We start from the raw sequence: 143,497 nt of genomic DNA, 5'->3' as shown, positions 1-143,497 counted from the left end.
GCCCCAAAGGAAAATGAGGGCCTTGAGATTAAGATTACAAGTGGCTGATGTTTTCCTAAATTGTGAGTCAAAAAGGCCACATACCATCAGTGAACATGTTTCTGTCTTTTTTCCCTGACTCTTTTATCTCCACGGTCCCTGTGAGCATGCAGTGCTGACTTCCCCAGCCTTGAATATACGTTTTCTGACCAAATCCTTCTGATAAAAAACTAAAACATACAGAAAAACAGAACAGAAAGAAAAGAGGCATTTCCAAGATAAAGAGCATTAGCAATAGCTTGCAGATTGCCAGCATAGAGTAACAGGGTGGTGGAAGTATTCGATGAGAGCCATAAATCTAATGAGATTGTAATGATATGCAAATTAACAGCACCATGAGCCAAATGGGTAAAGTTTCGTTATGGAGCATATTAAGAGGCATTTTGCCTAAGTGGAATGGTTGGGTGAACAATAAATACTGAGCCACAATCTGCAAGTATTGGTTAACAACAGAGATGAGATAAATAAAAGAGATGAAGACAAGTGTTGTTCCTCCATTCAAAAGGACAGATGCTGCAAATGAAACCGGACTTCCATCCTACAGAGGGAAACAGCAGCTATGCAGCCTTTATGAAATACCAGGGTTTTTTGATTGCTCTTGCTCAAATTAACACTCACAGGAAACTTCTTGAAAACACAGTTTTGAACCAGCCTTTATATATTCAGGGATGGACAAGAAAATGTGAAACCACAGGCCAAATTCTTTCCTAGTGTAAATTAGGTAATTCCCATTAACTCTACCAGTTTATGCAAGCTTTGGCTCTCAATCCCAAAGTGTACCTGCCAACATCTGACTGCTGATAAATATTGAGTGGTCTCACTATGACATTTTAATTAGAGCATTATGGATTGGGGGGGAGGGGGGGGGAGGGGGAGGAAGAGAAAGCATTTATTTTTGTTTTTAAACTTAAGAAATCATTAATAATAATAATAAAAACAAACCAAGGGGGAAAAATAACATCCCTCTCAAACCCCAGATCCCACTGGGATTTAGTGGAGATCAGCTAAATCTCAGTTCTTATCATTTTCAAGGGCTGCATCCAACCTTATTTTAACTTCCTTGCCACAGGCACCTACTCTGCAATTTTCACGTGGGATAGCTTGACATCTCTTAGCATTGTCACCTGCCATACTAATGACATATCTTTTGTCCCAGCATCTGGAGGCCTCTTTGTGCTTGGAGGCTGGACAGATTTGTGAATGCATCTTGATGTGAAGACCAGACTCATCTTCCATCAGAATGGCAAACCCTAAGGTCTGCAGCAGATAGCTGCTTCATCTGGAGCTGCAGAGAAAACTGAGGGAGGATAACTGAGCTGGAACCCAAACATTTCAGCCTAAATTGGGCACTGACTGAGGTGATCCTTGTGAGACTTCCCTGTTAGGACAGCCCTGATTATTAGTCCATGGTCTTTCTCCCCACCCTTGGCTCTATCTATTCCCCATGGAAAGCACACCATTCAGGAAGCACACAAAACACAGTCTCATACCAACTCCACAGCTGGTTGGATTGCAGCGAGACAAGAAAGGCTGGGAGATGACTCACTGGATTGAGTTCACAAGGTGGAGGGGAGAGGTATGAATGCTTAAATTTGCCTCATCCATCCATCTATCCATCCATCCATGCTTCCATCCATCCACTGCCCTTTGTCCACTTCTACCTAAGGGGAGGCATCTCATCTTTCCCAATGGTAGGTACCTCTGAGAAGGTATTCCCCATGGCGTAGAAGAGTAAGCCTAAAATCATGTTTACACATATCAACTCCATCTACATCAATATCTCTTTATTTTAACCATATTTCAACGAGATGTGTAATGCCAATGTGCTGCTGAGGAACATTCAAAGGAGATAAAGGCTCCAATCTGCCCCAGTACACTGGTCTAAAGGGACATCTAGAAAAGGCTCTTGGGTGCCTGCTGGCCAGATGGAAAACTTGCCCACTCTCAGTCTGTTAGGCACTTCAACAGAGATATTCATACCTAGCTTACTGTAGACTTTCCTATTAGTTCTTTGTCTCTCAGTGGGAATCACTGCTTCTGCTGAACTCCTGCTGCTGGCTAAGACAAGCCAAATTCTGTATACTTCCGAGTATAAGAAACACTCCCTAACATAGTTTTTTCAAACCTTCCTTCAATCTGCCTATATAAATTTTTCACCAAAGCCTCCAAGACCTGGAACAAATGCATCTCTCAGTGTAAAATCTGGGCATTTTACCTGTGATTTGGACTCTGCAGCCAAGAAATACAACACTGAAATGTTTGAGAAGTGTGATTCAACAGATTGCCTGATAATGTAGGAGTTAAGCAACCTAGTTTCTGCTCCTCAGCGTGATTTCTCTGTAAAACCCTTTCAGATCTATAGATGAAAAATAAGACTCATAGAAGCTAAAGCCAGAAGTGTTATAGCAGCATAAATGTGGGTGCATGGCATTTCTCCTCCAGAGCTTACTAATAAAATAGCCACCTCCGTCTGTGGTCAAGTTTAATATCTTGCAAAATCCATTCTGTTCACCTCTATTTCACAATCTGGACTGCCCTGTCAATTATTAGCATTGTGCTCAATGGAACTGCCACACAGCTCATTTCTGGTTCCTAGCTTAGCAAATAAATGTGTCACACTAAACATTATGACTTCTAAGGGAGTTCGAAAACAAGCGGACAAGCTAATAGGTGCAAAACTACATGAAAGCTACCAAATTCCTACCTTACAGCCTGCAAAGTTGGTTGTTATGTGAGTGACAGAATCCCATACTACTGTCATGGTCCCCCCTATGCTGAACACAGTCCTCATGTCTCTGATAGTAGCTCTGAATCCTCTGTGTGTTGGCCCAGCACACAGCTGCATGCTGTTAATGGGTTATTTAGGAGATGTGTGTGGCTTTGCCTATAGGATGCTGCATCCCATCTGCTGAAGAGGATGCTGAGCAGAGCAGCTGAGAGCTGAACTCGCTCTGACTTTCTCTCAGCATCACTATTGCCTTTTGCTCTAGCAGCAATCTCTGCACAGCGGTGTGATGGTTGTGCCGTCAAAATGGCCAGGGGCATTAGAAGTAGGGAAGTGACAGATGGACCAATACTGTGCTTACCCAGTGGAGGCTGACATTTGGTTTGGAGTCAAGAGGAAAGAGAGTCACTGCTCCCTGTCTTCTAAAATATTTCAGATTCAAGGTAGGCCCAGTGGTGAAGAGGGGCTGATGGATTTGGGGTTTGCTGTTGGTTTTGATGTTTTTTGTCAGATGAATGAGCCAGTCTCATAGCAGGGATATCCAGGCTGCCCGTGCAGTGCACGGCCAACATGGTTGTTCACATTCAGTATCTGCAATTGTATTTATTCCCACAATATCTGCCAGGTTCATTTTGCTGAATGCAGTGGAGTCACTGGCAAATGGATCTCAGTGTGCTGAATTTGTTAATGAGCATCTCCTACTTGGCCATTTCCAGAGAGAAGATTGAACCAACTGCACCAGAAGACAAGCATGGGCTATTGCATGAACCAAATATCCTTTATGCTGCCTGAAGCAAGAGACACCTTGCCTGTGCTTGGTCCCTGGTGCTTGGGGTCAAGATGAGGTTGGCCCCCATTCTCCTGCTCCCTTTTTGGGCTGCTGGGAAAGCAGTCAGTCCCAGGCTCATGCCCGACATGGGGAAATCTTACTCCTGAAGATTAGGTCCAGAGCTTCCCACAAGGACTTTGGTTTAGGCCAGTGTCCTGTAGGCAGGTGCAGAGAAGCAAATCCAGTGCAGCTTTGTCCTGTCTGTTTATTCCCCCTTCCAGTCTTGGCTTCAGGCTGTTTGATTCTTCCAGTGCAACTTCCACACCAAAAATTCTATGGAATCACAGAAATGTCAAATGAGACTGCTCTGTAGGATGAGGCAGCCCATTTCTGAGCTTAGTTGAGACTGATGGGGAAAATAACACCTTCACAGATAGATAAAGTTACAATTCACTTAATAAAAGATGGTACTTCTACCTGCAAGCTTCAACTTCTCTTATTGCCTACTCCACTAACATTCCACATAGCACTCACACTCAGACACATGAATGCAGCAAGGACATCTTCATCTCTTAAAAGCCAATAGTCTTCTCCACTGCAAAATACATCCCCTGAGCCCCTTCACAGCACCTGAAGCTGAGATTCCCCCTGTACAGATTTATCTCTCCATGCTGAGCCAGCATGAAGCCAATTCAGTGCTAAGTGCAATGTTTCCTCCGCACATTCTTGCAGCTAGAGCAGTATTATTGTGTATTAGGGAAGTGGCTGACTATGTCACTCGCGACATGCCAAAAGCCATAAGACTATATTGGTTTTCAGACTCCTGCTGTGTTGGCTTGGGCATTTTCTGTTCTCTTCTATGAGAGCACTCTGTTTTCGGTGGAAATGTCAGGACGCCAATGAGCCAATGAAAGGAATCTCCTTGGCATTTAGCCTTTAGTATTTCCTAGGCTTTTAATCTTGGGATGGGAAATCTGCTGCTGGAGAAGGGAAGTTAAAGGATGGCTGATTTTCTTTATCCATTTCCTAAAGAACATGTGTGTGGTGTTTCTATGAACAGTGGCACTGGGATTTAGGTCTTGTGCAATCAGTTAAAATGTCAGTGTGATGGAATCTCAGCTTGGGTATTTTTTGTGCTTACTTTCAGCAGTGTGCAAAAGGAGATATGAATACAAGAAAAACAAAAGCTGAATAAGGCTTGACTCGGAATGTCTTCAGTAAACAAATTTTGCTCTTGCATAAGTTTGCTGAGCTGGTGGGTAGCAGAAAACAGAGGCAGAGCCAAGGGCGAAGTCACAGCCAAACCACTATCTTGGCACTAGCAGCAAAATCAGACTTCCTCAGCACGTCACTCATCCACACAAAATATCTCAAATAAGCCAAATCTGGCCCTTGTTTGTGCTGTAGTAACTCCACAGATGTCCTGACATCAGTGGAGTGACTCCAGCTTCAAAGTCGTGGAATAAACATCTCAGTCAAGCCTGGGATTCAATTGCCTCAGGGTGAAGTTAGGCAACGGTATGACTTATTGCACGCAGGTCCGGAGCATCAACTGAGCTGGATGCTGCAACCCCTAGGATCCCTATGCAGGTGATGTCAGCTGTCCAAGGCAGAGTTTTGGGCTCACTCATCTCCTGTGGCTGGATTAAAAACCAGAGCACATTCTACTCCAGTGTGGGTGGACTGGTTCCCAGAAATTGCCTTTTGTACAACCACCTCCACCTGTCCCCTTCTTGCTGAATTTCCCCAGAACACTGGATTTTCTCATTTCCATGGTGTGGTCATTTTGTTTCCCATTCTCATTGTTCTCAATGGGTTTGGGGCCTAGGTATGAATGCTTTGGTGATGTCCTGATGGAAACACTGCCTTCCACCTGAGATGGGACTCCAGAAAGTATTTGACACACTCTACCAGCAACCCTGAGAAACGCCATTGCCCTCGGTTCTATTTACTTCTCCCAAATTACACTATGTCCCAAATCCTCTCTGTTAGTGTGCCAGCTCCTGAAACCTTAGGTAAGATGTTGGGAAAGAAAGTGAAATTACTTCTTCCTTTATGTGCCCCCCATGGGAACAGGGGGGACCAACCCAAAGGGTAAGATGAAAATGAAGGTGTTAAAAGAAAAAAAAGAAGGAGAAAAATATAAAGAAAAAGGAAATAAGGAAATAAGTCTTCTTGGTGCAACATAAATGGAGCTCTAGCAAGGTATCATTTGCCAAGGAAATTGCGTTTCTATTTGGGAATAAATGAGTGTAAAACTTGTTTGAGGCCCAGGTAATAATAGAATGGGGGGGAGGGGGAAATTGAAATTTATGACTTTGCAAATGACTCCTTTAGGAAAGAGAGACACACATCAGAGGTGTCTTTTTATCCCCCCCTTTCTCCTTCCCTCCCTCCTCATTTTCTCTTCTTCCCACAGATGAGGAGGACAGGTCTGCAATGAAACAGGTCTAAGCTTTGCCAGCCCAGAGATGCTGCGGGGGGAGGCAGAGGAGGGAGCGGGGGGACGAGGGGACATTAGCACTTGCTGTAACATTGTCAGTGCCGATGTAAATGGACGTGCTACATAGTCAACAAGACACACTTGGCTGCCTGCAAGTGGGAAGTACTTAAATCTTGGCACTGATAAATGAAATATTTTTAAGGGAGCTAATCAGTGAAAATGGGGTTTCATCAGGCACTGACATGTCTCGCTTGCTTCAGCGAGTCCGAGAGAGAAAAATGATTGCACGGTGCGGTCCAGAGCCAGCTGGAGATGGGGAGCGAGAGAAAGGGAGGTGGGAAGCAGCAGCCAAAGGATGCTCACGGGGTGCAAGCTGTGGAGACCGGAGCTGGTGCACCCCCACCTCCATGCATCCCCAGCCCCCTGGGGCGCCCGCCCCGCACTCCCCACCGACCCCAGGCGTGATGGATGGCCTGGCGCAGAACGGGCTCGGTGCAAATCCCCAATCTGCAGCCTGCTGGGCTCAGTTGGATCAGCAGCAGGCTAGCTGGTATTTCTGGATAAACACTAATAAATCTTCCTTTTCTTCCTGGCAAGCGGTGCTTCCCCTGCCTCTCCCAGCCCCCTGTCTTTCCTCCTCTCCTGCTGGTGCGAGGGGAGAGGGAGAAGAGGTGAATTTGGGGTGCAGGGAGCTTGATAGCCAAGTCCTGAGACACACGCAGAGATTTGGCTGGGGAAAAACCCTAAACTATGGGGTTGCAAAACCACCCACTGGCCCTGCTACCTCCAGTTCTGCCCCATGCTAATGAGTGAGCCTCAGTTTCCCCTCTCTGCAGTCATGATGGTCACCCAAAGCCTGGGTGAGCTGTGGGTGCAAAGGGGCTCCTTTGGCCCTTAGCTTCTGGGGAGGGAGGTGGGACAGGGTGCAGGGGGTTGTGTTCATCATTTTCAGCTCAGAGCTTCACAGTGGCTCTTGTCTTTGGCTCCAAGGGTGTGCTAGGGACTAGCTGAGAGCCAAATGGACCAGGATATATATCGCCATCGGTGTTCCTTGCATCCAGCTGATCAGCCCAGCCATCAGCTTACCCCATTGGCATGGCAGCTTGGGCAACAGAGAGACAAAATAGACTGGGGAAAAGGGGCTCTGACCTGGCTCTGTCTCCTGATCCAGACCTCTATGTCCACAACCCCATGGGGTTCCCATGGGACACAGGAGGTGGGTGACCACAGAGATCCCATAAGGACAAGGCAGAGCTTTTACCTACTTCAGCCAAAATCCAGTGGCTGAAGCTGTCCCTATATCTGCCTATAAGTGACCTCAACCCCCTCCTGTAAATCTAAATACAGTCAGTAAGAGCTGCAGCTCCTACAGCATCCTCATTCTGCATCAGTGAGGGACATAGCAGGATTTGTTCTCATCCAAAAAGAAAGGTCCTTGCGTGTGTGAAAATTATCGCTGAATGAAATTGTTCCAACAGACTTGAAGAGGGAAGAAATACATACATTAAAAGAGAAAAAAACCCACCCCAAACCACCAGAAAGCCTGGTGCTTACATCCTTAAGTCATAAAGGTTCAAAGCAGGATTCCCTCAGTAATCAGGAAATGAAAATGTCCTTCAATTACGGAGCATTTTAAGACATGATTATTTCATGTGCATGCTATTAAGAGAATGACAGTGGAAAATTCATCATGAAATAAATTAATACTTAAACATTTTTAAAAGGCTCCCTGGTGTATTCTTACCCTCCTCCCACTCTGACACAATAATGTGTTGTTCCTAAAGAAAATTTTATTGGACTAAAGATGATAAAATACACAATGAAAAATACATTTGGAAAGGAAATTCGTAACTACTTGTTTAAAAAAAAAAAAAAAGCTGAAAATACTTTAAAAGCACAGGAACAATTTATTATTTTCTGCTAGTGGAAAAGAGACTTTTTCCCCTTCATAAAGCCCAGATTGCTGATGTTTGAATAATGGCCTCCCAAACTCACACAAACCCAAACAATTTAGGCTATATTTGCCTTCTTTTTTATTCTACACCTCTTCACCCTTCCAATGTAGCACATGTCACATCACAGCATGAATTTACCGCCACCATGGCAAAAGCTGATAGGCACTGAAAATGCAGATAGCTACGAGAAGTGCTTGATTTGATCTCTTTCCAAGTGAATTTGGTGCTGGGGAGAGATATAACAATGTGCCACTGGAGACCTGAGCTCTCCAAATGGGTCTGTTCCAGTCTGCTGAAGCCAGTGCATTTTTTTTCATTGATTTCAATGGAATTTGGCTTAGGAGGTGCCTTGCAGGAGCCACATGGTGTTGTATATTCCTTCTTATAGAATCATAGAATAGTTAGGGTTGGAAAGGACCTTAAGATCATCAAGTTCCAACCCCCTGCCATGGGCAGGGACACCTCACACTAAACCATATCACCCAAGGCCTCGTCCAACCTGGCCTTGAACACTGCCAGGGATGGAGCGTTCACAGCTTCCCTGGGCAACCCATTCCAGTGCCTCACCACCCTCACAGGAAAGAATTTCCTCCTTATATCCAATCTAAACTTCCCTGTTTAAGTTTTAGCCCATTACCCATTGTCCTATCACTACAGTCCCTAATGAAGAGTCCCTCCCCAGCACCCTTATAGCCCCCCTTCAGATACTGGAAGGCTGCTATGAGGTCTCCACGCAGCCTTCTCTTCTCCAGGTTTAACTTTCTCAGCCTATCTTCATATGGGAGGTGCTCCAGTCCCCTGATCATCCTAGTGGCCTCCTCTGGGCTTGCTCCAACAGCTCCATGTCCTTTTTATGTTGAGAACACCAGAACTGCACACAATACTCCAAGTGAGGTCTCATGAGAAACATCTCCAAATGAGGTCTCATGAGAAACTCACTTTCTTTGCTGAGCCTTGCTGGGGTGGTCAGAGATTGCCATACCCAAATGTCCACCTCAGCCCAGCAGCAGAATGACATCTGTACTTATACACCAGACTGCCAATGAGCTCAGATCCTGGTGCCTGGTGCAAAGCAGCAAGCTAGGATGAAACAAGTTTGAGCTGAGGCTCAGAAGCTTTAAGTCAAGGTGGGAACCTCATGAAGGTCAGCTATGGAGAAAACTGAACTTGCAACCTGAAACCACAAAAACAAGTTTTACATAGAAGGTTCAGCTGTGCAACTTGCCCCTGTTGGTCTTTAATGAAGTGGGCTTCTAGGTGTAGTCGGCAGGGCAAGTTGAGATTTGCTCCTGTAATGGGAACACCACTGTTGGGAGACCCTGTCAAAGTTAAAGGCAGGCCAGACAAACCTTGTGGCTCCTTTGGGATATGGGGAAATTGTCCCAGGACACCCAGGGAAAATGAACTTCTAACCTCTGGTGTGCCAGCAGAGTGCAGAGGGGATGTGTTTTTTGTAGGACAGCATACAAGATCCTGCCTTGAATTTCATCCTAACTGGTAGCCAGCTGAAAATAAAAACTAGTGCAATCTCGGCAGCAGAATGAATGCTGCTGCCCAGACCTGCTCCTGCTTAGAGCATGCAGGTGGAGGGATCACCTAGCTTTGAAAAGGTAAGGTTGTCAGGTGAACTCAATGGGAGCTTGACTCCATGATCCTTATGGATCCCTTCAAACTTGAGGGGATTCTATGATTACAAGCCCGTTCTGCTAATGCAGTTTTGCATTTGACCTTTATTATGTGGTTGCAGAGTATCTATTTTTCTGTTCTATAGCTCTTGTTTTGAGGAAGGAGCATAATTCATAATGGGTGCCTGCCTAGATAACTCACAAGTGGGATATACAGGGCCGTCTCTTACTGAGGTACATTTTGCTGCTAACATGTATTATATTTGTACCATGCCAGAGGGGGTGTCTGCAGGTCTAAAAATGTTGGTTATAACAGCTACTCATGCTATTAGTATAGTTGTAGATATTATATGATTTATTGATGTGTTTTTATTTCCCACTGGTATGGTATAAACATATTTATTTCACAAAAGTGGCCAATAAATTTCCCTTATGAATCCTGTTATCTGCACCATTAACCATTGATCATTTTTATGAGGTCACAACTTAAGGCGTACATGAATTTACACCTTAATTTGTGACCCTTTCCAAAATAATACATAGCCACTTCTGAACTATTCACCTTGTAAGAGGCACTGCTCATTTCTGCTGCTTCTTACTGCACTCAACATTTGTTTCTCATCAGATAATGTCCTAGCATAGTGTGCCATTCAACTGTTTCATCTTCTCAACTCACACACACACACACAAGTAGATAAAACATTAATGAGATGAAACTTTCCTGGACCCAGTTCATTCTTTATGGCACCCTGGAATTCAGAAAGACAGAATAAGGTGACAAAAGAACAATAAATAACCACTTTAATCTTCCTGCTAAAAAGACCAATATTTCCTAACAGCAGCCAAAGAATAAGAGTGCCAGAAATTCAGTATTCCCAAGTATTCCCCTCTATTTTCTTACTTTTAATTGTCTTATAAATGATCTTTAACATGTTGGCAGCATGGCAACAATTCTCCCTGTGTCCTTCATCAGTTTTCTCTTTGATTTTATTCAAATCATTAAAACAAGGAGTATTGCGTCTTGTGCTCATGTTTTAGTGTGAGGATGCAATTGGAAGCCCTGGGTTGGGTGCAGCATTCCCCTGTTCTGCTGGTGACTTTCACCACTGGCCTCCTCTTCCTTCACTCCTCCACAGGGTAACAAAGTGCTTCATATACATTTGGTGGCTATCTCCAAGTGACTGGTTTTCAGATTACCTTTTCAACTCTGACCTGCCATCGGTGGGTCTTGATTGTTCACTCCTCTTTCTTGGAGTGCCTAGGTACAGCATTTGGGATGTTGAACATTTTATCTCTAGTTGAGCATTCTTCATTTCTGTCACGTAAGCTGAGCAAGCTCTCATTCATAGGTCTGGCAAGTCCATCCCTTCTACTAGAAGTTGCTTGGAGAGAATATCTAAATTGTTTGCTTAGCAGGGCTGTGGACCCTGTACTAACAAGCAGTCCCAAATGAGAACCAGAGTTCAAGAATGTTCCTTGGTTATACACTGGTGCTCTTGTACACAGTTTGTGTAATAGACAGCTGTGTGAAGAATGTGTTTATAGATGTGCCAGACACAGTGCAGCCCTTAGTGGCCTGGGTTGAAGAGACAGTTTCAGATCTTACCTCCATTATCTGTCCCTATTCAGCCAACACGTTTGTCCACTTCAGCACTTGATACCCTGTTTGGCCATGGACATCTCATTAAATACTGCAACAGCATAGCATTAACCACCATTAGACATGGCATACTCACCATCTTGTCCCATGCCATGCGTCACTTGTTCAGAGAGGACATACGTGAAAGCTTTCATGTCCTGTAGATCCCGGCTATGATGCCAAGTGATCGGGAGTCCCACAGCCCTTTGAAATCAGAGTGGCGGCAGAACCTGATTTTAAACCTGTGATGCAGCTAAGAGATTAGTCTTAGGTTCTACACAACACACACAGCTTGTGCCAGAGCCCTCCTTCCCCATGCTCCCTCCACAGCTCTCTCTTCACCTGGAGTTTGGCTGCCCAGACTTTTTATTTGCACACAGTTGTCCTTAAAAATAATAAGTGACTATTTGCCTGTTCAAAGCCAGAAACAAGTTGACCAATTGCTGCTGTGTTTTACTTCAGGGTATCCATCTGAAGGCAGAGAGAGAGAATCAGTCTATAATGGTTTGCCTGGCTCGAAAACTCCATTTTGGGCCGCGGAGAGTCATATTTCAGAGAGTATTGATCACAGTGCAGTTTGTGTTTCCTCACGTCCATGATCCTGTTTGCAGCCCTGTAAAATAATAACAGTACTCATGTCAGTAAGGTAATTACCATTGATCTAACACACTGTGACAAATTTTTCAGTCATGCCACTTGATTCATACTTAAAGTTATGGCAGTGCTGACTGCTCCTTAAATAATTGAAGGATGCCCTTTGTAAATCAACACACTCTTGCCAAAAAGTGGCAGTTTCTTCTTTGTTCCAGGTCTTGTTTCTTAGCTTCTTCAGGGATTTCAAAATCAAACAGACAGCTTTCCACAGCCCACATAGTTCACACTTGGAGCAAATACCATCCGAGCTGGCAAATCACTTATGACACCTTTGTTCAAGAAAAACAGGAATAAAAGAGGAAGAAAAAGGTTAAACTACAGGGAAGATCAGGGTCTTTGCAGTGGTAGGGTTTGCTAGCAGGTGGCAACAAAAAGCAAGACAAAGCCAAATTTGGTTAATTCAGCACATCCATGAAAGCACTTGTCATCCATCCTCTTGTGGCTGGAGTCACTGAAGGCCAAAGAAGAGCAGTGAGCAGAGCCATGTCAGCAGTGAGGACAGCCCTGGTCCTCTGCTCATGGACCCACCGACTGGCCATTGAGACAATCACCATGCAGAAGATCTGCACAGGAAATCAGTTGTGGATTTGTATCTCTACTGCTCCTACCTCCACCACGCCAGGGGAGGCACCACATCTTCCTGGCCAGGATGGTGCCACCAGGAAACATTTGAGTCTCTAGCCTGCTTTGTATTATGAATATTAAATATTACTACTGGGTCTTAAATGCCTCTAGGAAACAGTAGCGCTGCTAGGAAAGTAATTGAGAGCATGGTTCTGGGTGGTAGGACCGATTGGCAGCTAACCAACCATAAACCAGTGTTCCCCGTAGTGAAATGTGGACACTCTTCAAGGACAGCTTGGATCAGCTTACCACAGGCTTTCATCAAATCAGCCTTCTTGATTGTCAAGGAAGCCTAGAAAGTAGTTTAAAATGGACATGAAGCACCATGAAGGAGGCATTTCTCACTGACATTGATGGATAGATGTTTACTTTGGCTCTGAAGTCTGCTGGAAGAGCCTCTCTCCTTTTCTATAAAATGCAGAGACCATATAAAGAGATCACCTGGTTGCTTTCTGAAGACACCCCGCAGCCGGGCAATCCATAACAGACAAACGTGCTGGTGGAGCAGTCAATAAAACCTCCGTCTTCCACGTTCCAGCAGACTGTCCTTAGCTGCTAGGCCTTCTCTTCTCAGCTCTCCTATTTAGAGGCCCTCCTTTGCAATGTTTAGAGGACATTGCAGTTAACACAGGGGTTTGCAGTGAAGGTTCAAAATCAAGGAAAGACAGAACTGTGCATCAGATGGAACTGTACATCTACAAGTCACCCATATATAATATCCATGGCTCAACTACTGTGCCCTTTGCTCAGCAACACCCTGATGTGAAGTCCCTCTATGGCAAACGTTGAATTTCATTCCCCATGGGCAGGGAATCACAGCTACAGACACCTCCATTGCTCTTGATTCAAGGGCTGATGTAGCACACAAATGAACTACCATTCAGCATGAGGCTTGGTGGCTCTCATGTGCTTGGGGACTGTGCAGATCTGCAGCAGCTATCATGGTATTAGGCACAAATTGAATGAACTGTCCTTCAAGACAGCCTCAAGCCTGCACCTTTGGTATTGTTGGGACATACAAAGCGATGGCTTCGGCTTTGATCCACTCTGTTACCTGTAAAGAGTCCTCTTTTGTGGGCATTCTTGTACCTGCTTGAGATGAGGCCAGAACAAACAGAAAGCACCTTAAAGGAGCTTACTAAATAAGTCTAGGATTGAGTGAACAGCATATTTGAGGGGTCAAATTTAATTCCTTCCTTCCTTTTGTATTCAGATTAGAGGCCAAGGTAGATTTGTGGAAGCCAGGACTCCTCAGCTAATGCTGCTTTTGCACTTAACCTGCAATTTACCTGTCAGTAACAAATACATTAAAGGCCAGCTAAGCTCTCCAAACTTTCAAACAATTTGCCACACCATCAAATGGGCTCTTTAGCATCCAAGAGCACAACAGCCCACTCATGTCTAAGAAAAACATCTGCTGCCTAAAGAAATCCCCCTCAAGAATGCGCCTGGTAAAATAAATGTGCATATTTAAAGGAATGGCATGTTTTAAGTCAATCAAACACCTCAAAAATAATAATAAAAAGCCTTCCAAAGAGCCTCCTTGCCAGTGATGTATTGGCTTGGCTAAAAAGGGCTGTGTTTTCAGTCTCCTGAATTCCTCAACTCAAGTGCCGAGTGGAGGTTTATTAAGTGACCTGTCTGGATGTATATCAGCCTTGTCCCTAGTGGGGGTCCTATGTTAAATTCCATCATTAAAACCTATTACTGAGCTATCAAAACCCGCTGTAATTCCATCTAATGACCTCATTTCCCTAAGCATAACTCAACGCAAGGTTTGCTGATGCGGTGTTACCTCTTGGTGGGCCACAGCCCCTTAGCAGAGCAGGGGGTGGAGGTGGAAGAGAGGGAGAAATCAATGTCTGCAGAGATGACAAGGCACACAGCCAGTGACTGGGGACCAAGAAACTATCCAATATCCCATTTCCTATCCAGTCTATTAGCAGCTGAAGTCAGCCAGGGCTCCAGGTTTGATTGAAGGCTGAGCTGAGACCAGATAGAGGAGGAGAAGCCCAGGCAATATGGCCACCAGACAAGCCTCCTTTCCATCCTGCTGAAATCGTTCCTTAAACTGGGTGTATATAAAAATGGATTATTGCATTGAAAGTTCAAAATGTTCTTTTTATTTTACTTAATTTTTTTTTCCTTGCCTTGCTCCAGTTAAGGGGTGGACACAAGGAAAAAGGGAAAAAACCCACCCCTTTCCCTTCTCTCCCCCCCTCATTCCCCCTTCCACACACACCTCTACTTGCCATGAAATCATTTCGTAAATACAAAAAAGGCCCCTCAGGCTATTGGTGCCCAGACACTCATTTTTAGAGTGGATAATTGACTCCTTTCAGTTGATAATTCATAGCTTGCATATGCCAGCTAATACATCAGTGCCCAGAGACTCAGCGAGAGCCCCAAGCACAAACGGGAGAGGGGGAAAGGAAAAGGGAGAAAAAAAAGAAGAGGAAAAAAAATATTTCGGATGATAGATGAGTGCATTACGGCTTTATGAATGAATTATGTCCTGCAAATACCTTGAGCAGGAGAGACTGTCGGCCTGTATCTATACTAATCTGGGAGGAATTATGACGATTTTCACATTAAAAAGGGAAAAGGGAAAGAATTAATTGAGCAATTGGGCCATTAAAAATGTATGTCGGCGTGTTCTGTCTGTCCATTTTCCAATTTATCATACGCTAGGAAGCTTCCTCCCAGGGTGACTGCCATTTTTCTTCTCTTTCTTCTGTTTGATCTTTTATATTATTTATTGCAGGTTTCTGTCATGCAAAACCAGCTCAGGATCGTTTTGACAAGACAAAGTCTGGGGGTTCTTTTGCAGGGAGGTGTTGTCTTTACGCGTGTGCTCCCTGTCAAAATGTGGGGGACCCGAATTAATTTCTTCTTCGCATCCCGCAGCTCCTGCATTCAGTTATCCTGACTTAACAAAAACAGATTGCTTCCCCCTGTTTGTGGATTTTTATTCCTTCTCCACTGGAGAAGGTTTGAGATGAAGATGCTCTAGGAAGGCACGGTTAATGAGGGCTTCCTTTTATAAGGTTAAAGGCTGCTAATGCCGGCTCATCTAAAAGCACTAAGGGTAAGTGCCATCACATCCAAACATTTGTTCTGCACACATGTGAAACACCACACAGGACTGCTTGAAAAATTCACCAACAGAGGTAGTGCATAGCCTGCCTCCAGCATTTAGCTTGGGTTATATCCATTGATGGCCAAAACCATATTCGGAATGGTTATAGTGTTTGTATTCCGCATATGTACCCTGTAGAATGTGTTAATTATTTTCAGATCTGAATTAAAGTGCATTAAAAGACTTTGCCAATGGGGAAATATTTTTAGAATAAGAGCAATCTCGGGGGCTGTTTTCAGCCCTATAATCAGTAAGCTTGTTTAAACATTTGAAATAGCCACAAAATATGTTTCCTGCTTCCATGTACCTAATACATTATATTTGCTTCAAGTTGCTTAAAAATGTAGCACACTTAAAAAGCAGTAAAAACGCCAGTAACTTAATCAATGTAAAAAAGAAATCCCATTTAAGATCTGCCAGCACATTTGGAGCACTCTCTGACCAACACATATTGTTTAACCTGTGTCTTCGATTTTCTAATCCAGGAATTATGCTTCACCTGCACTTCCCCTAATACAATTAGCGTGGTGTGTTTGCTGAAACATAATGCCTTTACAGAATAATGTTCTATGCTGCAAAGCATATCTAATCTCTTCACGCAAGCCACTCTATGGTAAATCAGTTTATAATATGCAGGAATTTTTTGACGTTGTTTATGTTCTTGTGTTTATGAGGGCTTTGACTGATTGTAAGCTGCTCTTTAAGTACTTAAAGATGGTTTTAAATCCTATTAATTTTTCCTGTCTTTTTTTTTTCCAGACATGTTAAATATTTGTTAGTGCTTTTGCTAAAACACGAGAGTGCTGAAGGAAGGTTTCAACCATTTATTGTGTTTGTAATCAGGACCTTCATGCAGGATATGTAGGTTCGTTGCCTTATTTGAGGTGCAGCAAGCCCCTAAATTCCTCTTGATCACTGTGTACATGGGAATGGGAATTTTGCTGTGGGTTCGATTGAGTTATTCTCTGCTGTTGTACACAACGAAGAGGTAAGCACATCGCAGTGCAAATGTCACCCTCCTGGATATCAGTGCTATTTCAACAGCTACTCTGCTGTACAGAAGCTTTGGGGAGATCTTTAACAACCCCTGTGAGGAGGCTGATACATATAAAAGGGATGTGAAACAGATTTCTGCTCCTGCAAATCTTTCTGAGCTTTGGAGGATTCCTGTGCTCTCCAAGACTTTGCAGATTTTAAACAGGGGAAGAAAGCAGGGACACCGACTGAGCAGTGGTCGTGTGCTCAGAATGTGTCACCAGGGCTGAATGTGGGATTCAGAGTCCTACACTACATGGATGTAACCTGGAGGGGACCACCTGAGTGACTGCTGGGACAGGTGGGACACCCTTTTTCCCTCTGCTCATACCAGCATCCTCAGTCTAGCTTGGAGAGCTGAACAGAGATGAGGCTGAGTCAAATTCCCCCGTGCTGCAGGTGATGGCCAAAGGCAGAATGTGCTGTGCAGATACCCAGAAGGACCCACCAGTTTTGTGCCAGGTCATATGCAGAATCTAAGGTCCTCCTGGGACAATGGGTTACAGCATGGGGTCAGCAATGAGCCAGAAGCCTATTGCCACTCTGCTCATTGCCTGTCTTTTCTTGTTCTGAACGTTCCTGTTCTGCAGCACAGGAAGAATTTCACTGTAGGTTTTTTTCCTAATAGGGGAGAAAATACCCAATAATATTCACTTCTTATTTCTGGGGATCATAATTCTCTAAAACGTATACATCACAAATGAATCACACAGTGGGACATCTCAATCCAGAGTTCTGATCCCGCTTGCAACATAGCATCCTTGGCCAGCCACCTTACCTGCTCTTACCTCCATCTCCTAACCAAAGGATACAGGCACACACAGCCTTCACTGAATAACCCCTCTTCACCAAGTAACCATATTCTGGGGATGCCTCCTTGCACTGGCTTGGCAGTGTGAATTATCCCAGCAGGGCCTTCCACACCATGGCAACTGAACATAGTTCATCCAAAAACCAGCACATCAGTCTTTCTGATTACACGTGCTTTCTTCTGGAAACACACATCTCAGTAAAGGATTAATGACAACCAGAATCCCATTAAGAGAGAAACACAAGTTCCCCAGCTTACTTAATATCAGGTTTCTCGCACCTGGGTCACCGAAGTAGGACGTAACCTGCAGAATATAAAATGTCCTGTTGTTGCCTTTGCCACTGATGTGCACAGAGAGGTGTTGTGAAGAGTAGACGTTTATAATCCAGCCTCCCTTAGACATGCTAAGGCATGCACCGACCTGAGGGTTGTACATAACCTTTGCAGCAAGGCTGCTGTATGTTCTCCTTATGACTTAGCAGCTCCACTTTCAGATGGATATGCAGAAATGTGGGTTTTTTTTCTTGGTCTACCCCATGAAAAGGAATGAATGCTCCCCTGAATAACTCTGTGAACACCGTGTGCACAGGACCTCAGCTGCTTCCAGCACTGAAGATACTAACACTACAAAAGGTATGAGCATGCACATGCATGTGAGTGGCAGGGGCTGTGTGGTTTTCATGCCCAATCCCGAGCTATGTGAAACCAAAAGAAAGTCTCCAGAGCCGTTTCTGCTCAATGGCGGTGACAAACATAGAGGTCAAGGTGTGTTGAAGGCCATTCGTCTACTAAAGTTTGGCCATTTTGCTGATTTCTGTATATTATATACAAGGAAAGCCCCAACAAGTCCTACAAAGCCCCAACAAGTCCTACCTACAGCTAACCCTAAGTGCAATACAATCCAGTGGTTTCCAGCATTTCTTCTTCTGCTGGTACCCAAGAAGAGCTGCCTAAAGCAGGCTATTAGGCTATTTTTTATCCACAAAGAAGCCATTCCAGTGGCTTTTCTCCAATAGCTTTGCAGAGGGATTTGAGTGCCTCTAACCTCAAATCTACCTCAGATCAGACCCGACGTTGCTGAAAATGTTTCCCAGAATGAAGCCTGAGCAAGGAACAAGGGAATAGCCTTGAGAACCAGAGACTTTTCCCTGCCCTGCTTCCTGGAAGACTTTACCTGGGACAAATTCACCTTCAGAGGACTTCAGTTCAGCATCAGGTGATTTTATGCCTTTTGCCTGATGTATTTATCATTTTACAGTTACACCAAGCAAGTAAAAGGCTTCATAAGTATGGAGAAATAAACCAATATGTTATCAGAATAGTAGTGGGGTATTTTCCCCTTGAAATTTCAGAGTTTGATAACAGACTTAAAAAAAAAAGAGTTACATTTTTGTTGCCTTTTGTTTTATTTAAAACCAGATTATTTTTTGCTTAAAAAATAAATCTTCAAGTGTCCCTTTTGAAAGAGTATCTGTAAGTAGTTCGAACTCTTGTCCCCCAGAACTGCAGGATAGATTCTTTTGGCTTACACTGTAGGGAACTCCTGAAGACCACTGCACTACCTGGGAAAAAAGGGAAAGTAAGTGAAAGGTAGGATTTCTGGAGAGGCATTTGAAATGGGAACAGGTTCCTGCTGGAGGCAACAGCTACACTCTGACTCCAGTAAATCTGGGTCTTGCTGTTTCTCTACCTGAGATGGCTGCTTACACCCGTATGATCCATCCAGCAGCTCAGCAGGGTATAAGAATCAATTAGACATCAGTTTTTGTCCAACCTCCATCACCGGCAGTGCCTGCCACTGCATTTCCACGATGGTGCCACTGGGACAGAGCAGCAGCCTCAATGGCCGTGTAATGCTGTGGTGTTAAGAAGACTCCTGCATGCAGCTGTAAAGAAAATGGGTCAGGGATGTGGCACCTCCCCGAAGCCAAGCCACAGCTGAAAACCACTGGGAAAGCATCCACATCCAATGACATTTCTATACCAAGCTTTATCCCAGGTCCTTTCTGGGGTGAGAAGTTTTTCAAGTGAAGGATTTGTTATTATTAATGATAATAAAATTGGCCATGCCCTTTTTCCACCTGCCTTGCCCCAGATCTCTCTGTTTGGTTAACTGCTACTTCAAGGATCCTTCACTCAAACTGCGCTGATAAACCAGGGACAGGACCTTTCTCATTGAAGAAGGTGGGAAAAGCAGCTTCCAGTGTCAGGAATTTCTTCCAGATGTTCAGCATCTGTATTTAAATTAAGAGGCTTAGAGCTCTCCTAAACTTTTCCAGCTTCTTAATTTTAGTTTAACTTCAGGAGCGGAGTTTTAGGCCCAGAATATCGTATCTGGAGTGCCATCTACCGCATCTTCCAGGGACTGCTCTGAAATTACGTTGGAGCTTGGAGGAGCACGGCTCTCAGGAGCGTTTTGCCTGAAATCCTGGATGCGGGTGTTCATGTGTGGGTAAGGATGGGGAAAACTCAGGTGTGCACTCAGGAACACTGAAAATAGTGTGAATGGAGGTTGGTTTTGCCCAGGTAGGTGAGGTAACTGCTCAGCCCCATGGAGGCACTTGTTCACTTTATGCCTTGGTGAGCTGGGGGAGAAAATCAGGTGGGTAAAAGTAAGAAAACTCATGGGTTGAGAGGAATACAGTTTAACAGCAAAAGCTGTGCACAAGAAAAGCAGAATAAGGGATTAATTCATTATTTCTCATCAACAAGAGCGTGTTCAGCCATCTCCAGAAGCGCAGGGAAGACAATTGCCGTAACTCAGAATGTCCCCATTTTCCTTCTTTCTCCTGCTTTCATTGCTAAGCTCAACATCGTATGGTCTGGGATACCTCTTGGGTCAGTTGGGGACAGCTGTGATCACTCCCAGCTTCTTGTGCAGTTCCAGTCCCCCCACTGGTGGGCCAGGTTGAGAAGCAGAAAGGCCTTGACACTGGAAAAAACTAATAGTTACATTAAAAAAGTATTTCCAAGACAAAAGAACAGATTAAGCTGCCTTTCAGCCTCAAGCGTTTTATGATTATTGGTTTTAGTTTATTTATGTCCTTTGCAAATATCTCCCTGCAGAGCAGTCCCTCTCAAATCCCCAGTGACCAGTTGGCCTTTCTCACTGGAGAAACGAGCTTATGGCCAATGGAGGAGGCCAGGGATCCAGTAGCACTTTCACATCTGCCACTCATGGCCACCTCCTCAATAGGTGTCCAGGGCACCAGCACAGCAGGAGCAAGGATGATTGACACGGTCATTGCCTGACACAGGGACCAGGTGTGGGACATCTTGGTGGGGCCCTTTGGAGCTCAGCCTTTAACCTGCAGAGCTCAAGCTTGTCATTTGGGCCAGGGGTTTTGGTAGCTGAGCCTCTGTGAGGTGTAGCCCTGAGGAATGCTCTCTGGGGCAGGGTCTCACTTGGGTGAGTTGTGCTTGTAGGCAGCACAACCACACCACAGGAAACAGCCGTTAAACATGGAGATGCCCGAGATCTACCCGAATGGAGAAGATGCGCAGATGTTGCACATCTGCATCACCCATGGGTAAGCTGCCAGCCCTCTGTCTCGCAGGCTTGGCCCGGTGTAGAGCATCCGTAACCTCAGGACAAGTAAATCACAGCTCCGAGGGAGAAATTGCTCATAGCAGAGGAGCGAGCTCCCTCTGCTGCCCAAACCTCTGATAGCGGTAGGCAGGAGCCCGCAGCCCTTTGCCTGCATCGCCTTGTAGAACAAAACCATGTTGGTTGCCTCTGGAGGAAAGGGATGAGGCCATAGCAGGACCTACTGCATCTCAGCCTTCTACAGACCGGGTCCTCTGGCTTGATCCAAGCCGGGTCCCGGGCCAGACCATCATAAATGAGAGGCAACCACCATCAACACCCACTTTCCCAGCCCATGCTGCCCCCCAGGTATCTTCCCTGGGGATGTGAGGCCTCAGCCTAGTCCAGACAAAGCACTCACCAGGTTTCCAGCTGGTGCAGGGTCACAGCATGTCCCTCCACCTGCAGTAAGTGGAATATTTACCCGGTCTTCTTGTTCTTAAGCAAGTGGGCAAATTGCCTGTCTTTGGGATTATTTATTGCAGTAACATGCAGGCAGATTGCATTGGTCTGTGTAGCCATGTGGGTCTCCAGCGTCAGCTAAAGGATTGGTGTAATCCCTGTAAATTCATTAGCTTTTATCAGGCCCCTGTTTGTGGCTATACTGCTCCATCCCACCCACCCTCTTTCACTCTTCTTCCTCCATGGAGCTGATTTATCACTGAATTAAAGCTGGAGAGCTTCTGGCTGATGGGCTGGGGGAGGAGAATTCTATTACTTGTCAAAGCAGTTGAGGGGGAAGTTGTGTGCAATAACCATGGCTCAGAGCACAGCTCCAGAAGCCCAAGCTTGTGAGATGGCGTGGGGAAAAGAAATGCAGAAGTAGACCAGACAGATGAGGGCACATGCCCAGGGCTGGAGTTTCCCTCGCTGGATGTCCCATAGCAAGGGGACTCAGCAGCAAAGCCACCCATGCCTCCACTGCTCTATCTCTAGCAGCACTCTACACACCCATGTGCTGAATGTGTACCGGTTCATAGCAGGGTGCTGAGGAAGAGGATGATCCTGCCTGAAGTGAAGCCTTCACCGGGATGGGCAGGTCTCCCATGGCCAGTGCCATATTCCTGCTCCTCCCCATCACTGCCAGTAGGAATTATGTGATAGAGCAGGGAACTGATCCAGCAGGAAGCGATATTTTCGGAGGAGAAAAGGCAACCAGATCATTTCTTCAGCCAGATCAGGTTTCCAGTATTGATAGAAAGAAGAGGGTTAGGGCAGGACCATGGAGGCAGAACCATCCTCTTGGCAGTGGGGTGGACTAAGACCAGCTGCAAGTGAGTGCCAGGCCATGGGCAAACTCTTCTGAGCTCAGGGTGGGCTGGATTAGGTGTGTGCCTGTCTCAGCTACTCCATCAGCAGCCGCCCTGGTGAGTCTGAAGGGCAGCTGACACATCTGCTTACCCTGGGCTAATGCTGGTGCTCAGAACCCATTGCCACCGTCCTGTCTTTTAACGGTGCTCTCAACATCAAACAAATCCTATTTGTGGGCAATAACTGCACTAGAGAACCTATGACAAGACAGCACTCTGGCTGTCTCTGAATCACAAGCTTAACCTGGTTTGTGCACATCTCTATTTCACCCCCAGTGCTGTGCCGTGCCAAAAGCTGACTCCCCAACCCAGCGTTGAAGGCTCAATATAGAAATTCAAACTGAACATGCCTGCCCTTCTGTCTTCAATCGTATCTATTGCTAGTGACACCTACCAGCTTCACCTGGTAGCACAGAAATCAATACTGCCACGTTGCCTTGTGCTCTGCAGAGAATATATATTTCCTAGAGCTCTCCGTGCCCAGGCTGCCCCATCAGCTCTTAGCCAAGGGTATATTTACCTCTGAGAGTCTTTTCCATGACTGTGGCCATCACACATCACAGCCACAGCAAAGTCTTCCAGCTCCTCTGCTTTTTCAGCACTGTGATTTGAAGGGTTCCTGCTTATTGTCAAGCATGGGAAAGGATTTGAGGGATGAGGATGGGATGTGGGGAATAAATGAGCTCTGGGGTTGGTCTTTGAGTCTAGAAAGTCACAGATGTCCCCAGATCTGCTGGCTAAATTGTCTCCAGAAGGTTTCCTCCAGCAACATTTGGCTTGCACCCTGATGCATGAGGATGCTGAGGCATTGTGCCAGTACCTGTCACTCACCAGAGGCTGTTTGCTGAATGCAGGAATCCTCCAGCTGATGGCAGCTATCAGGGCCACCCTTCAGGGTCACAGCCTCCCACTGCTGTGACCCAGGGTATTCATGAGCACACACAAGCCATTTTAAGGATGAAAATGCCGATTTGGGATCTTTTCTGGCGTTTGCAAGTCATCAACTCACAGGTTTTGGTCTGGAGGCTCTCTGCTGTGCTTGGGGAGGTTGGCATAACAGTGGGATGCAATCTATCTGGTCGCCTACCTTCAGCAATTGCTGCTGAAAGGCTGAGGGGTATTTATCTCTCAAGGTCTTGCAGCCTTGGGTATAAATTTCCTTCCATTTATTAGTCAGAGGCTCTGCTCCTGTGCTGTGTTTGGGCTGTTAGCGGTTGCCTTGGACATTTATGTCAATCACAGATATTATTTCTGTCTCTGGAGCTGGCAGCTCTCATCCCGGGCCTTCAGCTTTGTGTCTTGCCTATAAATAAAACACCACTCATTCTCAGCACAGTGGGAGGAGGCAGCGGTGAGCTCAAAGTGCTGCTTTCACAGGGAGCAGTGATCATTTCAAATAGCTTGACCCCTCAAAGAATTATCAAGCCCCATATTAAGCATCCCTATTGTATAGTGAGAATTAGGGAGATAAAAATAGGCATTAGGGCTGTAGTGTAAGGCAGCTTGTATTTGCAGCTCATCATTCACATGCTGGACAAAACCCTGTGTGGTGGAGATGTGCAGCCAGACTAGGAGTGCCTGGTGAAGGAAGGGAGGCAAAAGCAGAAACACCTGTATTTGCTTTAGTCCTTATAGGCTGGTTTAACGTATGGCTGATGTTCCTGACTGAGCCCCCACAAGCAGAAATCCAACAGCTTCAGGACCATGGGTCCCATCAATCCATGTTCTTACTGATGGCAAATATCAGTTCCCACACCCAGTCTGATAACAGGCTACTGAGTCTTTTTCTCTGCAGATGGGTACTTTGACATTAAATAGAAGAGTAACCTTTAAATGTAAGTCCTAAACTTACATTATAGTGGTGGATACTCTGCTCAGGGTGTTTTGGAAGCAGCCTTGTTGGCTGTAGAGGCAATAAATAGTTGCTAATTTGGGGGGCCATCCTTCTGCAGCCATTTGCTCTCTAATGGCCTCTGGATGCAGATTTATGCACTGGTAAGTACAAGAGGGTGTTTTTTTCTAATCATTCTGGGCACAAACAAATTTGAAGTATTGGGAAAAGCTTGCAAAACCTGCCCAAATGCACATGAGGCAGGCCCCTATTATTGTAAATCATTCCTACCCCAGAGCAGCAACGATTATAAGCTCTAAGTCTTTGTTTAATCTCTTCCTTAAGAGTGCATGCATATTGTTTTGTCGTTTATTGGAGTCATTTTGCAAAGTGGATCTGGCATGTTTTCACATTGCACATGATTGACTGAGCTGATTCCCTTCCAGACACTCACGTATCTCCCTGCTGCATAAATTGGAGCCGAGTACTTTTTACTTCCTTGGAAAGGGAAATGAGCTCTGACGAATGGGGATGAGTATCACGTTATTTGGGGGCTGAGACAAGGATGGGAGCCAAAGAAAAGACATTTCTCTGGGTTTGCTACTCTCTTTTCTCACTCCTTTTTACCTTCCCATGCTGGGTTTTATACTAAGATAGTCGCCCAGGCACTTGGTGGTTATTATATGAAAATGTGATGAATTACAATGCTCAAAGCAACTGGCAACCCCCTGCTTGTTAGATTTCCAGCCACAATGGTGAAATGCAGGCCAGACTTAGGCAGGAGGATTCTGAGATGCTGCTGGGTAGGGCCAAGCATCCTCTGTGCCTGAAGCCAGGTTGGCCAGTCCTGTGGCCACCCTGCATCTCAGCATCCCTCCTTCTTCCTGTGCTTTGCCTTTGGCCCAAGCCAAGCCCACTACCGAGTGTGGTCTGACATATCACTCAGCACTGATTGATTCTCTCCATCCTCCTCAGAAGGGCATCGATTTTCCTATTAGCTGTAGCTCCTACTCATTGATGATAGATCTATCACTGCAAGCCCTGGATCTTTGTAACCAGTTTGTGTGTCGTTGTCCCCCCCCCCATAATTAGTCCATATTTAGTTGTTACTGAGGATAAAAAGCAGGAGCACATTGCAGTCATCCTCACAAACCATCTTTTGTCCAGATGGCCCACAAAGTACATTGTAAACCTCATTAACAGATTGCAGCAATTAATTATCCGGTATGGGAATCACTTTGCTAACCACTGAAGGCAGCTGCTTCCAAAAGGGAGGGTAGCCAGGGAAGGATCTGAAAAGCTCATCCCCAGCTGCTGGCCAGGGAAGGGGTCAGGGTCAGTAATGCTGGTCACTGCTACTGGTTTCACAGGTTTTTACTAAGTATTTTTTGTTATTTAAAAGTCTGCTTTTTGGGGAAATGCTGGTTATCATAGAGTCATAGAATCAGAGAACTATAGAATCATAGAATCACAGAATGGTTTGGGTTGGAAGGGACCTTAAAGATCACCTGGTTCCAATCCCTTGCCACGGGCAGGAACACCTTCCACTAGAGCAGGTTGCTCCAAGCCCCATCCAGCCTGGCCTTGAACACTGCCAGGGATGGGGCAGCCACAGCTTCTCTGGGCACCCTGTGCCTCAACACTCTCACAGGGAAGAACTCCTTTCTAATATCTAATCTGAATCTTCCCCCTGCTGGTTTAAAGCCGCTCCCTCTTGTCCTGTCACTATATGCCCATATAAAAATTCACTCTGCTGACTTCCTGTAGACCTCCTTTAGATACTGGAAGAAGACACTGTTATTTTGCTGGAAGATTTACCCTCATCTGCCCCAAATCAGGAACCATGTGGCTTGAAGCAGATCAGCCTTTTAAACCATGCCAGAAATGGGGAGGTGTTTTCTCATGACCTTAGATCTATCTTCAGCTGTGTGAAGTTGCGTTTCTTGTTTCCCCCCTAAGTAAGCAGCTTAAAGCCCGATTTCTTTCTCAGTCTAAAGCTCAGTACCTATCGATAAATCTGTAATGAATTTGCACTCTAGGCTATTAATTGCCTTGCAGATGTTTAGCCATAGGATTCCAGCGCAGGAGGAGATCGATAGATGTTGAGATTAAATTATCCAACTGTTTCAAAACCCAAATAGTCCCTGCTTGAGCGTGTTTAGTTTGGGTCCGGGACAAAAGTCAATTCCTTCCCTGTGGACATTTCTATAAAGTACAGTTGACATAAGAAATGATGAGACTCTGGAAAACTAGATTGAGGCATAAATATTCCACTCTGCAGTGGATCCGAGAACAATAATTTGACTTTCTTTAATGCCTGGCTCTCAGAGTGCTTAGAAAACTCTCTATTCTTGGCAATCCTCAGCTGTTTAACAATTCAGAGCCTCTAATCCATAACTTGGGAGGGAAAAATGAAGATTTGATTCGAGTAAACCCCTAGTGATGGAGTTAGAAGAGCTTTACTGTGGCATTTGTAATCAGCTAAAAAGAGCAGAAAAGGATGGAGAAGAGTGTCCCTGTCTCTAGGTATCTACAATTACTCCAGATTAGCTCTTCTACCATTTTTTCCTGCTTTTGAGTTGCTGTTTCCTACAACAAGCATCCCCTACAAGTTTTTGCATGCTCTTGGTGGCAGTTTCCACCTCCTCTCTCAGCTGAGCCCTCCCTCGCTCTTTCCAGCCCAAGAAATCACAGCAGCCCCTCTGTTGCTGCTTAGAAGGGCTGTGCACAGGGGCAGGGGACACCTTTCCAGGCCGGTTGCAGCCAGAATGGGACGTGGCATCTATTTACCCCCTGGAAGTGCCTGGTTTGCTCTGACACCTTATCAAAATCCTTATCACCTTTCTCTTTCCTGGTCAGAATGGGAATGTTATCCCATGAATGAGCCCTGGGAGCAGCCCAGTAACTGGGTATAAGTGATGCTAAACACAGCGCCTTTGGGTGCAGAAGCAATGCATGATTTTTAACCCGAAAAGGGCAAATGCTCACCCAGATCTGCCCTGAATGCACGATGGGGAAAGTCCTACAGCACATTTCTCTGCTGAGTTCCCTCTTGGTCTTCCCAGTACCTTTTTCCTCCATTTCTTGCTGGCAAAGAGCTCCGTTGTTGTTATAGCAACCTCAGTGCGGCTAAGTCTCTAGAGGCAAGGTTTATAGGGAGAGACAACATCTTTTATTAGACAGGCTGATACAGCTGAAAGAGAAAAATAAAGGGGAGAGGGGGGAAAGGGAGAGGGCAGCTCTCTGGCTCACAGGCTCATCGCAGGTCCCCAAAGCTGTGGGCAGAAGAGAACAAAGGAGGTACAGAGGAGAAAGAGGTGACACATGGGGACTTGGTGTGAGCACGTGGGAAAGGGCAGACCTGGCCAGTGCAGGCTCGGCCAGGCTGGCTGGATGGCAGCACAGCAGCTGAGAGATACAGGGGTGTTAATGTGGTTTTATCTGGTGGAAAGCAGCGATTCAGTGGGAAAAGAGACCCATGTTCAGTACTGGCAGTGGTGGCTCTTCCTGCCATAGATCAGCATGGTGCTGGTTTGCCTTCAGTACCCAGCATCCCCCAAGTGCTGGTGGTTGCATTTGCTGCTGCAAGCACCACTGCATCCTGTGCCAAAATAACCCCAGTTCTTTTGACCTGATATGCAGCTGCTTTTAACCCCTGATCAAGCTATTCAGAGCAAACCTTAGCAGCATCTACCCTGAGTGGTCCTCTTGGGGTGTACTCCCCACCTGATACATTGAAGGCAACAGAAAACACTCCAAGAAGCTAATCAGCAAGGTAGCTTCTTGATCCCCTTCTGGTCTAATCTGCAGCCTTGACCCCAGTTCCAGTCCGTCAGCTGAGCCCACTGGCTCTAAGCAATTCTTCCAGTGTATCTCCAGCATCATCCAGTGTCTCCTTACTCTAGTCTCACCTAACCTGCTCTGCTTGCTTGGGATCTGACCTCTGGCATCCATCAAACACAAGCTACTGCTTTCAGATGCCTCATCACGCAAGCAGACAGCGCTCATGATGTTGGTACATCCTCATCAATCAGCTGGATAAAACCCACCTCCTAATGCACAGCCGGTACTCACCTGACTGGTATCTATTTCATATGCTGGCTGCTGGGAACTCTGTCATTCAAACTGTCAGTTAAATTTAAAACTTGATGATAATTTCATATAAACACTGAACTCAGGGCAAAAAGCTTTGCAGCACTGATGTTAAAGCTCTTTTCTTTGTGTCTGGTGTCTCTAACCATCAGTTTTGCTCTGCTGGAAAGTCACCTTTGAATTCATATGTTCTTTTGCTGTTTAACTAGGCTCTTGTAGCCTCCTGAAAAGAAAAGCAGATCAGGCAATAACTCATAGCTTGTCTGCTGACAAAAATACAAGCGCATAAAACAAATGTAAATGGATTCAGCATTAAGCAGGTGGCTCAGGGGGAGGATAGCATCTCTGTGGTGGGTATGGGCTTGCATGTGGCCCAATAGGATGGAGTCAGCCTTCTTTGAGCCAAAACTGGAATGAGAAGTGAGGTCTGTGGTGATCAGTTTCTTCTTCTGGAGTGGAAGTTGCCCAATGTTAGCTAAGGAAGTGCAAGGCTTCCTTTCTTTTAATAGCTGCAGCAAACTTTGTTTTGACAGGTTTGATGGCCGCAGATGCTCAGGGATGACACTATCATTTGAGGTGATGCTGGGTGCTGCGGTGCAGCAGCAGCAGCATTGCCCTGCACATTCCACCCAACAAAAATGCTGCTTTAAGCACAACCTCTTGTATTGTTTACCTCCTGTAAGGGCAGCCGGATGGTATCTCCCCTTGGTTATAAAGTGTGAAAATAGGCTGCTTCCTGAGACACATTTGTGAAGGGCCAATGAGCCTCACAGGGAGGTCAGTGAAGGAGTAAGGCCTTAACAAAGTTTGACTTCAGCCCTGCTCCTCTCACAGAGGGAAGAAGCTGGTCCATAAATAGCCCATTGTAGCCTTGGCTTCTTAGCAATGATGGAAAACAGAGCTGAATTTCACCAGACCATCTTCAGTCATCCCCAGCAGAGGCATATCCCATCTGCTCTCTGTTGCTCCCATCTGCCCAGTGGGCTAGCACCGTCTCAGTGCCCACACAGCAGCAGCCACATTATCCAGCACCATGGAGCACTAACAGGTGAATATGGCCTTGCCCATGTCTCACGTGCATCTTGGGGCACCTTCCATCACCTGTGTTGGCCAGGCTGCTTTCCCTTAGCATCCCCCAGGAAACATTCAGACAGTCTTCCAGCTCAGAGAAGAGCTTTTGTAATTAAGGTTAAATTACTGCTGTGGGCAGATGAACTCCCCTGGTCATGGATTGCGCAGCTAAGCCTATGCAGAGCAAGCTTGCTCTTAGCCTCTCTGGAAACACACCATGAAATGGGGACGTGCTGCAGTTACACTATAGCCCAGACAAAAAGTCTTACCAGGTGCATTGACCATTTGCATAAATTCGTGTTAATATTAAATCACAGTGGAAAACTCCAAAAGACCCTGAAACATCTTTTTTGTGCCCCATCTTCAACCCACATCTGTGAACAGCTTGCCCCAAATCAACTGATTTAGCCCTTATTTCTCATTGAGAAGGCTATTCATTTAATCCAGGATGTTAAGCAGTCTCATCACTGCGGAAGAAAATAGTTTTGAACTGGAGAAAAGGAACAACCCTCAGTAGTGCCATAGTGCAGATGGTTTAGGGCAAGCTTAGCATGAAATCACTGCTTTCCATTGCAGATTCAGTTCTTTAGGTCCTGATGGAATTAGCAGAGAGTTTACTCTGGACTTCTGTCACAGAGAGAGTGCAATTTGGCCCTATAAGTCTGGCCCAAGATGGTAGGGACTGGGCCATGGCAAAGGGGCAGGATCCAGACTGAGACCAGCAACAAGCTCCTGAGCAACAAAAATAAGGAGCATAGGATTAAAGCTAGATGATCACCCCAATTCGCAGACCATTACACATCCCTTCCTCTTCTCCTCATCCATTCCTGTGTGGAGGACAGCACACAGGAAAGAAGGGAAATAAGCTGTTTTCACTGGTCCCTTTATGAGCACAATTAGCAGAGCGTCACAAAATCACACAGGGAGCATCCATGGGCCAACAAGACCTTTCCAACATCTCTCTCATGCCCAAAGCAGTCTTGGCTGATGAAGCAACAGTTCTCCCAGCTCGCAGTTTGCTCCCTAGATAAGTGCTCAGGAGTCACGAAGGGCAGGAATCATGTTCTTGGCAGAACAGCATCAGCTTGCCCTTCAGAGCACAAGGGAGTTCTTCTAATGTTCATAAGACATTACAGTGTCTGAGCACCACAAACCCCACTGCAGGTTGGAAGAGGCATCGGGCTTGCCTACATGACATGCAACAGAGTTATAGACTCAGCCTTTGGTAGATGCTAAAGTGCATTTTGAGGGATCAAGGACTTCCACTTTAATCTCAGAAACTGAAGGGAGGATGACATTGTACCTTAGATGAGAAGGTCGCAGTTTGTCAGCGTTTCATCTCCTTGTCCTGAGTCCTCCTGCATGCATGCTGCGTGGTGCTATCCTGTACTGCTTCCTGCATAATTGGATCAAACTCACTCTGATTACATTTAAGGAGCTGATAAATCCAAAAGCCACTCGCCTGTTACAGCCAAAGTGGCTCTTGCTGTAGGGAGTTAATTAAAGCCACGACTATAAAGCTCTTTTTGCTGCTGTGGAACTTGGGGAGCAGCTGGAGTTGTCAGCCTGAATGGAAACAATCTGAGGAGTTATTTCCATTTAGAAGCAGAGTTATCACTGCAGTCCCAATAAACCATGAAGCTGAAACGTGAAGCCTTGCTCAGAGCTTGTCTAGGACTTCTCACAAAGCATGTCCGATAAGAGTACGTTGACTCCTTGCCACTAATGTATTTGGCAAAAGTCCTTGGTTTCCACTACATTTTTTTCTGCAAGAGTTTCATTGGTTTAAAACATTGGATACAGATGGGAAAGACAAGCACAGGAAGGATGCAGAAGAAAATACAAAAGCGCAGCAGAAAGAATACATGGGGAGCTGGGAGCAAAAGCCTCTCACATTAGCAGACTGAAGATACAAGCCTGTATTCCTATAAATATTCCTAAATATATCATATAAATATTCCTAAATATATCATATAAATATTCCCAAATATATCATATAGCCTGTATTCCTATAAATATTACTTATATATCATATAGAAATATATGAAGCTATACTGTTCTAAAATGGGCCTCTGAAATCCGTTTATTTGAAGGCATGAATGTCTAACTTTTTTTACCAGTAGGTGATGAACAGATAACCTCATTTTAAAGCAGTCTGGGAGTCAGGCAGGGCAGCATCCTCATGCTTGTCTCACCTCTCAAACACATGGGCTTCTTGAAATTAGAAGGTTTGTAAACAAAATGGGTCTAGTTACTAGTCATGATGCTGGTGTTACTGGTGATATCATGCAACTACCACCAAGAGCTCATAGATTAGGCTGCAAAACAGGTAGCTAAAGATGATTTGATCTCTATTGGATTTTATATCAGTGAAAGTTACCAAATCTGCAAGCTTTATTTTGCTTCCCTTTGGAAACAGTCAGGTATGGTCTGTTTGCCACACTTCGGTGTGATCCTCAATTGTTCCTGGATGCCAAGCTGTCGGAGTTGCTGTTGATCCAGCAAAGATTGCATCTCACCTTGGAAAGGTGCCTGGAGCACACCACTGTTACCTACCTGCTGGCTGCTAACTGTGCCTAGGCATAAATTCCTTAGGAAACCGAAGCTCTGGCAAACCACTGCATATTATAACACCACAAACCTGGAGAACTTAAGCCATTTGAATCCAATCCCCACTCAGTGTCACATGCCAGATCTACCTCATTGTGGGGAAACTCCAGTCCAGAAGCTAAGAGGTAGCTCACATGCACCTTGCTGAAGATCAGCTTATGTGTATAGCTACTGGGCCAACAGCAGCTAGGCTGGAGCATGGACCAAGGGCAGCAGTGGACCGTCCACAGGGAGGGAAGCCTCAAAGCATTAAGAAATGGGGCTGAGGCCAGGTATGGCAGGGCAGAATAAGGTTCAGGTTAGCCTATCTCTACAATTAGACAAGTTGAAGCTCAGAGCTGAACAGACAGCAAATTGTAGCTGTATCCCCCAAAGAGACAGAGCTCTATAGACATTAATAGTGATTTACCCACCCCACTTTGTGAGGCATCTGAAGTGGACAATACACTCTCAAGACTGCTCTTTTTCTCACTGCTGCCTCCCAATTTCCACCTTCCAGACCAGAAAAAAAAGGTCTTTGTGGAAATAGATTTTAGCCTATAAGCTTTAAACAAGGCTTTGGAACCAGGGGAATTAAGTGGAAAATGATTGAAGGCTATTAGAGGGTTTTGCATGGCTTTGTTTAATGGTGGGAGATTGCACACAAATGAGAGCTGCTGACTGGAGCTCAGCAACCATTCACACAGTGAACCCAGGCTGCTGGCAAGCCTGGCAGAGCCTGATCCTGCCCAGCCTTCTCATTGCTCTGGTTAAGCAGTGGAAGAACATCCCCCTGCTGTTCTTTCCTGACCTTGCAAGCCAGCCTCAGGCACCACAGGGTTAAACAGCATCATTTTCTAACCCAGCATAGAGCCCTTGGGGTATTTTCTCAGCACTGATCAAAACCTGGTACCTCTCCATCACTGGCCAGGGTAGCTGGGAGATGGAGGAAGCAGCTAGAAGGCTCCTTGCCTCAAACCTCATGAGCTAGGCTAAATGATGCATGTCCTGGTATGCTTACACCATGAGACCCAGATCCCAGCACACTGCCTTCTTCAAAACCATCTCTGTTATGCAGCCAGCCACAAACACATGTGAGAGCCAAATGAACTTGAGGTATTCTCATGTCTCATGTGCAATGGAAGCCATCTCAGTCCTTCAGTCCTTCCTTTTGGTGATTTCCCTTCACCTAGGGCTTCCTCGCCCCACCACAGCACCAGTGACAGCATCAGACTTGTGAAGGTGAGCTGGAAGCACCACACACCCGCCCATGTGGCAATGTCTGTGCAGATGACAATGAAATGTCATTGCCTCAAGTGAAAAATCAAAGGCTGTTTCTTTACTCTCCTCTTCATACTGTGGGTATGCAAGTGCAGCCCAGGTTAGACAGTGTTGTTGTGGGCTCTTCCTCTCAGCAATAGCTGTAACTACTTTTTTCCCCCTGAACACTCTTTATAGCTTTTTCATTTTATTATAGAAACTTTCTCAGCAATTTATCATTTATTTATTAGGGGGGGAAATACTCTTTTATTTTATATATTCTTCCCATTGCTGCCCATTGCTTCCAAAAGAGAGATCCCACCCCTCTGCTCCTGCCTACTCTCTCCTCCTTTGCTCTGTTTAGGGTATTTGACAGACCCCTTTCTGAGCCAACTAAACTGACTGATCCCAGGGAACACAACTTGGTCTTCCATGCAGCATGAGTTTAATGTGGATTTGATGAGATGAGCTGCACTAGTGCAGAGGCAGATGTCAGCACTGGGTTGGGATTGGAGCAAAGGGGCTCTTAGCTCTTCCCTTGGTGCCAGGGGATGCACAGCCTCACAGAGGCCCTAGGGAAGGCTGTCCAGCCCTAGGCATGTGCTGTCTGACACAGCTCTGCTCCCATGGGACACATGGGCAAGTCACCACCCACCTCTTCTCATGGGACTGGAGTTAGTCCATCAGGCAATTGCTCATGGTTTGATACATGTGAGCTTTTATCCCGTCACCATTGCTTTCCATCAGCTTTGCTTCACAGATCATAAGAGAAAACAGATCGGTGCTTTTTCCACCCAAGCAATCTGTCACCTCCTCAGACCAGCTCTTTGCTTTTCTTGACACAGATCCACACTTGTAAAATACAAACCAGTTACCTTGGATCCTCTTGCCTGCCCACACAATGCTGCATCTGCAGGGTCTGTAATTGCTATTCCAGGTGGCTGCTGCCCATTGCAGTAGATATCTTCTGACCTTCAGAAATGAGTTGTATCACTCCTTGTCTCAGACTAAAACAAAACCCTTTCCACATAACTAGGAAAACAACAAAATAGGAAAGCCCTACACAAACCAGACTGGACTTTACTGCTGTTCTTGTGAGCTTTTGCTCTGCCATTCGCTTTCTAGACAATTATAAGCATAGCAGAGCTACCCTGTGGGAGCCAAGGAATAATCTTATGGAGTAAATACAACCTTGCAGCAGAGAGCAACCTGTCCTGCCTCAGAATATTACCAGCAGTGATGGCACTGATACAGGTGGTACCTGCTTCTTGTTGGGTCTTGCTTTCTTGCCTTTGATAGGAGCTTTCCGGAGCTGCCAGTTCAGTGCCACCCAACTGGCTCTGGCCCTGGGTTGAGGCTCCTGTGGGTACCAAGCCTCGGGCAGAGGAAGGACAGATGCCGACTAGAAGGTTAATGTTCCCTTGTCACTGGAGCTAAAACTCTGACTGGAAAGGTGACTGCTTGCTTCCAGCAGAAAGCACACCTTGGTGAAAAGGATGTGTGGTGGGTAAGTCACAACACCAATGAGCAGTGTTTTCTCCTCTGCCACCAAATCCTTATATGACCTTAGTCACATCACTTCATCTCCCAGTACACCCACTTCCTTCCCTCCAAAATGGGAAAGTTCACTCATTTCCCTTCTTTATTCCTACTCAGACCCCAGGTCTCAGCGGCAGCCATAACTTCTTGCCATTCCTCATGCGTACAGCTCTTGACACCTCTGGGTCCCTACATCAGCCTGGGTACTGATGTAGTAAACCCCAAGTGCCTGTACTTTTGCTGCTCTGGAAAATCTGGGAGCAAGATGTACAGCCTTACTGCTATTCACTGCCTCCACCTGCTGCTACCTATCTCCCTGTGAAGATAATAAGGCAGAACACTTCGCACCGAACCAGCTTTCTCCTTTTCTCTCCTCGGCGAACGCACTTTGCACCTGGCTGTTAACAAACGTACAGGATCCGCATCGACCAGGGCTGGCACTGAATTGAACTCGGAATGCCTTTTCAGTGCCATAGCCTAGTTAATAATTACTTTTATGACTCACTCCACTCCATGCTGCTGGAGCGCCATTAAGAGAATTGACAGCACAAATAACAGAAACATTAAACCTAATGATGTTGTGAGCGTTAGCCCCGCTGAAGTGCTCCTGGTGTCACAAAAGAAGAGCCTTTCCCTTTAGCAGTTGTCCCTCCCACGATGGCAGGGGTGGGGGGGTGTTTTCTTCCCATCCCTGATGCTGCAGAGGAAAGTCAGCTTTGACTCCAGTAGGAGCTGCAGGTGCACATATATCTGCATACATTCATGTGTCACACATGCTTGTGCAGCAATCATCCCCATTTCAGAAGGCAAACTCTTGACATCATAGAACCATAGAATAGTTAGGGTTGGAAAGGACCTTAAGATCAAGTTCCAACCACCTCGCTCTAAACCATATCACCCAAGGCCTCATCCAACCTGGCCTTGAACTCTGCCAGGGATGGAGCATTCACAACCTCCCTGGGCAACCCATTCCAGTGCCTCACCACCCTCACAGGAAAGAATTTCCTCCTTATATCCAATCTAAACTTCCCCTGTTTAAGTTTTAACCCATTACCCCTTGTCCTATTACTACAGTCCCTAATGAAGAGTCCCTCAGTTTCCGTATTGTCCTGCAAGTGCCCTGTATCACAAACACTCCCCCACCAGCCATGCCCCGCATCTCGCTCTCATCTTGTTTAAATCATCAGGGAAAATGCACCAGTTTGAGTCACTTGCCTGGACTTCCCTCCCAGTTGTGCAGGGGCAAAGGTGATGGGTGGATGGTAACTGTCACCTCTGGATGACTCTGCCTCTAACAACATCATTTTCAAACACAAACCAGACCCCTGAACTGATTTTTCCCAATGGCTCTACTCATCTTCTAAGATAACAAGTTTTCCCCCATCTATTCCCAGCAATGATGTGTAACCCTCTGGAAAGGTCTGGTCAGAAATAAGAGGCAGAAGATGGCTGTATTAATTTATAAATCACAGGAGTGGATTTAATACTTCTCAAAGTATCTTGGAATAGCATATCTAAGGATCATGAAGATTTTTGAATGCAACGAACCTGATAGATTTAATAAGAGACTTTGGTTCAAGCAGGGAGTTCTGCTGCTATTTCCCAAAAGCAAAACTGCTTCTGTGAAATAGCTATTTCTTTTTCTTTTAATGGGAAAATTCAATTTCTATCCCTTTTTTCTTAGCCAGTTCCTCCTCTTCGCCTTCATTGCCACAAATTCCCTAATCTTGTTATTCTTGGGTATAGGAAAAGTGTAATCATCTGAGCCATGAAATCGAAGACAACAGCAACATTTCCAAGGAGGTGACTTAAGTCAGAGGAATTAATTCTCCCAGCAGACAGCTCTTATTCAGAACAAATATGATTTTAAGAACTGAAGCTATGTTCTTAATGAGGCTCTATGAAAATATATGTAGCCCACAGCTGCTGGGAAATTCAGCATTACGCCAGAGAAAGGCATCCTGTCAGGAGAACAACAGCCAACAGGATCATTCAGTAAGTTCATCGCTTAGTTCCCTGCAGAGAAAACCCATCTCTGTATTTCTCACCCTCAGAGATCGCTGCCCTGAACAAGGGTAAATACAGCTATTTACTGAGTGACCAAAACTGGCCCACCAAAGAGGTATTCTGAGATTTAATCAAGGAAAAGAGATGGTTTTTCCTCTGGCTCTTTCAAATGAAGCCGGCACACATGAGCAAGCAGGTCAGCACACAACACAGGGTTAATGCATGAAGTCCTTGCTCTAGGATGTTACAGGTGCTGAGGTGTTCTTTTCTCTCCCTGGGATAAGCAAGATTAATGCTTTGATCTGAGTTGAGACCCCTTTTCAGCTCTGTGCCTCAGTTTCCTTTCTCACCTGTTGTCTTTCTGTTTACCCAGAGCAGGGTCTGCCTTACTTGCACCAAGACAGCAAAGCACCAGAAGCACGGATGGGACCATTGGTCATCACCACGGTGTAAGTCCACATTCAGAGGGATTTCCAGGGATTTATGGCCAGAAAAAGGGTTTCCCAGTAATGATGCAGCAAAAATTTGCCTTAGCTTTGGGGCTGGTTGGTGTTTTCAGATGAGGGATAAGAAAGAAAAGCCATTTGGAGACCACTGCGCAGCATGAAGCTGGGAGGGCAGCCTCGGGGAGCTTTCCATGCTCTGCTACCTGGGTTTACCTCCCCAGAGCAAACAGCTCTGCCACTCCCAGGTTCAGCTGTAATTGCCAGCCAAGGGTTCCTTTTTCCCAGTGAACTCAGTGGCCTCATGGAAGGTTCCCAAATAAGCTGGCTGCTTATCTGCACAACAGCCGCAGGGTGCAGGCAGCAGTGATACGTCCACCCACGAGCCAGACCGCTTGGGTTTGCCTGCAGCACATCCTTCCCACATGCAAAATCTGCCTCTGAATGGAGGGTGCAGAGCAAGCAAATGGGATAAAACACCAGCCACCTACAACCGGAGAGGGAAGATCAGCTCTCAATGAGAGCATCAAGTTTGCCTGGCTCAGCTGGAGATAAAAAGATGAACCACACACTGATTTCTCATACTGAGATAACAACAAAGGATTTGTCTCCAAGAGAAGCATCTTTTCTGCCTATGTGCCAGCAAAATAAGTAATTTTCCTGTTTGACTTTATAGCAAACTTTGTCAAATATCCCTCTGGCACCAGGCCGGAGAGCTATATATGACATATATATACATGTTCCTTGTCACAGCAGATTGATGCCAGAAACTCCAGCAAAGATTTCAGCAGCAGAGACCTACCTCCTGTGATGGTTTTAGGAGGGTGCACAGATCTCTGGAGGAACAGCTTATTTAAAGCACCGTTGTGGAGCAACCTGGCTTTTGGGACTTAACTGAAAGGAGGGGGTCTGGGAAGGGACTGTGGCCCCAAAGCTGCTGTTTGGTCCTTATGTAGACACAGAGCCCAAAAAGATCTTATTTTATGGGTGCCTGGAGGATTGAATAATAGAGCAATTCTCAAGTGTTTGGATAGGAAATTTCATCTGGAACCTGGGAAGATTTTTTCCTGGCAAAAGCTTCATGAGAACTGGTGTGTTCTGAGGACAGGCCAATTTCAAGAAATCCGAATTTCCTGATGAATATGTGCTCCCTGGAAAAACTCCTGGGGACTTTTTGTATGCAAGGATGCCTTGAAGAAACATCATTGGTCCTTCAGGTCTGACACCCTCTGTGCTCTGAGAAATCAAAGCCGTGTCAGCATGTGCAGGTCCCACAGAGAGACTGAGAGTGATTGGAAGTAGCAGGAGATCTGCTGATGGAAATGGAGAAATCTCCTCTCCACAGAATTTGTAAATGAGACTGAGCAAAGCCATGGAAACGAGCCGGTCCAGAGCAATCCTCACTGACCAACCCAGTGCTGCAGCTGTCTTCTGCAGCCTCCTGGTTCACTGTGAGCCTGGGTGAGAAGTGGTCCCCTCCTTGCTGGAGCTCCCTAGATCAGCAGTGGGGGCAGCTGGAAGAGCAGAAGTCCCCAGACTGGGCATCACTGCATGGAGCCAGCCTCCAAGAGGTTTAAATTGATATCAAAAGGAAAAACTCAAGCTCCCAGCTTCCCTAGGAAATGTAAGAGAGCAAATGGTGTAAGACAATGCCAGCGGAGATGATCCACATCTTTAGTCCATCTGGAGGGGTGTGCTGCTGCAGAGGATGAGCAACATGGGCAAGGTGTCACTCTGAGGCTACCCCAAACAAGGAGCTCTTTGGGGTCATCAGTCTGAGAGCCAAGAGGTGTCTGAAGCTCTCTCCTATGGATGCTGAAAGCTCAGCTGAACTGACAGCATCTGACAGCTGGAGAAAACCAGCCTTTCAACCTCTAAGTTGAGCACATTTGCTATGGGCTTACTGGAGACTAATGACATAAAAGCTCATATTTTTCTAACAGATGGACTTTGCAAATGGAAATTTCATTTTTTCATGGATATTTTTGCTCCTTCACGGATTTTTTTTCCTTCTTCCAGGACTCATCCAGGGAAAATGCCCCATTTCTTGCACCTGGAAGTTTTGCCCCTTTGCTGTGAACTTAAAGTCACGCAAAAGGATGGCAGTTTATGAACATTCGTGGAGCTCCTGAGCCAAAATCAGAGCAATAGGCAACAAAGGGAGGTGAGGGCTCCCAGGGAAGGGTGAGCATTTCACAGGACGGAAGCATGGAAGGGGTTAGCCAGCTCAGCCTAATGAAAGGGAAGCTATAGGAATGTGTTTCAGGGATACAAATTTCCAGGTGGCCGAAAGGTATCTTGGTTTAAAACCATTGTTTGTACAAGGGTGAAAAGAAATAAACTAGCCACAGATGAATTTGTGCTGGGAATTAGAAAAAGCTAATTACATTTCATGTGGTGTTTCTGCTCTGTGCTTCCAGATGGAGAGAGAAGCAGCTCAGGGTCCAGGTTAGTGCTGGGCAGCTGCTATGGCAGGAACGGTACCAGCTGTGAGTGCAGGAGGGCAGCAGTGGATGCTCAGCAAAGCCTCCTCTGTGCTTTTCTCTCTGGTTCCACCTTTAAAAAGAAAAACCCTTCCAGGGAGTTCTTCCTAATGGCCAAAAAAAATCCTTTCTCAAGGGAGCAGGCTTTCATTTTACACACATTGTCAATGGAGCCTCCTCAGCCAGCTCATTTCCCAAGTCTTTAACCAGTCAGCCTGCCTGGAACGGAGAGATTTCCTCTCGTCTCAAATCACTTGGCTGCACATGGGAAAGAAGCCCTTTGACGAAGAGAATTCGCAAGGCTCTCAAATCCTCTTTATTCTTGCTGTGCTATCCCTCTTTGACTCATCTCCAAGAGACCATGTTGGGCTAAACCCAGGAGGAGCATGGAAAGGTGATGGCAGCAATCCTAGACACACACAGACACAACAGATACAGCTTCCACCCCTTCCCCGCACCATAAATTAAACCCCATCTGTACCCAGGACTTTAGCTGGGAGGATCAGCTAAAATAATCCAGTACATTCCTCCATTACCAGAGGGGCTGAATTCAGAGCAGCTCACAGTCCTCTTCCACCCTGGACCACAAATCTGCTCATCCCATGTCCCTAATACACCGGAGGCCCACAGTTCACATCTGGTCTGTTGAGGTACACAGATGGAAGTTAAAACACACACATGTAAAAATCAAAAGGCTAAAATGGGCTATTCCTGTGTTACCCAAAGCAGTGACAGCGGGAGGCCATGGTGGGACCAGTGTTTAGACAACAAGGGCTTCAAGGATCAACGTCATTCAAGGGGCAACATGAATTCTTAGGGATTCTTTTTCCTTGCAGCTAGCAGCACTGTCTAGAAAATCAAGCAGGAGATTGAGGAGCACATAGCAAAATGAATACAGACAGGCCTGGGTAACGCACAGTCCTGGGGTGAGGGAGAGGGTGGTTGGTACAGTGAAAGAACCGGCAAGCTTACTGAGTGCAATTATTTAATGGGTCTGTCGCTTCCAAATTCCACATTGCACACACACAGTCATTTAGAAAAGACTCACACTAGAAACGCTGACTTGGAGAACAGGAAACTCACCCTGTCTCCTGCTACACAAGGAGGCACGAGATTTACAACAACATTACAGCCGACCACAGAGGCGGACCAACAGACAGACACAGGAATCCTGAAAGACAGAAAAAGCCAAAAGCAGGGCATTCATGCTTTGGAAGGCAGCAGATGTTCCCATGGCCACCTTGCTGTGCGGGCAGGAGGCTGGGGTCATGGCTTGGCATACAGACACACCACACCATGGATCAGCATCTCGCTGGTCCTACACCTCTGCTTGCCCAGGTGCCATCTCTGCTGGTTGTCGTCTCTTTGGTCCCAAGGGCATCAGCTCCCAGAGCAACACCGGCTTTATGACGACCTGCATGTGCAGTGCAGGATGTGTCTGGTCCCAGGGCTGTCTCAGTGTTCCCTGTATGGTACTGGCTGTGATGCTGCAAGTCGAGTGTGAACCACACTAAACTCGTAGCTGGCCTTCAAAGTCTCACTTCTGCCCCCATTCCTGCCCAAGGGTCCTTTGCCTTCTACTTGCATGGGGTCTGCCATTCTATTATCCATCACATTTCATGGTGCAGCTGTTATAATGCCAGTATGCACACCCCAGACTTGGTTTTCAAGCCTTGAGCATGCAGAGAAAGGAGTTGTACGGTTACCACTTGATTTTACTGTATTTTTGGCTCCAGATGCTCAAAGAAAAGTGCTGCAGTAACTGTATTCAAGTGGACAAAGCCCCTAAAGGACTTCCAGCCTGTTGTGTGCCATCCCAAAAGGCTGGTGAGACAGCAAGCTGGGAATCAAACCTAAGCTACTCTGTTTAATTGATACAGCAGTCACCAGCAGGAAAAAAATCATGCGAGCCTTTTGTTCAGTACAGCAGTTCCTGTGTGCCAAAGGGCAGTGGTGCTGGAGGCAGAGCTCACCCATGAAAATGAGCTCTAAAGGAGATGATTGTGCAGAGACCAGACCATAGAGACTCGTCTACCTTCAAGCAATCTATCACTTCCACTCAGGAAGCACCTAAGCAATACCCATGGGGGCTGGGAGAGCATTTTAAGCAGGCAACATCCTGGTTTTGCTGTCTTCATGCTCTTCAGACCTTGCTCTTGGCCTTGTCAGAAATGGGATGCTGGGCTAGCTGGGCCTTTGCAATGATCTGATATGGTCACTCTTGTGTCCATAGGACTTTCTAATCACTCAAAATCCCAAGAGCCCTATTTCAAATGGAGGTTTTCCATTAACAGAGAATCTATGCAGCCATTCCTACACAAAACCCACTTTCCTGCTGCTGCCTCCCCACATACTGGTCTTGCCTATCACCACTGTCCTTCCCCACCTCAATCCCTTATCTTCCAAAACAAGTGAACAGCCACTACAGGAGCCAGAGCAAAGGCCCGTTAGCACAGCACCATCTTCCCATTGAAGACCATGAAGCTTTTGCAGCAATAATCCATCACATAAGGGTTCCTCCGAGGCAGAGCCGTTGTCTTTGTGCTGAACAGCTCTCGATAAATCCTCTCCTGCAAACTCATCCCATTGCTTTGCAGGCTCGTGAGTTCATTGAGCAGCCAGTTTCCTGCAGCAAGGAGATCTACTGCTGATTGCCCGCTCTGTGTAATGGATTGTGCAGACACTTCAGAGACGGAGATAAGAGTCACCATCTTCCATCACAACTATACTGAAGCCCATAGTTATTGGCCTCTTTCCCAAGCTGGTGTGTGTCCCAGGCCAGCCTCCCACAAAAAGATGGGAAGGAAGCTGCCTAGCACTCAGTACACAGTCACTGCCCAAAGATTTCATTTGCAGTTTTCTGCCCATCTCTGCTTACTCCACATTCCCCAAGGATTCGGTGTAACTGCCCTTCCAAGATACGTACTGCACTGAGCAGCACAGCTGCAGCTCAGACTGATTAAAACAAGAGGAAAATACCACGGCTAATGGTGATCCTTGTGATTTGCTGTCTCCTAGAATGGGTGGTAAAGTCACCTGAATGAAGGTAACACAGGGCAAGTATTTTCAACAGAGGGGAAATTGTTTCACGCTGCTTTTTCAATAGCAAACACACAGCTTTGTCCCTACTGCCAAAAAGCCTGGCACTAAAAATGCTGAAATCTTCTTGTAACTGAGTGGCAGCAAGCTGTAATTTACTGCATTCCTGCTTCTTTTATGTTCAAGAATTGCTTCACTTCTGAGAAGAAAGAGCTGTCATTTGTCAGCCCCATGTAGCCCCTCCTTCCAGCCATCACATTTCCACGTTATGCTAGACAAATTAATTCATTCACTTCTTCCTATCCACTCCCAAAAAAAGCTGGTGTATTCCCAGGAACTGAGAGTCATCCTTTCACAGCAACATCATAATCAATTTTCTTTTTAAAGCCATGTAATGGGCATGTTTCAGCAAAAAAACAGAATTTTCCTGCTGTTGCATCCACCTCTCTTCAATTGATTCAGAAAGAAACCTGTCTGTCTGCTGGCTTTTCACAAGCAGCTTCCCCACATCTCCGACCAATGGCATTATCATGGATCTCCAGCCCACCCATTGCAGCATCTGGCTGGCTGCTAACAATAGCTCTGCCTGGGTTTAGGATGCAGCCAGGTCCCTGGGCAAGTTGAGCTGTATCGCCTCTCCTCCTGTGGTATACTTGGCCACCGGTCCATTGCCTTCCATGGTGAAGAGCTTGCAAGCCTTTGCATTCTCATGAACTGGAGTGGACTTCTTTGAGGAGATGGGGGAATTTGTGGGGCTGAGCTGAACAGCAGTGGTATCCTGCACCGTGTGCTCGCTAGTTTCAATTTCAAAGGCTGTGTTGCCAGGTTTGATGAGCCCAATGTTGGAACCTGGTTTGGATTTCCTCGCCCCATGAGCTGGGGGCCTCCGGCTGCAGATGCAGCAGGCACCGAAGAACGTGAAGGCCACCACCAGCAAGATGGGTCCGATGATGATGGGAGGGTTGTTCATGGGGATGAAGGTCCCAAAGGCAAATGCTCCCACTAAGGTGATGTTGATCCCTGCTAGCATGATGCAAAGGCCACAAGCACAGCAGAGGGCAGGGGAGGGGAGGCCCTGAGGTCGTGTCTTTTTCTGGATGGGTTTCTGGGGCAAAGAGGCACCGCTCTTTTCGCTGAACATGTTGAGATTCATCAGAGGTGGCTTCAGTCCTCACAGGATGTACACTGCATTGAGAAGGTTAGTTTTGGTCTCCTGCTGCCTTGAAATCCCTGGAGAGGAACAAGAAAACGTGCAGCTGTTAGAGCAATGAACCAAAGGTGCCTTTCCACCACGGTTCGTGATGACCAGCATCATCTTCTTTGCTGGTGCCAAAAACTAAACAGAGATCCAAGCCTGTTCCCAAGTAAGGGCTCTCGCTGCCTATGGTGGCCATATGCAGTCAGCCTCAGGCTGGGGAACTGAGCCCAATGTGCTCAATGACCTTTGTCTAGGACCCAAAGCAGAACACATAGCCCTGAATGGCAACAGGAGTTCTCCATGGATGAGATTATTGGATGTGATAAGAGTTGGCTTTGTGTTCGCTGTACTTTGCTGGGAAGCCAAATTGCTGGAAGCCAGATTGCCAGCAGTTTGCTGGTGATGCCTTTGATTTTACAGACAAGAGAGCATATCTCTTCCCAGCCTGATTGCAAACAATAGCAGTCTGCCCTCTCCTACCCCCTTGCCTCGCTCCCTAGCTTCTCCCCCTCCTCTGCTGTTAAATCACTTTCAAAAGGGTTGCTGGGGGAAAACTGGTACCACACAGGTTTCCACTGCAAGAGCCAAGAGTCGTTGTGTTATTAACACTCTGCAGCCACTGCAATAAAAAATCCCCCACTAAATCACCCCCCATCACCCTAAACCATGCCAGTGGGACCAGCAAGAAATGGCATTTTCAACATGTTTCCTAGGTTATAAAATTTTCCCGCAGCTCCAGCTGAAGCAAAGCTCTGCTGCTCTATCTGGTGTCGTACCTCATTTCCATGGCTTGGGCTTTTGTTTGGACCTGAATGAAGTGCAGCAGTGAACTTGCAGTGAAGTTCATATTCAGTGGGACATCAGCTGGAGCTGACAGGGACAGGCACATGGAAGGATTAAATCCTTCCTTATTGAGGGATGCCTGGCTGGGGAGGAGTCTCTCTGTAGGCAAAGCTTTCTCCAGAGAACTGAGGGTGTGCAACAGAGAAGGGCATTTTCTCTATTAGCCAGGCTAATACACACGCATGTTGCTCCAGCTGTGTCTTTTTGTTCTGCCTCGAGTCCTGGCACACTGCTGTGAGCTGGAGCCCTGATTCTGCTTCCTTCACCAGCCCTGAAGCAGCAGCATGATAGCTTCTGGTTAAAGGCTCACATACACACACTGCTTGCAGCCCAGCTCTTCTGGATGTCAGTCTGAATCTTAGGCAGATACAGGCTGCAAACACCCCGGCATGCATGGTTCTTCCTCTCCATTTACCATACATTTTCCCACTTCAAAGTGCTCAGCAGGGAACGGTGTGGGCCCTCATGGCTAAACCATATAACAAAAGCACTTCGCTGGGTTTCTCCCTCCTGACTACTCAGCACTCCCTTGCTTCTACCCCGCAAGTATTCTCCCTCCTATCACAGCTCCTGGGCTCTAGTGGGATGCACAAACAAGCCAGCTGCCTCTGCTCCTAGGCAAGGCAGAGATCAGAGGTCATGCTCCCACTGAGATTTCCAAGAGGTGCTTCAACCTGTTGCCCATCACATCCGTCAGCAGTCACCTGTACTTGCTCCAGAGAGACTATGCTGGTGTCTGGCTGCTTTCAAGGCTGCAGCAGTATCACCCAGCACAGTCCCTGTTAGCTCTTTTTCTCTGCCTGGCAACTTTTGTTCATCATTACAGCTCTGTGAGCTTATGGGTTAAGCTTGGGCAAAATCCTCACTGGGTCCTCCCCAGAGGAAGAGGGAGACAAGACACCTTGACAGTGATAAACCAGGGCAGCCCACCCAAGGACAGCTTATCCCAGCAGGTAAAAGAGAGCCACAGATCCACTCTGGAAGGATAAATGACCTGAGAGAATGATGCAGCTGGGCTCAGGGTGGGTACAGTCGCCATCAGCTTCCCAGGCATTCATGGCTGCTTCCCAGGAGAGGGAACCAGATCTACATTACAGAAATAGGGATGCATAGACAGAGACCTCTCACCCTGCAGCTTGAATGGAAGGAGGCACTGGCTGCTCCTTGGTCCACCCGAGGGCCCAGCTTGTGCCAAGGGGCTGGTCAAGCAATGGCAGCTACCTGCCTCCTGGAAAGTGAGGAGGGAAGAAAGGATGTTTGCAAATAGACCTTTGTGTCTAAAGCAGGGATGAGTAGCTTGCCAGGACTCTTCATCCTAGGATGCCCATTGGATTGGGTCTCTGGGAACATATCCATATCAGCCTGCACAAAAGAGTCCTGGAACTCTTCAGATACATCTATGACTGCAAAACATGCATTTGTCAGTTCAAAGGGCCAGGTCTAACACAAGGACTGTTACACTGCCTGGAGTGAAGGTATAGCAAAATGAATCCAAAGGTTTGTTGCACACCCTTAGATGAGGAATAAAAGAACCTGAGGGTGACTGAGGGAGCAAGCCACCAAACCTGCTGAGATGGCATCAAAGAAAAACATAGGGAGCTAAATCTGCTTTGTTCCCATTATGTATATAGACATACATATATATATGCATATCTAGAGATACATATATATACATATATAGATATACTCAGAACCATGAGACAGAGCTAGCTGGAGTGGTCAAAAACAGAGCCAGGGTTGAGATCTTATGTGTTCTGTGGTTTGTCACACCCTTTTCTACAGCTGCATCATAAGGGCTCTTGCCATGCTATGTCCAAGACAAAACCCTTTTCCCATCCTCTTTGCTCAGAGCACCTACATATGGTAATGGACCTTTCCCAGCAGAAAGTAGTGGAGTCACTGGAGAATCCAAAGGAGCCCTGCCTGAAGTAGAGACCTCTCCCATCAGCCTGGGGCCAGAAGGACTTGGAAGACAGCACCATCACAGAGCTAGGACATGACCTGCACAAACACCATTGAGTAACCAACAGTACATAGAAGACAGCGTGTTTGGACTGGGAACATTTTGAAAGTGGATCATTGTTTGCTCTTGTCTTGATCTCCATATAAAACATCAGGGATTACACACAGGGGATTCCTGTTGGAAAAACAGATGAAATGGGGATGAGAAAACCAGCAAAGCAGTGGAGGATAAAGCGAAAAAAAACCAACAAACCCACATAATGCCTTATACCATCCTCTACCTGATGAGATCCTGCAACAACTCCAAGTCCATCTCTATTCTGATTGCTATGTACAACAAAAGCATCTTTGTTTTCCTGCCATATCCTAGAGCACAGGCGGATGCTGTGGGCAGTAGGATCCCCCTCCATTCCACTCCTAACCTGCCTGAGAACATCTGGCAGCTTTTACCTTCTACTTCAGCCAAGTTAATGGTTTCAAAAATGACCAATTTTCCAGCCAAATTATACTGTCCAAAATGATGAACTTCCTTTATCTCAGGAGTGAAAAAAGTTCTCTTTGGGCTGTCTGTGTGAAACAGGTTCTTTTCTTAGTTAGAGTCTAGGTTTCTTCCTCAAACATTTCATCTTGAAATGCATTACAGCCAAGCACTATTACACACAAAACAAGCACTGCATATCCAAGCTAGTGATGGAAATCCAGAGTCTGTAGTGACTCCTTCTAGGGGAATATCCACCTCTCCCTGTATTCTCAGGGGAACAGAGAGGTTTTCATTCACAGCTATGAGACTTCCTAGAGCTTGAGAGGTATAGTGATAATATTCAGCCAGCCTTTCAGGAGCATCATTTAATGCCACACCAGCAGTAGCAGCAGCATGCACAGCTCAGCACGCTTTCCTCTCAGTTGTAGCGAGGGGGATCGAGCTGTTATCCTTCCACACTGTCTCACAGCAGCAACACAGCCAAAATATTTGACAGACCCCAGATGAGTCTCCTTTCTAGAGGTGTGATGGCACAGTGACATAATGACAGTGATCAGCAAACAGAAATTGCAGTCAGACAGCTATAACCAACCCCGCACACAGACACATTCACAAACACGCACCCACCCACCCTTTAGCTATCAGGAGAAGCACAAGACTTTCTCCCTGGGCAAAGTGCTGGGAAACTCCCAGGCAGAGCCTCAGTGTCTGGAAGGGGGGACGACACTTACCTGGATTGGAGCGTGGATCCGGGGAAGGTGATGGAGAGAGCGGGTGCTCCGGGTCTTCCTTCACCCTTTAGTCGGGGATGACAAAGCCATGGCTAGTCCCAGCATAGCCAGGGCTGGAAACGCTGGGAGAAGGATCTCACATGCCTCCTTCCCTCTGTTCACCGAGCTCGGCAAACTTTGCTCGGGTGCCAGGCGAGCCCCGGGAGAGCTCAGCTGTCTCTGTGAGAGCTTGGCCGCCTTCTCCCCACTTCCCTCCTTCCCCTCGGAGGATGATGTCCTTCTCCTCAGGCAGATGCAGCATCGCTGCCCCGCTGCATCCTCTCGCACCTCCTCCTCCTCCCGCCCGCGGTCCCCAGCAGGGCTCAGCCCCGCCGTCCGGCAGGTTCTCACCCTCTCCCAGAGCCTTCTTTTCCTCTTTCCTTTTCTACTTCAGGGCTGCAGCTCCCGCCCCCTTCAGCTGACAGAGGTGCCCGGAGCAGAACAGCCCCTTTTTCCCCCCCGGAGAGAGGAAAATCCCCGGAGCCGGTCTCCGCAGAGGGACAGCCCCGGCCGGGGAACAAAGCGTCGGTCGCCGCCAGGGGCGAGGAGGCGAACAACGCCGCTAAATGCCAAGGAGTAAGATGCAGGCTCCCTGCTTGCTGTAGAGAAAAGGATCTCTTAAAAGCAAGAGGGTAGAAAAGCACATTTTGAGCAATAAAATTCAAATTACAACTGGTGTCCGGGTGCCTTTGGATGCTGGAAGGATGCAGGAGTGACTCCTGGTCGGCAGTGAGGATGCTGAGACAGGACCTCCCAGACCATGTAAATGTTCAGGGTGTGGGAGTTCACAAATCCAAATAAAACAGGTCTTCATATGCAAAAGTACTGTTTTAACGAAGCAAAAAGATCTCGGGTTCGCTTAAATGTCAAGCATGCCTGATGCTAGACCCTGTTGCACACATAGCCAAGATCTCAGCACCCATATTAACAAGACAACCGCTGTCTGCTTGCAGAGTTGGGGACCACAGGAAGCAAGGCAAACTGCAAGTTATGCACTGGATGGAGTGCAGGTAATCCTTCTGCAGCTTAAGCTGTGCTGAGGCTCACATGCCCTCATCTGCTCTCCGTGCCCACACTGCTGTAACCAGCCCGGATGCTGCCAGTGACAACCAGAGGCTCTTCTCCAGCTTATTGCAGAAGAATCCTGTACGAAGCAGGCTGAAGCTGATTGAACATGAATCATGCTCCCCTCTTTTTAAATTACTGCTTTCAGAATCTCAAGAGAGAGAGAAGGAGAAAAGTAACACAGAGACAGTGAAAAACAAAGGTCAGAGAGAGAAATCGCTGAAGAGGAATGAACACTTATTTCTCTCTATTCTCCAGGCACTACTTCATCCTAAGTATTCTTATTACAGCCGCATTCTCTACTGCATCATGTTGCATTTCTACTTACAGGCCATCCTAGAAATTCAGGCAAAAACAAGCTTTGCAGAAAGGGGTTCGGCCCCTGCTGAGGAACACAACTCTCTCCTTAGCTTGGGTAATGCTAGCAGCACACTGCATAACTAGGGCAGGGGGGGTATCAGAAAAGCACTGCTGGTCAGATAAAATGACTGCCTGGGCTTCTGGAAAGAAGTAACTGGGAAATCTCATTTCAGGTCCTTCCAGAGACGCAGCATCTCCTCTAGGGGTTCCCTGGCCCTGTAACATGAGGTTCAAATTGGCTCAGTGTATTCCTCCCTACCAGAGAAGTGAGAGGGAGCACACAATGGAGCGTTTTCTGGAGAAAATCTCCACATGGCACATCTGGAAGAGACAGTTCCACATGTGGCAGAGCTGGTGTTTAGTGTTTGCTGCCTGTTGCTGGGTAGAAATCAGAGTGGCTGAACTTATTCTTGATGTGGCTCCGTAGAGCTCAGCAGAAACAGCCCCGTAAGCTGTGTTATTTAGGAACAGTGGCTGTAATAGGGAAAGAGACCTCCAGGGTCATTGATTCGAGTCCCCTGCTATCAGTTTATATGATAGCATTCATAAAGCACTCAGGCTCCAACGGGAGCCAATTAATACTGAATGACCTGTGAGCTGGTCCTTAATCGCACGAGGAAGCGATGAAGAAGGCTGCGCCCGCTTCAGGTTGGCTCTTGCATGACTCCCCATCACACTTTCTGCTTAATGGTCCATAAACCCAATAAAAAGGCCTTAGTAAAACATTAGATATTTAGGGCTCCACTGAAGCAATCATTCTGTGTTTTGCATACGTGGCCCTGACAACCTGGCAAACTGCCTTCATGTGATTAAAACAACTGCTAATTCAAGAACTAAAATTAAAAGCTAGATTTCCCACTGGTATAAATCAAAGCAGAATCATTGCATTGCAGAGCTTTGATAGCTCATGAGCATTCATGATTTAGCAAGGGGGTTTTGCCAGACTGATGGCTCCTAATTTCAAACTTGCCAGGAACTGGAAGCCTTGCCTTCTTTAGAAGCAAGATCCCAATCCTCAGATGACTAGAAATGATATTCCTCTGGGAGAAGCTGTTTGTTCCCAGCTCCTGCTGAATTCAGAAATCAGCTTAAGTCAGAAATTTATGAATGAGAGGCAAAATTGCTTTTCCCCATTGTCAGTTACTGGCTCTGGTTTAATTACTAAGAAACCTAACTCAGGCAGCCTTGCACCCACAAAGGCTGGGCTTCAGTTCAGTGTCACCAGCTCCTGGTCTGAAGCAGGTCAGGGTGATGACTACCACATATGAAGCACTTAGATATCATGCTGGCTTTCTGGGGTTTCTCTCTGCAAGAATAACTGAAAACAGGTGGGATGGATAAGAATGATCCATGCTTTCGCAGGCTTTTTGGTTGGGACTAACACTGGAGTGAAAATGTGTAAGCAGCATCCATGCCTACGAGAGCTGCAGCATGCCAACAGCTCAGTTCCTCAGCACAACAGGACCAAAAAGCAGCAGCCCATGAGGCTGCCTGCTGAGCCATACCCATCACACAAGGAGTGTGTGGGAGACAGAGAATGCCTGGAAGTTTATGGTCCAATAAGATCATTAGACAAAGGTCACTGCCGAAACGTCCCCCCGCAGATTTCCACGAGGTCTCCAGAACTGGCATCTCTCCGCATTTACATTTTAATTGCCTCTTAAGGGAAGGAAACACCAGACTGAATCTGCTGTTGCTCCAAACCAACTCTAAATGCCACCATGTCTGCCTGAAAGTTTGCACTTTCAGGGTCTGCTCTCTTGTGGCTCTGTGCTCTCTATGGCAATTCAAAGAGGGCAAGGCCAATTTCTTCAGCAGTTCTTACCTGTCTGTAACATCAGGTACAGAAAGAAAGAGGTAAAAAAGTGTTTGGCATCCCTAGAGGCAGCTGTGAAGTTACTGTGCAGGAGATTCAAACCCAAGAAGGAGACACCTCCTTGTACAGTGTTTAATTAAAATCATAGAACTTCACTGGGGACAGCAACAGTATTCAAGTGCTCAGACCCAGGACACAGGTGGGACTGGACCTGTCAAACACAACAGGCCACCTGCAGCTTCATGGTGTCCCTATGTTTCTGATCACTGGGAACAGCCTGAGGAGGAAAGCTTCCTCCAGGTTTGCCATGGCCCATATAACCCAAGCTTCTACTGTTGACAACTGTTGAGGCAGGATAATAGGCAAGATAGATATTTTTACCTGATCCCATATGATTGTTCTCATGTCAAGGATGAAGCCTTTGATGTTTCTGAATGTAGACCAAAACTTGCTTTTCTGATCAGAGAGACTTGGCAGCCATACTTCATGCCTAGTCTCCCTCAGGACAACAGCAATCCCCAGCATATTCACCATGTTTCATCAGGGATATTTCCTACTTTGCTCTTCCTGGGAGCAGTCTCATCGTGCATAGCACTATCTTCATGACCTAAAGCATCTTGGCCAGCTGTTTTGTTAGCAGATGTCCCCATCCCCATGCCTGCTCATGCCTATACACTAAACCCCTTCAGAACAGGGGTCAATTCACTTCCAGTTAACCATTTTAGCTGAAGACTGTAGGCAGAATACCTGTGTTTCCTCATCAGGTTGCACACTCTCAGGGTGCTGGCAGCTTGTAGAGCACTCAGCCCAGCTATGAACCCAGTGAACCGCTACATAGTGTGACCTGACATGGGCCCAACCTCTCCTGAATGATCCACCCATGCCAAGACCCCACACATAGCCTTGAGGAAGCTGAAATCAGAACAGGACACTGCTGGGAGATAGATAGACTGAGAAAGGTACAAAAGTTGTCTTCATGCCACCCTGCTTAGGATTTGGGCCCTGGACACAAGGGGGATCTCAGCAGGATATCAGCAAAATGGGGATCTTCCAGCATCATTAAAACTTTGTCTTTACCCTTTGGATGAGGCGATCTACTTCCATAGCACCTTTGTGGTTCTGTGGGGTTCTTTGGGGTTTTATCTGTTTGCTTGTTTTAAAGACTCTAGAAATCAGTTTCCCCCTTCACACAAAGAAGAAAAAAGGCTTCCAGATGTTCAAACAAGTTTCCTCTTCCTATGGCACCCTCTGAAAATACTGAGCTGAAGCAAGTTAGCAGAGAGGAAAGAGCTGTGCCAGCGGCTGTCCTGCTTCACAAACTGTGCAGTGATTTTCTATGAAGCTTTCTCAAGCTTCATAGGAGAAAATCAGCGGGTCAGTTATCAGCAAGGGGCAAATGTCTTTAATTACCTTGCAGGGAGGATTATGTCTCCTGTGTTTAGTTCTCAAAGGTTCCCACTGTCAAACTAATTAGCAAGCAGCTTCACTGAAGAGCAGGCCTGAAGTTATGCAGCTTTATTCACCCAGGAGGCAAACACCCAGCTCATTCTCCTCTGTCGCATCGTGGTCCTCTCTGCTAGCCAGATCAGAGCAAAGGATAGCTATCTGGAAGAGACAAAACCACACAGTGTGCCCATTGGTAACTCTACCTCGTGGTTTCAAATGCAGCTCATCAGAGACCACAGTGTTACATCGTCTTCTTTAAGTGCTGGTGGAGATCTTAGTTAAAGGGCTGTTGATATAAACTGAAATCTGTGTACATTGTATGTTACACTTTATACACTCTATGCTACGTATTACATATTATTTGTCCTATATTCCCCCTCTTCATTAGGAAGAATACACAAATACATCTGATCTGCATTTAAGCTGGCAAGGAACTTAGCAGCCTTGATGGAGTAGTAGTCACGATACTGAGGTCCTGATCCAGTAGAACACTTAAATCGTGTTTTTTCTGGGTTTTGGGCTATTAACTTCAGTGGGGCTATTCACAGTCCCTAAGGTAAGTATGTACTTTCTATGCTCAGTACTTTCCCCAGACAAAGCAGAGGTAATACCACAAGAACCAGTGATGCGCACGGAAACAGAGTCAGGCCCCATGGATGAAACATCACATGAACAAGGAACTTTCTTCCAAGAGCATTTGTGCTCTTCCGTTGGGTGCATGTCTTACGTTAATTTAAGGGCATCTCTGAGGATGGGACTGAGGGGTGTCACAAACGAGCAGTGGTGAACTTGGCTTTTGACCATGAGCAAACCCACATATTAAGGAATCTGAAAGGAAACAATATCCAAATGTCATGTTCTCTCTGAACCCTACTCTGGTGGCTGAGACCAAAGCACAAGGAAGATGAAAGAGGACATCCATCTGCACCACCTTCGGACACCAGGTAACCTACATCAGTACAGGCTTGGCACCCAAACCCACAGAGTGGTTATTGCCTGGCCACAGTATCTTCTTGTCCATCCAGCCACTCAGGTGTCCCCTTGAGCAAGATAGTGCTGCCCAGCTGAGCCATGGGCAATATCAGAGGCTGGCTGCAAGCATGGTCTTAGGTGCTTCAGGTGCAACTATGTTAATTTGATTTATCCCCATGAGGAAAACCACCCACACGGTGATTTAGACCATCAAAATCTATTTCATAGTGGAAGCAGACTAAGGTAGTTACTGTGAGTAAAATTATGGATTATAGCTTTCCACATCTTGATAATTTCAGTGCTTTCAATGGTGTCCCCATTCAACCTGTCCCTTTGGAACAGATTTGATGTTGCTTTGTGAATCACCAAGGAGAGAAATAATTTGCGCCTGTTATATCCACCTGATCCACTTGCAGCATGCCAGACCACAAGACATACTTATTACCACCAGCATAAATCACATTACACTAGCCATTTTGAGTTCCTGGAAAACCTATCTTTGAGGGATGTCAGACCCAACATTATCAGCAGATAGTGTTTCTGTCTGAATCCAGAGGAGGCACGTCCTTGATCACTCCATCACTGCTTAGGGCGCTGATGCTCATTTCTTACCCATCAGTCTTCACCCAAGGGCTGATACCTTACATAGCAACACACAGTCTACAAGGATAGTTAATACCTGGAAATACAGACACTGTGAAAAGCAGTGTCAGGGTGATGCACATACAGAGGATATTTCATACCCCTTCAAAATATATAGCACTTTGGACACAGTTGTGATCTCTTGAAAGTTCTCGTGGCTTGCAAAAACCCTTGGGCCCCTCGCGGCTCAACCTGCACTGCATCACTGAAACACTTCACAAGGAGACTCCTTAACTCTTCAGAGCAGCAAAATAAGCACGAACCAAGTGAAAATTAAATATCACAATTGGGAGTCCTTATTTGCCCTTATGTGAATGTCTGGGGACTTTTTCCATGTGTACCCTATCTCCTCAGCTTCAAGGTGCACAAAAGCCCCAGACTGGATCCTCCTGTGGTTTAGCCAGATCCCACATAACTTCATGGAAGTTCTTGCAGCGACCTCAGTGAGCTGTGAACAAGGTCTGTAGGATGCTGCCCTGTGAATATTTACCCTCTGGGAGAGAGCAGATGTCTGTGGCCTCCATATGGGATATCAAGTTCTAAGATGGCAAGGAACAGACCATTAATAACACTCTTAAATGAAGTGATTATAAGGTCATCACGTCAAACACTGCCTAGCATCATTGTGCCTGCACGAGTTTTATTTTACACACAGCCTTGGGAAGCATCTGTTTAAAACACTTGACTCCAACTCATTAGCTCTGCTGCAAAGCCTCTCTCCTAATACACTTAATCTGCTTCTCAGTTCCTGCACCACCCTCCCAGCCTCATCACCAAACACAGTGAACAGGTCTTCTTCTACCTCAAAGTACCTGCTGTCAGGATGAATATAGCTCTCAAACACTAGACAAGCAGAGCTGTGTTTGTCTCCAGCAGAGACAGACATGCACACACACCACACCAGACCCCATAACTACCCACTGGTCTGTAGGGAGCAACTTCTTCTCACAGGTTTGAGATCAGCTGCATATGTGGACATGTTTTTGCCTTCAAGAGCAGGATCCAGAGGGGAAAAATACATCCCATGATAATTATGTGCCTTGAAAACTATGTCAGCTCATACATGATTAATTCAGCAGGCTTTGGAATAGGTTCCTCAGCAGAAAGCAGTAGTGTGATCATATAACCCTTGACGAAAAAGGTGAAGAACTCCAAATCAAACAAGTCTTGTCTCCTGCAAAGAGCAATCACCACTGTTTGCCCTCAGGACAAGAGCCTTTTCTTTCAAGCCACAGGCACAGAGCAGAGGTTCCTCTTTCATCACAGAGTGATGGGATCCATCAGTAAATCAGAAACAGCTCTCTTCTGCAGCACACACATTTCAGAGACATGCCAGCAGGTGCTGGTGTAGGTGTGTTCAGAGCAGTGGGATCTAGATGAGCACCACCAGCTTGTAACTGCTGGCAGGTATGAGAAGGCATTACTCACCTGCTGTAGCTGAGTGGGCGGTGATGGGACAGAACAGGAGATACAGAGATGCCTTTCTATAGACAGAGTTTAGTGTTATTTAATTTTAGAAGTCACTGAAATTCCACAATTTCCCTTTTCCCATCCTATGTGCAGACAGTGCAGGGAAAAGGGGGAAAACTGCTTTAACCATCACTGAGACCCTGCTAACACCTTCAGCCTGATTAATGCGAGGTAAGAAGTAAGCATGAGGTTCTCTCTCAGCTATCGCCACTATCAGGATAATGTGAAATTCTGATTAAATCTCACTTCTTCTTTAACCAGACTTGTAGAGCTGAGAAATCATAAAGTGTCATTATGAGCAGATGTTGGTTTACAGAAGCACTTTTCCAGTGCCACAGATGTGGTCAGGGCTGGGTACCCCTTCCTGCATCGTCTTTCAATATGCCTTTTTGCAAGACTCCCATTTCACCCCTTCCACAGAGTTCAGGGACCAAAGGTGCTACATAAAAGCATGGATGTAAAGGATATCTGTCTCAAAGAGGACAAGGGAATGGTAATACACATAGAGTGGGAAACTGAGGCTCAGAGACTATGTCAAGGTGAGGTGTATCCCAAGACCATGGTCTAGACCTGCCTCCCCAAGTCCAGCAGGCAATGGGGAGAGGCTTTCCAGTGTGTATGCATCACCCAGAGACACAGCACAAGTGCAAAGATGCTATGAACATCCCACCCCACTGCTCAGAGGCCAGGCAGCACCAGCTGAGCACTCAGTCTCCCTGAGGTCTGCAGAAGATCAGGGTTTCGCTCTGTTTCCTCATTAAATCATTTGTAAAAGGAGAGTAAGGACACTTAACCCTGTGTGAGGAGTCACCGCTTGCATCTTCCTCAGGCAGAAGAAGCAGTGCCTGGAATTATTTGCCACTATTTAAAACAAATAGGAAAAACAGTCTGTGTACCCAGCATCCTGCAGGTCAAACTGTGCAATAAACAAAGCAGCATCGCAGGCTGAGGGTAAGAAATAGAGGCCAGGAGAAGAAGCTGATTTGACTCGGGGGTGGTGGTTAGTGCTACAGCAAACTGCTGGGGAAAGATCTGCAGGACCTAATGAAGCCAGGGCTGATTTGTAACCATTTTCTCATGCCCAGCAAGTGAGAGACTGCCCCCAAAACACTGCACTGTGTTTGGATATGGGATGAATTCACCAGCTGTTTTCTGAAAAGCCTGGGATGCTGCAAACATGATTAAAGAAGAGAAAGAAAAATAAACCCAACAGGTGAATGATCTTGGATGAGCCTTTCTGTGACTGTTTTAAAGGAGTAAAAAGGTCTTTTCTGAAAACAAATTTCATAGAATCACAGAATAGTTAGGGTTGGAAAGGACCTTAAGATCATCCAGTTCCAACCCCCCTGCCATGGGCAGGGACACCTCACACTAAACCATATCACCCAAGGCTCTGTCCAACCTGGCCTTGAACACTGCCAAGGATGAAGCATTCACAACCTCCCTGGGCAACCCATTCCAGTGCCTCACCACCCTTACAGTAAAGAACTTCTTCTTTATATCCAATCTAAACTTCCCCTGTTAAAGTTTTAACCCGTTATCCCTTGTCCTATCACTACACTCCCTGATGAAGAGTCCCTCTCCAGCATCCTTGTAGGCCCCCTTCAGATATTAGAAGGCTGCTATGAGGTCTCCATGCAATTTCCCCCTAATCTTTTACATGTGCTCTTCTACTGATCATTAATTTCTCTATAAAAGGATGGGCAGGTAGCAGGGGTATGGAAGCATTCTCCCAGCTTTCTGGTCAGATGAGGACTGAACTTTCCCTACCTCCTCAGAGAAAGGGATGGGAATCAAAGCTTCTGCTTAGCGTTCATTTGCAATCCTGCTGTTAACTACACTGCCCGGCCATGCAGTCCCTGCCCAGCCAGCACAGAGTTTAACTCCACTGAACAAACCCAATTCTTAATGACAGTCGCTGCATTCCTTATGGATTTGGTTTGCTCAGCTCTTCTCAGGATTGGGGAAAGACGTTTGCAGGTGATGAGCCCATGGTGTAACCTCTCACCATCCACCAGCTCAGCTGGGGCTGCTGACTGTACACACTCCCATCCCCTTCCAATTAGGAACTGAACCGTGTTAGCAGCACCACACAGTCATTTTGCTGCTAAGCGGGATCAGAGCAGGCTGGGAGCATACACAGAGACAGCTCTAGAGATTCAGCTAGCAAGGAGCACCTCATTAAGTACCTCGGGGAGAGCTTTCAGCTAATGTGTTTTCCTTTGCACTCAAGACAGGCCTGGATCATTCACACCAACTGCTGAAAGGAGCCCACTCACAACTCATTAAGTGCAGTAACTCAATGACTCGCCATATCTGACGATCTCTAAGTAATTAAGTGTGTCCTTATTGCTCCTTGCTGCTCCCTTAGCAAGTTTTCTAGCATCACCTTGTAGTCATCCCTCCTCTGAGGAACTTAGCGGGAGTACTTGTTGTAAGTGCCCTCAGCTTTCCCCTCTCTGCTACCCCTGGTGTCAGGCTGCCTACAAAGAGAAGCCAGCACTGCTTTGGTATGGAAGCATCTTCTCCATGACCAGCCATCTTCCTTACAAGCTCCACCTTACCAAGGGCACCACACCTTTGCTTCCAGGCTTTTACCACCACCTCACCCACAGGGTATCTGCTCATGTTTAACCCCACTTCATAAAACTGGAGGTAAACCCCATCCCTATACAACCTGGGAGAAATCTTGTGTCGGCTCCTCTGCATGTCTGAATGGGTGTGATTTGATGCTGGGTGGATTGAAAGTGCAATTGTGCTTCCCTGTGACATTTTCTGCTTGCTGCTGGGGCTGTACAACACCCACTCATCTCTGTGGGAAATGGTATATGCCTCAGAGAAAGAGCAAGAAGCTGGAATTACTGAGTAACCGCAGCTTATTCCTGATTCAATAACATGGGGATCCCAGCTTCTGGAGAGATGGATTAAACCAATGATTAATTCAAAGTAATTTACACCTTTCAGCCATTCAAGCATATTTCCCAGGCCTGAGACCTGAAAGGTGGATGAGTGCCTGGAAACCTATGAGTATTACTGCAGGTGTAACTATGACCCATAGCACAGCAACATCCTCTCCACTGAGGAAACAGCTCACACCTTGGCTCAGCCGGAGTGATCTTTTCTGTCATTTTGGGTCCAGTTTACTTATTTGGTCCCTCCGTGGATCATCCAGCAGGCCTGGGAATGCACAAGTGCAGCATACGGATGCTTTTCGCACCTAACACACCCCTGTGGTTCCTCCATACCTGCTTGTGTACAACAGCCTTAGCCCACTCTCAACAGGGAGCCGAGGACCAGCGTTCCCGAGATCCACAGCATCCCACAGACAAAAAGAGAGGCTCCTGAAGCAGCCAAGACAAAAAGCAGTTTTCAAACCCAAACCCTCCCTCTGTTTATCACACAGCAGGGGTTTGGTTGTTTATTCCTGACCAGGAGTTTTGCTCAGCTCCTGGTGGCTTCTGCGCTATGCATGCACAGCACACAGACACTCAGGAAAGGCTGTGACTTAGGAAATGAAGAGATGTGCCCTTTTCTCCCTGCCTCTGCCCCACATCCTATGTGGCACCTTTAGTGTGACACAGCCTCGCTGCACCTTGCTTACCCCTTCTGCAAAACATGCCCAATTACACTCTCAGCACCTCAGTCTCCCTGGTTCATCTGTGCTTCCATAGACTCCCCTGCTCTGCACCTTGCTCCAAGCCTCCAGCCGTGTGAATGACCAGAGAAATAGAAATAGCAGCAGAGGGACTGAGCTGACCATGACCCAGTTTTATAGACAACATAAAGCTGGCTCTAATGCTCCTGAGTGGCAAAAGTGTCTGTGTGGGGATGGAGCAGAAGACTTGACTGCAGGAAAAGCAGAAAGAATGAGTGCAATAAAACTTCCCCAGGTAACACTTGACTGGCCAGTTATATCACAAGTGGCATGTTTGTTAGAAAGCATTCATAAAACCCGCAGTATAATCCCAAAGGATTCATAGGAAACATTACACAGGAATTTACGGGTTTGCTACAAAGTTTTATGCTTTCGGTACTGAGGCTTAGTTCCAGAAGACAGATTCTGGGGTGGGCTGGAAGCTATCCCTGCTCTCTAAAACAGGCAGGAGGAGAAAACTAGGGGGGGAAGAGAAGCATCTTTGGGGTAGCACCTAAATGTGTGTCCCCTCTGTGGAATTCATGATTATGCCAGTAGGGTACTAGAGCATCCAAACTGGCTGCTGGTGCCTCCAAGGCAGAAGGAGTTTCCCCACACATTGCTGCAGATTCCTGGCTGTTTGTTCAGGTTTTGACCTGGCTTTTTCATTTGCCAGAGCAGAAGCCACATGGACATTTGATTTTAGCCCTCCCAGCTGTACCCCAGTCTTTGAGAGAGCAGGAGGTGGGACAGAGGAAGGGCAAGAGCAGGGGATAGCATAGAGTGAAGATGAATGGGTAGAGAAACAAGAGCAAAGCAGGGAGACATACAAAGACACACACACATGGTCAGCACCACTTAAGTCTCACTTCTGAAGAAAACCTGGCCAAAGAATACTGAAGAGCTATACAGATCCTATGCTGTTATACCCATCAACAGGCATGTGCATCTGCCCAGGCATTTCAGAGCTCTGCTTCTGCAGCACCGCAGCTGCGGGTCTGTGGCAATGAACAGCCAGGGACAGATTTACTGTGCTGGGGATGGGACATGGGAGAGGGGATGCTCCAAGCCTCCCCCTCACTGTGCAGTGAGCAGTGGTCACACTGGTGCCTGCCCGCACTGTGGCTGCATCCAGCCCCGTGTGGCATCCAGCTGAGATGGCTCTGCAGTAGGGTGGAGGGAAGGGAAGGAGTCAATGGAAAGGACAGAGCAAAACAGCAGCCTCTTATAGAGTCAGTCAAGAATGAAATACCCTGACCTCCCAGAGAATGTGCCAGCAGCAAACCTCTTCTTCTTCTTATCATTCCTTTTTGTTTGCTTTTAATTTGCTCAACTTATAATTTGTTAAACAGGCTGCCCAGTAGGTATCATCTCAGTGCTATTGTGCAGGTTCTCCTTTTAGCTTGCAGTAGAGAAACATATCAACATCCAGACTGGGGTACAGCCAGGAAAGCTGCTGCTTTCCCTGGGAAAACACTAAACATAAATTGTGTCCTGCTTCCATCCTGAAACACTTTTTGCTCCTTGCAACAGCAGCACTAAAAATCACAGTGCAGTCAGGACATTACACAGACCAAAGATGAAACACCACAGGAATGATGCAGGGACATAGATCAGACGATGGACCCACCTGGCAACCCAGAAGGACCAACTCATACCAGAGTCCCAGTTTCTCTAGGCAGGGAACTGTCTCTCTGCTTTGTATTTGTAGTGCAGCACAGTTCCTCGAGTGGAGATGTGAGTAGCAGACCTATGCAGAGGTGATCAGAAGCCTTTAAAACCCTTGTTTCACCAAGAAAACCACACAAGGTTTCACCCGAAACACCTCAGGTTTCATGAATCTAGGCTGATTTTCCTGATAAGATTGGATGCCTGCTTTCCTCCTAGACTGACCAAGCACTAGTGCCAGGTCCCACAGCATCTTGACATATGGATTAAGCAGGGCTGAGCTCTCAGCTTTTCAGCAGAGATCTTGGAGCTTTGAGATGCCTACAGAGATCCCACAGAGCCTGGGGTCCACGGCAGTGTGCTGGGTCAGAGTGCCTGATCCCCAAAACCTCCTGCAGCTATTAAAGGTAACCAGAGTCAGTGCAAAACCCACTGAAGTCCCCAAGGAGCTACCATGTCTGAGAGTATCTAGCTCTCACAGAAACGTTACTCTGAAGTCTTCTACCTCTCAGAAAAATTGGGGTTTTAAGCTTGCCTTAGACACCAGGGGACAGCTGCAATCCCCAAACATAAATAACAAAAGCTCTTTGCCAGCCTCAGTGTTTTGTAATGGGAGGAAAGTGGCACGACTTAGACCAGAACAACCTTCAGTCCATTTAGGAAAGGAATCCATAATAAGGTACCAACTTCTGATACCTGCTAAAGCCTTACGGGCCCTGTCAAGTGCCTGTGGACACCCAGCAAACATCACAGGTTAGACACCCCGTGCCTGAGGGCAATTCACTTGTGTGCGAAGGATACAGACTGACTTCAGGCCAGTCTACAAAATGACCCCAAGCTTCCACTTTCCCATCTTTTGCTTTCTATAAAACTCCCTTGGGAAGGCAGCACCTCTGCCAGACCAGCTGTACTTTAGACTCTTCCCAAAACATGCTTTCTAGCTATTTGTGATGCTTTCTGGAGCAGAGCCCCACAGCTCAGCACTGCAGGCTCCTACCTCCCACTGGGTTAATACCCCCCATCCCACTGCATAAGGCACTCACACAGGATAAACACTGATTCCAGTATGCCAGAAGCAATTTGTGTCAAGCAACACACTGTTCAGCTCACCCACAGGTGAGCTCACAGAAAACAAAGGAGTAAAGGCAACATTTACTATTGCCTTTACTCCTGGTCTGCCTGCAAGCCCTTTACCCAAACCAGGCTCTTGTGATGTTCCCTTATTCCGGGTACTGCCACACGCAATTCCCTGGAGCCTGGCAGCCTATGTGAGAAATGCTGTTTGTCTACACCTTCTCCCTGGTTTTCAACAACCCAAGACAATTCTGTGGCCAGCCAAACCTCCAGCCAAAGCAACCCCTTTGGTGGTAGGTGCAGGGGTATGGGAAGACAGTTCTGGCATTAAACAAGACCATTCAGCTTGGAACAGCATCCTACCACATTCTGCCCATCCTGGACTCTCATCAGCCTTTTGTCCCAGCATGATTTCCTCCTTTCTTAACTACAAGCTCCTTTAACAGGTCTCCTGCTTCACATGTAGTCACTACAATCCTGGCCCTCTGGGGCTGCAAGAGCAGAGCAAGACTCCCTGGGTAAACTTGCCATTAGAATGATGAACTCTTCAGGCCAGGTTGGACAGATATTGGGTGCCATGGTTTAGTGTGTGGTGTCCCTGCTCATGGCAGGGGGTTGGAACTGGATGATCTTCAGGTCCTTTCCAACCCAAACCATTCTGTGATTCTATGATTGGTTTTGGTGAAGATCTGATACTAAAAGCTGAGGAAGGTGGAAATGGATATTCATCACCTGCTGGGCTGCACTGTTCGGTGACTGGTTCAGGAGGCAGGGGCTCTTCCCAAGATTCCAGCTGACACATCCCACCTGGAAAGACTCTGATTTTGCAAGCAGTTATTTCAGGATGAAAATGAGCTGCTGTTTCTCTCTGTAAGTCTTGTGAGAGCAGTGTGACCCAGTGTTTTTCACCCCAACTCCTCTTGTTTTCATCCATCAGAGGAAGCAAACATCAGCTCTCTGATGCCAGGCAATTTCCACTCAGGTTTCACCCAACTAATTATTACAAAGGGAGGACAGGAAATAGAAACCAGACTGGGATCACAGAAGACATAGGCTAGGAAAATTCTCAAGTTCATCCTATGTGGTTAAGCTGCCTATTACAAGCATACAAGAAAGATGATTAAAGATGGTTGTTATTGCCGTTTAGAGCCAACAGAAACAGCTTGTACTGGGAAGCACAACACATTGTGTCTGGGAAAGCCCGCTGTAAGCATTAGATTATGTTTGCTCGGAAAAGTGTCAGGCTGAAAGATGGAAGGACTTAAATCTTTAGGCCACTGAACAGCAGCAAAACAAAGAGAAAGCTGAAGGTCACTCGAAACAGGGGAGATTAAACAGAGAGGGAGTGTGGCTGCAGTAAGATAGTCTTTTTAAACACTACTAAACCAGTGCTGCTGTAGGCGGGGAAGCAAAGGGCAGCAGCAGTGAGGAATAACAAGAAGGGTAACAAAAATATCTTATAGAATCATAGAATGGTTTAGGTTGGAAGGGACCTTAAAGCTCACCCAGTTCCAACCTCCTGGCATGGGCAGGGACACCTTCCACTAGAGCAGGTTGCTCAAAGCTCCATCCAACCTGGCCTTGAACACTGCAAGGATGGGGCAGCCACTGCTTCTATGGGCACCCTGTGCCAGTGTCTCACCACCCTCACAGTTCTGATGAGCAAGGCCAGCATCCGTGTCCTGCATTCAGGTCTTGCAAGTCCACTGGGACGGGCATGACCGCTGCATCTGCAATTGCATCTGCTCTCTGGAACAGGACTGAGCCTGCACAAAAGACACTGACAGGTAACACAGATGAGCCACAAGGGAAATCCTTCTGGCCTTTTTACATGTTAAGAGGAAGTGGCTTGGAGTGGACCACACCAGAAGGCTTTAGCAGGGCTGAGGACTAAAACAGCTCTTTTTCCAGCCATTCTCCCTCACCTATAACATGCTCATAAAGTCTCTGTCCTAATTTTCTCTCTCTGTAGTAAACCATATACCAGCTGAGCGTGGCTCTATCTGCAACTGCAGCTGGTAAAGACACATTAACAGTTATTGCATCTAATAATGTATAAAAATACACATATGGATCCTATTAACATACCAAGATCACCTTGGGGTAGCAGGAAAGTGTTCTCAAAGCCTTCTTCAAGCCCTCTCCAGTCCCAAAATCTACGACTGCCACTCTTCTTTAAGGCACAAGCTGGGATGCAGCTGGACAGGTTTTCTTAATCTAGTGAGACAAAGATGCAACACCAATACCAACGGGAGGCACTAAAGAGAGCAGGCAAACTGGAGCATTGCTGACCTGCACACAGCACACCCATCTTCCTGCATCAGCTTTTGCTAATTTTACAAATTACATTTTCCTAAAGGGAGATTTTATTTCAGGTTTTACCAGAACTAGCTCCTTCCACTTGTTCCACTTTTTGCATTAAGTCCCACGATGCTCAGAGCAGAAGAGGATGGGATTCTGTAATATCTTATAAGCCTCCCAGCCAGTATGGAAGGGAGGGTGTGTTCATACAAGTTTTTAAGTAGGCTGATAAGCAGAGAGGGGGAAATGCTCTTGCTGAAGAAGGACAAGAGTTGGTTACTGTCAAGTGAACCTAGATAGAAAATGAGAGGTTCTAGGCTAGGGCAGACTGTATCGCCCTGTAAACGCCCAGTGTTAAGATAGCCAAGGTAATTCCATCAATACAAGACACAAGCTGGCACAGACACCCTGGCATATCCTACAGTCTCCACTACACAGAATAAGAGACAATGCTTTCTGCAGCCCCCATAAAGAGACAACCAGAGCTCTGCATTATTGCAGGAGTCCTTAACAGCCAATGAATAGAGCACTTGTGTAAAGAGACAGCCCGTTCCTCCCACTTACACAGTCAGGAGCTGCCCTCTCCTACCCATGGCAAGAGCCATGCAGAATAAAGGACCTTGCCCTTCAGAGCTGATGCCTTGTTTAAGTCTTAGCAGAGAGGTCCTGGTGACAGGAAAGGAGGAAAAGAGAACAAAACAGCAGTGAGAGCTTTATAAAGGCACCAGGGGAAAAAAGCAGCAGGAAACCTATGGCAATGCACCCCAGGAAACACACTTGAGGCTTGAGCAGAGCATCAGGGGCTGGAAAGTGGAGAAACAGCAAGCTCAATAAACAGTCCAGCTCATCCCTGGAGCCACAGGGGTTTTCTCCACAGTCCAAAACACCTCCTGGACCACATAGAGGCACACATCTTCAGGGTGACATTGCTTTGGTACAGTGAAAAAGCAACAGTCTATAGTGCTAGGCTATGTGAAGACACAGGCTAAGGTCCTGAAGTCTGGATGTCCCACATAAAACAAGGAGACAGGAAAATAAATTATCCCATTTCCTTTCTTGAAACTTGAGGTGAACTGAGGCGCAAAGCAGTTTCCAGAATAGGTGTCTGTGTGTATGGTTCAAATCAGGGATGCTAGAGGAAGAAAACTTGTGCTTCATCCATCAAAGTCTCCAGGGAATCAATCTGAAGAAGAGAAATATTGCTTTCAGTGATGGCACATCTAAAATACATCAGTGTTCTATTACATTTCAGGAATCACAGCACGTATGTTCTTGTGTTGCAGAGCGCTGGCCCCTGCAATGCTTCCAGCTTCTGTCCAAAAATAAAACAATGGGAAAAAAATCTGTATTCCTCCCTGGAAACATTCACACAAACAGCAGCACAGCTTTAATTAATGTAATTAGTACTCCTAATGTATTTCTGTTCTTACAGCTGTGACAACACAAACACCTCTAACTAAACTGCTGCCTCTTCAGTGTGAGCTGGGACATTTTGTCCTCTTTCAGCACGTTCAGCCAATGCCACAAAGAAAGTTTTTCCTAATGGGTTTTCCAAGGGAAATTCAGGATGATTTGATGTTACACAGGAGCCTATGGTTCCCCATCCCAGATTCAGAAACAGTCTAGTTAGATCCAGTCCTGATCATGCTACTGAGAAGCAGCAAGCACAAGCAGGTACCATGGTCTGTGTCCCTGGAGAAGGCAACAGGAAACCCTGAGCTGGGCTTCCATCTGGGAAGACTGAGGTGTGCTCTCAGGCACATTCACAGATTGCTAGGGTATCTATTACACGTGCAGGAGAGAGATTAACTTCTATGAGCAAGCTAGATACAAAGGGACAAGGTGGTACTAAACTTAACTTTCCACCTCCCCTTGCCAAGGTCTGTGCTTTGCTCAGTCTGTGGCTGAACTTGATACCTAAAGCACCTAATGTGAACATTTTTCTTCTGGTGGTGGGGGCTTTAAATACATTGTTTTTGAGAGATGGAGACAAAAAATGGCAGGGAGCAATGGATAAGAAATTCAGTGAGAAGAGTGCAAGGAAAGGCATCCCCTGGACCTTCCCTTCTCACCCCTTCATTACCAGTGGGCTCACAACTGTGCTCTGTCCTGTAAGGTTTCATTTCGGAATTGGTGAAAGCTCTGGAATAAACTCTGAGAAGGGTCCAAGGATGCAGATTGAAAGACAACATGGACATGTACCTGATGGGCAAGAATCACAAAGGCCTATTAACCTTGTAAAGCACACAGATGTGCAGCAGCAATCATTAACTGCAGCCAAGTGCATTATCTCTTCATGCGCCCTTCTCCTGCAGACCCGGTAATTCTTCTCATCCTACACCTTAAAAGACTGGATAGCTGGGAAATGCAACAAGTGAGCTCTCACACCACAAGACATCGTGAGCCTGACTGCATCTACTGAAGGCTGTTTATTTTTCTCCATTAGAAACAGAAACATTTAAAACCCTGATGTACAGTCATGGGGACAAATGAGCCCAGAGCCTGGGAAATCTGACAGCTCACCTCTTTTGCATGTTTCTTCGTTAATTCATGATGGCTGATGCTACGTAGCCATTCTCCCCCCTCATTAGCAATTCCTTAATAGCCACAGGCTGGAAAAATAGGGGCTGTTCAGCCTGGAGAGCAGAAGCTGCATGGAGACTTCACAGCAGCCTTCCAGTATCTGAAGGGGACCTATAAGGATGCTGAGGAGGGACTCTTTATTAGGGACTGTAGTGATAGGACAAGGGGTAACGGGTTCAAACTTAAATAGGTGAAGTTTAGATTGGATATAAGGAAGAAGTACTTTACTGTGAGGATGGTGAGGCACTGGCACAGGTTGTCCAAAGAAGTGGTAAATGCTCCATCCCTGGAGGTGTTCAAGGGCAGGCTGGACAGAGCCTTGGGTGCCATGGTTTAGTGTGAGGTGTCCCTGCCCACGGCAGGGGGGTTGGAACTGGATGATCTTAAGGTCCTTTCCAACCCAAACTCTTCTATGATTCTATATAACTCCAGCCCAAGCCTCTGCTCTGAGGCACTGTGAGGCCCTGGCTGTTCCCTTTCCCAAGGGGACAAATAAACCCCTCTCAGCCTCACTATCTCCAAGGCCAGGCTTTTTTCCATCATCCTCCCACTCTCTTAATTAAAACTGAAAGGAAGATGAGATTGTTTCTACCAAGAGATGGTGGCAGCAGGTCTGAAGATGTTATGAATTACAGAAAGTCAAAGAGGATAAGCCTGCTGAGTGGAAGCAGGGAGGTATCACTTGCTGTCATCAGAGGACCTCCTGGGAAGAGCTGAAACCCTGAGTGTCCCAAAAATTAAGAGTGCAAATTGATGTGTGCTCCTTCTCTCCGCAGAACCTGTGCGTCATATGAGGCAGGGGTAGCTGTTACCACGGCAACTAATCTAATCTTTATTTTAATTCTTGCTGTATTCAGATCACAGCAGATAGCAAATAGCGATGCTCAGAATTAGAGCAATTGTATGTGTGAACACATGCACAGGAAATGTATGTAATTGCATATGTGGCTGTAACTAAATGTAAAAAAAAGTAATGTTTTCCTGTGGGGAATATACTCTTTAAGGAAATAGAACCAAACTGGACTTGATCTCAGAGTCATGCAGAGCAGAGGATCTCACTGGACACAGGAGGAAGACTTTTCACAATGAGAACAGTCAGACATTGGAATAACCTCTCCAGGGAAGTGGTGGATTCCACAACACTGGACACTTTTAAGATTTGGCTGGACAGCGATTGTGACATCTAGTGTAGGTCATCCCAGACACAGCTACAGGCTGGGCAGAGAAGAGATTCAGAGCAGCCCTGCGGAGAAGGACTTGGGGGTGCTGGTCGATGAGAAAATGAACATGAGCTGGCTTCAGTGTGTGCTTGCAGCCCAGAAAGCCAACCGTATCCTGGGCTGCATCAAAAGGAGTGTGACCAGCAGGTCAAAGGAGGTGATCCTGCCCCTTTATTCTGCTCTCATGAGACCTCACTTGGAGTATTGTGTGCAGTTCTGGTGTCCTCAACATAAAAAGGACATGGATCTGTTGGAACAAGTCCAGAGGAGGGCCACGAGGATGATCAGGGGACTGGAGCACCTCCCATATGAAGATAGGCTGAGAAAGTTGGGGCTGTTCAGCCTGGAGAAGAGAAGGCTGCGTGGAGACCTCGTAGCAGCCTTCCAGTATCTGAAGGGGGCCTATAGGGATGCTGGGGATGGACTCTTCATTAGGGACTGTAGTGATAGGACAAGGGGTAATGGGTTCAAACTTAGGGGGAAGTTCAGGTTAGATCTAGGGAAGAAGTTCTTTACTGTGAGGGTGGTGAGGCACTGGAATGGGCTGCCCAAGGAAGTTGTGAATGCTCCATCCCAGAGTCTTGGGTGGCATGGTTTAGTGTGAGATGTTAATGCCCATGGCAGGGGGGGGCTGGAACTGGATGATCTTAAGGTCCTTTCCAACCCTAACTATTCTATGATTCTATGCTTGCCTAGAAAGGTTGGACCAGATGATCCTTGAGGTCCCTTCTAACCTGGTACTCTATGATACGATTCTATGCACAGCCACCTTCTTGAGTGTAACTGAGCCTGCTGCCATCCTAGAGGAAAGGACAGTGCACAGCTTCTATACCTCACCTTTGAATCATAGAATCAACTAGGTTGGAAAAGATCTTCAAGTTCATCAGGTCCAGCCTTTACCCCAGGACTGCCAAGGCCACCACTAAACCATATCACTGAGGGCCTCATCTACGTGGTTTTTGAACACTTCCAGGGATGATGATTCCACCACTGCCCTGGGCGGCCTGTTCCAATGCCTGATGATCAAATACTTTGGAAAAGTACCTTATCCCATCCTAAACTCCCTGTCAGTTCATTCTCTCTCCCATGAAGACTTCTTTGGGAGAAGAAACAGAGGGGCTTCTCAGACATGTCCTAACACAAAAGCCCTGATATCATCCAAAAAACCATAGCCGAGCCAACAATATACCCTTAACACAATAGCACCACCATTCCAAAGTCATACATATCAGGAAGGGAGATGCTTGAGCCTTTCCTCCCGTGACTCACCACATGGCTGGCAAGCACTGAATAGTTGCCAAACAGAAAGCATAAACAGGCCAAAATCAGGAACCCCAAGTCTGAAACCCTTCAAATTCCAGGTGTCAAAATGAGCATGAAGCTCTGAGCAGGGAAGTGTATAGGACCTGGAGCACAAAATCCCTCACACAGAGAGCTAGTGTGCCAGATATCCCTTAAAGCCAGATGCCAGACATGGACAGAATTAAAACATGAAACACATTCCCAGGCATGCAGGTACGTGGGTGATGTCCTGATTTTGGCAGGGAGAGAATTGATTTCCTTCCTAGTAGCTGGTACACTGCTGGGTTTTGCATTTACTATGAGAACAATGTTGGTAACATACTGGAGTTTTAGCTGTTGCTAAGCAGTGCTTACACTAAGTCAAGGACTTCTCTGCTCTTCACCCCACCAATGAGTAGACTGTCTTTATCTCAATCCATGAGTTTATCCATTTTACTCTTCTGATCCTCTCCCCATCCCATTGTAGGCGGTGAGTGTGCAGCTGCTTGGGGTTTGGTTGCTGGCTGGGGCTAAACCACGACAGTGGTCACCAGGGAGATACCACCTCAGGTGACTGCCATCACCACAGGCTTCCAAATGTGACAAGGCAGATCCCCCCCTGCTCTGAATTGGGATAGTTCTCATGACACGAGCTACAGAGCTAAACTGTTTCATGTCAGCTTTGCTTGGTCAAAGGGTCCTTTCACAGGGACTCTTTTTGGGTTGTTTTGTTGCTGTTTCCTTTTACCTGGAGAGCAGGATTTTCCATGAAGGGGTCACAGCCAGAACACCAAACTCTGACACTGCTGCTATCAATGCAAAGCCAGAGGAGAGTTTGCAGACTTATGGCTTAAGGAGACAATACAGAGCAAAACTCATCACCAACAGGACCCATCCTGAAGCACACTGAACCAAGAACAATTCCAGCTAAAGTTCAGCCTGTCTTCTGAGCCACGAGGCTGTAGGAATGTGGTGTCATGGGTGAAAGAGACAGAAAGGAAATATGGAATAGCACTTCTTTAAGCCTTGTAAAGACAATAAAAACCTCTGCCTTTTGTGGGCTGCACAGCACACCTCCAGTTCATGAAGTCCTTAAGCTGCCGATTGCCAAAGGCTGGGGGGTACAGGCAGGGAAAATATACTAATCCCATGTCTTCCTTCAGCACCTCCTCCTGGGCACTGATTGATAGAAACACGATGTAGAGTTAAGACAGGATTTAGCTTGACCCCTAGCAACCCTTCTAATTCTCAGCAAGAAGGCAAGATGCTCCAATCTTGAATATAGAGGATGCTGGGGTTATCAACCCTTCCCTTCAGATGTTATCAAACTAGACCCCTACCTTCAGTGCTGGATCTCTCATTAGTGCAGCAGGAGCCAAACCAGGGTTACAGAATAACAAGGTCCCTAAAGGTGAAGTTCTGTTTTGAAGCAGTGACTTAATTTGGGCAGATGAGATAGCTGTTTAGTGCGACATGGATGTTTGTGCCTGGAACAAGAACAAGCAGGGGAAGCAGCTCAGTAAATGATATGGGTTTAGGTATTTTTAGTAATGTAATGCAGCACTAAGAGGAAAACAAGGAAGAGCAAGCAACAATGAAAATCAGTTCAGCTTCAGTGATACACAATGGGATCACACTGATGCATCTAAGTGAGATCCTTGCCATCACCTTTACGGGCAGGTGAGAAAAAATCCATTCCTATGATCCCCCTGCCTGACCCAAACCCAGACCGGGGCTGAGCACACCCCATCCCAATGGATTTTAACCCTTTTATCACACAACATATCCCTTTTCATCCATCTGCTCCTGGCTGCTGCTGGGACTCCCATCACCTCTAACTGCAAAAACAGCAGCTGCAATTAATAGCACACAGGCACTCTCAATTGCTCATCTTGGCAGCCATCTGGCTTCATACCACACATAACCCTGCTCTGCAAAGCAGAAGGGTATTTTATCTCCTGCCACCAGTAGCTGAAGGATGGGCTAAGAAACGAGCAAGGCTGATGCAAAATAGAAGATAGATTATAAACAAGCAAGAGGCAGACAGAAGTATGCTCAGTGAAGCATCCATACAAACAAAAGGGGAACCACCTTCCAGAAGCAACAATTGCCATTTTGCATTCCCTGAAGACCGTCTTGAGCAGTGCTCCATGTGTGATCAGTCACTCATTTTGTCTGTTTTCCACTGGTTTTCCACTGTCACTTTTGTTCATCTCAATTTCCCTTCTCCAAGCTTTGAGTGCAAACAAACATTAACAATTCACATCTTTAACTGCTCTCATTTGGAGCAGTTCCCTGGATGTCCATATAGCAAGATTGATTTAATCCACCCTTGTGTCTTCAAAGGACCCTTTCATAGCAATTACAGGCCAGATGAATGGGATTTTAATTTCCAGTTAAGGTAGCTTACCTCAATTCAGAAGCACCAAATTTTACCATTCAGCTCAGTGCTCTGCATTTTGTGTACGTGCTGGCAACACAACGGGGAAGAAATTAGGAGACACATCCTGAGATCAGGACAATCTCTGGGAGCCAGGTTCATACAGTACCTAGCACAATAGGGACCATTGCCAGGTTTTTGGATACACGTTTTTAAAGTCAATATTTGAGGTAAGAGTCTCTGCCACATTAAGCATGCCATCCTCCACGCACTGCTGAGAATTTGGCCCCAAGACCCAAGATGAGATGTGTTGCAGAAAACATCACACAGTTAAGATAACACCATTGAACTCGGGTGCAGCACTTGGTGTAATTTTAGTTCAGCTGCATAATTTCACTGGGCAAGGATTCAGGAGGAGAGTTCTGGTGTCGGGCAAGCTGCTGGCTTGTGGAAGGCATCATCTGAGCCACATCAGCTTATGTTCCTGCCTGATGCCCAAGCTATGGTAGTTATTATCCTGCAAAGGAGATGAAGGACCTTGCAATTTCCTCCCAAGCGGAACTCATCAGGCACCCAGCGCTGCTGAGCCCTGCTCTGGTAAGCAGAGCCAGGCATCTAGGAAAGAACAAATGCAGGGAAGGCTAAAAGTTTGTCTGAAACATGCCAGTGTGAATCTGGATCTGAACAAACTCAAGCCAATAGGATCTTAATGCTATTTTAAAAGGGATTAAGCAATATTCAAGAAGATATTGCATATATTCATGTTTTTAAATCCCATCTGTGTCACATGGACCATAAAATATTCAGCTTTGGGGGAAAAAACCCAACAAGTTGGCAAAGAAAAAAAAAAAGCTGTCTATATAAACCTTTATTCACATAAACATGGTAAGAAGCAGAGCTGCCAACAGATACACCTACACCCATCCTCTGAATTAGTGCAACTACATCTCTTCCATAAATTAATGTCCTTTCTCCCATACAGCTTTCCTGCTTGCAGCTACTGAGACAAAATGAGGTTGCAAAGAGATCTCTAATACAATATCCTTCCATGCACACTTCACTTTCATACTCTGTTTTCCCATGCAGCGCTTGGGTTTCTTTCATTCTCTTTATTTTTCCTTCCTTGCCCACTTAAGTTAAGACAACAACATTTTGTTCTGTATTTCCACGGCTATTCCATGGTGATTTGTTAACGGTGCTGGGTTTGCAGTCAAATGGCTGGAAACATCAAACGTTGGCAAGCTGCTTCCCTCATTAGGGAACACAGCTCTCGAGTGTTCAAGTGCAAGCCTATTAGCTGAATTATTCAACAGAAGGAAAAAAACAAACCCTGACAAATACAATAAAAAGCAGCTACAACAACAGTGGGGAGGGAAGGGAAGCTTATTGACTTTGGTGCTGTTGGAAAAGTTTGCAGCATTCCTCAAAACTCAGTTTGGGATTCAACCCGTCTATGGAACTCAGGCAAAGCTGAATGGCTGCAGAGAAGCAGACAGAAGCTGGCATTCCTAATTCAAATACTGGACTGTATTGTTGCTGTCTTGAACTGATAATGAAGAAGCCCAAGGGAGGGATATTTCCAAAACCATAATGCAAGGGATATGCTTATGTGCAGTTTGTGAGTAACTGGTGGTGTTGGAAGCCTTCCATATCCAGCCTCAGGCTTTAAGCACTGAAACAGCTCACCATGAGGATCGAAGTAATAGTTTGTGTGTGTGTTCTTATTGTGTAATAAATACCATGTAAAGCAGAAGAGTTTAACCACCCACAAGAGAGGAGTGTGTTGCCTTGTATGTGCCAATGGCAAGAGGAGTTGACACGTGGCAGCTTGTGCCCTTAACAAAGCTGAGAACTGGACCAAAAACCCTGATGAGAAAGCCAGCATTGTCTGCATTGTCTGCCTTCTATCTTCATGTAACCTGGAAAGAGAAAGTGCTTGGTTCAGGCGCTTTCTCATGTGGGTGCAGGGTGGTCGAGACCTTGAGGATGCTCATATTGCTGGAGAAGTGCATGCTAGGGAACAAAACCAAGAGCTCAGTCTTAAGTCCTGAGAAAGGTGAGTGAGGACACAGCCTCTTACAAGGATATTTTTTACCTAAGAGGTAAAACAGACTTGGTATCTTGGAGACAATGCAAGGTTATGGAACAAAGTCCTCCACTGGAGATATCAGTATGCAGGCTGGACTGCAGAGGAGAGCATGGACAACTGTCCATACTCCAGAAGCATCGTGGAGAGGGGAGGAGAAGGGTGTTATCTGAAGGGCTCAGAAACAGGGACTGTGTGATTTAGATGTCAGCTGGAAATCAAAAGTAGAAGAAATCTGGGCTTGTCAAAGCATTTTGGCTGTGCCAAAAATACTCAGAAATAGGGAAGAAAACAGAAGAACACATACATGAGATCTCCAGTTTTCCTTACAGCTGTATACTTCCTGTGCTAAAGCAAAAGGCAATGAGCTTTATGAAACTTCATAAGCTATAAGGATCTGCTTATTTTCATTGGCATGTGATGTTAAGAAGATAAAACCTGGAGATCTGGGAAGCATGTCCTTTAGCTACTTCAGGGCCTGAAAGATCAGTGCCGCATATGCAGCAGGCAACTACTCACTCTTCCTTTCACCCAGGAGCACTGGACACATGGATTTTTGTGAAGAGACTGGTTCTACATATATCTCATGTAAAAGTAATTTCAGTGATGTTAGTTCTTGACAGGAATCTGCACAGAAGACAATTTTAGCATCATGGTTGTGGTGACAGCACAATATCTAACAAGTGAGGGGAAAGCAGCAACAATAGAATTCTACTCAATTATCTTTAAGGTCACTTCCAACCCAAACCATTCTATGATTTTACAAATTTATCAAGCAATTAAACCATTTTAGTTGATGACCCAGACAGAAAGGGATGTCAGGCAGTGAGATCTGATGATGACACTGAGCCATCACTTGTAAGAGGACCAGAACATCAGATTCATGATGCTGAGGACCTCAGTAATGTAACAGGGCTGACATTCAATAGCTGACAGCAATTCCATTAGGGAGCAATTAGAATTTTTGCTGTAAAAGTGAAGACTCGACCCCTGGTCTGTTGTTCCCAGAGGAGAGGAAAGGACTGGGTGTACAGAAGCAAGTTAGTGGCTGCAAACACCAAGACACCAAAGAAATCTAACGTAGTTCGTGAGAGATCTCTGGGGAGCAGGGAAGCATCAGTGCTTACATGTAAGACAGTGACAGACCATAGTGCACACAGCTGGAACCAGAATGGGTGGGTTTTCCCACCCAAAGGGCTCAGTGTATTTACCCAGACACACAAAGGCTGAGAAGGAATGGGATCAGAAGGAATAATGTTTAGAAAAGTAGAGCTATTTACATTGGAAGATGAGGTTATTGGTAGAGAGATTCTGGTAGCTACAGATGTTTTCAGATGTTTCCTTCAGGTCCTTCTTCAGCCTCCACAATGACCCAAACCTTTCATGGCATCTCTATGTGGCTTTGGAGGTGGGAAAGGCAAGGTGCCCTGACTTCCAGCACAGAAACTGAACTAGAGGGTTTACATCAATTCCAGCCCTGCAGAGAGCTCCAGGGAAGCCATGAGACACAGGCTGAACAGATGGAGCAACACTATTTGGAGGAGCTCCAGTGCCAGCTTAGTGTCTTCCCCAGAGACCCCTTAGATCCATCATTCTTTTGGATAACGTGTGGAGGGAAAGCACAGAATCAAAACACTAACAGGATCACTTTCAGATGACAGCGTTTGGTGTATGTTTGCAGCGCTACACTGCTGATAGCTGACATGTCCGTATCGAGAGGGCATGTCCAAGTTGACATCTGATTTCCTAAAAATCTCCCCCCTTTACCCCAGATTTTTTGAATCAAAAGGAAATCAGCCAAAATACAAAACTCTGCCAAATTGCTCCATGAAATCAAGAAGGCAGGGGAGAAATTCTAAGTCTTGAGGCACGTTTGGCTTTGGCATTAAGTAAAGCAAAGGCCTTGCTGCTCCACAGGCAACACTTTTGGCATTAGGAAGTGTGCTGACACAATCTGACAAAAGGTAATTAATCAGAAGCCTGTGTAATTGAGCATTCCTGCTCCTGCTTAATTAATCGGACCAGTCCCCCTATAAATTCATAATCACAGCCTCTGACTGCAGCAGACCTTATTTATATGCCTGAGAGGTTCCCAGTTAGGATCAGACAGGCTCTTCCATGTTTCAACCCTAAGACCTAGGGCTGTACTCAAGCCTTTAGTACAGGTACCCCTGCTGGCTTTCTGCAGTGTAACTCCAAAGGAAAATCAGATGCTCTGGTAGCACATTTGATGGGAATATCAGGATAAAGGTTTGCAGAGCTGCCCGAGTGGTTCAGACCTACAATGAAAAGCAGGGCGATGGCCAGACCTAAGAGGGCCCCCATGGTGTTTCCTGCAGGAGGTGCAGCCTGTTCCAGTTTCAAGTAAAACTTGAAGTAGATTGCTGAGAACATGGGGCAGTTTTAGAGATGTCCCTTCCTGCACGGTACTGGAGCTGAGAGCAGGTGTAGAGATGCGAAAGTGCTCTGCTTTGATGAAATGCCACGAAAATGGCTTTGCAGAGCATCATAGCACTCTGAGGCAGTTAAAGGCAGGACACGAGGGAAGCTGCATCCAGCTGCTCCTGGAAGGACACATGAGGGATAAAGGGGATTTTCCCTAGCCAGGAGTGACATGATCCTTTCACAAAACACAGCAAACAGCATGTTCCGGATGGCATCCCCCTCTTAGCTTGGAGACCATTGGCAGTTTGCTGTTAACACAGCCTGGAAGTACCCAAATCAGGTTAAGATTACTCTGCAGAGCAGCAAGGATACAACACAGCTTCATATAAGAGGAAACCAGTCCGTGTGGGTCCAGTACTTGCTGAAGTCAGCTGGAAGCTTCATACAAGAGTTCAGTGTTTAGGATGAGCACGGAAGGCATTTGCTCCACACAGTTTTTTCATGGCAGGGATATATATTTCTCTCTGAAAACAGCAGGTCCCCCTGGGTCACACAGACACAAAAGAATACTCATTTGCAGCTTAGCAAAAAGAATCACTCCCAGACCATCCCAACGGCACTGAGTGCAGCCGTTTCTGCACATCCCTCTCCAGCATCACTTGTTGTATCAGCCCAATGCAACTCTTCACTTTGATCACCTCCATCTCTGCTAGAGAAGGCCAACTTGCTTCATCCACCATCACTAAAAGCAACCAGGCTGTTGGTGTCAGCAACAAAATCCCTAGCAAAGCTCAGTGACAAGCAGGACACAGGTCTCCAGCAAACAGCTATTCCTTTTCATAACAAAAAGGCGTTGTAACTCTTGCATCCCCAATGCTATCAGGTACCACCCCAAAAGCAATTCTGATTTCTAATACAAAACAGCAGGCACAGCAACCACAAAACAACAGTGTTCTGGTCACACCAGGTGCAATTAAGCCATGTAAAACTTTAGTACAGAGACAGGTATGACTTTCATTGCCCCCAGTAACTTTTAACACTGGAACAGTTTATATTGGGATTATTCCTATAACTCAGCTCTCTAACTGAACAGGACAGAACTTGACCCTTACCCCATTTCCAACCCACCAACCTGTGTCTCAGTCTGTGTCTGTTTTCCTCCCACATGTAGCTCCACAAGCTGTTCCTCCATGTGGTTCCACAGAGGCCATAGCAGCCTGCAAGAGCAGACTAAGCTAAGCAAGTGGATCTAGAGGTGCTGCAAGGGGAACATCTGGATAAAGAGTAGGGTGAAACTGGGAAATTAAAAGAGGAGCAGGAAATAAATGAGGCAACTCTGCTTTACCTATAGGTAGCCTGGAACTGGGTGCAGGCATTACAGTGCTCAGGGCAGCTGACCAGAAAAGTCTCTGAAGTCTGAAGAGTGATGATTTAAGGTGATGGGAGACTGGAGGAGATACGATTCACACCGGTACGCATACGTAGTGTTGCCTAATAACTGGTCATAAGATTTTGATCGGATGTGGTGCCAGCTTAGGTCATGAGCTTTGCTCTGGATCAAACAGAAAGCATCAGACTCCAAGCTCCTCTGCCCCCTTTGCCACGCAGAGTTCTTGCTCTTGCCCTGCTTCTCACTTAGCAGAACAGTCCAGGAGGCCCCATTCACTTCTCTCTCACTCCAGACTGAATCAAAGTTGCTGAATAGGGGCTGCTTGTCACCTTGCCAAACTTTGCTAAGCAATCTCAGTGTGAAAGCACCTGTGACAGGCAGCAACAGACAATCTAGCATCAAATTAATCACCTGGAAGGGACCCAGCAGAACACTGGCACTCTGTCTCATAACCACTGATGAGTCAATTCTCACCATCCTCAGTGTTACAGGTGTTGGACTGGGTGCAGGGTCTGATTCCCTGAACCAGCCCGTGCCAGCCAGTCCTCATGAAATCACTTCAGGATGAAGCATTTTAAGGGCTTTTATTCCATTGGAAGGGGATTTGTGGCTCTGCTGTCTCCCTCCAGACTCAAACCATGTATTTTTGCACACAATGCCAGTGAAATGCCACCATCGCTTTTACAACTTCTGTTTGTTTGGTTTGTTCCCAGGGAAGAGCATCTCAGTGCTGGGAGCACTGCAAACGCACTGATTGAGTCTGGCAGGGGTAACCAACACACGCATCGCATGGGAAACAGAACGAAGGAGGGAAGGAAGGGTACAAGCAAATCTTTCTTCAGGGTTGTCAGGCCGTTCAGTTACCATGGCAGTATGTTTCCATGGAAGCCAAATTTGAAGCCTGTTGCTGCCACTGGAGTGGCCCAAAGAAAATGATTAGTTTTGAAAATGAACCAAGCTGCTCTCTACCTTGAAAGCCAGCCCACCCACAGCCCTCAGAAACACACAGCCCAGCAGCATCGTTGCATCCCTGATAAAGGATTCAATAAACACGTGGGGAAAGGAGAGACAGAAAATACCACACAGTGAAAACGAGGAGCTTCCTTTTATGCAAGCAACAACGCAGAAACTGCACTGCTAAGCACAAGGCTGAAGGCACTTTGTGAAATACTGCACATAAAGGTCAGCAAAATCCTCAGACCATCCTGTGCCACTGGCTCCCAAGGGGATAGAAGGGGGGGTACTTTGAGACTAGTGCTGTTTGGTTGCCATTTGTTTTAAACTACCCCCCTTTCATCATGCTGATGCCTCTCCTTTGGTTTCCTTACCCACCTCCCAGGGAAAGCTTAGGGAGAGCAAGGAGAATTCTAGTCAACATTAAAGATCACCTTCAGCTGCTTTGATGCTCAGAGCACATTTTCGAGTTCATGGAAGTCACTTTTTGCCTTATCCACCTCATTTCCCCACCAGAAAGAGGTTTTCTGCATCCCCTTTGATTTTTCAGAAGCCAGGGAGCCCGCATAAGCTGCCTGGTGTAACTGGAAAAGCGTGGCACATACTCAGCCATTTCCAAAGGGGAGATGGTGGAATTCAGTGATGGAGTCACATTCTACAGACTGCCTGGACTAGAGATGTTGAAGCAACAAGAGCAAACATAGCACTACTTTGAAAAGGACAGATCAGAGTCTCTGGATTTAGTGACTTTTCACCTAGAAACAAGTGCCTCTTCCACACTGACATGAAAAAGCATCAGGAAGGCTATTGAATTAGGCCTTCTGGGGATAAAACACCTGAAGAAAGCTGAACTCTCATTGAAAGATAAAGATCAGAGGGAAAGAGGCATCTGTGATGAGACTGCTAGACTGTCAGCTGTATCTGATTCACTTTTTAAGGCAGAAAAAGATCTAAGACCTGTATCGTTTAAACATAGCTCTTGTGCCACCATTCCAAGATCTCCTGTGCTCTCTGTTACCTCTCTTGTCCAGGAGAAAGAGAGAAGCAGATGGCTTTAAAGCACAGTTTGAGCAAAAGCATTTGATGTGAATATGGCAGAATTCCTCTGAACGGTGAGTACAAATAAAGGGTGTGCCACCCAATTTGGGATCCCTGCTCCATTCAGGCTTCAGTGGAAAAGGAACTAAAACCCCACCTTGTTTGTCTTGAGTGAGCTGATTATGTCAGGCACAAACCTCACAAGGCAGTGGGGAATTGCTGCATCCTGCCACAAGAAAACAACCTGTTGCAAAACAACCTTCCAAACTCCATTATAAACTCTCAGCCACAAACCTCCAAAGAAACTAAAGCAGCAGTCACAATTACACTAGACCTGAGAGCAGGACAATTGGCTTAAATCAACACCTTGTCCCTGTCTGGGGAAGTTTTCTCAGTTCCCAGCATTACACAGATCCAGCATTAACCACTACCTGCTGCTCGCCTTCCTCTCCGCCAGAGCTTACTGCCTTGCAGAAGGAAAAACATGCACATTTTAGCTCTTTAGCCCGAGATCGTGGCTTCAGGTCCTCAACAGATGATTTTGCAAGCATGCACCAGCGGGGAGCAAGGATGCTGTAACACAGGCCAGGTGTGGACGAAGCTGCTGGCAGCACCCACCAGGCATCCAAGGCTATTGCCAGGGCCAGACTGGGCCCTGAGCCACAGCGGAAAAGCTCATCATAGCCAAACCCAGCTGGGCATTTTCAGTGTTTCACACACCAGTGCTTAACATCCTTTGCACTGCACATCCATCAGCTGAAGCTTTCCCCTCATGCAGAAGGAGGCTGCAAATCAAGGGGTACTTGCACAGCTAGCCTGCAATTCACCTAGCCAAATGTAATGGCGTGAGTACCCCCAAACTAAGGTTTTCTTAGGGCATTTCACTCTCCCTCCAAGCTCCCTTTTGTAAACAGAAGCAAACCTGGCTAGCAAGCCAGCTTCTTCCTCACTGTGCAAGACACATGCACTGGATTCACTTTCCATGCTGTATTTTGGAGAGAGAAAGGGAAGGACTAATTGTACAGACCAACAGTTCACCCAGGAACAGCAGTTTTGGTCTTTGCTCAACCAACTCACTCTCTGGGGCTACATCTACCACCAGTGAAAGGCAGCAGGGGCAGAGCAAAACGCAAAGGACTACTTACCAGTGCTGGAATAAACCTACCAGATACAGCCGTTCCTGGGCAAGCAGCACCATTAACATCCCCTTCTCACACCTCCATGCTAATGCTGCTGCTTAGACTTCTGGAGCCTAAAAGGCTCCCGGGCTCCATCCAAGAGGTATATTTTGCACTGCACCACCACTCCTGGCCAAGCTTCAGTTTTGCTTCATGCACAGATCAAAGGGGAGAACCATGCCAAGTGCAAGGTCCTACACCGGGGTCGGAGCAATCCCAGCCACAGCTACAGGCTGGGCAGAGAAGAGATTCAGAGCAGCCCTGTGGAGAAGGACTTGGGGGTGCTGGTCGATGAGAAAATGAACATGAGCCGGCTTCAGTGTGCACTCACAGCCCAGAAAGCCAACTGTATCCTGGGCTGCATCAAAAGGAGCGTGACCAGCAGGTCGAAAGAGGTGATCCTGGCCCTTTACTCTGCTCTCGTGTGACCTCACCTGGAGTATTGTGTGCAGTTCTGGTGTCCTCAACATAAAAAGGACATGGAACTGTTGGAACAAGTCCAGAGGAGGCCATGAGGATGGTCAGGGGACTGGAGCACCTTCCGTATGAAGATAGGCTGAGAAAGTTGGGGCTGTTCAGCCTGGAGAAGAGAAGGCTGCATGGAGACCTCATAGCAGCCTTCCAGTGTCTGAAGGGGGCCTATAGGGATGCTGGGGAGGGACTCTTCATTAGGGACCGTAGTGATAGGACAAGGGGTAATGGGTTAAAACTTAAACAGGGGAAGTTTAGATTGGATATAAGGAGGAAATTCTTTCCTGCTAGGGTGGTGAGGCACTGGAATGGGTTGCCCAGGGAGGTTGTGAATGCTCCATCCCTGGCAGTGTTCAAGGCCAGGTTGGACAAGGCCTTGGGTGATATGGTTTAGTGTGAGGTGTCCCTGCCCATGGCAGGGGGGTTGGAACTTGATGACCTTAAGGTCCTTTCCAACCCAAACTATTCTATGATTCTATAACATGAAATGTAACAATGCAGGTAAGGTCCTGAACTCACCAGTGCTCAGTTATCCCTTATGACTGTCAAAAGGATCACAGGATCCCTTCCAGCCCTCTCCATGCAGTTGTATCTTTATTTTACTTCAAGAAAGCTGAGATCACAGGAACCTCCAGAGATTGATAAAGCCACAGAAGAGGGAGGTATGCTTAGCCTTCAGAGACTTAAATAGTACTAAATCCAGTGTCACACAGAGAAAGAAGCAATTCTCTATTTTACTATGTCACCAAAAATTAAGACCAAGAAAACCACACAGAACTGCCAATTGTGTTAAATCCATAATTTAAAGCATTTTAATAAAAACAAAGCAAAATGCATTTCATAATCCATCCACTAGCACAATGTATAAAATCTCTGAAATAACAGCTTTAATATTAGTCACAAAAACCAACATGTTGTATAAAAATAGCTGGATGCACACTGCTAAAAGATAATGTAAAACTGCTCTGAATAGGCCATGCAAAGACATTCAGCCTTGACCTTTCAATTTCCAAGCACTCAGTGGATCTGCCACTTTATTCCTTCTCCTTCTGCTTGGGAGGGTTTTGTGCTGGCATTCAGGGGCCTCCTCCTCTCCCTCTCCCCCTGTACACAATGTCCTTGCAAAGGGCTTCAGAAATGGCTGGCGAGTTAAGGTGCATCGTGTTGGGCATCTTAGTGGCCCAATTTTCACAGCTTACGTTTCAGAAAGTGCTCAACATCCACGTCCTTCCCCATGGACACCTCACCTTGGTCACTCAAAGTCTTCAGCTTTTCAGCCAGTACCCTTCCAAATTACTCCTGACCCCTTGTGCACCACAGCAGTGAAACTGGAAGACTCTATACACCCAGCCCAAGATCACTGCAGGAGCAGAATGTAACAGCTGCAGCACCATTTTTGTACAGATGTACCCCTGCATTTGATAATCCTAACTCATTCACACATCAAAGCTCACTGAAGCCTGTCCATTCACATTAAGAACTCCGGGTAACACACATGAAAGGAGCTGGAGAAACATGAGGTTACAGAAAAGAAGATGTAACTGAGGGTAGCACTGATATAGAAAAAACACCAGATACTAAATATAACCTGTTATATAAACAATCTGTTAGACTGTGGTGATCTGACTTAACAGTGTAACTTCCAGAGAAGGGGACAAACCAAACCCAATTACAAAAAGAGATGATACGTTTTAGTTAAGAGCAAAAAGATTGCAGATAAAGAACATTTCCAGCTTTCATCCCACATGCTGACACACAAACTATCAACAGGGTAAAAAAGCAACCCAGTCCTTCTCATCTCTGCAAGCCTGAGCCATCCCTGTGCCTTTACCTCATACAGTTTAAGCCCAATGAAGGTAACAGGGACAGAGATCCACTCAGTCATTATCTTCGCTTCCTGAGTCTACAGAAAGAGAGGAGGGCACTGCTGGTTGAGAACAGTCCCTGCTGCTGACACAAGCAGCAGCACCTTGCAAGACGTGCCGCCAAGGAGAGCAGCCATAGGCAGGGAAAGCCTTGATGCTCTGCCAGGCAAAGCAAGAAAGCAGGTTTCCTTGTTTTCAAGCTCACGTTTTAAAGCATGCTCTTCTAAGAGGAAAATAAGGAAAGCTTAGTGATCTATCACCTCAGATAATTCAGCAGCAAACCCATCTTCCCCAGTTTAAAAACATCACTTAAATTATCTTAATGCACCAAAATCTGACAGGCAAAAAACATTCCCATAAAAAGCTGTCCCCTTAAAGTTACAAGTAACATCACAAGAGCAAGCTTCTAATCAAAGTGTCAGAAGCAGAGAAGCTTTTATCAGCGCTGAAAATCCAAATAAGAACATAGGCTGATCTTGTCAATCCATAGCAGGGAAGAAGTTTAAAAGGCTTTATGGGGAACTGGCTGGAAGTCGGTGTTTTTGGTGGCATGCGTCATTGCTCTGCGCTTGGCCAGGCGGGACTTGGACGGAGGTGAAAGCTTCATGGAGCACACAGCATGGGCAACACTCTCCTGCTCTGTGCTGAGTTCATTCTCATGCTGAGACAACTGCCGGTTGAGGGCTATGGCCTCAGCAGCAAAAAGTGTCAGGTCTTTTGTGCTACTGTTCCTTTTAAGGGAAAAGAAGAAAGTGGTTAAAGCACACACAGGGTCACTTCAGCTGGTTACCCTCACAGCAGAGCATTTACATCCAGTTTTATCTCTGCTATCAAAACATCAACACAGCAGCCAAAATGACCAGTTACTATTTGCATCTCTGCACTGTGAGAACCAGCAATACATAACAAAAACATGCTGGGAATTTGGAAACAGCCACAGTTCTAGTCCTCATTCTGCCAAGGGCTTCCCATGTCAACCCAAGAAGCCACCTGAGATACCACGCTCAGTTTCTGCATGTTACAAAAGGATGGCCATACAGGGCAGTACTGTTGCCCATCTTCAGAGAACTTGCAATCCCACTGTAATTGCACATCTGGCTTAAGGAAATGCATTTCTGATGGGAAGAACCACCTGGAATCACGAGTAGCAGACACGGAAACAGAAACAGAGATGTGTGACTAAGGCTCTCTGGCATACAGTATCTGCCATCAAATCACTTTAAATGAGGCTTGCCCTGCTCACAGTTACATTGATATAGTAATTACCACCAACTACACAGAAGTCATAGCCAAGTCCCTGTTCACCCATCAGTATGTAGTCCCTTTGGATAATGTGCGCCTTCATGCCTTCTTTTTTTCCCCCTCCTGGGCAGCAAACTGCCAAAACCATCATTATTTCCTGTCTAAGATTAGCACAGCACCACAGGAATCCTCTGCGCTGCCTCTCCCACAAACAAGCAAGATTAGATCATAAAGAAAAATCAGAGCTTTAATATTTCTGATACTCTTAAAATGAGTGCTGCACATTTATGAAGTTCCTTTCTCAAGCAGGGATCTTACCCCCTGATTTGCCACCTCCTTGTCATCTCTCCCTATTCTTTCACTAATGATTCTTGGCCAAGTTTGCAGATATATAAAAAAAGTATTACCTTTGAAGAACTTGCGGGGTAGGTAATCCCCTTTCAGGAGCCTGCTAGAAGAAGCAGTTAAGAAGAATTAGTTATGTACGAGCAGCTGGAAACCAGCTTTTCCAAGAGAGTGATAAAAACCAGGGGACTCCCCCAAATCACAGAATCATAGAATAGTCTGGGTTGGAAAGGACCTTAAGATCATCAAGTTCCAACCCCCCCTGCCATGGGCAGGGACCCCTCGCTCTAAACCATATCACCCAAGGCCTCGTCCAACCTGGCCTAATCTTTACAACTAATGGATACTGCATATAAACTAATTCACTGTGGGCTTACAATTCACATTTCATAATCAGTCTCTCCTCACAAGAAGATACCACAGTGTGCAGGTATCAGACTAAAGGTTTGGAAGCTCTCAAGAGGTTCTATCCCTTCTTTCCTGAACTGGGAACTAAAGCAAAAGAGAACACTCCTGTTCTTTTTAAAACCATATCTACCAGCAGCCTGCTTTACTGTATTGAAGAGTAACATCATAATTCGTGTACTGCAGTGCTTGGTATTCACAAAAAAAGCCGTTTAAAATGCATAAGGCAATAATTAAAAAACAAAACAGAAACACATTTAAAGGTTGACAGATTCATCTAAATATTTATCACACAGACCTCCAGAAAGAATAAAGCCACTGTGTATTGTTTAATTAATCAAGAACACTAAAACACATAATGACTCTATTAAAAGTACAGGGATGGTGAACAACTTGCTTGTCATTCTGGAAGACAAATAAGCCTTAAAATACAAAATTACTATATATAAGGGGGATACATACTCCTTGAACCCATGAATGTTGCAAAACTTGAGCAGCACTAAGTCGTTCTTTGGCATCACGAACCAGCAACTTTGAGATGAGATCTTTGGCCTCAGAGGATATGTGCGACCAGTCCTTGTCAAGAAATTCATACTTGCCCTCCTGAATGCTCTCAAAAAGCTTGTTCTAGTAAAAGAAAACAGAGTGCAACCAGAAGACTCCTCAGGTGGGAATCTTCTAAGTTTTATCCACCTAATGTGGTGAACTGAACCAGCCACTCTCTTATGGAGTCAATTGAAAGGCAGCTCCAGACTGTTACAGCACATCCTTTGATGAACATGATACACAGTCTGCTGAAAACACCTCACAACCCCTTCGTAACAGTGCAGTGCATTCAGGTTTTTGAAATAATCGATTCAGGTCTGCATGGAGACTCTCCTAGGGCTCAATCTTTATATGAGGAATTACGGTGACTGCCATAAACCAGATTGAGAATTACAGAATACAGGAGGATAGTGGGGTGTGGGAGAGGATATTAAGTTCCGAGATCTCGTATCAGGAGGAGAAAGAGGCAATTGCCAAATCTTACTTTAGAAAGGGATATCATCACTCAACTTCTATATTACCACCCTCGCTTCTTAGTGGCAGCTTATCCTCCCAAATAACAGGTTGGGTTACAGTCACAACTCTTCCTTGATGGCATTATGGCAAGTCTTACACCCTAAGTTTATGGGGCACTCTCTTACATATACCTAGGGCATTTGCATTCACCTGGCAAACTCTGCAGACTTCTCCTCTGTCCCAGCCACAGTCTGTGCCACAGTTGCCCACAAAAGGGGGGTAACCACTGAGCATGATGTACAGAATCACTCCCAGGCTCCAAAGATCACATCGCTTATCATAGAACGTAGCCTCCTCCATGAAGACTTCAACCACTTCAGGTGCCATGTATTCTGCAGACCCACACTAGGAAACCAAATTCAAGCAAGTTTTCAAAGGGTGGGTCAAATCAAGACTCATGTTTGTCATTCTCCTCTCTTTATAGCAGGCAGCTCAGTCTAAAAGCAGAATAAGGCATCAGGGACTACTGAAGTTTACTGCTGGCTTTCACTGCAAGTCCCATTTTGTTAAACCAAATTACAACTGCTCCCCACATCCCTCAAAGGTTAAATGGAATTGCCAAGAGCTTTGAAACATTTTGTGAGCATACAGCACAGGAAAAAATTAACACGTTTCAGGAGTAAGGACTACAGAGACCTTATAGAGACGTAATAGTTCCTACTGTTCTTTAGCAGAATCATAAGCTGATCATTTAATATGAATCTATGGTCATTTATACAGAGTCCAAATACTAATTTATGTATTTCAGGTTTTTAATTCTTACCCATTAGTTATGAGGCTTTTCAGAAAGTAAACAAGGGAGGTGATTTCTGTAACATATTCTTGCAAACCTGGCAGATTTTTCTTTCACAGTAATAAGAAAAGCATAGCACTGTGGTTTTTCAAACTAATGCGTATTATGAAGCCTGATTACAGAGCTTGCATTCCCCCTAGCTCATAGGTGTTAGCTATAGAACTCAAACATGGAGAAACGAACACAAAACTAAGGCTCAAATTCAGTTCATAGGCACACAAAAAACCACCATTAAAGCTTTGATGGACTAAGATGAACAGGATCAAAGTGTTACTTTCTAGCCAAAAGGAAACTTAACATGGTGAGCTCCTGTGCTTTTGTATATTTGTTCTATGACTGGGAAACCAAGACAGTATTTCTCACTTCAAATGAACTATCCACCACTGGATGTAGGTGGCAGTAACCCCTTTGGAAGCTCTCCTCTGCAGACAAGAAAATTTGTTCTACGGTAGAAGAGAAAAAGCATGAAGCCACACTAGGTCTCTTACCGGCGTTGTCAATTCAGGAGTAGTTATTGGAGTACATGCGCTGTTCAGCTTCACCCCACTACCAAGATCAAAGTCACATATTTTTACTGGTGATACCTAAAAATAAGGACAAAACAGTAAGAGGTCCAGAAGCCTGGGATTAATGCAATATATATGAACACAGCCCCATGCAGAAAGCCCCAGGACAGAGGACAAGTTGTTCCAGCAGAAGGACTAGTAAAACCCAGTCTCTTACAGCTACATTTGACTCCTTGCATTTGCCCCCTCTGCCCCAGTTGCTCCCACACCTCCAGCACCTGACTCTATTCCATGATCCTTTTACTTGGCCATGCAAGTGCCAGTACGCATGGGGCAGTTTGGGCACATATAACATGTCCAGCTGCCTTGTAAACATTGCTTGTCCATCTGGGTGTTACTGCCTCAGAAGAAATGAGGTGTTAAGTTGCAATTGCCATGCCCCCTCTAAGAACAGTTGGCTTCTTATCTCCTAACCAGATGCTCGCATTTTTGCAGCTCAAATTTAGTCTCAGGCTTCAGTCCTGTTACATTTACGTTAAGTTCACTAATGGGTTCAAAAGTCTTCAAGAAGAGAAGAAACAGAGACTGTTTGTGGAAACCAAGCTAAAAAATACACTTCAGAAGGTTAAGAGAGCAGAGCAGCACCTTTTCTGGAGATTCACACAGGATGTTTTCAGGCTTCAGGTCCCTGTGAGCAATACCTAGACAAGAGTACAAATGTTCATTAAAGAAGATACTCTCTTGTTTTGTTTCTCATCATTTCTCTTTATTAGAAGAATATTCTAATAGAGAATTCTCTAATAGAGAAACATTCTAGGCCTGAGTTTGCTACATACACACACACCCCATTAATGATACTGCAAATAATTTAATTGCAAAGTGTATTTGTTAAAAGTCACCATGCATCCTGCTGTACTTTTATCATCCTTAAATGTGTATGATAGTCAGCCAAGCAAGTAACTGAAATTGCTAACACTGGAACATTTTGGTTTAGCCTAACTTGATTATGTTAATTGAAAGCAGCTTATTAAGATGATTGACCTGTAGGAAAGTTTACTTGTGTACACAGTTAACTCAAAACATTTTTGTGCCTTCTACAGTAAGGTCTTTCTTTGCAGATGGATCAACTGGTGGTTTGCTAAAGTCCTATCAGCACAGACAATATTTGAGACACTCTCCCCAGTAAAACCCCTGAATTCCCAAATGAAAATACCCCACTTTAACAGGGAGGTACGTACTCACTGCTGAAGCAAAGGAAAATTTAAATGGTTTAGTCAAAGATGCAGGAAAAAAAGCTAATGGAGAACAACCAAAGGACTTTTTCATTCATTCAACTGCTATAAGAACAGGCAAATCCATCAGGGAAGCACAAATCTGTGTAATTCACATGCAAAGCTGGTTCTGCATTCTCAAAGCAGTTCTTCAAATCCCTAAACATACAATTTCCAGAAGTTCTCCAGTTTTGATCAAACTTAAAGGGAAGGCAGAAAATTGGAAGCAAAGAAATCAAATCAAATGAGCACCTTGGCTGTAATATAAGTGCACTCTAGCCTTGCTTTAAAAAAATTACACTCCAAGCACACTTGATACTACTTCGGAGTATGAAATAGAAAATACCCCACCAAATCCTAAGTATGGAAGCTCCCAATGCCTTTTGTTCAGCATGCTCCACAAGACATGATCTAAAATACAACATTAACAGCACAGCATAGCACCAATCTGAAGGAATCCGAGCTTTCATAAAGATGCAGTTTGCACTCCTTATGTATGGAAGATGGCATAATGAATCCATCCAAATGGCCTGTGCTGACATTTACAAGAAGGCTGACAAAACTCCCAACAGTTGGCTTGGCTTTCAGTGTGAAACCCAACAGCATATTTTTGCTTGAATTCAAATGTCTGACTGTGTAACATTTTATTTTGCAGTTGAACACAGCATTAAGAAGACAACTGCCTTTAAACACTCCTCCAGTGGATTATCAGCACTAAAGCACAGATATCCCAAGTGGGTGTAAGGCAGTATTATCATCCAGCTGAGTTTTAAATTACTCCTGGCAAAAGAATTAGTTGTCCTTATTCAATTTTTTCTTTTAAGCATCTAGCTATAGCAGTTCACTATTAAGCTGTGCAATAAAAATGCTTTAATTTCCTGTTTACTTTAGTGTTCTGTATGCTACTTACTAATTATTTTAATGTCACATGGAAGAACCATAAAGAGAACAATAAAATGGAAGGGGATGCTGCAGCCGATTCTGCAAGCCACAGCCCCACCATATCAATTCACAGCAAACAACAAGAAAGTGGATTGCTGCTCTAAAGCCATTTTAATGACTCACTCTGCTCTTGTTTGGGAAAAGGGGAATTAAATCTAAAAGCTGGAAGAGAACTACAGGAAGATATTAACCGAGTCGATGTTAAACTCCCTTGAATCGTGTTCCTAGACTTTTGGCTGTTAAGAAACCCACTATAGCATTAACACAGAAAAAGAATTTCTCTACCTGTTCAGCCTAAGCTTTCTGTTCCTTATTTGCCTCGTATCTCAAAGTCAAAATCTTCTAAACTCAGGTATTCAAAGAGTACATTCTCTGCAGGTCTGAGTTATCACATAGACAGGCTACAAAGATTACAACAAAAACTTAATCCAAATTAAGTTTGTTTCCACATTCAAATCAACTTCTCCTAACATGGTCACAACATGTGACAAGATCCATACACCACGGGTTTACCACTTTATTCCCTATGTATTACTATACTTTTTAACAGATTCAACCTATTGAGGTACCAATGCTATGATTCTAACTCAAGCATATAAGCCATCCTGTGACATGTAAGTAAAGCCTACAATTAAACGCTTGTTGAACTGGGGCCAGTATTAAGGAACTCAGACATCAAATATAGATCTGCTGTGATCACCTGACTAATCAGAATGCCAAAATAAATGGAGTGAAAAATAATCATAATAAATAACCAATAAAAATAGCTTCCAATTAAATATCATTCTGTTCAGAGGTAGTCACTGCAACATTGACTGGAGCTGCTTAATCTATGCAAGACCAGATAATTACGACCCATGAAAGATTTTGAAGGCATCTATCACATTCAACATGAATATATACTCTGGGGTGACCATAACACACACAGGAATTGATTCTAAAAGGCTAGTTGGATAATACTTATGTATGTTAACAGCACAGAATAATCCATCTGAAATAAATTTCCTCAATTCATATCAGAGACAATAAAGATTTCATCCAGGATTGCAATTAAATGAACTGAGCCTTTCCCATACATCCCTGATAAGGTAAGATGTTGTCTATAATAAATGCAATGTATTTCATTAGTCCTCAAAGAATTTTGAAATGAAGCAAAAGTACTCCTAAGTAGATAAAGCAGCAGGAGAACGTTTTAACATAAATGAACTCTCTATAAACAGAACTGCTTTTAGATCTGAGCAAGCCCAACTGAAATGAGGGCACCTTCAAACAAGGACTATGGCTCACTTGCAGGTCTCCCAACACAACAGTAGGGGTCTAAATGTGGGGACCAAAAGCGACTATAGACAAAGACATCTTGTAACCAGCAGAAATTCTGGGTACAGAAAAATATCTCTGTAGACCTGAAAGAGGGGGACATTAAAAAGAATATTTAGCTCCCTTTTGAATAGCCTTTATATGGCAGCTTAGGTAACAAGAACAAGCAAACACGTTCAACCCTAATATTAATTTTCCCTGGTTGCCAGTTTAATTTTTCTTCTTCAAAAGGTTATGCCATCTTAACACAGCTGATGACTTAAATTAACACATTATGAAGACAGTACTATAGAGGAAAACAGCATAAGTCATCTGGCATTGCTGTAAATAGAAACGCTAGCCAAGGCTGACTACTTACAAACAAAATGTGCTCCATCACCTAAATGTATCAACTAGTAAAGATGGATACAGCTTTCTCTTACCTTTTGTATGAAGAAAATCCAGAGCAGAGGCAATATCTCTCACCACTTTGCTAGCTTCTCGTTCATTGAAGTGCTTCCGCTTTTGAATATGGGCCAGAATTGAACCTGACAGAGTAAGAAGTGAAGGGGGAAAACCATAGTGTGAATGCTGCCTGGGCTGAGAAAAGCCTTTGTCAAGTACAAGGATAAAAACACAACAACCACTACGAGTCTGACATACGGGGAGAACGGACCTCAGCATGAGCTGGGCCAGAAGTAATTTAGAGAAGTTATTTGTAACAATCACTCTGCCCTAGCATGTTTATGTGGCAGGAACTGAAATGTCACAATCCCATTTTTTATATGGAAAGAGCCTCAGAAAATAATGATGAACTAGTACCAAATATCATGAATTCATAACCTCATTTCTCATATTGTATAACAGCCTTTCACAGCAGATAACTTCTGTAGACCAAACAGGAAAATGACTAAGAGAAAGGTACAGCTTCAATACTTCAGCATGCTAGGACGTAATTTTCAAACACTGCAGCCCTCTAGTTTAAGCACAGCATGAAAGGCACTCACTTTTTACTGCCTCAGCAAGACTGGTCTCTTTTCCACACACTGTAGGCAGCAGAGACTTGCTAATAGTACTAGTAACAAACATCAGCTAAGGATGTATATAGCACTTCAGCCGAACCCCATGCCACAGGTGACCATGCTCAAACTAGCTCTCCTCATTTTGTGCAATGTGACAATTTAAGCCTCGTGTACGTGGATTTTCTCTCAACACCAGTAAAATTAAAAGACATCCTACCTTTAAATACACATTAAAATTCCCACTGGCATCAAGGTCAGGTTTGGACACTGACTTAATGCAAAATTTGCCTGGGACACGAAATCTGACAAAAGACCTCTCAAATATAAAGACCAGTAGGTTGCAGGCAGAGCTCCACTGGTACCCGCTTTAACAAAGGAAAAAGGGAGCTTCAATTCCTTAAATTTCAACTGAATTCCATCAATCTTTTTAAAATCTTTAACTGGGTTTTTTAAAGACATTCTTAATGTAGTCCACAGAGATCCAGGCCCACTAAACGTCTTTACTACAGCCTTCCATTTTCTAACTCAGAGAAATATATTTATAAAAGAAATCAAGCTGAGAAATTCACAAAGTAGCTGACATCTGTTATTAGCCCCCATCACAGTAAACATTTATATCCTGGGTGATTTAATTTTTATTCTTCAGCTCTAGATGTGGAAGGAAACACATCATTCCCTATTGCGGTAATTCTCTCTCTTAAACCATCGATGCTGCTGCCACTCCTCCACAGCAAGGATTCAGAGAGGAAACAGTTAAGCGTCAAAAATAAGAAAGATGGACAGAAGACTCTTCAGATATGCTTTGATATGACAAAAGCTTCTTCAGATACACAGAGATATGCTGTGTCAGGTGGATGGAGGATGGCCACTTTGCATCAGGTTATCAGATTCAAATACAGGTTTCCCTTGACAAGTAACACTGTCTGGTTTGCTACAGATTTCTTAATGGCACAGAGTTCAAAGGGTTTTCCTGCTATAGCTGTTCTTTACACCTTTAGAAAATAATAACAGTTCTTGAATGTTTCTGTATTGCTGTGGAAAAGGCCCCAGGCTTTGCAGGAAACAATACTGAGCCAGCCGCCTGAAGTGCTTATTTCACTCAGCAGGTTTATTTCAGATTGCCCTTCTAAATAGAGCCAAAGTTCCAAACTCAGATAAAAACTGTATCAGTAACAATGAAAACATACTCTACAGACTTTATATTCAACCCACGGAGGAATCCCACAAAGAGAAAGAAGAGCAGGGCACTCCTGCCACAGTTGTTACCATCACTTCAGTATTCATCAGAGAGAAAGCATCATGTAACACCTCCCAAAATGCATTTCAGAGGGAAAAAAGGGAGAAAAGGATTCTTTTATCATGCAAGTTCAGTATAATAAGCTGGATTTAAATGCTTTCAATAATAAAATGCTGTCAGGCAAGAATATTAAAGGGCTTCTGCATATCATGGTGAACTGAACACAGCTGAAACAGGAGCACAGCTCCTTTAGTTACCCAGCCACAGGAAAGCAAAGCTGAAAATGGAAAGTCCAAGTTACGTCCCAGCATCGTAGGTAACATCAGTCTCTAAGACTGGAGTTATTAAAGTAAGGCTTCCATTGAAGGTTAATGTTCTCATTCTTGCCAGCCAGGCTGCTTACATCTGAATCTGTAGTGCATCAGAAGCTGGTCTGACCCCTAATTCCCATTATCTTTTTCTTCAAACCCACATACCTCACATTTCAAATACTGAAATGTTTCAAAGAGAAAACTAGCCTCAGATCTAGCTGACCACTGTAAAAACAGTAGCTATGAGAGAGAAGGTATAGCATTATTACCCTTCCAGCAGCAGCACAGGTACCCTGACAATGACAGACTTACAAAGAGGAGGGTTAACTAATAGAAGAATATGGAGATGGGAAAACAGACAAATGCAGATTCATCCCCATCGAGCCCTGCTATACCTAATTGGTCAGAGAAGTCTGTGCATTAAGAGAACAGTGTCAGAGGAAACCACAGTGAAATTATGCGATAAATTTAAGGGAAGGTAAACAAAAGCTTTTACTCAAGAAAACCATACCCTTTAAAGAGTTCTGCATCTATACTGAAAGAATTTACATTTCCTGTTCATACTGTCTGCCACTGAAAACCTTCTTGAGCAGTGACAATAGATGATGTTCCATGGACAGAATATATTCCTTCAGATACTCAGGGTTTTTTTGAAAGGTGTCCACACTTTTAACTCACAGTTTTGCACAGCCATGCAATTAATGGATACTGTAATCATACTCAATGGAGACAAATGTGAGAAAGTCCACAAAGTGCTTCTGGAATGAGAAGTAGCCTTCTTATTGCTCAAGTTGACTGTTAAATGCTGAAGACCAGTGACTACACATGCTGACTTGACTGGCCCTCAAACAGCAATAAGCAGACTGCTTTACAATTACAGCAACATAAGGCAGAAGCAAGATGTTGTTCAAACCAGCTCTCCTTGAATTTCAGGAAGCAAAGCCAATCCTACGTTAAGGAAAATACTACAAAGTATATAGATGCTGGACTAAGATCATGCATAATAACTGACACACTGCATGTCTCCCCTTGTCTGAAGGTACACTGACCTAGTAACTACATTCCAAAGCTTTAACTTTAGTAGAGCTGACATTTCCATTACTTAGCTGCAGAAATGGGCTGCAGATGTATGACCAGACCCATCAATATTCAAGAATAACCCCACTTCAAGCTTTGTATATTAATTCCTCTACTTCTTTTTTGTCCTGTCAGGTACTTATAACAAGTTCTTCATTTTCTACTTTAAAACACTGAGACAAACAGGACCAAGATGATTGACCAAGGTGATGACAAGGTGATTCCATGAATGAACGCACAGTTACTGCACAGTACCTCCTCGCAGCTTCTCGAAGACAAGGTAGTATCTTGTATCATCTTCAAAAAACTCTATTAACTCCAAAATGTTCCTTTGAAAGACAAAAGAAACCAAAAGGGGAAATGGGAGAAAGAGGCACAGACTGTAAACAGAGCAGTTGTTTCAGCATGGGTAATTCGGAAGTGCCAGAAGTAACCAAACTAAAAGCTCAAATTAAACAAGTTGCTTCGGTTGCCTATGGCATTAAAACCACATTTCCAACTCACACTGAAACTGAAGCACAGGAAGCAGGCCAAACACCAAAATCAGGGTTGTGAGAGACTTCTGCTCCTTCTCAATTGACAGGAAAATAACTGGTAATAGGTTGTATTTAATAATTTAGAACACTGCATTTGTGCTGAAGGCAAGAACATAAAAATAATTAAACTGGCACTCTTTTTCTCTCTGGAAATCACAAGGCAAAACACACAGGGCTCAAAAGGAGACAGGCATCTGTCAGCATGATATTAAATCCAGCACTGTAGTTACGATTTGCAGGCTAACTCGCTCCTGTTTAGCTAGTGTACAGCCTTTGCAGCACAACACAAACACCCCATGTTGCTTTGAGAATGATAAAAGTGTGCGACAGATTCTTCTGTACTTATGGCACACACAAAATCCAAATTCTGGGTGTAGTCATAAGAGCGTGAGCTTTTCCATCAGTTACGTAACTGGACGACCATATGCTCTTAACCACAAACAGAACAAAGATATAATAAGCTTCTCTACAACATAACTGAAGCCCATGAGTATGGCAAACAAGTTTGGTTTTAAATTATCTTTAGGTATTGTACTAAAATTTCTTTAAGGAAGGCTCGATATGAACTGCACAACTGAGTACAAATAACAGCTGCTGTATACATTCCAGATTAACAGAGACATCTAAAGGAGTAGTTTCAGAATTGGCTGAAACTCATCACGGAGGCATCACTGCCACTGGCTGTGCAGCCTGTCCCTCCTCTTCAGGCACAAGTGGCAGATTTAAAGTTGCTTCATCCTGTGGCTATGTGAAGCCAGCACACATCCAAATGAAAGCTAAATTAGCTTTTGGCTGATCTAAGAGTTCCAGTGTGAAAGCAGGAAGGCTGACACAAAGAGGACAAACCACACATTAGGGAAATGAATGGCAAGACTCTTCCTTTCAACAGCAGCTGGTATCAGGTCAGCTTTTACTGATGGTGAAATCACTGGGGAGGGTGTCAAAATGTTAATTCCTCATTTGGCCAAGAGCCACGCATTGCTCAAGTACATTCAGGCTACAGTGACCTGGTTGCTACCTGAGTTATGTGACTTTTAATGTATAAATATCTCCCTAAATTTCACAGGTAAGAGGAGTTGAAATTCTCATTTTGAATAGGTCAAGCCTAAATTTCAGTTGGTTTTGAGGAGACTACTGCAAAGCAGCTAACCTAGTCACATGTAAAAGGCTTGAAAGCTTGCAAAAACATTTAAGAAACTTCAAACATAAAAACCTACACAAGACTCTATACTTACTTGTTCCCCTGACACTGGTACAGCGTTTCTATTTCACGGAAAACCCGACTCCGACTATGCCCCGCATCTTTTTCAATGATCTGTGGAAAGATTTACAGCTCAGGTTTGAAAATTCACTGCAGAAACTGTGCATGGCTGTGGAATACGGTAACTGATGTAAGGCCTGAATCTCACGTATGCCCACCAGAGAAAAACACTCCACCTTTGTTTAATTTCTTATCTGTCATTTATTTACAGTGTCAGCATAGCTCTGGAGGGCATTCGAAGGACAAGAGAAATGAGGACAGGAAGAGAAGTAAGGAACTAAATCCACATGTTACACAGTCACTGACCAGTTACATGTTTTTTCTTGCATCACTTTAAATCTGCAGTGTGCAGAAAAGAATATCCTTTTGAGTCCTAACAAAACCAGATTTAAGTCACATCAGACACTGAATAGCCAAAAACAAGAGATCTGTTATTACAGGCATTTAAGTAAGAAGTACCAAATTCACCACAAAATGAGTTTGTTTCATAGTGCAAACTTCATGGAGACCCAATAGTAGGATTTCACATGTTAAAGAAAACACACATTCAATCTCTGTACTGCCATCAGAAGTCACCTGCGTTCACATACTCCTCGGGTTGAAAGAATACAAGGGCTTTCCACAGAGGATGGGACTGAACAATTGCTACGTGACATGAAAGCTCATATTACCACAAATGCTACCACCATCTGTACCCAGGATTGGTTTCTCATCTTTACAGCCAGAGTTCTGTGGTACAGAAGAGGCAACCATTCACCAATACTACACATGACTTGGCATCTGATCCTGTCTAATTCACAATATAGTAGTTTATTTATTCCAACTTCAACAATTCTACAAAGTGCACACAAAATTATAGCATCTGCAGGACTAGATTCTTAATGCAGCTTAAAATTTCCAGCATGGTTCCAGAAAAGAATCAAACATAAAGCTTTCCTATTTGTGTTTGTAATTAAATGGGGGACACAAAATAACTACCAATCTGCTGATGGGCCCTAATACTTAATATAGTGGCATTAATGAAGATTCACCTTTATCAAAAAACAAAGAGACAGCTTTACATTAACTAAAAGCAGTAACTGATGCTCTCTGAATTCAGAGCAGCATTCTCAAAAGCTTGCATTATTTGGTAGGCCATGCTAGACAATGGCTCTCCCCCTTCTTTCATAAGGAGAGATACAAACTGGTAGACTAAAGTCAAATCAAGACATGAGAGGAAAACTTGCCCTGAGATCCATCCATCACAGTCATTTGCTGTTTGTGAATTCAATCTGTGGTTGATATTACCAGTACACTCTGGAGGCACCATACTTAGCATGACAAAACCTTAACTGTTATAAAGCAGGCTCATTTCAATCATCAAAATGTTCTAAAATGTTTTGCTATTATCCACTCTATTATATGTTTTCACTGAGAAGGAAGAAGATACATTGCCCACGAAGTGTTGCTGCTTTTATTCTATACTTACTTTTACTGCATATTCTTTCCCAGTTTGGAGGCTGACAGCACCCTGAACTTTGGCATATGCTCCCTCACCAAGCAGCTCTGCAGTCAGCTTGTACAAGTCTGGCAAAGAAATCCAACAGAAAGGACACATTAGCCACAGCATTTCAGTGAGTAACGCCAAGACAAGCTATTTATCTGATGAGCATCCCTCATACGACAGCAACTGAAAAAATTGCCTTGGTAATGAAGACAGAAAATAGATTTATGAAGTATTAAAGTAGATGTGCCAGCCTTAATTATGCCTCATTTTTCACTCCCCCCCTTCAAATTCCTAAAAGATTTAAAGGAGACTTCATTCCAGCATCAAAATTACAAATCTATTCATACAAGAAACATTTTATATCTCAGCAATTGCTAGGACCTCATCCACTTTCCCTGTCTTCATGTAAAACTCAGAACCATTTTTTTCAGGTTAAAAACATATCAATCCTTGATCAGAAAATGCCTACTAAGTATTCAAATTTGAGGGCTTAAATCTAAAAGAGTGCTACCACCTTGATTTGCAATTTACCTTATAACGTTTCTTGCCCGCTAAGAAGTTTTATGCTCATCAGCTTTATCACACTAAACACTTTTATATACAATGCTTCACAGAATGAAGACCAAAATATAGAGGATAAGAAAAACACAAATACCAACTTATAATATTTGCCAAAAAGCAATGTTTAGTTAAGAAAACTGAGAACAACAGAGGGAAAACAGACCATTAAAATTAAAAGCTTAGAAGTTGCCACCAACCTTCAAACTTCCCAGGGACGTGATCTGTGGCTCTGGTTCTTTTTTTCTTTTTCCTTTTCCCATTGTCTGCTATGGGGAGAGGCTGACTGCTGACCATTTCTGTTTGGCAGAACATAAAGGTGCCTTTAACACACAATCAATTAATTACTTTAGGAGAAAACGAACATGCTCTTCTGTGCCTATGTTTTTAAGCTATCCAAAAGATTCTCTGTTTATCTTCATCACAGGCTGCCATATCAGAGGAAACCTAAAAAGACAATTTGGGCTCTAATTAACAGCTCTGGAAAGGTTTGATAATCAAATGTAAAAATAGAAGGAATAACTACACTGAATCCTCCTCTCATAGCACACAGCAAGGCAAAGCATAGGAGTAACTTTGTCAACAAGCACCATCAGCTACCCACAACATAACACGTGCTCTGCTGTAAGACAGGATTTACAGCCCTCACAAGGGTGTTATTCTTTGAGTTATTTTAATAGTTTACAAGTAGATGGGTTTTTTTTTCCATGATAGCTGAAGAAAATGAACTTCCAAGACAGGAGGAAGGTGTGGGGAAGTTTCAAATAACCTGAAGAAACAAAGCAACCACAGGAGTGAACAGGTCAAAGGAGCAATCTAGGTCAGTTTATGCTGCCAAAAGGCCAGAAAACAGTTTCTCATGTAAACATGATGTGCCTTTCTAAACCACAGATCAGTGAATAACTTGTGCTCCAAAACAAGCAGTGGTTACAGCATTTTGATTTTTTTTTTTTCCTGCACCACTACCTGCAGATATTACAAGAGCTAAGGCAGAGATAACAATTCACTGATGCAAGATAATAGGGCAGGAAAAGAAAGAACACCCACATATTCTTATGGAAAGCCTGAATAACATTGCCATACACTTTCTCTGCTAGAGGTTGCTTCATACAGCTAGCCTATCTCCAAAAAGGCTAAACAATTCCACCCTATAGCCACATGAGCCCTTCACACCACCAGTCACAGCCTCTCAAATTGGCCTTAACAGTTAAAAATCATTGCTCACAGTCTTTTAAGGCAGTAGCAAAGCATTGCTAAGACATTTTACAACCAGGATTTCTAAGAAGATTTGCTATTAAAGACCCTGTACTACAGAAAAAAACCCCACTAGAAACAGCATCATTATGAACACTGGTCATGAAAGAAGAGCAAGCCCTAAAAACAACTAAAAGTATTCTGGCAATTCTCTAACAGAGAGCCTTTGTAAACAGTGGGTTTTCTGCCTTCTGCTCTTTCTAAAGTACTCTTAACACACAGGAAAAGTTCAGAGGCAGAAAATATTATCCAACAGCCTACCAATATACGATATATTTTTCTTTGCTTCATTCTATTTTCCCTGCCAGTATTTGTCAGTAAAGGCTATTATGACTGTCACTTAGAACTTGCACCTTGTCTAAAAATTTAAGACAAGTGCTATTTTGAAGCCCTTTTTCTTTAACTGAAACACTTAAACATGCTCATTTTAAGCCTCAAAACAATAGTAAATCCTCATTTCCAAGTCTTAAGCAGAATGTGTTAAGAAATCATCAGGATGGATGACATATGCGAGTTCTTAAATACAGTAAGAAATATGAAAGCATACATTTTACCAACTTCTGAATAGCTTCCTTTTAACTCAAACTGACATACATACAGTTTTGAATTTTAACATAAAGGCTTGCCTTTGACAGCAAGTTCCAGCTCTCCCTGATTTCAATTCAGCCCACATTAGAAGTTATTCAGAATTGGGATCGAAATGGCACGTATGAAGCTGCTCAGAGATAGAGCTGGTCTGCTTGAAAGTGGTGCTCGATTTCCAGAAAGTGTCAAACAAGTCATTTTAATGACCTGACCTTCTGCAAGTCAACAAGTCATATGTAGACAAGTTCTATTCCATTTCAACCATTACACGGTTTCAGAGCTTGTAATAGACTAAAACTCACCAAAAAGACAGGAGATGAATCCTGCATCTTAGTACAGCTGACATATTTCTTCACAACCCTCCCCTGCACTCTGCCACTTGGCTATGATATTTAGCATCTGGTGTTTAGTAACTCACTGCATTACTTCAATTCCCTTTAGTGTGACTCAATTCCTAAATTGCAGAGAACTGCTTCCCTGAAACCAGGAAGTTCACTGGTCATGTATACAAAAACCAATTTACTGAAAAGCTGATGTCTTCAAACTATAGTCTTGACCAAATTTGATATCAGACAGGCATGAAATGTTTTCTATGTTAGATTCTTATTACCCTTCTGGTCTGCTATTTCACATCATGGTGTAGTTTGCTTTTGTCAACATAGTTTTTCCTTTAAAGGTATTAGAGCTTCATTCTTGTTATTCATTTTGTTATACAGAACTTAAGTAACAGCTGGTGTGACAAAAAAATGCCTTTAACTTAGCCAAATGCTTTAGAGGTTTTTCAAGGTTTCAAATAAATGCTTGTTTCTGTAAGCATACACCAAAAAGTTTCTGATGACACTGACAGACAGTGTGCTTCAACCATCCCAGCAATGCTGAGGTGTTTTTACATACTGCAGGACTACCTTTGGTGATAAGGACACTGTGGGCCCTGAGGAAACTCACCTGGCCAGACAGAAAACTCAGAAACTGGATGAGCTGCTTTGGAGGGAAATGGCCCACAGACACATCAGGCCCAAGATGAATGTCTAACCATTGTCATGTTAAGGTAATTTTACAACATGACCCAAAGCATTGAACCCCATATTCCACCAAACCAACTTTTCCACCCACTTTATAATCTATTCTGGCTGGGTGCAGTAGAACACTGCTTGGTGTTCAGAGCAGACTAGCCAAAACTTTGATAAAAAGCACTTCTTACATACAGTAACACTCAGACTGTTCTCCAAGAACTGTCTGACCAGCAGTCTAATAAAAGCTGAAGAAACAGGGAACAGTTAAAATTCTGATCTGTCCTCCTCCTCCAGTCAGATTAGGATTATTGCTCACAGGATAATGTAACCCAGCCAAATCCATACTGCAACAAAAAAGAAAGCAAGTTTCTGTCTTTGCTGCAGTTTTGTTGAAGTCCTATATTTTATTATCATCATCATAATTCAGTGTTAAGGCAGTATTTAACACAGGTATTATTCAGAGCCTATCTGGGAAGTTATAGTTACAGCCCTTCCCTTTTGTTATTGTGGTCTCTACAGCTACCTTCAAAAGGATGACAAAAAACACCATAAAGACGACTTGCAAACAATACCAAGTAAAGAAGAAAAGGAACAATTACCACGTTTCACTTCATCCAGATCTTAAATGACCTTTCATCTTGCTTCCTAGCACTTCATAAACAAACATGCCAAAATCCAAACTCGCCTCTCATTCGAATCCGCTCCCCAAAGGAAGGAAGGGTATATTTAGAAAACAAGCACATATATATACAAGCACACATATAGTTAGAAAACAAGCACAAGTACAGGAAGCACTTGGAGAACACAGATGCTCTTTCTATTAAGAAGATACCTTGTTTGTGTGTTTGAATTCAATGGGAGAAGGCAGTTTAAGAAGAAAGTGTGGACACTCCCACCTCCTTCAAAACTGGATCTTGCTTAAGCCACAGCTGAAAAGAAATACAATCACATTTACATTCAGAAATCACATAAATATTATCACAGACATTTGGGTAGTGGTCAGTCTCATGAGATTGTAAAAACCAGTTATGCAGGGCTTCATGTGAGCACACAGCAAGAGTGCACCCCTGCATTAAAGACTTAGTAACTCTAAAGTACAAAATGAAATCCCATGTTATTTCCAGCCCTCGCATCATTTCAACTGAAGAGAAAACCCCTTCCTTAACAGTCCTGCAAAAACAATGGAGGGATTTACGGTGTTCATTAGCTCTTGTTGTTATGCCACTGGAGAACCATACCTAGTTTAAATATAAAATACAGAATTACTGTTAACGAACAAGACTTACCATACTCCTAACCTATATCAACCCTCTGCCAAGATAGAGCACCACAACTACAGCCATAACAGCATCAAGTTAAAGCATATCTTAAAATTGGTCTCAAGGCAGCCAAACAGGCTCCAACACCAGGAGCATAAGAAAGCATTTTTCACAGCTGAAAAGCTTCTCCTGAGAACAGGCACCACAAGTACTGAATTCACTCCTATCAATCAGCAAATGAGGCAGCGATGCTCAGGTAATACCATGTGAAGAGAAATCAGGAGCCTCAAATAGAGCCTTTTGCGGATTGACAGAGGATAGCCACAACCCAGAATTCAACAGACTAAGCAAATCAAAGTTGATGTGCTATCATAGGATGTTTTCAGACCACTGAGGTGGTACCTCAGCTGCAATAACAGAACTATTACTGTTCCACAGATGCTGCAAAAGCAAAGGCTTCTTATTGTGAATAAAAGACCACTGAGATCCCTAATGAGGGTTCTGTAACTGAGACTTAAAAACACTATTTTGACTATCTGAACAACAGGCACACCAGTCAGCATCTTCTGAATAGCATCCAACTTCCCTGTTGATTTATGCTCCTTTCCAAAGCCATTGTTTACTTCTTCAGCTACAGATTCAACAGAATAGTTAGGCATGAGTAAGCCCCTTGATTCCACAAGCATGACATACCCGTGACTCTCAGACTTCAAAGTGAGCACTCAAAGCTCAAAAAAAAAAATAAGCCACTTTAAAGTTTCAGACATTCAGAGTTTTAGACATAGAAACAAAACGCAAACAGATTTCAGGCTGAGGGTCCTCCCAGCTCAGTTGCTCACATGGTTCTCAGACCCTCCCTTGTCCAGCAACACTTTGATACCTTTACATGTGGCTCATAATGACACGGGACTCAGCAGGTGCTGATTCTGCCAAAATCTGCCAGTTGCAGGAAGCTCAGAAAAATCAAAGTTATCTTTATGAAGAAACTACATAATGATTAACTGTGCTGTTAGCACTATACATGAAGAGAAACACAGCTTGAAGAGGACAGATACCCAGTCCTCTAGAACAGCCCTGTGTCAAATCCAGACGCAGATTATTTTAATACTTACTCTGTATTGCATTAACTAAAAACCTGAATTTCAAACTGTAAGAAGTGAGTATTCTTACAGGTCATTAATCTTTACAGTAGTTTGCCATAATTCACTCTTAGCTGCCAGAGCTACTTTCTTATCCCACCTACATGAAAACTTCTAGTATAATTTAATTAATCTAAATTATCCATGCAGGAAGAGTAACTTAAAAGCATTCCAACATTTTCCCAATAAGATACAGGAGCATTAACATTTTAAAGTGAACACCTCGAGAGTCCACAGGAAGCCCAAACAATCTGATTTCATGAAAGAGCAAGTCTGAGAAAAATTACCAGTTCTGCCTTATTGCTGTAACTCCCACAGAGTTTAACAGCTGACACCATCCTTCTCAAATCCTTCAGTCTGCAGAAAAGGTTACAGCAACCTTTTCCTTTACCTCTACACTTGTCTTTCTGATTCTCTCCTGTCACACTTTTAGAAGACCAGAGTCACCTTATATTCTGTGTACACAAGTTGCAGAGTCTAATTTCTCATGCTCTCAGCTATCCACTTCCTTTGCAAACTAAGCATGGGGCTTCTGAGGTTCTGAGTCAAACCCTCCAGCAATGGGTGGATCTCACCTTGCAGGACAGCACATAAAGTTATTTCAAACAGATTCCTCCCACCCCAATTTATTTCTTCACCATGATTACTACTGGAGAAGCAGGGAGAAGCTTAATGGAGAGGAGAGCACACAGCATTCCTTTCCCTCTCCTGCTGGGAGAAAATAGCGTATTTTAGCACACATGCTGTAAGCATGAGATATTCTGCTGAGGTCTGCCTGTGTCTGCATAGACACACATGAATTTCTCAAAAAGCATCAGCTATCATGACAGCAAAAGAACTGTTACCACCGCCACTGGAAAGTCAAAGGAAAATAAGGCAAGTGTGCTGACCCTGCTATGAGTTAACAAGTAAGGATAGCAAATGAGACTGAAGTTGGGTTAAAAACAGTGTAATCTATTTAATTTCTTGCTGTAGGACAACATGCCTGTGAGCTACACAAATGAGAGGTCATAATAGGGTGTATTTCATGGTGCTGACAAATAAATGCCAATGGTAAGCCTTGTCAGGAACAGCATGGCATACACACCGGATATAACAGTGAAGACCATCTTTCCTCCTTCCACATACAACAATACAGCCAAACAAGATACTTAGTGCTCCTGACCACTGACAGACGATTCATATTTCCAAATTGCAGTAGGAACTCAGCTGTAAAATTACTTCAAACTCCAGATCACACATATTCTAAATGAAAGAAGTTCTTACAATAGTACTTCGACTCAACCACTCAAAGCCTCTCTAACCCTTGGAGCTCATTTAAATTAAGGAGATAAAGAAGGCAAGCAAGTTCCGAAGGCCACTTACTAAACAGCAAGTGGCTTACCCTCTCCTGTATTTTATGGCATCAACAACTCTCAGAAGACTGCCTCTGAGTCACCAGTTAGTTCCCTTAACCCCACTCAGCTCCCTCGCTAGTTTTCAAGGCTAAATCAAACACTTCTTAGAAGACTTTTAATTTTATACAGATACAAGATAAGCATTTCCTGTTCTTACTCCACACCCCACAAATGATCAGATAGTGACACTTGTCACTGGAAAAGAAAAAAGCTACACAGCATACTCCCATATTAGCAAGCAGCCTTGTTTGGAGAGGTTCATCTACCTAAATGTGGTTTTAAGTCTAAAGATTTTTGTTCGTTTTCCCTCCTCTGTACTTTCAACTCTAGCTGAAATTGAAATTTCAACTCTAGTTCTAATGAATAGTCATTAAAAGCCACTGCAGTTTCACATCTGATGTCACATAAAACTTGTATCAGTGTTATAACATTTGTTACCAAGAAGGTAAGGGAAGGTGAGAGGAAATTCCTCATAGCAGTAAACAGCTTCTTTGACAGCATTAGGGTGCACTGATACAGCAACCATGCCACAAAATAATGGGACAGAACGGGTTAGGTTGGAAAAGACTGCCAATACCATCATAAAGAAACCTTCAAGTGTCAAAGCACCCAAACCCACCTTACCTGGAGGGCTGCCAACACCAAAACCAATTACCTTTAGAACTGCAGTGGAAGAAGTTCAGCTCCACAAGCATACTTTGCCTTGCTTCCATCTAGCACCTGGAAAGCACGAAGACGAACTCTGTTTTGATAAAAACAAGCCAAATTGTAGTTCTTCAAGGTTATCAGAATATATGCCAACCTTTCCAAGCTAATTGCAGGGCATTCATTTGTATGAGAAGGAGGCTTTTATAAGCAGTAAGCTCATAAAAGGGGGAAAAAAAAAAGTAACAATTTCTTTACTTCTAAACAAAGCTGACACTTCACAAACAAGTGCAGTGGTATCAGTGGAATGGGCTGAGTTTTGGCTATCGCACATACTACTGAAGCCAGCAGCCGAGCTGTCACCAGGGCTGTACCGCTGCCCTGTGCTTCTCTTCCCTCCACAGAAGGTCACCCCGGTCAGGCCGACAGATACTGCGGAGGTAACAGGTTAAATCTAGATTGATTTGCAGTGTTCCCAGGGGCTCACAGGTCTCACTGCCTTATGACACATGAAACACACAAGAAGAAGTAATAAGCCCTCTTGTCATCCGATCTAGGAACAGGTTCATTCGCTTTGCCCACTCTTCTCCCACTCTAGCAACACTTTTCATAGAAAGCAGCCGCCGTAGGAGTTCACAGCCTTACCACTCTTTATTAAAAGCATAAAGTATGCAATACCGCAGTTTAACCCCTCGGGGAACAACCGGCTCTAAGCAGTAACTCGGACATCCCTCAGAGAGGACCCCGAGCGGCTGGCCGGCGGGCTAAGGTCACTTCACCTCCTTCCCGATGCCTCTGGTCCCCGGCACCAGCAACCCGGGCTGCCACCGCTCCCGGTCAGCGTCTATCCCTCCACATGCCCCGTGGCTCGGAGAAGCCCCGCTGAGAAGCACAGCGGACAGGGACCCCCGGGGCTCCCCGTCACACATCTCCCCTCAGCTGGCAGAGGGGGGAGAACAGCAAACCGCCTCTCCCCTCATCACTGCCGCGCAGCCCCAGCGCAGCCCCAATGCAACCCCTCAACCCCCCGCCCTCACCTCCATGACGGCCGCCAGCGTCCCCCGACTCCGGGGCGTGAGTCGAGGGCAGCGCGCATGCGCGCAACACCGCCCCGAGTGAGCCCGCCCTGTGCGCCGCCATCTTGTATTGCTGCCCGTCCTGCCTTTCTAGGGCAGCCGAAGAGCGCCCGAGGAAGAGCCAGAATAACTAATAATATTCAGTTCATGGTGCTCAGGTAGTATCTTCACAGAAAAGAGCCTAATGAGTTAAAAAGCCACTAAGACTTTCACATCTGAAACCTAAAACCCCTTAAAATTAAAAACCTAGAGCATAGGAGGGGTGATAACTTTCAAGAAGCCTCTTTACTCAGGAAGTTGTGTCTGGCTTTACAAGTTATTGTACTGTCTATGTAATGCCAGCAGCATAATAAATACTTTGGAAGCTGATACCCTTGCGTGCTTTTTCTGCTACTTGTGCTCCCCGCAAGCATTTTGCATGCACCCTTGGTTTATTACAGTGATTTCCCATTTGTCCTCAGCGTCAAGTCGGTGCTGATGGACCTCAGCAGTTGCTCAGGTGTCAAGGGGAGATTGTCCTTTATCTCTGGCTTCTGAGCAGTGTGGCTACAGCACAAGGGCTTATAGAATCATAAATGAATGGGTTAGAGTTGAAAAGAACCTTAAGATCATCTAGTTCCAACCCCATGCCATGGGAAGGGACACTTTGCCCTAGACCATGTCACCCATGACACTGTTCACCTTAAAGCAGGACAAAGTCTAATCTTTTTAATTGTTTTTTAATTCATTCCTATTGAACGAGGATTTTAATTTTGCCAGCTTTATTCCCTTTTAGCCTTTTTAGATTCGTTATATTGCCTGCAAATATATCCGATAGAAAAAAACAGTCGGGTTTTCTTCTCAGCAAAGACACAAGACACCTGGTCTGCATGACAGCTCCAAGAGAAAAAAGGCTGACTAATAGCAGAAATCATGCTTTGGAGTTTGCAGATGAGTCTCTTCTTTCAGTTTTACAAAGAGAAGTTCTGATCTATGTCTCAGGTGTTAAAAAGGCTCAGGAATAGACTTTGTGCTATTTCCCACTGTAAGGCTGAGCAGGGAGGTGGATTCATCTGCAGAGAAGTATCCCCAGCAAGAAATAGGGGTTTATCCGTATCAACTCAGACTGACATTGTTATTCTCAGTTTGGATGACATTTCAGTTCTCCACTCACTGTAACAGTCTGAATGAAAAGGTGTAAACGTGGTAAGTTTAGAATTCATATTAAAAAATGAAAAATAAAAGAGTAAATTGAAAATAAGCCCAACAAGAACTCCTGTGAGATATACTCCCTACCTCATTTGTGATACAGTATCTTCTCCATAAGGATTTCAGATGTCAGTAGAGATACTTTGTCGGGGAGTGAAGAGATGTTCATTCCTAGAGACCACAAGCTTTGTTGCACTGTGTGCCCACAGATACCAGACAGACAATGATAAACTTGGAAGGAGAACGTGAATATGCCTGAGAAAATCAAATTTCAAGTTGTCAAGTTAGCAGGACTTTTAGCAGTCACCATATAGATGTTCTAACTCATTTTATTTTGCATTTGTGAAGATTTGGGGATTGGCACACAGCATTACCACATTTCAGCTGGGAGATGGTAACTGCCGCATGGCAAAGAGACTGTAGGACTGTGAATGGCAAAGAGATGCAGCCCTTCCCACTGTGAAGCACCAGAAACCATCTCCAGGTTGCCATGAAGGAAGAGCAGCCTATTTTAGTTACACTGGCTCGAACCTTTCAACTCTGCTCCTGCCACATATATGTCAATAACTTGTTTTTCATCCAAAGCTGTTCAATTCTGCTAGTGCTGGCTATTGTTAAAATGGCTCAAGAGAAACACCAAATTCAGCTTTAACCCATAAGCATCCCAGCACTGTATGGTTTCAGTCTGGACATGCAGCTTGGTACCCACAACTCTCAAAGCAAAAAGCTTAGCAAACCTAAAGCAAGTTAAGACACAATGGTACCTGCTCTTGCTGCCTTCTCTGCCGAGGGGCCCGGAAGATGAACCACAGTTTGAGAGAGCTGCCAATTCCTCACCAGGGATCAAAGGAAACAGCTCAGAAGCAGAGCAGTGCCTGAGATAGCTGAAGTCTGCAGGTCTCGGGATAGGATGGGGCTACTGAACATCAATGATATCTTTGTGGTATTCTCTCCCAGGATGAAAGCATGTTTTGTTCTTTCCACCAAGCTGGCATGGGAGAGCATGTCCTATAAACAGCAGAAGCACTGAAGCCTGGTTTCCTGGGGATGCACTCATGTGCATGGTGGTGCAGTGCTTTGAAGATTTCTCTACTCCTAGCAGCTCTTTCCTAGATGAATGGTGGCCTATCCAAGTTGAGGATGCTCCCATTTCCCTCTCCCCTCAAGGAGAGCATTAGTAGTCTTTGCTTTCCCTTAGCTGCCTGCTTGTTTCCACAGTACATTAAAACCTTTTATCCTTGAAGGGTTCAGGACTTACGTCTGAATATCTTCGCATGTAGACCTCTGCTTGAACAGAAATAAAGGGTGGTTTGCAAGAGTAGCTCAAATCCGTGCAAGCACATTTGGACTCTCAACATCTAGAACTGGATCAGTTCAGGGAAGATTATCTCAAACTTCTGTAGCGTGTTTTCAAATTGGATTCATTGTGGTTTTTCATTCCCATCCTTTTCTTCTTATTACACCTTTCTACAATGGCTTAAAAGGCTCTTAACAACACTCAGCATCCTCTGCCTGTGAAAGCAGGCATCCATTCTTAAAGCAGATTCTATATATCTGGATCCTTGTTTTTCTGTCCTTTTGTTACTTGCAAGATAATCCAGGTGGACAAGACATTTAACCAGAGAGCAAATCTTAAGTTTCAGTCTAGCCTCTTATAAAGCAGAAGTGAAAACCAAAACAAATACCATTTCAATTTTCATTTTGTTGTTTTTCCATAGAGCATGCATGGTATTTCTGGGAAATGGTTATGCTAATATTTCAGGGCTAAGTCCCATGAAAATGAAGAAGAAAGCACCTCCTCAAACACTATAATTGAGTTATTAAACACAGTAAAATGTGCAGGTCTTCCACATAAGTTTTCCTTTCAGTTTTTAATAGCTTTTTAGGTACATGTCTGCATTTCATCCATGCAGCACACAGCAGAGAAGATAAGGAGCCATCTATGCTGGCTGTTAGGCAAATAAGGAGTAATTACCAAAGCTAGTTTTGATTTAGCAGTGTTACAATTGGAGCCCAGTATTTTTGCCTATCTTTTACTACTAAAATGATCGCAAGACTTGACTAAAATTATTTCTCATCTGCCCACAGCCAGGCACCTAAATCTATATTTAAGCACCTGCAATCTAGTCTAGGCTGATTTTCAGGACATAAAGCATGTACTGTTCCCTCTGCTGTTCAAGGAATTTGTTTCAGGCTCAGTTTCTCCGAAAATTTCACTTCCTATTTAGGTCATTAAACCCAGAGGCAGGTTTATGCGATCACATTTGCTAAGACCATGCTTCTGGGTCATTCTTTTGTTGTGACTGGCCCTTCTCTACCCCCACTTTTTCCTCCAAAACAAGAAAAAAAAAGAGAAAATACTGATTCTTACAGAAAGTCTTATGATCATGTGGGTAGCATTGTCTCTCTACCCTTAGAGACCACGTTTCAGTGTTCCATCTGGCAAAGGTGTTCACAGCAGGGGACAAGGAAAACTTCTCAAAATGGACATTAAAAGTGCCTGTGTGGATGTGAATGTCAGGCTGAAACCTGCTTTTCCTGTAGCCAGACCCATGAGGAGTACTCACACCTTCACAGAGTTCCACCCCACTGGGACAGAGATCCTGAACTGACTATATAATGGAAACCCCAGGTAATGTGGGACCTGGAAGTTGTGCAGTATACTGGAGATCAACAAACCAAACCTGCTGGAACCACGCAGAAAAATGCTTCTGCCCACTGTACAAGCTGATCATTAGAGGCTGTTACTGCATCCCCCTGAACTATCCCATTTATCTCTAACAGCTGTTCAGCAGCAGCAGTGATTTCTGACAGTCCAGATTGCTTTTCATACTTGACAGTTCCTCGCTTTTCAGCTGGACTCGGCAGAACCCATTACATCACAGAATCATCATATTTGGGTTGGAAGGGACTTTAAAGCTCATACACTTCCAATCCCCCTGCTATGGGCAGGGACACCTTCCACTAGACAAGGTTGCTCCAAACCCTGTCCAGCCTGGCCTTGAACACTGCCAGGGATGGGGCAGCCACAGCTTCTCTGGGCAACCTGTGCCAGCGCATGACCATCTTCAGATTACAAATTACAGATCCTTCTAGTCCATTTCCTATGGTGTCCTGCTTAGGAGAGCAAGTGGAAATGCAGACTGTGCTATCCTAAATGCTAGGCCCCGGGCACTGCAATTAGGCACTGGAGACACATGGGCTGTGTCCAAGTAGTCTAACTTAAGTGTTACAACTTGGTATAGGTGGAGCCTATACCAGCACTGTCAATGCAAAATTAACAGGAAGGTTGAGATCTGGTGATGTTACGTGATGTTACACGTGGTGTTTTGATGATATATTCTTATTAAAATGAACAGGACTTTGCTGTCTCATGCCCTTGGGTTCCTCGGGATATTACCCAGGTGAGCAACAGCCTCGCTGGCCAAAGTTCTGGATGCTGCAGTTTTACCCTATGACACTGTACATGCTTCATCTGTGTGCACAGTCTAGAGATTTAGAAAGTACTTGCACATGGATTAAACAAAAGCCTTGGGGCTGGGGCTAGGGCTATGTGGAACTCTCAGAAAATCCATTTGGAAAGCAAGGGTTGATACCCTTATCCCACCCAACTGACCCTCAGACATGAGAGGTGTTGCTATACAAGCATGTAGCACCAAAGAGGGAGGCTCTTGGAGTTTTCTGTTACATGCTTGTGCAGAGGGGTTTTTTTTTTACTCCTCCTATTTCTATGGGCTGCTTACAAGACAAGAATGTCTGTGAGTTTTAATGGATTTAGAAGTCATAGCACAAAAGGGTGTCTTGGGAAGGAAACTGCTGTAACAGCTAGGAACAGAAGTGGGAAGATGATTTTCCTCCTGAGTGGTGACATTTTTATTTCACTGCAGCCCTGTTATGCTTAGGTATTTATTTTTGCACCAGAGAGCAGTAATATCGAGCAGATTGCAAAGTCAAGCAGGAAGGACTTAGACTGTCCAGTGTTTCCAGCACAGAGAAGACATTAGCCGAGTTCCTAACAAGGCCAGTTATGGGTTACAGAAGCAATCCAAGAACTGAAAAATCCCAAGTCCTCAGAAATGAGCAGTCACCAAAACAGCAGAACATTTTGTCACCACATCGGAAATCAAAACCAGCACATCAGAAATCAAAGCCTTCCATAGCATTACCTCCACCTATATGTAGCTCCCCAAACCAGCACATCCACCTTGTGTACATCTCAGCTGTTACTCTCCCACAGTGCACCTAAGTGTGGAGAATGCTTGCACTACTGGAAAACTGCAAGATGAGTAAGACCCAAAGGAGGTAGATCATGAGTGCAGGGCTGGTCATGGCCTCCAGCCCAGGATGCCTACCGCAAGTTGCCCTGAGACTGTCAGCTCTTACCTATGCTCACCTGACAGCCACATGAACAAATGGCAAAATGCTTACTTAACTCCATCATTAGGGCATAGCCCAGACCAACTGGTAACTCACCCAGTGGATATGAAATATTAAATGACAAAGGAGACCAGTATGGCAACTCCTAGGTAGTACACCTTCATTAAAGTTAATAAAATAGCTGCCGGAGGATTTACTCAAATGGTGGTGAAGTTTATCCTTCTAACAGAGGCTGAAGTCATACAAGAATCCTGAAAATATGCATCCTCTTTATACTCCTCATGATTACTGTTCTCAGCAGGAGGATGTTAAATGCATACCACCACTTGCTGAGTATGGAGCAACCCTGTGCCCCAGCACACAGCACCTGGACCCAACTGTTCTGCAAGAGGAGCCCTACAATCCAGGGTTCCTGCAAAGTCCCAGATTTCCTTCAAGATTTCCACCAAAACACATGATTTGGGAGAGCAAGTACCAGATATTTTTAAGAAGCAGCAGTCGTGTAGCTGCTGAACTCATGATGCAGTGGGTGTCATCTGAACACTGCTTTCCCAGTTATCCTCCTTGCTGCTGAGGAACCTGGCCCCAGCAGTGAGACAACTTGGGAGAAGGGAAGGTTGGGTGAGCTCAGACACTGGAAGAGACCAGAGACTCTGAGGCAGTGTGGCCAGCACTGAGTGACTACAACAGGTAGTGAGTCCTGCCCAAAGGATTTCAGGAGCAGATGCCATCACCCAGTATCCCAAAACATCAGAGTAAGGTACCTCATCGAGCTGAATGGATGGTGTTTCACTGAGGCTGTAAAGAAATTTGCAGGCAAATCATGCTATTGTTTCTCCCACAGCACCTCTCCAGAAAGAGACTCTCGTGTGAGACCTCAGTTGCTTTTGCTGTGTTCTACATTGATGCAGGCACACAGTAGTCCCACACTCACCGCTGGCATTTCAGCTCTGACTCAGGGTCTTTTTTCAGCAGGGAGCTGAATGCCACACTCTTGCTTCATGGTTTTGAGTCTTACGAGTTCTCTGAAGTCCTTGGCTGAACCCAAGCCCTCCCCCATCCCTGTGGCACTGGGATAGGAGCCATTATGTTCCACAGAGACGGCTATTCCTAAATTCTCCCGACATCTGCAGACAGTGCATAGCTGAGCATCGCTGCTGTGCCAACCTCTCTCTGACCTGTGATGGGTGCCACAACCTTTTGTTTGGTCCTGAAGGACATGGTGGCTTCAGAGAAGGGAAGTAAAATCCTACAGTAGCACATCTGCCCTGCATCAGGAGAAAACGGGGATTTTGCAAAGAGAAAAATGAGCCCCAGGCACCTCACAGCCAGCTGAGCAGATGAGTCATTTAGGGAGCTGGAGCTAACAAGAGCTACTTGCATATTTAATGCATCCCAGATTCCTGCCTGTTTTCAAATTGCTCAGGGATGTTTGCAGAAGTTCTGGGGATGTTGGAGCCTCATAGGCACACTTCAGCATCCTGAAGGGAGGAGATGTTTGACTTAGATACTTATCTCAGCACTTTTTGCTTCATAAACTTCTCTGCTGTGCTCAGGCATTAAACTCTCCAGGCTGGGAGGCACTCAGATGGATGAGGACCAGGGGAATAGCTCCGTGTCTTGGAGAAAGACAGAAAGACCTTTCTGGCAGTGAATGATCTCCATGTCTCCCCTTCCAGTACTGCTTCCACAGCACAATCATGAGCTTTGTTTCCTTGGGTAAACCAGATTAAAAAGGGAAAAAAGAAAAAAGACCTGTGAAATTCTGTTTTTAATTGCTGCTTGAGATGAGCCTGTGGGATGATCTTTCAGAAATACAGCTTTCTGTTCTGCAGGAATCTATAGAATCATCATAGAATCATACATATATAAGCTTCCACCATGTATCACTGGAAAAATACCTTCAAGTTGGGATGCTGGTGAAAAGTCTGCAAGGGGAGGATGCAGACCAGCAACATCAGCCTATGCCAAACCACTTTCTGAGATGTAATTTCAGGTCTCAACATAGCACTGGGATCCATCAGTGCTGCAACTCTGTGTAAATCCACTCTTCAAGTTATCCTGGGTGCTTTCTCACGATGCATGTCTTCCTACAGATGAATCAGGGAAGAGCGACACAGACCAAGCTTATTAACTTCTCTTTAATTAGGAACAGAAGAAAAATATCTAGACTTTTACCAATTATTTTACATAGAAAATATTTGAATGATGTATGAGGTGTTTTTGTGTCCATTTTGCTGTCTTTTATTTCCATGTAAAAATATATATCTGGTACATAAGCTTAAAAAAAATAGATTTTCACAACAAAATAAGTGCTTTGAGCACTAAAAATTCACCTATGCACCTTAATGTTAGCCTAAATATTTACATTTTCCAGCCACATCCCTCCCCCCATCCCAAAAATGGGCAAACCCCAGATTATAAATATCAGCTGTGTCTGGTATACAGAACCTTCCCAGAAGGGCAGGAAATACAAACATAATGCAGTGGCTCAGACAGTTTGATTTTAACTCCCTAAAACAGAAAAAAGACTTCAGCTCTTGTGAAAAGACAAATGGGACTTTAGTTATCAGGAGTTGCAAGCAGAAGAGAAGGAAATTTTGAGATGTGATACCATTCAGAGGAATAATGGTGCAGACCAGGTAGCAACAGTGTGCTTTCAAACGGTCAAAAGGGTTTAAGAAGGACTGTTCTTGCTTTTTTGCAAGAGCTGGGTAGATTAGGTATCTCAAAATCCTTCTTCACCTGATTTACTATACTGTAGAGTTGGAAAATGGAAAAACATCCATTTCTGCAGCCAGCATCTGCTGCTTTTGAGACAAAACAACATGTCAGGAAATGCTGACATATTGAAAATCAGGTTTTCTGGCAACAACTTCCTCCACTTTCTGAGTCTTTCTCAGGTAGACTGTGCTGATCACGATGAAAAGTGGCCTTGTTCACCTCCTCTGTCATGGGGCCACCTTGCCACTGGTCCAGGCAGTGTTGGATACATCTTAGAACATCATGAAGTCCCTCTGCCAAACATGAAAAATCCCTTGCAGGGGAAAATGGTCCTTTTGGTAAAGCATGAATTAGGGCAGAATGAGAGACATTCATAGCTTGTGGTTAAAAATGGTACATCAGCAACTAACCACATGAAGGCAGCTTGGATCGAATGTCACCAACTTTGTTATCCAAGATAACATCTTGGATGTTACCACAAACCCACTGCATGTGGGAATGTAAGAGGCATTACTCATTAGCCAAGTTCATACCTGCTCACAGGGCAGGAATCACTGATGAAACATTTGGAGATAGTGTAGATGAGCACAAAACAAGAGGAAGGGTAGCTGAGGGGATGTTAGCAAACACAGAATTCACTCATAGAAACTGGAGTGTGCAAACATCAACCAAACTTGCCTTGTTCTCCAGTAAGTCAGTGGCTTTCCTTGGCAGGAGCCATACAACAGAGACTGGGATCTATAACAAAAAATCCCAAAACTTCTGTCCAGAGGTGCTTGGCAAGCTTAGGCTTTGGCCGTGGCCTGAAGAGGCTCTTCTGCAGCGTTCATAGTTCATTGAGTTGAAATGCCCAGAGCAAGTCCACAGGAAGAGGTCTTCTACCACAGGGTGCCTTGTCCCATCAGACTCCAAATGAGCCAGCTGAGTTCACCTGCCAAAATGCTTCAGTGGCAAATTCGTTCTGTCATTTCTTTCTGCATTGGAGGGGGAGAGAGAAGAAAGAAACAGTAAGTGCAAAAGACAGGTTTTGGTAGAGTGACATGTCAGTTTGGTAGGTGTCCAAAAACAACCCAAAGAAGTGACTGTGGAAGTCTCAGGGAGTGTTTCTGTATTTCCCATGCCAGCCCTCATGGGAACTGCTCTGCCTCAGCAGCTCCTTCCTGGCATCCTCCTCAGTTTCTGTGGCACAAGGCTTTTTTGGCAGCCTAGCTTTGAGAACGGTCCAAGGAAAGAGCTGAGATGTTGAAAGATGCAGGTCCTGCTCCTGACTCAGCTATGGAGCAGCCAAACAAGGCTGTGCTGCTCTTGGAGCCCCTGTTTGCAGCAGCTGAGGGAGACAAGACATGGAGGTGCTCCCAACTCTTGCTCCAGAAGATAACAAGAGCTCACCCAAAGACCTGTGGTTTTGGTGAGGCATCCCACAGTCACACTGCAACATAAATGAGTGCTATTAAGAGGGCCAAAGGAAAGCTCCTGCAAGACTGAGCTGTGTTTGGGCTGACAGACTCTTTTCTTTAGCCAGGGTGGCATCATGCCAGCTGCCTTACGAGGTACCCAGCTTTCAGGTGGTGGAAGATGGTATTTGTTCTTTCCTGAAGCTTTGAAATCATCTACTGTAGTGAGGGAATTTTGTGATTCTCTCTGGCTCATCAGGTTCATGGATTGTGAATGTGTTTGCACACCGACCCTGTCACAGACCCTAAAGGTTTGCACATGAAAATGTACTCCCAAAATAGAGCTGAAGTGGGACTGGTCTGCAGAGAGGAAGGTTGCAGCTGAAAAAAGAACCAAGAAAGTAGGATGACCTGTGAGTAACCCTGTAAAAGTCCCTTTAGTGATATAACCAAGGGGGACAAAAGCTGTAATTTCAGCTCTTTAGTGGTGAGAGATTTGTTTTTAAAATCCACAGGGGGAGAGTGGCAAAGAGGGGGCTTCTCTGTAGGAGTAACATGCAAAATCACTCAAGCAGCAGAACCTTACCAGCAAATCAAAAGCCAATGCCCTGCCACAAAACTATGTTGGAAATGTTTGCAGACATCTCAGAAGGAGAAAGAAAAAGGGGTGAGAAGACTGAACATCCAACATCCTCTTGCAACAGCATCCAGCCTACCCTACTAGCACAGCACCACACACCAAAGCAGCCTTGAACTGGGTGGACTGAAGCAATCGGTGGGCTGACAAACCACCTATGAGCTCCTTAAGCTGTCCCCAAATGTCCAAAACATTCATCAGACTGAAAATCCCCACAGCTCTGCCTTAGGAGATAATCAATTGGACCTCTGCCAGTGCTGCTGCCCAGCACCGTGACCTGTTCTTGTCAAGGCAACAAGTGCACGGCTTCTCTCTGCCCCCGTATTTCTTGATCTGCTAAGAGAGTGAATCACTGCCTTGTGCTGGTTCTGCCTATACAAAGGATCTCTTTCATTCTTGGCTCCAAGGACTTGCTGCTAAGAAATCATGCCTCAGAGAAGCTTGACAAAAGGGAAACTTAGGCAGCAAAGGGAGATTCTGCCAGAGGCAGGTTTAGAAACTGAGAACTCCTTCATCCCACTATCTCTGTAATTTTTCAAAGCTGGTTGAGCCTAACAAGACATCTTTTGGCTGGGGAGGTGCTCTTGTTTTCTTTCTTACTCCTCAATCTGAAAAGCTTCAACCATAATACAGCACTCAGATCTGCTGTCCTGCTCCAGATATGCTCCGTCCACGTGCGTAGTGGCCTTCCATAATCACGTGCATGGAACAAGCACCTCTGCAGGCAGGAGTCTCTTCTGTCATGGGATTCATGAGGACTAACTCTGGACATCTAAATGTAAGGTTAGGACAGTTTTCTGGGCTCATGAGGCAGTCAAGAGAGACTGAACCTCCCAAGGACACTTTATCTCGTCCCTACTGAGGGGTTATCGCTTTTCCACAAACCTTGAGTACTTGCAAAAACAAAACCTTGCAGTCTTAGCCTAAAATGTAGGCAGATGGAATGCGCTGTCTGCCCTTGCTTAAGAGTCAAACCAGCTCATGAATCCTTCAGGACTTAAAAACACTTGTGTTAGTGTTTTAGCAGGACAGCAGCTATAGTGCAGCCACAGGAGAGTGAACTGAGATCAAGTGTAGAGTGCTGAAGAGGCTGGATGTTACTATTTGTGCATCTTCACAACTGCTGCTGAAGCCAAGCCAGAGCAGCATGAATCCCCACACCAGGCTCCCAGGGGCTCAAGAAACTTCCCATTATTACTTCCCTGCCTGCAGCAGAAAGAAATGCTGTTGGAAGCTTTTGGATCAATCCTAACCCTTGCAGACTTTGGGACTGATGCAGTGTCAAGCTGAGGCCTCCCTGGGGTTGGCCTGAAGGACCATTTTCAGGTTTTGAAAGTTGTTCATGAGCTGCAGCAACCTGCCCTCTCTCCTCAACTCAGCATTGCACCCTGGACACAGCCGTCCTCTGGTTGCAGGACACTCGTACACACCTACAGCAAGTCATTGCCTGAGGGAAGGGGGTGTGCCATGCAGTTGGGTCTGCTTGCAGCTTGGAAGCCAGGCAGTGGGCACACCACAAAATGACACGCAGCTAGACCACAGCTAAATGTGTCTCATTTCCTTATGGTTTAAGCCTGGTTGCATCACACACGAAAATCTGTTCATGTTAGATTCATCCAGACCCATAAATCATCTCATGTTGCGCGCGTGAGTCACTGGCATTGAAAGCCTGTTTAGCTATGTCAGCCTCTGCTTTGGCTATTAGGTGCTAATTATTGGCATTAGCAAGCATCAGTCAAAGGAGATGACACCATTATGGGCTGTATATCAAATGCTAAAGAAGTTTGTTATGAGGAGTGGTGGTGAGGGAGACTAACTGGACAGAGTGAGCCTGAGCTGCCATTTTCTGGAGCCGAGGGCCATTGTGGTAATACAGGTCACAATCAAACTCTAGGAAATAATTCATGTAGATGCTGTTGCCATTCAAGTCTCCCCTGATTAGATCATCATCTCTCCATCCCCCCCAATCATGACAGGAGCAGACAGGCAGCAAATTGACTGAAACAAATGAAAGCAGAGGAGTAACACTCTGGAACTCTTCTCATCCCTTTCTCTCTCTGGGATTATATCCCTCTGGTCTTCCCTGGCTCTCTATTCCTGGATGTGACCTTTTCTGCAACCCAGCCCTATCACAGCATGCTAAGTACTGGGTTCCCTATTAATTCTTCTCCTCCCCACTGCAACATGACTTCTTTAGGTCATGTTGTTTAACTTTGCCTGTGACACACTTGCTTCTCTTACAAAACTATGTTTTGTTTTCTAGTTCCCAAGCTGTCTGGCCTCTGCTTCCCACCAGTCCTGCTGTTTTCAAGGACTCTCACTCTCTGCCTGGCTAATTGCTTCCCAAGGGAGGCTGCAGAGAAACTGGAACTCCAGCGAGGCACCTCCAGTGAGGCATCCATAGCAGTTTTTTGGAGGTGTATATCCTACTGGGGCTTGCCTTCCTGCAGCCTTATTGTAATTCATAATAGGATCTCAAGCAAGGCACTTAGTCTGCTAACAGGAAAACTCAAGGCTCTAGAGAGGAGACTTGAGCTCAGATCTGCCCTCTGAAAGCCATGGCTGGGGACACTTCAATGTGCAAACTGCATTAGAGTTACTGAGACAGTATAGAGGGACACTATGTTACTGTTTTCCTGAGGACAATGAAGAGCAATGCATAAGACACGGCAGCAGAAGCAGAGTTTAAGAGGGGTTTTCAAAGTATAAAGGGTTGCTGAGAAGTTCTAAGAGCGCTAAGGTTGATGGTTACAGGACAGAGAACATGGGTGTGCTTCTGAATCAAGGTGAATGAAAAGAGTCTAGAGAGGGTGACTGCACTGCTCAGAGTGCAGCCCCCAACTAAACACACCAGTCCTGCATTCAGGTCATGCCACTCATGCTGTCCACCTCCCATCCCTGAGGCATCCTTACCAAAGGCTCCAGCTCCCGATGGTCAACGAGGCTGAACTCCCTGATGAAGTAGTAAAAGTGCTTGTAGCAGGTGTTGACATGAGCCTCAGCACCCATGTTGATGATGCTGTCGAAGTGGTGGATGTAGACATGGACAAAGACACGGAAGAGCCGGGTGAGGATCTTAGTGCAAACTTGCTGGAACTGCTTGGGGAAGGGAACACCTGCAAAGCAGAAGCAAGTTGGAAGCCATTTGACCATTAAAATAAAACATAAACCAGCTAGTGTTTAAATGTCACTGTCATGCTTAACAGGCAGTCATGGGTGGTGAGGTAGGATCAAGAGCTAAACTGGACAATATGCCATCTAGCTCTCCTCACATACTTCCGTATTGCCCAACCAGCAATTTCACACAGGCATGGTCTGAGGATCTGGGGAGTTTCCCTTGGAGAGAAAATTTCTCATCCATTGTAGAGAGAAATCTCTGTCATCCAGAGCAGTCTGGCAGAGGATCATGCCCTCTCTCCCTGCTTTTCCTTACAAGCCTGTGCAGGCACAGCATAAGGCAAAGTGTATTTAGCCAGGTCCATGAAGAAAACTAGACTTCCTCCCAGCAGGAAAGATACCTTCCTGGTCCTCTGAATCAAAAGCATGGTTCATACTGTTTTCCACACACCCTCAAACATCACTTCTGATGTATCACTAGAAACAGGTGGGGTTTCTATTCTTTTCTTGATCCTTGTTTCAAACGCATCTCATTAAAACAGGAAGAAAACTGCCTTAATGATGCTTAGGTTGTAATTTCATTGCACCTGTATGACGCTCCCCTCGAGAGGTCCTCCCAGGATGATCCAGAACAGGACCCACCACAAGTAACTCTGTACTTTTAGCCTAGTCCCACACAAAGACACGATTTACTCTGCATTTTCATCCTTGCTTAAGTGAACTGTTAGCACGGTGAAAACCTCAGAGGTGTGATACAGCCAGTGTCAGCAAGCTTGGGGTAAATCTCTAAAGGAAACATTGACTTTGAAACACCAAATATCTATTTTGCAGGAGGAGGAAAATGAAACAAGTGGAATTTGTTTTCCTGAAGCTCCTTCCTCCCCCCTGAGCAATTCAATGCAAATTTGCAAAGAACAGAATAAACACCTCCCTTCCCACGGCTGTACCAGCCTTCTCCCTTAGCTTTTTATTAATGCAGCACATAACCTCTTAAAAACCTCTCCAAATAGTCTGTGCTCAGGCATGGCCAGCTCACTGGCTCACCCATTTGCACTGTGGAAAGCACCAGTAAGTCTCTCAGTTAAAAAAAAAAGAATTAAAAATGGTAATTTTATCTTTGAATCTTTCTCATCAGCCTCACAAGGCAATTAAACCATTGTTCTCAAAGGCTCCCAGCAGTTTTGTTTCCCATGCCCTTACCCTCCATGGGTGGGAATTGCCAAGGAGCTGTTCTTCCAGCATCATGCATGGAGCCTGTGTTTCCAATGGCCAGGGTTTCATGGGTGCTTTGTTCAGTACTGCAGCACTCGTGACAGAAAAACACCCTTCTTTGATCTAAAACAGGCTCATCCTAGCCCAGTCTTGCCTTGCTTTGTACACAGCATGAACGTAGTTAGCAATGGGGGATGTCCCAGGCACCATTTGGAGGAGAACACATAGTTCAGCTCAGTGTCACACATATGGAGAGGTGGTTTTGAGGCTGATTCATGGCTGCTGCTCTGCACAACCATGAGCACGCCGCAGCCTCAGGGCTGTTACTGCAGCAGGGACCTCGGCATGACCCATTTCACTGACAGCTCTAGCACATCCCATTAGGACTTTCTGGGAAAGGTACTCATCTGGCAAAGTACAACCAGGCTCTCCCCATGCCAGCACCTTAGGGTTGGTAGCGATCATCTGCTTCTGCCCTGCACCCTTGGCTGCAGAGCTCTCCTTGTGTGCCAGTCTGATAAGAGCAGGGATCAGAGAGAGGTCTCCAAGTTTCCCTGCAGTCTGGAGGGACACTGTGCTTTATCAACAGCTTCATTTGAGCTTTTTGCACTGAGTGAGAATTTGCTGAGCAAATAAAAGCCGTAATCACCCATCTGGGGGCTCAGAGATGCTGTTAGGGCATCCCCTGCAGACCTGCTTTGAAGAATCAGTCAAGAAACATTGTTTTTAATAAAGACAGATTCATCATGGCAAGTAGTTTCTAATGGATGCACAGTGCCAGACGCCGGCTGGGGAATACACGCTGTTCTGAACAGCCTGTCTTGTGGGACCAGAGGTGACAGTCACTGCAGGGATCTCAGCAAGGTGCTACCAGGCAGACAGCAGCACATTTGTTGCCTCCAGTTTGTCACCCATCCTACTTGCCTACTTGTCAAAGCAGGCAGTAAGGATGAAATCAGACCTGACCAGCCACCCGGAGTTTATCGCCAGATTGGGAAGAGTGATAAGTGAAGGAAAGCAGCAAACCTCGACCCAGTCCTGAGCTGAGAAAGAAATAAGGTCAGACATGAACAACAGACCAAAGGAGCTCAGACTCCCAGGGCTAATAGCATCTATAGTCCAGATACTGCTGTCAGATGAGTGACCTCCAGAGCTGGCAGATGTTGACAAGTGGCTTTTCATCACTTTTGTCCTGAGGATAGCCAGGGAGCACCTTATTCTATAAATCAGTTACCAGCAAGTCTTCATGGACATGCTGCTATCCAAGAGGGGGAAACACTTCTAGCCACATCCTGGGTTCTCCAAAGAACAGCTCTTGTATCAGGGAACAGGGGTGTAGCATAAATCATAGCTCATAGAATAGTTTGGGTTGAAAGGGACATTTAAAGGTCATCTTTAAGCCTACCCCACCACAGTGCCTTCACGTGAACCAGCTCCTGGAAGGTGAAGTTGGGCTGCTCTTCTTTGTGTCCATCACAAGGTGTCAGTGTTTGTGGCCATCCCCTCCAGATGTGGCCAGCCTGTAGTGGTGGCTGGCTCTAATGCCACTAGTGGACAAGTGGTGGCTGGCTCTAATGGGCACTAATGCCACTAATGAACAAGTCACCCCTCACCCTACCATGTCATGACACCACCACCCACCGTGGTCCCTTGGATCCAGGGATTACAGCTCCAGCTTGGCTCTTTCTGCCCACATCACCCCTTTCACTCACACATGTGCCTAGGGAGGCATGAGCAGCCCTAGCAGCACAGGGCACAACCCTGGACCATCGAGTCCTGCTGCCTCTCCCCATGCTGCAACCACATCTGCACCTCCTGTGCCAGGACCCTCAACATAGGCTACAGATGCTTCACTGGACCCTGTGTCTGGCACAGGAGCCCACACCAGTTGATCAAAGCATTTCCCATGGGAAGGAAGCAGGGTGGATATGTGATAAGCAGGTTACCTCCACCAGCAGCAGTCGTGTCTTGCTGCTGGTCTCTAGTGGCTTGGAAAGAAACCCACAGCAGCCGCAGCAGGCACTGGCCACGCTGGCAAGGAGATGGAGACATTCCCCATCCCCTCACCCAGAGCTGACAGGAAAGGGCTCTCCACCAGAGCCTGCATCTGACCAACCCATGGAGAGCAGCAGAAAGATGTGGCATAAATAGCCTTGCCCTGGGTCACGGCTGCTGGCTCAGCGGATGTCCAGCAGACAATGCATGTGACATCCTCCTCCAGCACGCGAGGACACACAGCAAGAGCAGGCTGTGCCTCCTCCCTGCAGCCACCACATCCCAGCGAAGGGCAAGCCCTGGAACAGGGATCTCAGTGCTATCCTGTTCTTGCAGGTGTTGAGCTTTAAACCAGTCAGTTCACATCAGAGTCATCCTGGCTGGTAATAGGGGTCATCATGCATTCCCCAAGCACAGAGGGTGACAGGCTGCTCCCCCAAATGACTCCCACCTCCCAGTCAGGCTGGGCTAAGCAGATCAGTGTTACAACTAATGGGGCAGAGAGACCCCATTAGTGGCCAATATGCTGATAAGCAGCACTTGGGAATGGAGCTGTGGTGGCCCTTGTTTGGGGAACTTACTCCATCTCAGAGGTGGTGCATGGTGGCACAGACCAGCAGAAGTAGCAACTTGGAGAAACAAAGGAATGATGCTGGTGGGACTGACACTGCATGGCTGAGATGATCTGTTAGCAGGAGTATGGCAGGCCAGGGCAAAGTTAGGAGGTAGCACAGCCGGGTGATGCTGCTTGGGTTTGCTTCACCCTTCACAGCCCTACACACAGGGACCCAGCAATGGCATCCCAGTGCATCCTGCTGATGCTGGTCCCAGCTGCCCTAAGGGACAGCAGAATATCACAAAACCCACCTGGGTTGATTTAAAGGCACTGAATTTAACTTTACATTTAATTCACTGTGCTCACCGTCCAGCAGCCTTGCTGCTTTCGCAGCAGCAAACCCACAGTCTGGCAGGCAGTAGCCCCCCTCTGACTCTCCTTGCATGATGAGTGATGAGGAGGGGACTACAGGGTGCAATATGAACTTCATCAGATACAGGAAAAAGATTTATACACAAGGTCAGCTCTTCTCCTCCCATTATCTAGGTGTGCACTACCCAGATGCTGCACACAGACCAGGCAGCTGGTGGCTCGGAACATCACTTATCCCAGCATGGAAACAGCCCAGTCCCAGAAGGAGCGGAGCAGAGCAGCAATCCCCTGCAGCAGAAAAGGGAGAACCTTACCCCTGTTCCAAGCCAGGGCAAAGCTGTAAGTACAGCAGGTACAATTTCACTGCAACGCAGCCAGGGCACTGGTGAGCAGTGTGACTCACAGCCCTGAAATGAATTAGCACCTTCAGTTTATCTTGGATGTTTCGCTTGAAAACCCCAAGATGTGATTCAATGCTCCAAAAAAAGCTGCTTTCCCCACTCTCTGCTGATTGCTTCAAAGCATAAAGAAACCATGTGGGACCACGTGTAAAAGGATATGAAAATGAGAGTTAACAAAGTGCCTGCGCTTACAGTACAGGACTGCAAATGGCTCTCGGATCTCTCCTGCCCCCTCTCCTGTCCCTAACCCTTGTGCTCCAGCCAATTTAATATCTTCAGAATGAATCAGTACTGGGAAGCTGTTTTGCTTCTTGGCAATTGTATTTTTTCCTCTGCAAAAGCAGTACTTCAGTGAACTATGTAATGAATTACTGTTGTTGTTATTATTTCTCAATTCCATTTTGGCCACCGTGGTGTTGGTGATTAATTTTTGCCTAAAAATAAGTCTTTAAAGCCCCATTTAAAACTAATGGCACCATGGCAGCTGCAAGCGGGTGTGAAAGAAGCTGGAAGAAAATAGGGAAAAAAAGAAGACAAAGCATGTAAAAAATAGCCAGCTGAGAGAAGGGCAATAATTAGCTGAATCCTGAACGTTTTCCTCCTGTTGTTATGGGGAGAAAGTATCGGATAATTTCACACCAAGTTCTCTCTGCATTTCATAATTGTTTTGGGACAACGCTGGAACGGCAGAGCTTGAGTTTTGAAAAGCTTTCTAAGAACTGTTCCAAACCCTCCTGTGACTGACGCTCTGTAGAGCTGCAGGCACATTTGGCAGAGAGCACGGGGTGTTTCCGGCGCTGGGTCTGGTCCAAGCCCTGCATCTGCACTGATTTAATAACGCCACAGTGGTGCTGATGGAAGACGCCTGTGTGCAACCAGCAACCTGATGCTGGGCTGACAATGCAGACACAGCGGGCTGCCACGGGCCCTGCAAACCCCATCCAGACAACTCTGGGCAGCTTCCTAAAACCAGGCACCACAGGGCAGAATGATTACTGGAAAGAGTTGATATTTTCCACATGATGATCTATTCATGTGGCCACTCGCTGAAGAAATTTACTGATATAGTTTTACCAGCTGGTAAACTATGATTCTACACCTGTAGAATCATTTATTCTTCTCCTTGAATGGGAACAATGCTTATTCTCCATTTAAATGTGTTTTTCAGGACAGCTATGTTGGTTGGAAGAGTGGAAACAGAGCACTAGCATATGCAAACTGATACAGGTTGTCTGGGAAAGCTGCTGCTGCTGCAGATTTATAGCAGGCAGGTTGGCATAGCTCACCCCATGCAGGGATTTGTCTCGTCTTGACTGGCAGACAAACAGGTTTCTGCTCCAGAGGAAGGATTATGCAGCAAAGTCTTTAAGCGTGACCGAGCCCTGCAGGTAGATGGGGAAGACAGCATCTCTCCCCAGTTGTTGCTGTGTTACACAACAGCGGCCCCATTAAATCACCATAAGGATTTTCTGCTGATGGAGGCAGCTATCCAAGGGCTGTGGTCCTGATGGTTACCTCTGCCAGGTCACAAGCTGTCTGCTGGCATCAGGCTCTCTTGCTGGAGCTGGGACAAGGACCTGTGCAGTGGTGCAACTGAAGCATCTCACTAGAGATGCTCACTGGAGTTGTGCCCTGTGATGCCGAAGGACCCTGTGAGCCCACAAACCACTGAACCATCTCTGCTTATTTCCAGCTGAGCTTCTCACCCTGGGGTGAAGGATTTCCCTTCTCTGACCTGTGAGATACCTCTCCTTTAACTGTCAGGACAGCCATGAGCAAGCCCCACTAAATCATGTGCTGCTTCAGGCTTTGTAGCTGTTGGATAGAGAAGGATGCTGTGGTTAGCCTCAGGCAACATTAGCAAGCTTGGGGAACACTTACTTAAAGGAAAAATATAAAAGAGATGTCTGTTTTGTCTGCGGTCAGGTGGCCTTAGCCAGGAAAATGGGAAATCTTGGTGCTGGGACAGTTTTATTGCATATGGCAAAGAGGGGCTACGAGGGAAAGCTGAGATGCACACTGCTCATGGAACACTCACCGAGACAGTGGTCAGCTGTGTCAGTGGACCTCAGTAGTACAAGCAGGAGTGGAACAAACCTTCACACTAAACCCCATCTCTGCTGCTAATATTGAAAAGCTCACCCTGCCTCCAAAGCATGACATTTATAATTTCCCTTCATCCCTTCATCAGACTCAAATCCTCTCCTTCAAACAGCTCACATCTCCCCTGTGTCCTCTAGGCGCCTTATTCCTCTGATCCTGGGTCTCTTCCAGAGAGGCTGGCTCTTTAGGAGGGAGGCTGAGCATCTCTGTTTGCTAGTCCCTGAGCCCCATGTCTTTCCCCTCTGTGTGTCCTCCAGCCTACCCCATCATCCGGTGCAGTGACAAGGAGCAGCCCATCAGGAACATCACATCAAGATGTGACATTTCCCTTCGGCCAAACACCTCCATGTCCTAAGATGCCAGAGCTACCGAGCAATTACCCAGCACACAAGGCAGGCTGGTGAAAGACAGTTAACAGGGGACACACTGATGACAAAGTGCCACCAGCTCCTTCCTACCCCTGCTTCCCACAACAGCCTTTCATGTGTTTTAAAGTGTGATCTCAGCCTAAGCTCCCTTTCAGATGTGGGAGGCCACAACCACCAAGCTGTGCCTGCAAGGGGGTTGAAGTCACTCGGGGACACAAAGGTCCCTGTGACAAAAGGGCTTGGAAGAGGGGCCACAGGAATGGCTTTGGAAGAGAGGAAAATGGGTTTTCCCCATGAGTGCCTGCAGCCAGCCCGGATCTCACCCAGAACTGCTCCCATAGCAAAGTAAAAGGAGAAGTGGAAATGAGAGGCACCAGCTGTTCCTCCTCATGGCAGGATGTGTTACACCTTGGAGGCAAAAATGACAGAAATGGGCTGAAAACCAGCAAGGTCACAACTGCGCTTCGCTTTTGCTCCTCAGAGGGAGACATGAGAGAGCAGAGGGTGCTGTAGACTCCCTGTAGCACTGACTCCCCAGGGCAGCTTTCAAGCAGCATCAAATCCCACCTGAAAGGCATGAAATTGGGCCAGGACACTCTCATTTCTATCTGGAGGGAAAACTGAGTAAATCCATATCTGTGCCCCTGCTTTTAATGGTGTGTAGAGCTGCTCCTTGGGAAGAGGCAGACCTAGCTTGTATCCTGTGGCTGCTGTTTCACCCCTTGACAGCAGCCAGAATCAATGAGGATTTTGTTGAGACTGCCAGCATGGAGTATCCCACACCAGCACTATCAGCCAGCCACACTTCCAGCCTCCTCTATCCATTGGGATGTGTGGAGCCCACTGAGCCCACTAGGGAGGGATGCCACCATGGCACAGCAAATGCCCCCAGTGAATCCTAGGGGCTGACTCCCCCGTGTGCCCCAAAGACAGCCTGTCTGTCTGTCTTCCAGCATGAGGATCTGGCACTGCACTTACCTTGCCTTCCCCTCTTGCCTGTGGAGAGCCAAGAGCCAGAGATTATCCCACAAAAGATGCACAACTAGATGCTGCAGCATAGACAATCAGGGCTACAACACCTAGTGGCTGCTGGTAATCCCACACAGACCATTTTCTTCAACGTTTCCCAGCATATTAATGAAAATCCCGAGCCTCAACTGCACTGTTTTCATATGGCTCTGTCAACTGTGCTGCTTGAGAAAACAAACAAGGTCAAGCAACCTTGCAAAGCTGTATCTTTCCTCTTGAAGCTCCTTAAATATTCTTTTACATTCAAGTACCTTTGCATTTCATCTGAAAAGCAACCACACCATGGCACACCTGAGGCTCCAGCAGCCCCACCAGCCTACGCATCAGCTCCAACCCTTGAACTCATCTCCCCAAAGGACAAGAAAGCAGCTAAGTAGCAGGGCTAACATCAGCCCTGTCAGCTGCCAAGCACTGCAGGTCAGCAGCAGAGAGGTTACTTTCAAGCTGAGGTGCCTTTGGCAGCTGCTGCAAGCTCCTAAGGCCAAACATTTTGAAGGGGTACATCGTATACCCTGGGGATTGGCAGCTGGAAAGGCCAGATTCCAGGGACAGTAAGAATGTAAGTAGTAAGAATGTGATGTATAATCGGGGCTGAGATGAATTAGCAGAGGTGGAAAGGAGCTGAGAAGTGAAACAAGGTGGGATGAGGATTGGGCCTTGGGACCACCTTTAACCAGCCCTGTGGTTCAGCTCCTTGAGGAAGTGCAAGGATGCAAGCTGATGATCTACCTGCCCTTATTTCTGCAAACACAGAATACTTGGAAAAAGCACAGAAAAGGAGAACATTGTTTTCTACATCCTCTAGGAGCAAGACAAGGGCTCCCAGGCTCAACCTGGGACACTGAGGAACACCTGGAACAGGAAAGGCCACGATCCTTGGCACCACAAAGTCAGCAACACCAACCCTGAGGTGCATCATCAGAACCTGCCCCAGTTACAACCCCAGCCTTCTCATAAAGAACCGGAGCACACTCACCTATTCTGGTGGGGAAGATGTCCTCGTTGTTAATGAGCATCTCGATCCAGTCCATCAGCATACACATGTACTGCGGAGCCGACAGCTTGGTTGGCTTCTTGTACTTGCTATCATCCTGCCACCTGTACTCGTACTTGAGTCCACCAGACATGATGGGGCAGCTCCTTTCCGTGCAGTACTCCGACATGGTGCCGTAGATGAGGTTGATGCGATTGAAGAAGTCCACCACATGCACTGCGATCCAGTCATTGATGCTCTCACCGGGAGGCAGCTGCACCACTGATTTCAGGTCCAGCCCAGACTTGAGGGAGGCCTGGGCTTTCTTGTACAGCTCAAAGCGCTGGGTGCCTGGCTCAAACTTCTTTCGGGGTCGAAACGTTTTGTCTTTGTTGAAGACTTGCTTGAGACACAATGCCATCATGGGTAGGGGTGGCCAGGGTGAGGGCAGAGGCTCAGTGCAGCGTCAAACCCAAAGCTGGGGTCTTCAGAGGTGGAGGTATCTGTGAGTAGAAAGAGGCAAATTTTAGTCGCATATGAAGCCAACATGGGCACGCTCACAGGGATGAGCTTGCACCAGGATGCTGGCTGGCACTGCTGCTCTGGCAGCACATAGGGATGGAGATTTGCGGTAAGCTCCTGGCCCCTCCACATCCGGGTGACTTGAAGCAGCTGATGCGACCTCACACAGCAGCTCCTGGCACTGGAAAGGGTGAGCAGTGTGCACCTGCAGCCCAGAAATCCAACCATATCCTGGGCTGCATCAAAAGCAGCGTGACCAGCAGGTTGAAGGAGGTGATCCTGCCCCTTTATTCTGCTCTCGTGAGACCTCACTTGGAGTATTGTGTGCAGTTCTGGTGTCCTCAACATAAAAAGGACATGGAACTGTTGGAACAAGTCCAGAGGAGGGCCACGAGGATGATCAGGGGACTGGAGCACCTCCCATATAAAGATCGGCTGAGAAAGTTGGGGCTGTTCAGCCTGGAGAAGAGAAGGCTGCATGGAGACCTCATAGCAGCCTTCCAGTATCTGAAGGGGGCCTATAGGGATGCTGGGGAGGGACTCTTCATTGGGGACTGTAGTGACAGGACAAGGGGTAATGGGTTAAAACTTAAACAGGGGGAGTTTAGATTGGATATAAGGAGGAAATTCTTTCCTGTTAGGATGGTGAGGCACTGGAATGGGTTGCCCAGGGAGGTTGTGAATGCTCCATCCCTGGCAGTGTTCAAGGCCAGGTTGGACAAGGCCTTGGGTGTTATGGTTTAGAGCGAGGTGTCCCTGCCCATGGCAGAGGGGTTGGAACTTGATGACCTTAAGGTCCTTTCCAGTCCTAACTATTCTATGATTCTATGTACCATGTGCAAGGCTCAATGGCAGGCAGAGCCGTTCCTCACTTCTGCGCGCACTGGGACCTCATCAGGCTTCATCCAAGCTCTTACCTTTTATCAATAATTGCTACAATAAGGCAAGAGCCACGACATCAGTAGAGTTCACCAGCCCAGGAAGTCCCAACCTGGTGGCCTTTTCCTCTTCTGGCCAAGGGAAGCATCTCTTTCCCAGGGATTTCTCAGGACAAATAACCCCTGTCCCACTACTGCGGCTGGTGAGCGATGCTCTGGGAACTGCACTGTGAGCGCAGCTGGCTGCTGGTTCACACAGCCCCAGTCCGACATCAATGGGAAGAAGGGGGATTATTTTTGTTGTTCTGCCCCGTGTGTTTGTCCAACAGAACAAAACACGCATCCGAAGAAGGGAAACGGCAGCACAACAACACAACGTGCCAGGATGCGGCCAGCCCTCGGCGTGCACACAATGAACACAACAGTTGGAGTGGCTGATGCTCCTCTGGGTGACTCGGTCTGGAAGTCACAGCTCAGCAAAGTGCTGAGCTCACCCCTTCCTGCCCGAGTTAGGAGTTATTTCCCTTTGTTCCTTTTCCTCCCTGAAGCTCCAGTGGAAATCCCATCCGCCCCAGACTGACCGGTGTGTTTTGTTACCTGCACTCATCACCTGTAGTGGTAACGTGAGATCAAGGCCCCTTTCTGCTAAATGCTTTCATGAGGCTTAGAGAAGAGAAGGTCCTTCAACAGCATCCCCCCAACAGGAGGAGATGGAGAAAGAGTTAAAAAAAAAGGAAGGAAAAGATTCACGGAAAGGGGAAGTGACCTACCCAAAGTCACAAGCAGGAGGGAATGGTGCCCCAGCAAAACTTGGATGCACATTCCTCATTAAAAAGACAGCCTGTAGGCAAAAGCTTGCTGTATAAACTCTGTTTACTCTGTTGCTCCCCTTAAAACCCACACACGGGAGCATCACTGGAGGGAAAAGGACCTACTGATCATCCCAAACACTCTCAGGATCTGCCCGATGGGGATTTCTATACCACAGTCAGCACGTGGCTGTGCGGGAGAAACCTTTGTGTGGTTGGAAACCCCAGCACGAGTGCCATTAGTGCTCTAACCATGGCCTTTCCTACAGGCTGGAGTGTTGCTTTGCCACCGTTAGGTAGCTCACAGCATGGTGGTACCAAACCCTGCCATGCTCTGCTGTACCCAGTTACAACCTGACCTGAAACCATATGGTTTAAGTGCTTTATGCCCCATGGAAAGGGTCACAGCCATCATGCAATGTTATGCGGTATGACTTTCATAGTGGGGTATCTGTAAACCTTCCCCAGCACATGTGGCTGGGTGGGATTTTAATGGGTTCCCATTTTAGTGGTAAGACAAGAGAGAATGTCTTTAAGCTGAAAGAGGGGAGATTTAGATTAGACATTAGGAAAGAAACTCTTCCCTGTGAGGGTGCTGAGGCAGTGGCACAGGTTGCCTGGAGGAGCTGTGGCTGCCCCATCCCTGGCAGTGTTCAAGGCCAGGTTGGATGGGGCTTGGAGCAACCTGTTCTAGTGGAAGGTGTCCCTGGCCATGGCAGGGGGTTGGAACTGAGTGAGCTTTAAGGTCCCTTCCAACCCAAACCACTCTATGATTCTGTGATATATCACTGAAGGGCAGTGACTGGGGAATGTTTCTTGGATGCTTTTTCCTCCCCTACCCCAAGCAGGCTCCAACCATATCAAAGGACTTGTTCCCCACTTCAGAAAAAGAGCATGAGCTCTTCAAAATGCCACCCAACGGAGAGAGCAAACAGCCCAAGGAAGCCACAGTACTCTGGGCCCAGCAAGGCTGCAAAGAAAAGCCCTTATCTGTGGCTTCCCACCCGGCTGTCACAGGATATTCAAGGCATATCCTGTTGATAGCACCTCTATAAAAAGCCTCCCAGGGAGTTTGCTAATGCGGAACAGTTTCTGCAGTATGTACACATACATCCATATACATCCATCTATAACTGCTGCAGTGGGGATCCTAATCTAATAGGAAAGGAAGTGCTGGGATACTGTTCAGGATGAGACATCCATCAGGGTCTGCCCTGACAGAGGAATATGTGATGGGGCTGAGCAGTGCCCAGGCCTGCAGTCAGCATGGGAGGGAGGGAGGGAGCCAGCAGCACCTCCGGTGCTTTCACCCCTCTCAAAGCACTTATCACTAGCTGGCTTTGCAGCAAGCCAGGACATGGGGCTGTCCCTGCCCTGCTACTGTCCATACCCTCACACATGGGCTATTTTTTCTCTCCTGTCACCAGGCAGCAGCAGAGGGCTCTGGTTGAAACATAAAAGCCATTAAAATAAGCAAAAATAAACAACTGGTCCTCTAACAAGACGTCAGGATTTCCCCATCTGACACTTGGCAGCTTCCCAGGGTGGGGATGATGCCATAGCCACTAATCAGTCTTCATCCTGCAGCTCACTCATCCCAGTCCCCAGCCAGTCCATGACCCCTAACGAAGCTGAGCAGCCCCTTTACCCAGCACCCAAATAAAGCCCAGGGGCTGCCACCCTGCAGGGCTGGACAGGCATCACACATGACCACACCAAGCCTGTATTCTCAATGTCTTTGCTGGGCAGGTATAGGATGAAGAACTTAGAATTACAGAATCAATTAGGTTGGAAAAGACCTTTAAGATCATCAAGTCCAATCATTACCCCAGGATTGGCAAGTCATTCACTGCTCTGGGAGCTATTGCTGTTTGCAGGCTCTTCCATGCAGAGATTGGGTTGTTGCAGGGTAATGAGAGTCCAGCCTGGTAGAGGATATCCCACCACGTGTGTCACTTGCAAGGGGCCATGAGCAGCAAAATCAGTTCTCTATGAATACAGTGTGGAGGTCCCTTGTTCCTGTGTCTCACATTACAAGTCCTCTGCAAATATTGAGCCACTCGCTGGGAAATAAACTCTACATCTCATCTCCTGAAGCCAGACCCTTAACTCACCCCACAATTGCACCTCTGCATCATCCACAGCCGGATCTTTGTGTTTCCCTGCAAGCTGCTCTCACTCAGAAGGCAGGTGGGAATGTGCTTCGTGCTTCAGTACCGTCCGAATGAAACACCAGTTAAAAACAAAGCATCAAACCTGCTAAACATCTGCCAAGTGTTTTCATAACATACTTCTGATAGAGATGGCTAGAAATGTGGGAGAGAAACCTATCACTGCCCAAGTGCTCGGAGCAGACCTGTACTTGGGATGCCAGCAGGACACCACAGCCTCTCTGCTCCCCAGGCAGCAGCACACACCAGAGTAGCAAGAGCGGTTTTGCTTTCAGGATCCTCACCAGCATCGCTGCCAGATCACCAAGTCATCTAAAGGCCGTGGCAGTTTCACTGGAGAAAATGTTCTCCAGAAATTAAATTTAACACAAAGCCAGAAACACATCCTGGGATTTATGACCCGGAGAAGCAGAGAGGCACCGGGCCAAGGAACAGATTTGTTCTCTACCTCGCTCCAAAGCTATCACTGCCCAGAGATGGATGTGCAGGAAGGATGTGAGCAGCACAGGGAGGAGCTGCACAGAGGCCGGGATCAGGGCTTGAAATACCAGCTATGGCCTTTGCAGCTGAGGTGCTGAGATGGGACGTACCAGCTCGGTGCAAACAGGCACTGCAAAGTGACCGATGCCTCAGTTTCCTCTTGCACAGGGACCCAGCACCTGCCCCTGCTTTCTGAGAAGAAAAGCAAAGTCCTTTGCAAATGGACCCAAATGCATCCAAAACCTAACTGGATGAAAAGGGCATCAGCATTGAATGCAAGACCAGATCTTCCTGGTGTCCACCTTTACGCATCTGACTCAGCCAGTGCTCTTCCATCACTGGCCAAATATTTGGGATAGAGCCACATTAAAAAACCAGAAATGGGAGCTCTTCCAAGGTTTAGCTGTGGTGTGGAGTTCACCTGAGTCTGATGCCCAGGGCTGCTGCATTCCCAGAAATCAGACTTCGGTCACTGAAGCTTGGGGGTGGGAAAGGAGACCCGTCCAAGCCCAGATCCAAATTGTTCACGTCCAAATCACAGCTCCCACTGCCTGTCTTGGGAAATCTGAAGGTGAGCTGCTGTTCAACAAGCTTAGACAGCAGCTTCCTACAACATGACCGTACACATCCCGCTGGCAGGGCCTGGATCAGCGCCGGTGCGGCCGCCTGCAGGTCTCTGCCTTCGGTTCCCACGTGTGAAATCAAAGCTGCTCCTAGAGGAGCCTTGGCAAAGGCTGCAAACCCCCTTCACCGCGCCGCAGTTCCCATCAGGGGTGGTGCCGGCACCCCAGGGGCCCACACCTCCCTTTTGGAAGCATCTGCAACCCCCCAGATCAAACCTCATCCCCTTCCTGGGAGCGGATGGGGGGAAGCAGGCGGCTGTGGAGCTGGAGACCTTTCCTGCTGTCACCCCATGTCCCTGCTAGGGACAGCAAAGAGGCTGCTGCTTCTCATGGCTCAGCCATGCTACAGCCTGTTTAGGGCTCACCCCAACCCATGCTCCCAAAATAGCCTCGGCTCTGCAGAAGGCTGGCAAACCCAGCTGGGTGCCCACAAACCCCTATCCGCAGCTCTGAAGGCTGCTGGCTTCAGTCCTGCCCCTGTTTGTACCAGCAGCAGCAGAAGCAAAACTCAGTTGGGTTTAGCAAGAACAAAATGAGAGCAGGGTTAAGCTCTGCAAGGGCACAGCAGAGCTGCTGCCAAGGTTGTAGCAGGCAGAGATGTGAAACACTGATTTCCCAGCCTGCTGGTGGGTCCAGAGATGAAAGGAAATGAACTGGATGGGGGGACAATGTAAGTTCAGGGTCGAACTAAGCTGCTAGTTTCAAATTTGAAACTTGTTTGGGGTTTTTACTTAAGCTTTTTGCTTCTTCTTTTTCTTTTTTTGTCTTTTGGAAACCGCAGAGGAGCACGGCAAGGCAAAGGCTTTGTTGTAAACTAAAAACAACTCCAAAAGTTCTGTTTGGAAGCTGGCAAAGCAAAAGGGGAAAGCAGGCAGAGTGGAAGGAGGGAGGGCTTCCTCCCCCCCATCCCCAACACAAGGCCACCAAAGACAGCCTCTGGTTTCGACCCTAGATAAGCTGTAGTCAGAAAGCCCGCAGGAAGGATCAGACACACCACTGGTCTCCAGGGTGATGGGCACGGGGCGGCCCTGTGCTTCCTGCCTCAGTTTCCCCAGTTTCAAGTCTGCTCTCCCTCCCTGGGCTGCAAAAGGAAAGGCTTTAGGGGTGCAGGTGCCCCTGGGAGCATTAATGGTCAAGGACAGAGGAAGGCTTTGAGACCAGCACCTCTTTTAGTTCCAGTGCCAAGTGCATCCTCTCTGGACCCAGCTGAAGACAGTTACACACTCACACAAGCATCTGACTGGAAACCACAGGGAGCCTCTTTAGCAGCAACCTCCAGCCCTCACTGGCGGTGCGACAGCCTGGGAGCACAACAAGGGGTCCAATGCCACAGGCAATCCATAGGGAGACTCCAGCTCCCGCTGCTTTGGGAGGAGGCTGTAGAGGAAGGGTGCAGGTACATGCAGCTCCAGGCACCATAAAGTAAACTGTAGGTTAACTACTCCATCTCTGCACATCCGCCCCAGGTTTCCCCAGGGGGATCTTGCCTTTGGTCACCCAGATGTCTACTTCTGCTTCCCTGCTTTAGGGGATTCCCTTCTCCCCACCACAAGCAGCGTGGAAGTCCCATGCTGCCCCATCTCCAGCAGGGCAGGCATCAGCTCAGCCACCATGTGCCAGAGCCCTGACACAAGGAGCCAGCTTCCATATGGACAGTGTGACCAGAAACCCACTGGCTTTTCACTGCTCTAGGAAGAGCTGCTGTCTGCCTGCTGACTCCAGACTCCTGCCTCTGAGCTTCCCTTCAAGCCCCAGAGAAGCCCTGTTGCAGAGTTTGGTGTTCAACCTGTCCTAGAGCATCTTTCCAACCAGGGCTGGATTAGCATCCCAAAGACCAAGGCAGCTTCTCCCAAGCAGCCCTTGAACCGCAGCCACCCCAGCCTCAATCTAGGCAGGGGTTGTGACTGCATGGTGCTCCCAGGGAAGGGAGCGTATCCCATCTTTTCCAGCCATGTCTGGTTTAAATCATCTAAGGAAAGGGGAGTTACAGAACGAGGATGCTGGGGAGCACAGTCTTGGGGTGCTGGTCCCCCTCCCTCAGTGCTTCCTGCTGGAGCCAAGCCCCAGCTAGGCTGTCCGTGAGAAGCGGGGTTATTGGCTGCTGATCCCAAATATAACCCAAACGATGGAAAATTCCAGGAAACGAGCCAAGACAAGATGCCGGGAGGGGGATCAAGGCCCTGCACGTAGGCTGGGGGAGCTGCAGGGAATCCCCGGGCTGCCAAACCCTCCTTGTGCAAACCCTCCCTGGTACCAGAGAGACCCATGAGAGGTGCGAGCATCCTCAGAGGCAGCCCTGGAGCACCAGTCCCTGGAGCAGCAGGACTCAGTCCCCCATAGCCGCCAGTGGGAAGCTGTGGTGGTGCTTGGAAATCCCCAGTTCCTGCAGCACGGACCCAGCATGGCTTCCAGGAGCAGGGCTGCACACACTTGGCTCATCTTTTGCTCTGTCCCGCTCCATGCCCTGCATCCCTGCCACACCAATAGCCCAGCAAGCAGCTCCCGGTGGACCACAGCCTGGCCCAAAGGCACTGAAAAAGCTTTCCCTGGGTCACCCTAGATGCCTCCAAGCAGAAAAGCAAAGCCCCCCCAAAGCCCCATCTCTCCAGGACAGAGGCAGCATGTCCAGGTCGTTCTGGGGGTGATACCCGGTAAGGACAGGGGCTTTGGGGGGTACCTCATTCCTGGGGGTTGCGATCTCGCTGCTGCCACCAGTGACTTGCTGGGAGCCCTGTGTAGAGGTGTCCAATGGGCTCCGCAGAGCCCGACCGCTCCGGTTCAGTCCCAAGGGTGCTTACTCCGCAGTCAGCGCCGTAATCCCCCACACGGGAAGCTCCGGGCCTGCGAGCTGCGGGAGGGAGGCAGGCGAGAGGAGATAACCCAGCTGCTGAAAACCCATCTCCAGCACTCACCCAGTTTCCCCACCCACAACTTTCCGCCCTCCCTCCGACACCAGCAAAGCCGCTGCCGGGACCGTCCCAGCCGGGAAGCGTGTGTCTGTGCTGCCTTCCCCTGCCCGAGCCCCTTCCCCTGCCCACCACTGGATATCCCTGCCCTGCTGCCAAGGGCTCCCGACCTTCCTGCCCCCCCAAAACAGGCTCTCTTGGTGTTTACACACTGACACGCCAGAAAAAGGGGAAGAGCCTTCTGCTGGCATCCATGAAGGATTGCTCCTTCCCAGACTAACCCCAAGTGGGTCTTGCTCAACCCAGCCTTAAAAGCACCCCAGGAGCATCCTCAGGGGTGCACTGGCTCTTCCCATCCCCAGGACTCACCTCATCCCGGCACGACTGGCTGGCTTCCAGCCCCAAATCCTTCCGCTGCACTTTCTGCTCTTACTGAGGAAAAAAGGAGGAAAAGTAAGAAGAAACGAGTCCTGGGCAGGTTTCCCAATGGGAATACCGGCAGTTTGGGGATGGCAGCAGCAGCGAGAGCCACAGGCTCTGGTATTCACTGGGGTTTCATTAACAAAACCCCACGGCCGACGCTTTTCTGTGGCCAGTGATGTCACATCCTGACCCCACTGCCGGCAGCTCCGGTTGTCCTTGGAAAACCCACTGGGAAGCTGCCCCACGATCACCCACTCCCAAACACCATTCCTGCGTGCTGAGGTCCTTTTTGGCACACAGTCCCACACCGCTGGGTAACTGTGCTTTCATTGGAGAGCAGCACAATGGGGGAAAAGAGGTGAAACCCTGCAGTATTTCCCCCCCCCTCCATCTTTTCCCTCTCCCTTCATCCTTCCCCCCTCCACACTCACACCAAAATCAGACAGAGGTTTCAGTGCCAGGCCAAGCTGGACACCATCCAACAGAGAAAAGCCGGAGAGAAGGGAGAGAACACATCAGAGCAGCTTCCTCTGCTCGGAGCAGGCTGACTTTCTGTGGGTCTCGGAGGTGGGGTGAGTTCTGAAGCGTGCTGTGGTATTTAAACACTCCTCAGTGGAAGCAAGCCTGCGCCAATACGCTCAGCCCTGAGAGGAGCAGCCAGCCCGGGTGGGATGGCTCTGCCCTGGGGTCTGGATGTGCAGCTGATGGTGCACCCCGCAAGTGATGCTTTGGGGTGGGAGGCAGCAGCACAGCCCTGGTGCTCCCTCTGCCCTTCCTGGCACAGTGGTGTGTCTTTGCCAGGGGAGCAGCCACGGCAAGATGAGATGTTGGCGCTGCTGGAAACGTCTGCAAGTTGTTTGGCACCAGGTCAGTTCTAGTGAATAAAGCGTTTCCAGGCTTTGCTTCAACGTGTGTTGAACTCAGGTTGAGCCAAGCATGGCAGGTGATGGGGTGAGCTGGGACCACAGTGCAGGTGAGGGGGGAAGGACCAGCAGGAGTGTGAGAAAGGAAACCACAGACCCAGCAGCCTGAGGCGCAAGGAGGATCCGGCTGCTGGGTACAGTTGTGTGAAGCAGGAAGGTTTAGGACGAGGGGTCCCTTCCCTGATCCCTGCAGGAATCGGGGATCTTGATCCTGCTGCAGCGACCCCATCCAGTGGGATGCACCTCTGCAGGATGTGGACTTCTTCCTCCTGTAATGAGGCTCCTCAGCTATAGGTGATGCCATGGTTTGCCCCTGAGGCACAATGTTCAGAGACAGCCTAAAACTAAAGTTATGGCCCCAGCGATGGCAAGCAGCCTCCATTATCCAGCAGCCTCCCCAGCAGCCAGCCACGAGGGAGCTCAGCCCAGGCCCTACAAGGCATCTGCTCCCCTTTCCTGCCAGCATTGTCCTGTGCAGGTGCAATAGAATCCATTTGTCACCTGCAGCAGCATCTTACTGGGAGCAAAGAAGGCATCAGCGGGCCCATAGCATCAGGCAGCAGCCACTAGCAGACTGCTTTGGGCTGGAGCCATAGGGGATCAGGGCTTGTGCACCCCAGCAGCACCTTGCTTCCCTGCTTGTAAGCCATGTGGGACATGGCTGAAGTTGATGGGAGGATATGCTGTGAACAGGATTCACCCATGCTTGGCACCTATTGCAACAGGAGATGGCTGGGATGTCTCACACCTACAGAAAAGGTAGAACCTGGAAGCAAGCTCAGCTCCTGGGGATGGAGGGAAGCACAAGCTGTCAAATTCATCTGTCTGGCTGCTTCCCCTCACAGTCATCAGCTAACTCAGCACAACAGGCTCAGCTCTATGCATACATCCATGCCAGGACCCACAGGCTGGTTTAAGGACACAGAGCCTTTTCCCCATCAACCCTGCCCCACTCTTGAGCGAACCTTGTGGTCATTGCAAGTCTCAGGTTGAAGTAACACCACTGAAATGAAGATCAGGCTCAAGCGACCCAGCAGACTCCTCCTGGCCTCTGGCAAACCAGCTCCGTGCCTGGCTCCAGCATGCTGAGGTCACAGCAGCAGCTCCACAAAGTCTCTTTCAGCACATGGAGGAGTTTCTCAACACTGGATGCTCCCTGGTTGCATATCACAGGCACCCCGAGTCCTGTCAATGTCCTCCATCCCAAGGACAGCGTCCGTGCTTCTCCATGAGGGATGTGGAGAAACATCCGCAGACCTTGTGAGCGGGAGGTGGAGGTCTGTGGAGCAGATGTAACTCCTGACAGCTAACGGCAAGCCAGGAGGAAACTTTCAACTGAAATCCAAGCAAAAACAAATGGGCACAAATCCAAAATTTAGAGGGCTTGGCTGGATAACAAAGATCCCGAAGGGAACTCATGGCCAGGATTTACATCCAGGCGAGACGGAGCCAAAATACTTAAAGGCGAGAAGGGGTCCTCCCATCCTCAGCAGTCTGGAGCCAAAGGAGAGGGGCCAGGAAAACAGCACAAGGGCTTAAAGTTGTGTGAGGTGCAGCCCTGGAAGTCCACAGGGGTGAGCAGCACCTCCTGTATAGGGAATTAACACCTTGCATGAGGTTTTGGGAACCTCACAGAGCAGAGAACTCACCAGGATGGAGAGTCCCAGCTACAGGGAGGGAGGGCACCTGGGAGAGAGGAAAAGGTCTGAGGGGCAGGAGGGATGTGTTATTGTGAAGAGGGCATTTGCCTACCCTAGAGGAAGGAAGAGGGGGGGGTTGACCCCACTCCTGAAGGCAGGTGCATGGCTGAATTTATCAGTAGGAAGGAAGCAAGGAAGGAAACAAGCCTGGAGTGCTGGATGGCTCCATCGGACTTCACGGTGGTCATGGAAAGAGGCCCAACACAGTGATACAGCTCCACACAGCACAGCACGACACAGCTGCATGAGGGGAGGGCACAGTGAGCCCCCTGCAAGCCCCCCACCGGCACCAGGCCCAGCTCTCCCATGCTACATGATGCCCTGCACCCCATCAGCCAGGGAGATGCTTGTTCCCAGGCTGGGTTGAAGGCTCTGCATGCCTGTGCAGACCACAAGACACAGCAAAGGGAGCAGTGGGTTTGCACTGATTATTCCCAGAGAGACCAAGGACATGCCCATTAAAGTTTACCTCGGTTATGCAGCATCAGGAACAGCCAGTTCCCACTCCCTGCTCCACCGAGTCCTGCGCAAGCTCAGCAAGAGGGAGTGAGAACTTCCTCAGCCACGCATCAGAGGGCACTGGAGTCTTGCCATTTGCTAAGGCACAGGGAAAAACGCAGGCACTGGAGTCAGCATTTTAAGTGAGGGTAGGAACACCATCCTTCAGTCTGCACTTCCTTGATTGCTGTGACAGCTGCCTTTCACAATCCAGGGTGCCTCCCTAGGGAGCAGGATGGGCGCTGGGTTTCCTGCTGACACAGGTGGTGACAGGAGTTTGAGATGCTGATAACAAGGAGTCTGGCACTAAAGGTTGCTCCACTGCTCCTAGCAGGAACTGCTGCTACATCCCTGGCCTTGGGTCTTCCTCCAGCTGGAGGCAGACCACAGACAGCACTGAGGGAAGGCGGTGGCTCCTACAGCACTCAGTTTAGCTGCAGAGTCCTTGCTGCAGGGGTCTTGAGCCTACATGGGGCAACAGGGCGACTTGGGCTTCTCCTCCATGAACATGCCCACTTGAGGACTATTTAAGACAGACACAAGTAGCTCAGGAAGAACCTGGTCCACAAGTGGAAATCTGCAAAGCTACCTGGAAACCTATAGCAGGATGTTTGCACCCCCCCACCAAGGCAGCGCATCCAGCATCTAGGATAGCAGGCTGAGAAACTGTTGGTCTAACTCAGTGCATCCCACCACGTTCTCAACCATACAGGAGCAGGCAAGGCATCTAAATGGGTTTTCAGCACGAAATTCACTCCGAGCTCACAAAGCTGAGCAGGCAGGCTCTGCAAGCTGTGTGGGAGCTCAGAATAAGGAGACAAATCTTCCCTCTAGTGGCTGTACAGCACAAGTCTCTCAGTTACCTTCTCTCTCCCCGCCAAGACTAGCAGCATCTTCACCAGCCTTTAGGCTCAACGCAGAGCCCAAGCACATCACATCTTACAAATCCTTCGTTGAGACTTTAGTGGCTTAAAACTGGTGTAGCTGCAAATTTACACAAAGCAACAGATGGACCCAAGGGTCCGTGCCCACACTGTGGCTTGAAGGTACACATCCTCATGGCCAGCTCATGCTGAGGCTACATCAGGCAGCCGGGACAAGTGGCTTCTGGGCACTGCAGCAGCCACACACCCATAGCACACCATGGCCTATTTCTGCAGCACTGGTGGTTTGTGGAGCTGGTTCTTCAGCTGACTTACTCCCCCTTAGAGCAAGCATTCAGTGGGACACAGGATTATGACTACAGTTTTTATCCCAGCTTCAGCCCCATCAGCACAGATCCGAGTGCTGGTCAAGTCCTAACTGCGGCACAAGCACAACACCTGCCAGGAGGACATGTAGTGTTGAGTTTCCTAAGCCCTCAGCTGTCTCCCTGCCATTGCACACACATCCAAGTCTGGCAAGCTCTTTTCTCCTCAGTGAGACACAGTACAGCACCAGAGCATTGACCACGTCAGTAATTTCTGTGCCACATGGTCTCACCTTGGCACAAGGGAGAAACATGTTACACTTCAAGGCATGTCAATTCACCTGCAGAAAAAAGCCCTTTCTCCCTTAATCAGTCCATTCCACTTCTGCTAAGGACAGAAAATGCAGCCTCTTGCAAAATGGTTGCAGGCAATACAATCAACTTTTGCCTTTCCACTCTGGGGCTTATTTAAAAACCATTCCAATGCATGCATTGCAGGAAAACACGTATATGAGTCAGTGCTAAAAAAGTTCACGATACTAAAACCTTACTATCTACCTTTAGTACTTGGCTAAATGAAGTTCGTGTCCAACGAATGGGCTGAGACAGCACGGAGCAACAGTATTAACAGCAACAGGGTCCTACAATTCCACTAGCAAACAGATTGTCAGAGCCCCTTGTAACTAATCGAACCTCCCTATCAGGTCATGGTTAAGGGTAGCACAGAAAATCTGATACCAGCCGTGCCCCAAAAACTGCCTTCCTGTAACCCAGAGACAAGCTGTGTACCCTTCTTGCCTCCATTCCTCTGACACAGGAGGGAATGCCTGCCAGCTTCAGCAGGCTGATGGGAAGGCACAACATGGCCTGGACATAATGGATAATTAGTGCTAATGGCAAGTTAATGGCAGGGATTTGATGTGGACATGGGAAATATTGTAGTGTTGCTCCTGGCCCTCCTCTGTTGCCT

General features: G+C 46.2%; 3 protein-coding genes and 1 long non-coding RNA gene across 8 annotated transcripts; all 4 read right to left on the bottom strand.

The window, feature by feature from the left end:
- Positions 1-42,398: 42,398 nt before the first annotated feature.
- TMEM275 (transmembrane protein 275) lies at positions 42,399-52,796 on the bottom strand. Of its 3 annotated transcripts, XM_061344898.1 has the most exons (3): positions 47,924-51,990; positions 46,608-46,886; positions 42,399-43,938 (listed from the first exon to the last, which is right to left on the bottom strand). In XM_061344898.1, exon 3 carries the CDS (start codon positions 43,859-43,861, stop codon positions 43,301-43,303), a length of 561 nt encoding a protein of 186 aa, XP_061200882.1. In that variant the 5' UTR covers positions 43,862-43,938; positions 46,608-46,886; positions 47,924-51,990; the 3' UTR covers positions 42,399-43,300. The 3 variants fall into 3 exon arrangements, with proteins under 3 accessions (XP_061200882.1, XP_061200883.1, XP_061200880.1); XM_061344899.1 differs by lacking the exons at positions 46,608-46,886; positions 47,924-51,990 and adding an exon at positions 52,614-52,796; XM_061344896.1 differs by lacking the exon at positions 46,608-46,886.
- Positions 52,797-66,947: 14,151 nt separating this feature from the next.
- LOC133207639 (uncharacterized) lies at positions 66,948-73,763 on the bottom strand. The gene is made up of 3 exons (XR_009724101.1): positions 70,835-73,763; positions 70,540-70,673; positions 66,948-67,046 (listed from the first exon to the last, which is right to left on the bottom strand). It is a non-coding gene; the product is annotated as an uncharacterized LOC133207639 (long non-coding RNA).
- An 8,397-nt stretch (positions 73,764-82,160) lies between these two features.
- Positions 82,161-107,001, bottom strand: MKNK1 (MAPK interacting serine/threonine kinase 1). Of its 3 annotated transcripts, none has more exons than XM_061344894.1 (13): positions 106,921-107,001; positions 105,894-105,958; positions 98,792-98,890; positions 98,016-98,113; positions 96,522-96,601; positions 95,006-95,079; positions 91,547-91,651; positions 88,240-88,295; positions 87,577-87,672; positions 86,446-86,640; positions 85,696-85,860; positions 84,891-84,931; positions 82,161-83,972 (listed from the first exon to the last, which is right to left on the bottom strand). In XM_061344894.1, exons 2-13 carry the CDS (start codon positions 105,949-105,951, stop codon positions 83,744-83,746), a joined length of 1,296 nt encoding a protein of 431 aa, XP_061200878.1. In that variant the 5' UTR covers positions 105,952-105,958; positions 106,921-107,001; the 3' UTR covers positions 82,161-83,743. The 3 variants fall into 3 exon arrangements, with proteins under 3 accessions (XP_061200878.1, XP_061200877.1, XP_061200879.1); XM_061344893.1 differs by having other exon boundaries at positions 84,891-84,934; positions 106,921-106,997; XM_061344895.1 differs by lacking the exon at positions 106,921-107,001 and adding an exon at positions 102,276-102,372 and having other exon boundaries at positions 84,891-84,934.
- A 7,648-nt stretch (positions 107,002-114,649) lies between these two features.
- Positions 114,650-129,937, bottom strand: MOB3C (MOB kinase activator 3C). Its single transcript, XM_061344892.1, has 3 exons — positions 129,409-129,937; positions 120,193-120,395; positions 114,650-116,222 (listed from the first exon to the last, which is right to left on the bottom strand). The coding sequence occupies exons 1-3, from the start codon at positions 129,827-129,829 to the stop codon at positions 116,193-116,195; spliced, it is 654 nt and encodes a 217-aa protein (XP_061200876.1). The 5' UTR covers positions 129,830-129,937; the 3' UTR covers positions 114,650-116,192.
- Between the last annotated feature and the right edge of the window lie 13,560 nt (positions 129,938-143,497).

Source organism: Neopsephotus bourkii, unplaced genomic scaffold, assembly GCF_033783945.1.
Source record: "Neopsephotus bourkii isolate Nb327-2 ecotype Australia unplaced genomic scaffold, CSIRO-AGI_Nbou_v1 NB_234, whole genome shotgun sequence".
In the NCBI taxonomy this organism is placed as follows: Eukaryota; Metazoa; Chordata; class Aves; order Psittaciformes; family Psittacidae; genus Neopsephotus; species Neopsephotus bourkii.
The sequence above is the reverse complement of the archived record's forward strand: the minus strand, read 5'-3'. Positions and strand labels throughout refer to the sequence as shown.

What these genes read in the sequence shown, in the direction of transcription:
- MOB3C (XM_061344892.1), bottom strand. Translation starts at nt 129,829, where the DNA reads ATGATGGCATTGTGTCTCAAGCAAGTCTTCAACAAAGACAAAACGTTT. An exon ending in CATCTTCCCCACCAGAATAG is followed by an intron (nt 120,396 to 129,408) that starts GTGAGTGTGCTC and finishes TCTGCTTTGCAG; the next exon opens with GTGTTCCCTTCCCCAAGCAG. An exon ending in ATCGGGAGCTGGAGCCTTTG is followed by an intron (nt 116,223 to 120,192) that starts GTAAGGATGCCT and finishes CCTCCAATGCAG; the next exon opens with AAAGAAATGACAGAACGAAT.
- TMEM275 (XM_061344899.1), bottom strand. Translation starts at nt 43,861, where the DNA reads ATGAATCTCAACATGTTCAGCGAAAAGAGCGGTGCCTCTTTGCCCCAG.
- MKNK1 (XM_061344893.1), bottom strand. Translation starts at nt 105,951, where the DNA reads ATGGAAGCAAGGCAAAGTATGCTTGTGGAGCTGAACTTCTTCCACTGC. An exon ending in CGTCCCTGGGAAGTTTGAAG is followed by an intron (nt 98,114 to 98,791) that starts GTTGGTGGCAAC and finishes TTTCTTTGCCAG; the next exon opens with ACTTGTACAAGCTGACTGCA. An exon ending in GGAAAGAATATGCAGTAAAA is followed by an intron (nt 96,602 to 98,015) that starts GTAAGTATAGAA and finishes ATCTTTCCACAG; the next exon opens with ATCATTGAAAAAGATGCGGG.